Source organism: Ursus arctos, unplaced genomic scaffold (assembly GCF_023065955.2).
Source record: "Ursus arctos isolate Adak ecotype North America unplaced genomic scaffold, UrsArc2.0 scaffold_23, whole genome shotgun sequence".
Taxonomy (NCBI): domain Eukaryota; kingdom Metazoa; phylum Chordata; class Mammalia; order Carnivora; family Ursidae; genus Ursus; species Ursus arctos.
In genome coordinates, this window is record NW_026622908.1 from 33,411,534 (window position 1) to 33,555,712 (window position 144,179).

The 144,179-nt window shown below is 37.8% G+C and overlaps 9 protein-coding genes, 1 non-coding gene and 2 pseudogenes across 10 annotated transcripts in view; 8 read left to right on the top strand and 4 right to left on the bottom strand.

Annotated features, from left to right (window-relative positions):
• Positions 1–716, top strand: part of LOC125282445 (olfactory receptor 4C11-like) — a 915-nt gene extending 199 nt beyond the window's left edge. Inside the window, exon 1 of the mRNA XM_048217189.1 lies at positions 1–716. This exon is cut by the window's left edge and continues 199 nt beyond it. Coding sequence (XP_048073146.1) covers positions 1–716 — 716 coding nt within the window.
• Positions 717–20,363: 19,647 nt separating this feature from the next.
• Positions 20,364–22,753, top strand: LOC113246429 (olfactory receptor 4C6-like). Its single transcript, XM_026487038.3, has 2 exons — positions 20,364–21,260; positions 22,643–22,753. Exons 1-2 carry the CDS (start codon positions 20,364–20,366, stop codon positions 22,751–22,753), a joined length of 1,008 nt encoding a protein of 335 aa, XP_026342823.3.
• A 7,682-nt stretch (positions 22,754–30,435) lies between these two features.
• Positions 30,436–31,392, top strand: LOC113246420 (olfactory receptor 4C15). Its single transcript, XM_026487030.3, has one exon. It carries the CDS (start codon positions 30,460–30,462, stop codon positions 31,390–31,392), a length of 933 nt encoding a protein of 310 aa, XP_026342815.2. The 5' UTR covers positions 30,436–30,459.
• A 7,748-nt stretch (positions 31,393–39,140) lies between these two features.
• On the top strand, positions 39,141–40,055 carry LOC113246428 (olfactory receptor 4C11-like). The gene has a single exon (XM_026487037.4). The coding sequence runs from the start codon at positions 39,141–39,143 to the stop codon at positions 40,053–40,055; it is 915 nt and encodes a 304-aa protein (XP_026342822.1).
• Positions 40,056–43,976: 3,921 nt separating this feature from the next.
• Positions 43,977–44,814, bottom strand: LOC113246455 (solute carrier family 25 member 43-like; annotated as a pseudogene).
• Positions 44,815–56,217: 11,403 nt separating this feature from the next.
• Positions 56,218–57,132, top strand: LOC113246460 (olfactory receptor 4C11-like). The gene has a single exon (XM_026487067.2). It carries the CDS (start codon positions 56,218–56,220, stop codon positions 57,130–57,132), a length of 915 nt encoding a protein of 304 aa, XP_026342852.2.
• A 5,853-nt stretch (positions 57,133–62,985) lies between these two features.
• Positions 62,986–63,886, bottom strand: LOC113246463 (olfactory receptor 4C6-like; annotated as a pseudogene).
• A 21,171-nt stretch (positions 63,887–85,057) lies between these two features.
• On the top strand, positions 85,058–85,990 carry LOC125282281 (olfactory receptor 4C16-like). Its single transcript, XM_048216636.1, has one exon. The coding sequence runs from the start codon at positions 85,058–85,060 to the stop codon at positions 85,988–85,990; it is 933 nt and encodes a 310-aa protein (XP_048072593.1).
• Positions 85,991–88,588: 2,598 nt separating this feature from the next.
• LOC113246562 (small nucleolar RNA SNORA18) lies at positions 88,589–88,713 on the top strand. Its single transcript, XR_003312996.1, has one exon. It is a non-coding gene; the product is annotated as a small nucleolar RNA SNORA18 (small nucleolar RNA).
• A 14,354-nt stretch (positions 88,714–103,067) lies between these two features.
• LOC113246536 (olfactory receptor 4P4-like) lies at positions 103,068–103,994 on the top strand. The gene has a single exon (XM_026487134.3). It carries the CDS (start codon positions 103,068–103,070, stop codon positions 103,992–103,994), a length of 927 nt encoding a protein of 308 aa, XP_026342919.3.
• An 11,569-nt stretch (positions 103,995–115,563) lies between these two features.
• On the bottom strand, positions 115,564–116,496 carry LOC125282422 (olfactory receptor 4C11-like). Its single transcript, XM_048217035.1, has one exon. The coding sequence runs from the start codon at positions 116,494–116,496 to the stop codon at positions 115,564–115,566; it is 933 nt and encodes a 310-aa protein (XP_048072992.1).
• Positions 116,497–123,631: 7,135 nt separating this feature from the next.
• LOC113246464 (olfactory receptor 4C6-like) lies at positions 123,632–124,536 on the bottom strand. The gene is given in 2 exon segments (XM_048217697.1): positions 123,632–124,482; positions 124,485–124,536. Coding segments are annotated over 2 exon segments (903 nt in total).
• Positions 124,537–144,179: the final 19,643 nt, after the last annotated feature.

A 144,179-nucleotide genomic window follows, 5' to 3' on the forward strand; every position in this document is an offset into this window, starting at 1 on the left:
CTGATGCCTGTTTCTCAACAACCACTGCTCCTAGGTTGATAGTAGATTCTGTATCTGAGAAGAAAGTCATCTCCTACAATGAGTGCATGATCCAGATTTTTGCATTTCACTTCTTTGGGTGTTTGGAGGTCTTAGTGCTCGTCCTCATGTCCTTAGATCGCTATGTGGCCATTTGTAAACCCCTGCGGTACACAACCATCATGAGCCAGCAAGTCTGTGGTACAATGGTGAATGTGGCCTGGGTGGTATCTTGTATCCATTCTTCTTCACAGGTTTTCTTGGCTTTGAAACTACCATTCTGTGGACCCAATGTTATAGATCATTTTTTCTGTGATATGGCACCTTTGTTGAAACTTGCATGCATGGACACTCATGTAATCAATTTACTTGTAGTTTTTAGTAGCGGGGCTATCTGCATGGTAAGTTTCATAGCCCTGCTTACCTCTTATATTTTCATCCTACATTCTCTGAATAGCCAGAGTGCAGAAGGAAGAAAGAAAGCCCTCTCTACCTGCACATCCCACATTATCGTTGTCATCTTATTCTTTGTTCCATGTATATTCACATATACTCGCCCTGTAACTACATTTCCAGTGGACAAGATGGTGGCTGTGTTTTACACTATTGGGACACCCTTGCTCAACCCTCTGATTTACACGCTGAGAAACGCAGAAGTGAAAAATGCCATGTGGAATTTATGGTGCAAAAGACTCTGACTACAATGGGAATAAAAACAGAGGACTCCAATTTTAAATTCTGTGAGAGTTTAAATAAATTTGGATTGATAGAAAAGGGAAAATGTTTCCATCCCAACGGGGACAATTGACTCCTCTCCCAGTAGGATGTTTTGAGGCATAGGCAGAATGACCATGAAGCACAGATCCATTCATTTTGTGTCAGTATCACTGAGTGCCACAATATCAAATATAGTATTTGAGGGAAGATAAGCCCACTCTTCCCTTTTGCTCGGTGCACAGAAGCTTGTGAGCCAGCTTCTGTTGTATCTATAGCTTTACCTCTCCCCTTGCACATTATTCTTATTTGTGTTTCTCTTTCCCATGTTTTCTGATCTGGGTTGTAAAGTGGCCCCTAAACTTGCTTGAACTATTTTGTTGCAAATCAGTTTTGACACTACTAAATCTGGATCTTACCTTTTCTGGGTCAACTGTCAACAGCCCTAAGTTACTACAAGAAACTGATGATCCCACAGGAGCACATATATCAACCAATTAAGCCTCTATTTGGTGCTTGTCTTCCCTTTGTATAATCTGTAAAAAATCGAGTTTTTTTTTTTTTTTTTTTTTGGTCTCGAGCATGTAGAAGGAGATAACTCATGAGCTTCTATTCATTTTTTTCTTTCTTTTTCTTAATAATAATTCTTTATTATGTTATGTTAGTCACCAAACAGTATATCCTTAGGTCTTGATGTAGTGTTCCATGATTCATTATTTGTGTATAACATCCACTGCACCATGTAATATGTGCCCTCCTTAATACCCATCACCAGCTTATCCCAATCCCCCAGCCCCCTCCCCTCTGAAGCCCTCAGTTAGTTTCTCAGAGTCCATAGTCTCTCATGGTTCATTCCCCCTTCTGTTTATTCCCCATTCATTCTTCCTTTCCTTCTCCTACCTATCTTCCTGCTATTTCTTATGTTCCATAAATGAGTGAAACCATATGATAATTGTTTTTCTCTGCTTGACTTATTTCACTCAGCATAATCTCCTTCAGTTCCGTCTATGTTGTGGCAAATGTTGGGTGATTGTTCTTTTTGATGGCTGAGTAATATTCCATTGTATATATGGACCACATCTTCTTAATCCAGTCATCTGTTGAAGGGCATCTTGGTTCCTTCCACGATTTAGCTATTGTGGACAATGAACATTGGGGTGCATATGGCCCTTCTCTTCACTATGTCTGTATCTTTGGGGTAAATACCAAGTAGTGCAATTGCTGGGTCATAGGGTAGCTCTATTTTTAACTTTTTAAGGGACCTCCACACTGTTTTCCAGAGTGGCTGTACCAACTTGCATTCCCACCAACAGTGTAAGACGGATCCCCTTTCTCCACATCCTCTCCAACATTTGTTGTTTCCTGCATCAATTTTTGCCATTCTAACTGGCGTAAGGTGGTATCTCAATGTGGTTTTGATTTGAATTTCCCTGATGGCTAATGATTTTGGACATTTTTTCATGTGTCTGTTAGCCATTTGTATGTCTTCATTGGAAAAGTGTCTGTTCATATCTTCTGTCCATTTTTCGATTTGATTATTTGTTTCTTGTGTATTGAGTATTGTGTTTGAGTTCTTTGTAGATCTTGGATACCAGTCTTTTATCTGTAGTGTCATTTGCAAATATCTTCTCCCATTCCGTGGGCTGCCTCTTATTTTTTTTTTTTTTTGACTGTTTCCTTGGCTGTGCAGAAGCTTTTTATCTTGATGAAGTCCCACAAGTTCATTTTTTTCTTTTCTTTTTTTGGTTTCTCTTGCCTTTGGAGATGTGTCATGAAAAAAGTTGCTATGGCCGATGTCAACGACGTTGCTGCCTATGTTCTCCTCTAGGATTTTGATGGATTTCTGTCTCACATCGAGGTCTTTCATCCATTTGGAGTTTATCTTTGTGTGTGAGAGAGTGGTCAAGTTTCATTCTTTGCATATAGCTGTCCAATTTTCCCAGCACCATTTCTCAAAGAGACTGTCATGACTTTCTTTTCAAATAGTATAATTCTAGTTATAACAAATATATTCATTGTATTGTTCCAAAATTTCTATGTACTTTAATATCTTTCTTCTTTGTTTATCATGATTCTCATTATTTGTCCATATTCTTAGTTTCATATACATATATAATATAAGTCCATGGGCATTTACCTAATTCTTGGTTGGTGAATTGGGGACAATTTTATCCAATTCTGAGAGTTATAATATTAAAACCAATGCCTCATGAATATGATCACACATATGAAAAACGTAACAACTGACAGAAAACAGAGCTACTGTTACAATATTTCATCCAAAAAGGGAAGTTGCAAGATGTTTCACTGACTAGTGGATATGATTGCTTGGTTGCCTGGCATAGCATGTATACTTCTGGGTTGGGAGAAATGTTTCAGGCTATGGCTTATTGAATTCTACCTTTATTAAGCAATATTTACATGGTAATTTGTCTTCCTATAGAGATTTTCCTCCCTGAAGAGAAAAGTATTGACTAATGACTGGAATAAGCACTTTAGCATTTTGATTTGTATTTTTCACGTATCTCATTAGATTTACGTTCTGGCTCAGGTACTGTTAATGAATGAGTAAGGACAACAGAAGCCAGTTCCTGCAAGAGCAAGCAATGAGTCTATCTCTGAGAACAAATATAATCAAGACTATTTTCCTACAGATCTGGAGCTTGAAGTGTGGCAGATTAGTTTCCCAGAGTCCATAGTCTCTCATAGTCCACTCTGAGAAACTTTGCGTGAGTATGCCTTCTTGAGGATAAAGGTCCTTCAAACTCTAATAATAAAATTTTGGAAGATTTATTTTTAGCTCATTTTCTGTACAAATCTTTCGAAGTACAAATCCTATAGGGGTACCCAGGGTGGCTTAGTCAGTTAAGCATCTGACTCTTGGTTTCTGCTCAGTTCATGATCTCATGGGTTGTGAGATGGAGCCTCATTTCTCTCTCTTAAATAAATAAATAAAAATAAATAAATAAATAAATAAATAAATAAATAAATAAATAAATCTTTTATAAAAAGTACAAATCCTGTAGATGATGAGGCAGGAATTTCTTGGATGGTAACATAAGACATCAATAAGCTACTTGCCTTGCCACCTTTGCCACAAATTTAGCTTTAGTATTAATTGCTATAGTTTACTACTAGTATAGAAACAGAGGGGAAGAAGAAAGAAGAGAAAAAAGGAGAAGAAAGGAGAGAAAAGAGAAGAAAGGAGAAATGAAAGTGAGATTATGAAGGAGAGAAAGATTTTCACCTTGAGTTTTAGGGATCTCCTAAAACTTAAATTTTATAACTGCTAAAATTTAGGAGAATATTGTGGACAGTCATTGTTGATCAAGAAGCTTTTTTTTTCTTTCTATCCATTCTGATTGGCTGAGATTTCTCTGAAAGTGCATGTATTTAGGCAACTAAAGTTCAGAGGAAAAATTTCATTTCATAAGTCATATTAAAAGTAAAATAAAATCAAGAGTTTTTATGGCTTTAAATATTATCTCTATACTGATGACTCACACATTTATATTTCCACCATGGACCTCCCACTTGAATGTCAGACTTGTATAATCGACTACTTACTAGATACTTCCCTTTATATTCTAACAGATATCTTTATATATAATGACTGATTGTTTTTCCTTTCAATAATAAATTTAATATACTGGAAACCTGTGTGTGTATACACTTCAACAAACTGGAAATCTGTGTGTGTATAAATTCACAACTTAATATTACTTATTTTTAAATTCATAGATAGGCACTATTTGCAAGGACTATTATATAAACTTGACATACATTGCTCAAGGTAGAACAGTCTGAAATTTGATGTTTTAAAAATCTAGTAAAGATGATTAGCCTAAAGTGTTTTTGTCCAGTTACACTTTTGTTTTTGATATGTGTCAAATATTCTATTTGATTCGGGGCTCCTGGGTGGCACAGCGGTTAAGCATCTGCCTTCGGCTCAGGGCGTGATCCCGGCGTTCTGGGATCGAGCCCCACATCAGGCTCCTCTGCTGGGAGCCTGTTTCTTCCTCTCCCACTCTCCCTGCTGTGTTCCCTCTCTCGCTGGCTGTCTCTCTGTCACATAAATAAATAAATAAAATCTTTAAAAAAAAAAAAGACATAGCATTCGGGCCACTTAAACTGTACATGACTTCACCTGGAAGATATTTTGGGGCATAATTAAGTAGTCAGGGTAAAAACTGCCTTCCTGAAACACAATATTCCTGAAACATCTAAGCCTGGGCTGCTTCGTATTTACATAAGGAAACATGATTCTACTACAATAGTGATAATTATGAAATGTTAAGTATTTTCATTTAATTACTTACTAAGGCATAATTGATACCGTGGTGTGTGTACTGAGAATTCAGCAAAGATTTTGAATTCCAGAATGATTGTATTGAGAAGTCTTGGGTCAAATTGAGCAAAAGTGGGTGATGTGGTTTAGTGCAAGTGTGACCTTGTGGCTGAGCTCATGAAGTGGTATCTGCTCAGCCACTTCAACTATTTGTTGCTTCGAGGTGTCAGGGCAATCACCTTTCTTTGGTGTTGTGTAAATTGCACGTTTACTTTCAGAATGAAAATGCACATTTCATTATTGCTAGGTTTTGCTATCAAATCTGGTGAAATGCCATCATGAGACAGTCTTGTTGGGAAACCTTCCCTTGGCTCAGGCGTTCAGAAGGACCTCAGTTTGGAGCTCAGAGGTGGTGTATGGCTCAATCTTCACATTTCCAGGAGTGCAGACAACAGTATCCTCTAGTCACTCCATGCGTGCACAATATGACGCAACACCCACCTGTGACTGCAGCATGCCTTCAGTCAGTATACTTCTTTTTTTGTTTTTTTTTAAGATTTATTTATTTATATTATTTGACAAGAGGAGAGAGAGAGAGAGTGCGAGCACAAGCAGGGGGAGCAGATAGGGAGAAGCAGGCTCCCCCTGAGCAGGGAGTTTGAATCAGGGCTCAATCCCAGGTCTCTAGGATCATGATCTGAGCCGAAGGCAGATACTTAACCAACTGAGCCACCTAGGCACCCGTCAGTCAATACACATCTATTTGATTTTAAAGTATTTGTTCATTAGCTTAAATTGTCCTTTTTTGAAGATTTTTTTTTATTTGTTTTGTTGTTAAGTAGGCTCCATACCTACAATGGAGTCCAGCAAGGAACTTGAACTCATGACCCTGAGATCAAGACTTGAGCTGAGATCAAGAGTCAGAGACTTAACCCACTGACCCACCCAGGAAACTATGAAGAACTTTTTTAATACCCATGATTCCTGGGGCTTCTACTCTGATCCAGCCCTCAAGTTAGTTTATGTCAGAGGAGATACAGTGTAACAATATTGGTAAAGACAGATTCTACTCAAAGTTGCCAAATGCACCTCCAAAATATAGAAGGATCTTCAGTGAGTTAACAGTCCATTCTAGAGCCCCAGTAGCCCTGAGGCTCTGACTGTCTGTGGGAAGCAGTCTATTGCTCCTGAGAAATGGGCATCTACTCCTCCACAGCGAGGAAGGTAGAGGTTCTGAGCTTTCACTTTTCTTTTCACCATGTTGAAGGCAAAAGAGAAGGTCTGGGCCACCTCAGTAGCCAGGCAGACACTGGCAAAGTTCCAGAGGAGAAAGAACTGATCTCACAGTCCAGTCCTGATTTTCTCTAGGATCATTTCTCTAGGATCTCTAGGATCTCTAGGACCAGACCTGATTTCTCTAGGATCCTAGAGATCTAGGATCTCTAGGATCACTAGAAGGGAGCCAGCAGAGAAAGAAATAGAACCTAAAACAGTTAAAGAACCCCTTTCACACACCATACACAAAGATAAACTCCAAATGGAGGAAAGACCTCAACGTGAAACAGAAATCCATCAAAATCACAGAGGAGAACATAGGCTGTAATGTCTCTGACATCAGCCGCAGCAACTTTTTTATGACACATCTCCAAAGGCAAGAGAAACAAAAGAAAAAATGAACTTGTGGGACTTCATCAAGATAAAAAGCATCTGCACAGCCAAGGAAACAGTCAAAAAAACTAAGAGGCAGCCCATGGAATGGAAAAGGTATTTGCAAATGACACTACAGATAAAAGACTGGTATCCAAGATCTACAAAGAACTTCTCAAACTCAATACACAAGAAACAAACAATCAAATCAAAAAAGGGGCAGAAGATATGAATAGACACTTTTCCAATGAAGACATACAAATGGCTAACAGATGCATGAAAAAATGTTCCAAATCATTAGCCATCAGGGAAATTCAAATCAAAACCACATTGAGATACCACCTTATGCCAGTCAGAATAGCAAAAATTGACAAGAAACAACAAATGTTGGAGAGGATGTGGAGAAAGGGGATCCCTTCTACATTGTTGGTGGGAATGCAAGATGGACAGCCACTTTGGAAAACAGTGTGAAGTTCCCTTAAAAAGTTAAAAATAGAGCTACCCTATGACCCAGCAATTGCACTACTGGGTATTTACCCCAAAGATACAGACATAGTGAAGAGAAGGGCCATATGCACCCCAATGTTCATAGCAAGATTGTCCACAAGCTAAATTGTGGAAGGAACTGAGATGCCCTTCAACAGATGACTGGATTAAGAAGATATGGTCCATATACACAATGGAATATTACTCAGCCATCAGAAAGAATGATTACCCAACATTTGCAGCAACATGGACAGGACTGGAGGAGATAATGCTAAGTGAAATAAGTCAAGCATAGAAAGACAATTATCATATGGTTTCACTCATTTATGGAACATAAGAAATAGGAAGATTGGTAGGAGAAGGAAGGGAAGAATGAAGGGGGGGTAAACAGAAGGGGGAATGAACCATGAGAGACTTTGGACTCTGGGAAACAAACTGAAGGCTTCAGAGGGGAGGGGGTGGGGGATTGGAATAGGCTGGTGATGGGTATTAAGGAGGGCACATATTGCATGGTGCCTTGGGCGTTATATGCAAATAATGAATCATGGAACATTACATCAAAAACTAAGGATGTACTGTATGGTGACGAACATAACAAAATAAAAATTATTACAGAAATAATAAAAAAAAAAAGAACCCCTTTGACAAAGGGCCGGGAACCCTTCCTATTGACAAACAGTAGAAAAAACACAGAGAATATGCTTGTAAGATGGTTCCAGCATATTCTGTACAAATAGCCTGGACTTGATGAGGTCTGTTGGATTTATCACGTGGTGAAAATCATGTCTGCCAGACTCCCAGCCATGATGGAGCTCCACTGGAAAATATGGCCCAGGTCATCTGTGAACAACATTAAACTTGTGGTAGGCATGGCACCACAGGGGGAGATGTGAAGACATGCCACCATCTTTCCCTTCCAGGTTCTGGACTCCCTACATCCCTGTTACCTCTCCCCCAGAATCACCACCAGCTTTAGCACCCTGAACTGGCCCCATCCCAGCCAATGAGACCAACAGTGACTGATCATTTTTCAGTCAAACATCTGTGGCCTTCCCCAGGAAATTCCATCCTTCCAGTTTTCCAGGCCAAAAACATGGAAGTCCATACAGTACATTCCTAGTTTTTGATGTAAAGTTCCATGATTCATTACTTGCATGGTGACTAACATAATATAATAAAAAAAATTATTAAAATAACATGGAAGTCCAAAAAATTGATAATATCACAGCTCACTCCTAACGTGTTAGGAAAACTTTGTTTGCCTTCAGAATATATGCAGAATATGATCTCTTTTCCTGCCAAGTCCCCTTCCATCCTGGTCTGAGCGGCCATCATCTCACACTTAGATCATAGTCCTGAATCAGAATTCTCCGTACTTCCACTCTTGCTCTGCTAAGTCTATTTTCAGCTTCTCTCCTTAAAACCCTGCAGTGATTCCATTTTGCTCAGAGAAAAAGACCAAATTCTTACAATGATTTGACCTTCTATTGCCCCTTTGGCCGCTTCAGGTACTTCCATACTTGCTCCCTTGACTCAGCCATACTGGCTTCCTTGCAATTTTTTGATGACATCAGGTAGCCTTTCCCTGCCTAAAATATGGGTGCTTGCCCTATAGCTTCCTCTACTTACGGCATTATCCTAATCTCTCCTCAGTGAGACCTTCCCTAGGCCTATTTAATACCAAATTCCTCTTAGCATGCCTGATCCTTTTTTCTTGTTTGACTTTCCTTTTTGTGTGTGTGTGTCTCTTTCAGAGAGATAGTGGGGAGGGTCAGAGGGAGAGAGAGAGAATCTAACGCCAGCTCCACACCCAGCACTGAGGAGCTTATATGGTCTTTCAGTTCAGTGAAAATATGAGGCATTAAATACAGGAGTGATCTAACTCTTATTGAAGGCTATGATACATACATTTTCATAGTGCTTTACATGCTTTAAGTCTCTTAATGTAATAAATTTTAATAGATAGATCTTTATACCACTTATACAAAATAATGAGACTGAATAAGGGTTAAGCATCAATATCAAGTCTTTTAGACTCTGCCTTCTCTACTCTTCCTATTTCACAATACTGTTTGCTAGCATGATGTAAAAAATACCAAAACATAGAACTGCTCATTGGCTACAATGCGAAGATCGTCCTTGAGGCATTCTGTCCTTATTTTGGGGTTCACTTTTTTCTCTTCAGCTCTCCCCTGAGTTCTGCTTCCCAGGTTACTTATATTCTCTTGATTCTTCTTCTGTCAGAGAAAAGCCACTTGATGATCTCATTTCCTCAGATGTTATTTCCTTTCATGGACATCATGAAAAGTGAGATGGAATGGACTCAAGAAATACAATTCAAATGGTTGCATTTGAAAGATAGTGACATATGCGCAAGGGAGCTATTTGAAGAAAAAATAAACAACTTAATCATTGAGGAGACTGGCAGTCTGGGTTTGAGGGTAGCGCGTTGAAGAGCTAAATGTCATTTCTACAGGAATTTTTCTATTGCTAGTCCAAAGTGTTAATATTTATTACTTGAAAAACGATGGCTTCAAAATCAATTAAGTGTAGGAAGTTCTTATTTCATTTTTTCACAAAATACTGTTTAGTGCCTACAGTGTGCCAGAGAGTTCTGGGAGCTTGGTATAAAGTGTTGAGTAATACAAACAGAGGATGCGTTTGTATGGAACTTAAACTCCAGTGGGGAGCAGGTAATAAGCAGGTTAACTCATGAGTGAAAAATTAATTGTGTTAGTAGTAAGTATGATGAAAAATATTTTATTGGGGGGTGGTGCAAAAGAGAAGAATTGGATATAGATGTGTATGGTTGTTTGAAGCACAGCTAGAACTTTAGTTATGCTCAAGTTTGATCACATTATTTTCCCCCATGCTGTTCTTTCTATAAGTAGGTTATCTAACACATGCATTTGCAATGGGCACTGGGAACTATGTTGTAAATGCAGCATATCGATATTTATCACTATTGAAGATGGAAAAAAAATGAAGGCTATAACCCCAAATATTTCTAAATTGAAAACATGTTACTTGGGAATACTAATTGTTATGGAGTGAGAAAGAACTGAGTCCTTATTTTTTTGTAGCTGAGGTACATTTTTTAAATCCTTAATAGCACCAACTGTCCTGCAGTTAGATGTGACGCAATTTTAATAGTAGTCTTAAAAGATGAAGGGGACACCAGGCTAAGTGAGAAATATTTGGTCCCAGGACTTGCCTGGTGTATTGACTTTTCTTTATCTATGTCATTAGGTAGATGCATTGTTCTAAGGCCATTCTGTTACTGAAGCAGAGAGCTTACTTGTGGAGCAGATAATTGAATGGTTAATGCCAGGATCTGGTGGTGTGTTTGTGGAGCACCAGCCTGGCCTGGATCCAGTGAATCTCTGCCCTTGGGAAAAAGGGATCACTGCAGGGATGGATAGGAACTCACTGGTATGGTGATTAGCTCCTCAGTCAGTAGAGACACAGCCTCCAGGGCATGCAGTTGGAATGATGCAAGTCTACACATTTTGAAATTCTGTGCCATTTGAAAAGAGCACCCTGCCCTCAAATCTATTATGTGAAGGAGAACATCTTATTAATGGTGTTTCTTCTAAAATGGGGATTGGAAACTGTTTACAAATTAAGCTCAAAATACAGCCAAATGGTGGGCACAATTCCATGAATGATTTGTAGTTAATCTGGCTTTTTTTTTGCAACCTTTCCTAGCTAGATGAAATTTGAATTCTTCTGCCATCTGCAAGGTTTGTTTCCTCTTTAAGTCCTTGGACACTTAGAGCATCTGTTTTAAATCTTGCTTTTAAAAATCATTACAAACTCTGGCCCTATCAAAATAACCCCATTAAGGGCATAGATAATTTGTTCCCAGTGCACGTCCTGATTTACTTGGATCTGCTAAGTGGAAACTCTAATAAGTAATGATTTATAGCTCTTTTGTTGATGAAAGTTCATGTAAGTACATCCTGGATGGGGCCAGAGCTTTGGTTACCTTGACATTATCCTGGAAAATTTACATGTACAATGTCTGCCTTCTACTTACTGGGACCATTGGGTAACTGGCTTTTAGAGTTCGCAAGGATGACATCAGGTTGTTTTGGAGGTATCTTTAACAAGTTACTTGAGTATTAAACATGTACTTGTTAATTTGAGCTACTATTTTTTAAATTGTTGAAATAATTGATTCACTTAATGTACATACACAATTATACTTAAAATCTATCAGTAGTTCTGTTTTGTCTGTACACATAAATTGTGGCTTCGGGATGGGAATCCTTAAGGTATCAACACATTTTGGCTGAATTTTCTTTAATCTCCTTTTGCAAATTATCAAAATTTAAGTGTCTGCCTAATCCAGGTCGTGAGATTAGCAACTGTAAGAGTATGTTTGTATTTTAGAGATGTGCTTGTAGGAAGAGGAAGAAGAAGAATAACTGGTATGTGTAAGGTGATTTTAGAGCGATTTTTATGTTTCCTTCCTTTCATGCGACTCTGTGTGTGTGTGTGCGTGTTCATGCATACACAAGTGTATGTATATATATTGTATGTTTCTGCTTTCTTCTTGTACCAAGTTCCTTTGACTTTGATTTTTCTACTAATCACCTTGAGAAAGGTGTTTTTATTTATATTTTAATTAATGATACTTCAAATGTTTGGCTTTCATTTGTAATGTAAAGATGAATTAGATTTTAAAAATATATTTGTTTATATAAAAACACACACATTAATTTATGAGCAGCTCTGTTCACAGTGGGGTGTTGGTGTTGGTGCTGAAGGTGATGGTGATGATTTGCTCAGGGTGGTGTGGTGAAATAAAGAAAGGTTGTTCAGGGATCCAGCCCCCTCCCTTGGGAAACATTCCAAGAGAACATAAAGTTTTGTATCTTCAGTGGTATAGTAATTTCCAACCCAGAAAGGTGCTATTGAAGATAATTCCATCTCCACTCATCTCTCAAGGAAAGCAAAATGAATTAAGAAGTCTTACTGACAGAAATAGTCCTCTTAAAGCCATCGATTAGAGACAGATTCTATTAATGATGTGTATGCTCTGGAGATAGATATTCTGAGGACCACAGAGCTATCGATTGCTCGTTAAAAATGACATCCAGTGGCATCTTTAAACACATTGCTATCACCTTCTTGTGGTCCAGGATTTTATTGAAGAAATTATTAGGACCTATAAGAAATTCACACACTTAAGAATATGCATCAGCTGTAGAGTTGGCTTCTTGGATTCAAATCAAAGTTCTATCACTTATTAACTGTATACCCTTAAGCAGGCTAATTATTCTGCTTTTACTCAGTCATGAAATATGTCTAAACATAGCCAGATGTGAGAATTAAATGAGAAAACATGTATCAAGTACTAGCAAAATATCTAGAACATAGCACATACTAAATAATTTATGATTATTATTTTGATATGATATCTGTGTATAGACTATCTCTACATAGATATAACATTGCAAAAATTTATGCAGTCAATTTTGTTTAGCTTTACCTGGAGACCAATAATATATTTTTTGTTTAGGTCACTGATGAAATTCTATGAATGAATGATCAAATGCAAATTGAAGTGAGATATAATTTTTTATCTTATCATTTGTTTAATATAATCAAAATTGATAATATGTAGTGTTAGTAAGGCTGTGGGGAAAACTACACTTTAAAACACTATTCATGAGAATGAAAAACGCTTCAGGATTGTGGGAGAACAAAGTTACAGAATCCATCAAAGTTCGATGTATACATATTTTGGACTTGGTGTTCACATTTCTAGGAATTTCTCTGGGAGAAATATGCAAAACAGTAAGTAAAAATTTATTTGAAGTGATGTTCATTGCATCATTGTGTGTAAGATAGAATACTAAAAAGCATAAATGTCAAGCAAAAATGTACTGGTTTAATGAATTATGGGACAACCATAAAAGAGAATAATCTGTAGAAATTAAAAGGTAGGAAAATTTATAACTGCTGACAAATAATGCCAATACGAACTATTAAAATTTCAAGAATATTATTATATTTTATATTCTTGTATTTAGATTAAAAGACACAAAAGATTGTATGCATTCAATATACCTAAACATACAAATGCAGATCTGAAAAGCATGCACTAAAGTGTTAATAGAGGGTCCAATAGGGCTTATGTTTGGGAGTGGTCCTCTGACTGTAAATCTTCTACCACTCTGTCTATCCATACACAATACTTTTCAAGGGGTATGGTCTTCCTTTTCTAATTTAGAAAAATTAACCTGAGCATTTAGTAGAAGCATATGTATACATCTAATAAAATCTAAAGGCATTTACTAGAAGCATATGTAAAAAAATGATGCCAAAGCAAAGGATCTGTTTTATTTTTATTTTTTTAATAATAATTTTTTATTATGTTAGTCACCATACATTACATCCTTAGTTTTTGATGTAGTGTTCCATGATTCATTATTTATGTATCATGCAATATGTGCTCCATGCAATATGTGCCCTCCTTAATACCCATCACGGGCCTATCCCAATCCCCCAGCCCCTCCCCTCTGAAGCCCTCAGTTTGTTTCCCAGAGTCCATAGTCTCTCAAGGTTCATTCCCCCTTCTGTTAACCCCCCCTTCATTCTTCCCTTCCTTCTCCTACCGATCTTCCTGCTATTTCTTATGTTCCATAAATGAGTGAAACCATATGATAATTGTCTTTCTCTGCTTGACTTATTGCATTTATCATAATCTCCTCCAGTCCCATCCATGTTGCTGCAAATGTTGGGTAATCGTTCTTTCTGATGGCTGAGTAATATTCCATTGTATATATGGACCACATCTTCTTAATCCAGTCATCTGTTGAAGGGCATCTCAGCTCCTTCCACAATTTAGCTATTGTGGACAATGCTGCTATGAACATTGGGGTGCATATGGCCCTTCTCTTCACTATGTCTGTATCTTTGGGGTAAATACCAAGTAGTGCAATTGCTGGGTCATAAGGTAGCTCTATTTTTAACTTTTTAAGGGAACTTCACACTGTTTTCCAAAGTGGTTGTACCAACTTGCATTCCCACCAACAGTGTAAGATGGATCCCCTTTCTCCACATCTTCTCCAACATTTGTTGTTTCTTGTCTTGTCAATTGTTGCCATTCTGATTGGCGTAAGGTGGTATCTCAATGTGGTTTTGATTTGAATTTCCCTGATGGCTAATGATTTGGAACATTTTTTCATGTGTCTGTTAGCCATTTGTATGTCTTCATTGGAAAAGTGTCTATTCATATCTTCTGCCCTTTTTTTGATTTGATTGTTTGTTTCTTGTGTATTGAGTTTGAGAAGTTCTTTGTAGATCTTGGATACCAGTCTTTTATCTGTAGTGTCATTTGCAAATACCTTTTTCCATTCCATGGGCTGCCTCTTAGTTTTTTTGACTGTTTCCTTGGCTGTGCAGAAGCTTTTTATCTTGATGAAGTCCCACAGGTTCATTTTTTCTTTTGTTTCTCTTGCCTTTGGAGATGTGTCATGAAAAAAGTTATTGTGGCCGATGTCAAAGAGGTTGCTGCCCATGTTCTCCTCTAGGATTTTGATGGATTCCTGTCTCACATTGAGATCTTTCATCCATTTGGAGTTTATCTTTGTGTATGGTGTGAAAGAGTGGTCAAGTTTCATTCTTTTGCATGTAGCTGTCCAATTTTCCCAGCACCATTTATTGAAGAGACTGTCTTTTTTCCACTGGATGTTTTTTCCTGCTTTGTCAAAGATTAGTTTTAGAATAGTTTGTGGTCGGTATCCTTCTCCTCATTCTAGGAATAGAAATGGAGATGCTGATCTAAGCCCTTTACATTTATAAAATCATTTAATCTTTATATTACCTTTCCATTTTATAGAACATGATACAGAGTCACAGAGTAGTAATCTGGCCTATTCCTTGTACTCAGAAGTGAGAACTGATTGTAGTGTGTAAAGTCAGGAATTTTATATAGATCTTTAAAATTATGGCTCTAACTACCTATTCCCAGTTGAACTCCAGTCCAGCAAGGTTTATGTACTCAAAGCACCTTTAACTAGTGTAGTAGGGGTGTATGTAACTAAGTTTTATGAGATACCAAAACTATAACATCCTAATACACATTCGAACTATAATTTATGTTAATATCTTTTCACATTTAATGTTTATAAATGTAAATATCAACATCTAAACTGTAATGCTAGGAGCTTATGATGTTTAATACAACAATTCTGAAAAAAAGCAACTGAGATTTAAAGAGAATTTGTAACTTTCAGTTAATTACATCCCTGGAAGGTCCAGAATGAAATGTAGGTTTGTGTGATGTCCAAGTCCATGTATTTTGACTATGTACATTATGTTTTTCCTTCATGCCTTTCTCATGCTGTTCCTCTTCTTGTTTACTTTCTACATTATAAATTTCGAGTTTGCTAAATTCTCATGTGAAGGCATAGCTCATTTCATTTTCTTTGAAATCTATAGACCACACTGATAATTTTCCCTCTGGAAGTGATATTATACACGCATTGTTTCAGGAGCGCTTATCCTGTCTCCCTTTCTATGGATAGGGCACGTCCTATATCCCTCACATTCTTGGATATGCTATAGAAAGGAAATACGCACTGCCTAGGTAATAATTAGAAAACTGAAGAAATGTAATTCTTCAGTTTATATGAACAGATTTTTTAGCAATGGTATTTCACAGGGTCAATGGAAAAAGAGGATCTGAAGGCAGTTGATTCAACACTGAACTGGAGTCCAAGGTATGGCTCTGCTCTTGGGTTTGGTTAAAGCCTGTGTAGGAGTAGGAATGAGAGAGCTGAAAGGTGGTAAGTGGGATATGTGAATACGTGAGCCTGGATGCCAGAGGAAACGCAGCCAGGATCTGACAACGGCACTCTCTCATTTCTGGAGGCAGGACTGGCACCACCATTGCCTGGGCCCCATGGTTCGATGCTACTTTCCTTGGCTGAAATCAATTTCATAGATTTAATTAAATTTAATTAAATGCCTAGTGTGTACATAGCACAGCATTAGAAATTTGTGAAAATAGAATAAATGAGCTATCCTTAAGCATCCACACAAAAGAATAAAACCAACCTGAAATTAAATTAAAAAATCAGCTAAGAAAGCAATTGAATTATTGCTGATATGCACCCAATATGGGTATTGTAACAAATATCCCAGATGTTGGTGGTGAAAGGGGCACTGGGGTGGAAGTAAGGCAGAAGGGAAGAAGAATGGATTTTTTGAAAACAGACGGCATTGACAGAGGCAGAAGGAAGTCAAGAGTTTAGAGGAATAGAAAGTAATCATGGGTAGTAAGGAGGGCACGTATTGCATGGTGCACTGGGTGTTATACGTAACTAATGAATCATGGAACTTTACATCAAAAATCAGGGATGTACTGTATGGTGACTAACATAATATAATAAAAAATATTATTAAAAAAAAAGAAAGTAATCATGAATATTTGGTTAGTGTTCCCCAAACATTCTCATGCAGGTACTTCCTTTGATGCTCATGAAATTATTGTTAGGCAGGGTATATAATTCTTAGAGAGGCTTCAGAAGCTGGTGGTTAGTAGCCTGTGCTATGACCTTGGTCAACGGCTCACCCAAAGTGCACAGGCTCTCCAAGCATTATCCACTGCATCAGAAAATCAAGACAATACTGGTTCCTGTCTCATATGACTTTTGTGGGACTTAAAAGAGGAAATCATGAAGCTCTTAGCACAGGACCCTCAAATAATAAGTCCATGACATGTACTAACTTTAATGATTATTACACTGTTTTACTTTTGCAGGACTGAAGATTATATTAAGTCAGTAAGTGGCGTGAGTGGGACAGACATCTAAGTCTGCTTGCTCTGAACCCATGGCCTCTCCTACTGTACTACATAGCCTGAGGTCTGTGTTCTGGTAGTAAGACATGGACTTGACTGCTGTGGGAGGGGGACATTAAAAAAAAATGAGGTTGATTAGTTATGGGCAAAGTCTTGAATGTCAGATTTAGGTACGTATTAGTAGCCAAAAAGAACTGTGATGAATTTATAGCTTTTAAGACAGAAGGGCCATTACTATCTATTCGTGTATTATGCTTTAAAATATTTTAAGTCCTCAGATGGCTCAAAGAACATCTTACATGGAAGTATGAACATTCCTTGCAGGTAGGGATGGAACTGCTGTGTTTGAGAGGGACAGAGTCCCTGAGCTGGCCTCTTTGAACCCCTAGCATGCCACTCATCTACCACAAATGCCTCTTCTCCAGATGAGGAAATGGAGGCCCAGTGTGGTGAGAAATGTCACAACACATCCTAGGAGTTAGAGGAATAATTTGAAATAAAACCCAGTTATCCTGATTGAGATTATGTTCCTTCTACTATAGCATTTTTGAAGTTTTTGGGCTGGAGATTGGAGTTAGCCCATATTGTATATTGCAAACAGTGTCCTGGTAGCTGTGTACCTTGTTTAGTAAAAGGGATAATATGAAGAACGTGTCTTTGGGTATATAGAGGAGTCTTGCAGAACCTTATTTTATATTCCCAGTTAAAATAGTGGTCTCTAATGTATTCCCACCAAGTGGCAGACAGCCTCTGCCTAAGGATCCATAGCCAGGAGAAGTTCGCTACTGGAACGGTACTTTCACTGTATCATTTGGCTGCAGTAACACTTGTATTTAGCTGATTGAAACCACTGTTCACTCCTTCAGGACTACAGTATCATAGTTAAGAGTTTGTGTTTCAGTCTGGTCGCGCGCGTGCTCCCGAGCTCCTGGTATCAGTCCAGTTCCAGTGAGCATTAAAGAGTTAAGAAACAGAAAAAAATTAAATAAAAATAAAATAAAATAAAATAATAAAATAAAAAGTTAAAAAAAAAAAGAGTGTGTTTCAAAAGGAGATCACACGGATTCCTAATCCCTAATCATTTTAGATGAGATGCTCAATGTCTCCAAACATCAGTTCCGTCATCCTCAGGAAGGAATTTGTGACAGCACCCACCTCATGTGATATGAAAAATAATTGCTATAATGCATGTAGCAGACCAATACCTTGCTGGTACATAATGAGTGAAAAATAAATGAGTTGTTTCATTGATGTTTTGATTATTCTTTAGAATCCTTTGTTTCATCTGGGGCACTCCTTCACAAGGAAATGGGGAAGGAATGACTTATACTGATTCAGGCTCCTGTGCAGGGATGGATCTGGGTCTTCCTGGAGCAGCAAGGGAGGCAAAGTTTTATTTTCTTTAATCAGCATATCTGGAAAATTATTAGAATCTTGGAGCCTTAGTTAAAGATTATAACTTCTAGTTTCAGGATTGCATTATATATGTAATTAGAACATGTTCTTTATTGTAGAATTGTCATCAAATTCGTTGAATTTTACTCTGTAGAATTTGTTTAGTAAAATGAGCACAGGAAGCACAAATCACTCACTGGATTGTGTGATACTGAAATTATACCATGAAGCACATGTCTCTATCATATTGAGCACTTGATAGGATCTTAAGTAATATAGCTTGCTGCTTGTATTTGATTTTGTTTCAGAAGAAACTAGATTTGAATTTGGTTTCAATGTTTTCTAGCTAGGGAACTTAGTGTCATTATTTTCTACCGTAAGCCTCCATAACTTCTCTCTGAAATGATGAAAATGTCTCATAGGGTATTCCACTGCCTGAGACAGAGTAGGGGTTCATTGAATATTTGCAATATGTAATAATAATCCAATTTGAGAGGAAGGAATGTATAGGGAAAGAGTATCATTCTTACTAAGTGGAGAGTCCTTGGGATATGACCTGGCTTGTAGGTTGTTCAACTAGTTCATTCTAGATACTCAATAAATATATGGAGAAAATGAATGAGGATTTTTATGAAATGTTCCAACTTCTTAGCTCTTGGGTATGTCTAATTATGAATTAATGTCAGCTTTCTAGTTTGAGGTTACCAAAAGTCAGAGGCGGAGAGAAAGATTTATATGTAGGTGGTTTATTCTGGAAAACAGAATGGAGAGAGTGAAACAGGGAAGAAAGGAAAGTTAATCCAAGATTGTGTTAAGTTGGTTATCATTTATTCACTGTCTCCTACTTACTAATGATCTAGAATTTCTTTAAAGTATGTTAATCCCTTCATATTTCCAAGTGTAAGCATGCTCCAGAATAATGAAGCAGGATTTTCCAAGTGTCTGAAGTGCAAATATTGGGACAGAAAGCAAGAAATTTACTGGGACATGGAAATGTTGCTAGAGGGTCAGTGAGGATGGAGGGATGGAGCTGTTGTCAGGTTACACTATTAGCAGCTGGTTGCTGTATCAGTGGTAGAGAAAAAAGTAGCTCAAGAGGGTATATCCTCAGATAGGGACCACTGCAGTCCTCTAGGGCATGACTATAATCAGAAAGACAGACATTACCAAGTTTTGGTGAGGATGTGGAGAAACTGGAACCCTCACACACAGCTGGTGGGGATATAAAATGGTGAAAGTACTTTGGAAAATAATTTAGTAGTTTCTTAAAATGTTAAATATAAATTTACCATATCACCTAGCCATTCCAGTCCTAGGTATCTACCAAGGAGACATTAAGACATATATTCCCACAAAGACTTGTATGTGAGTTTCATAGCAGCTTTATTCATAATAGCCAGTGAGCAGAAGCAACCCAAATGCCCATTAAATAGTGAATCTGCAAACAAAATGTACTATATCCATAGAATGGAATATTATTCTACCATGAAGAGAAATGAAGTAGTGATTCGTGCTTCAACATTGATAAACCTTGAAAACATTATGCTAAGTGGAAGAATGCAGACCCAGAAGGCCACATGTTGTATGATTCTATTTATGTGAAATGGCTAGCAAAGGCAAATCTATGGATAAGGGAAGTAAATTAGGGGTCAGCTGGAGTGGAGGGGTGGGAATGAGAAGTGACCGCAGATGGACAGGGAGGATGTTTTGGGGGTGACAAAACTGTCTTAAAATTGGACTGTAGTGATGGCTGCACAACTCTATAAATTCATGAAAAATCATTGAATTGTACACTCAAACAAATGAATTTTATAGGATGTAAATAATAACTCAATAAAGCTGATTTTAATTAAAAAGAAAAATAAAAAAATGAAAAAAAAGAGGGCATGAGTCACAGTGTAAAAATTGGACAACACACTTAGTGACTACTAATTAAAAATAATATTCTTTTGTAGATTTTCCATCTCAGAGCAGTGTGCTTATATCAGACCATAGTAAATGGAGAATCCAAACAATGTGACTGAATTCATTCTTTTGGGCATTACAGAGAACCCGGAGTTGCGGAAAATGTTCTCTGCTGTGTTTCTAATTATGTACGTGTTCACAGTTTTGGGAAACCTACTCATTGTGGTAACCGTAATCACAAGTCAGAGTTTGAGATCACCTATGTATTTTTTCCTTACTTCCTTGTCCCTCATGGATGCCACCTACTCTTCTGTCATTGCCCCCAAGATGATTGTGGACTCCTTCTCGAAGAGCTCTACCATCTCCTTAGAAGGCTGCCTGACCCAGCTCTTCGCAGAGCATTTCTTTGGTGGTGTGGGAATCATCCTTCTCATCGTGATGGCCTATGACCGCTACGTGGCCATCTGTAAGCCCCTGCACTACATGACCATCATGAGCCCTCGGGTGTGCTGCCTGCTGCTGGGAGGGGCCTGGGTGGGGGGAGTTATTCACGCAGTAATACAGCTTCTCTTCATGTATCAAATACCCTTCTGTGGCCCCAATGTCATTGATCACTTTATGTGTGATTTGTTTCCCTTGTTGAAACTGGCCTGCATGGACACCCACACCCTGGGTCTCTTAGTCGTCCTCAACAGTGGGGTGATGTGTGTGACCATCTTCCTTATTCTCATCACATCCTACGTGGTCATCCTCTGCTCCCTGAAGTCTTGCAGCTCTGAAGGGCGGCGCAAAGCCCTCTCCACCTGTGGCTCCCACCTCACCGTGGTCATCTTGTTCTTTGTGCCATGCATTTTCCTGTACGTGCGGCCTGTGGCCACCTACCCCATAGACAAGACAATGGCTGTGTCCTTTACTATTATTGCACCCATGTTGAATCCCTTGATCTACACCCTGAGGAACACTGAGGTAAAAAATGCCATGAGGAAACTGGTGAAACGAGGGACTGGGTGTCATTGGCTTACATGCTAAGGACAGATCTTTCCTAGAAGGACAATGAGGTCTTGCCAATTCCATTCGTTCCAATCCATTGGGCACACAGCAGCCAATGGCATCTTTTAAGTGTGCAAATCAGCTTAAGATACTACAATCAAGTTATTTCCTACCTGTCTAGTACATGTTGTGCTCCAGCCCTTTGCTTACAAGACCCTGGCCACCCTTTCTGCCCCCCCCTTTTTTTAAAATTTAAACATTTTTTTTTTAATAATTCAAGCCTGGTTTTCAATAATTCAGGTCCTGCTTCAGGCTTTTGTTTGTTCTTACTCTGCTGGCTGCTGGACCTCTCTTTCCCAGAGCTATTGCTTGGCTAGCTCCATCTCATTTTTTCCCATTTTCACCTCCTTACAGTGAAACTTCCACCTCCTTGAACAAGTCTCTCCTGATGACTTTCCCTGTCATTCCCCTCAGTAACTCTCTGCCTCTTCATTCCTGGATTCATTTTACATGCCCTTATGTTGTCTCATGTCAAAAAAAAAAGAAAAAGCCCATGGCAGCATAAATAACTTGTTCTTTGTAAAAAATTTAGGATTATAATTTTTCTGTTTTAATTATAGAATTATAGAACTGGAAGGATCACAATGATATTCCTAGCCCTAAATATTTGTAATCTGTTTGGGAATTTCCCTACTGTCAAAAGTAGGTCCAAAAGCTACATCTTCTATTACATAGGTAAGAGCTGTTCTTACCACTTGTGGGAAGGTATTATCTGTCACTTTGATTTCACAAATTTCTTCTCTTATCTGTTCAATGGGTTCTCTAAATTAATTTAAATAGCTTTACTCATTAAACACATTACTTAGGAGTTCAATGCCCGACTTAACACTAACATCTGAAACAAATTTGGTCTTACTGCTTTTTTATAGGAACTTGCTGTCAGTAATGTTAGCTTGTTAATGGAGTGATTCTCTCTATATTAGAATTGAAAAATTCAATATTATTCATGATACAGAGGTATAGCAAAATAGGTTCAAATTGTGCCTTAGTTTGAAGAAGAATATCTGCCTAAAAAGCTATTCTATTGCAAACATCAAATTTATTGGGAAACATTAGATGAACTTGCTTCCTATTTCACTGACAAAAATTAAGCTATCAGGAGAACATTTCCACAGTGTCATGACTTTATCTACCAATCTATTAGCATCTGTTCAATTATATGCTACCTTCTACCTTCTCCAATAAACACATTACTTGTGCTCCTATCCAAAGACAACCAATCTTGTTATAGTCTGTGTTCTGAGCCTCACCTCCTTATCACTCACATAAAGGCATCTCTTATTTCATCTATATTTCCCTGACTAATGGATCATTTGCTTCAGCGAAGAAAGTCTGTTATTTCTTTCATTTTTAAAATGAAATCTTCCCTTGATCTTATTTCCTTTATGAGCTACTATTCCATTTCATTGTCTCATTTTTGCCACAAAAGTTAAGAGGTTCTGTAAGGCCTGTTTCCCATTTCCCTGTTTCCAGGCATACTTTCCAGGCATACTTCAGTGAAACATACTAACAGTGAAAACACTCTTTTCAAGGTCACCAATGATATCTGTGTCCCTAAATTGAATACTCTTTCCTCATTTCTCATCTTATGAACTCCATCACTGAATCTAGTCTCCCATGGTATATTCTTCCTACATGAACAAGATTCCCAAATTATTACCTCTAGTGTAGGCATCTTTCCTGAGGCTGAGTCCTTGAAATCCAACCTCCCTCATGGCATTTCCACTTGAATGACAAATAGATTCTTCCCCATCTCTAAACCTACTCCACTCACAACATTCTCTATCTCAGAGGATGGCATATTTGGAATCTCTTTCTTATATGTCACATCCAGTTTATCTGGAAATTCTGTTGACCTACGTTCAATACATATTTCAAATTCAACCATGTTTTATCACATTTGGACCTATTTTCTCATTCCAAGCCACGGTCATCTTTCATCTGACTGATTGCAATTCCCTCATACCTACTCTCCTTCCTTTCATCTTGGCATCCTTTGCTCTTATATTCTATTGTCAACACAGTTGTATTTTCATGCTGAGAAAAATCCTTTAAAACCATAAGTCAAATGATAGCCACTCGTCTACTCAATACTTTGGAATGATTCTTCATGTCACTCAGGTCAAATGCTAAAATCTTTCTAATTACTAAAAATCAGGTAGTTCTTTGCCCTGTTGTTTTTCTGGTCTCCTCGCTTACAACTAAACTGTCAGTGACTCCTCTTGCTACTCTGGCACCTTTCTGTTCCTCTTACTGGTCAGTTATGTTCTTGCTGTGGGGACTTTATATAGGCTATTCTCTCAGCCTGAAATATGTTCTTCCAGTCATCTGCATGACTAACTCAGTTTATGTTCATAAATGGGAAGAACCTATATTTTTTATAGTACTACCCTTAGGCATGGGCAAGCAAAGCTTCTGTTCTTGACTCCACACTTGGAAGTGTTTTCTGTGGAGTTTTCTAGGTTCTCCAGTGTCTGGGACTGGGCAGTGCCGTCTGGTGGGGTACCCCAGCCTGGACCTGATTGCATGGGTCTCATTCTTGTTTCTTCCTCTGGAGTGCTCTTTGACTCTCTATGCTCCTTATGGGGTCAACAAAATGTTCTAGAAGCTCTGGATTCTCCACCTATAAAGTATCCCAGGTTCTATGCCTAGAACCTTGGTTCCAGGAAGGCAGTGTGTCGAGAAGAGGCATTATTCCAACATACAGAGGCTCTGTAGAGAACAAGAAGAGATGGGTTCTGTCTGAAAAGGAAGACATGCTTAGACACCAGGAAGAATCTTTCTGTGTTCTAATTGGACAATAAGCAAATACAAAAGTACCTCCTCTCTACCTGCAATTCTAGAACTTCATCAGTAATTCACTATATCTCACACTGAGTATTCACTTAGGAAGAGGTCCTATAAAAATATTTGGCTGTCTCTGTCCACCATAGATGAGGTCCTGATTTTAGAGACACCAATTTCTGTGATGAATTAATAACACCCCTCCAAAAGAATGACAGAGTGTATTTTCGTGGAAATTGATAAACTGATTCTAAAATTTGTGTGTATGTGTAGCTATGTTTGAACAGCCTTGGCAATAAAAACAGTGTGAGGGACATAGAGATAAGGGGACTGGATCTTCTACATATCAGAATATACCAAAAAGCTCTGTTTTGTAAGCATTTGGCTGTAGGCCTGTTAATAAAGAACTCTAAAGAACAGAAGAAATGGCCCAGAGATTAAGCCATCTATCTTTGGAAAGTTGGTATAAATTTTGTAATTTAATAAATGATGAAGCTGGGATTTTAAATCTGTGGGTAGAATGATTTATTGGATCAATTCTGGAAAGGCAAATTGCTATTTATTTCCCCTTACTCCATCCCCCAATTTTATACATTTCTTTGTGAGTATCTCTGTCTCTGTCCTCTCTTGTTTTTGATGTAAACCTATTTTTTTTAAACTTCACCTTATATTTGCACAAATAACATGATTGTTATATTATCTGTCCCATCCCATCTTCACACTATTATTTTGGTGTTACACCACTCATTTCCTCTAACAGAATCAAATAATTGATGATGAAGCAGAGCAGGGCATATGGAATAAAGTAGAAGATGCTGGGTGTGGTTTGAAATAGGAACCAGGGTCCCAGGATTAATTGCTGGAGTCCTGCTATTGAGGCATGTGTTTAAAAGATCATCTCTTCTGAGAGTGTCGTCCTGGTCAGATGGTTCTTTTGGTCAGGGAAACTTTCTACAGTGTCAGTTAAAAGAAAATAATACTTGTCTCTTAATCCTACAGGAGAATAACCTGTTTCTTTATACCACAGGTGAATAACACCTGTCCCTTAATAACACGGGTGAAGGTGCTTCTGCACGTTCACTTTTCTGATGAATCGCTTCCATTCCACTTCTTTTAGTCAGATGAGAGTAGACATAAAATAAGTAGGATCGAGAGTGTATAGAACAATAAACTCTTTGTTATGGATGCTTTCTGAAGGGACCTCAGGAGCTAAGTCCAAGTTTCCCTCAAGCCTCAATCCCAGGGCTACCTAGATTCAGAGTAAGCAGACCTGACATTCCTTCTCTTTAAAAAAAATGGAAAGAGAAAGTTTCCTTTAATGTCTAAAAATTGTGTTCTTTAGTTTTAATGTCATGGCATATATAGCTTATGTACTGAGGAAGAAAAAACACGTTTTTGGATTAGTCCATACATCTTTGCACATTATTCATAAAATGTGTTAATCTTTAATAAGCACCTGTTGCTACTCTAATCCCAGCACATTACAAGTCCTTGTGGATTGATGTTGTGCTTGATCCCAGAACTCAGCTCTTGTATTTAGTAAGTACACCAGCATTTTGCCTTAATCCTGCACAGAAATATCGTATTCCATCCCAATGCACAGTTTTCTATTCCTGAATATGAAAGGAATGGAAAGCAACCTCACATGGAAACCCAGGAGAATTTGGAAAAAGAACAACAACAACAAAAAAAGAAACCCCTGTAATTGGTTGGAGACGTAAAAGTTTTGCAAATACTTGAGCAAATGAAACCACAGGTAACTGTGTCTTGAAAAATCATACTGATGGGAAATTTCCAAACCCTGAGGAGAACTGAGAAGCAATTCTATAGGGTCGTGACCTCTCAGGAAACTTCTTTAAATTCCAGTTGGAAATGAAGGAGGAAACTTTTGCTTCTTTCTTTATTTTTTTTCCCTGAAACCATGTTGAAGATTGATAAGCAGTGGGGCACATTCTCTACCTTGTCTGCCACAGATACTCATCCTCTCTCTCTTCTATGTAGAAGTAAGACTTGGAAACATGCTTCACAGTTTGGATAGCTATTGAATGGACTTTTTTCCATGGAGTATAGAAGATTGCCATCATCAGAATTTTCAAGAAACTGACAAATGGTGAGATTTATAATGCACATTTTTGCATTTTCAGAGAGGATTTGAAGGTGTGCTGTAGTACTTAAAAGTATGGGTGTTGTGGTCCAAGCTACCAAGTCTAATTAATGCAAGCATGGGTCTATCACTTAACTGTGTACACTTGGGCTAGCTACATAACCTTTTTGGCCCCAAATCTTTATTTTAATTTATATTGTATATTAAAATGCTCCAAGGATTTGGAAACAAAATAATGCATTTAGAGTTCAAAGGACAGCACTTGGCACAATAATATGTGCTCAATAAATAGCAGCTGTCAGGTGCAAACTTTTTTGGAGGGTTACGAGTACCTAGTATTTCAAATCTAATGAAATTAGAACTTTCTTTAGTTTTTCATCTTCAGGTTAAATCCAGATGACAATGAAATGCAACAAGTACCTATTTTGGTCCTAGTCATTGAATCCTATTTTTAAAAATTTTTTTTCTAATTATATTCTCATTTATCATTCATCTTCTAATGCTGTCTCCATCCTGATGTTTTAGGTTAAAAGGTGGACATTTTTGAGGCTGTAAGGAGTACTGATTCACAAGCATGTGAATGTAAGTGCTGTTTACTGTTCACAGAGTTATTATATATAATACAGAACTCTATAGTGCCACCACAAACGCCCAAAAAATGGCACATGGAAGGACATTAAGGGTAGGCAAGTGTCTTATTCAAGTCACAGAGCAGAGGTTTCTTATTTTAAATATGTCCACTTAATTTTCTCTAAGTGCATTTGATGCCAAAAATAACATTAGATTTCTGCCTCAGAATCTTTCAAGAATATATAAATGGCTGAAGCTCTGCACTGCTTTAGTGCTGGTTGTTGGGTTTGTCTCTCTTAAAGTTTGCTAAGTCACTAAGACAACAGAAGAAAAGAAGGCTCAGACATCCCTCAGGAAGGACACAGGTAGAAACAGAGAAAGCTTTTTATTTTTTTTCCAGTTGCAGAAATAGTAAGAGTATAAAAGATTCAGGGGAATCAGCAGAGCAATATTGAAAAGAGAGAAAGGAATCTGATCTGAAAGGAACATATTTCCCAGATTGTAGTGAATAGAATATGTTTCGTTAGACAGACAAAGCATAATTCTTTATATTGCTGAAGTAAATAATGATCCTGGATCATAAAATACAGTGGATTTTAGGATTCTAGGGAGAATCATTAGGAATGGAGGTTTAATCTTTTCTTTTAATTTGTAATACATATATATTTTAAAAATACATGCAAGTATGATTGAAATGTACTAATAAGTACATAAAAATATAGCTTAAATTTAGTTTGACATATAATTACAGAATAGTATTTATAATGGTGACCTTACTTTTAATTCCTCATTTGGTTTTTGTTTTGTTTTGTTTTTTTGGTATTGTTGTTGTTGTTGTTTTATTCTTAATATCCTTTGCCACAGAACTAATGGTATGGATATAAGCAAGATGTCAGAGAGAGAATTCAAGAGAGCATTTATAAAGTCAATAGCTGGGCTGGAAAAAAGTGTTAGTGACAATATAGAATCTCTAAGGGTAAAAAGGAGGTCTAATCAGGCCAGACTAAAAAATGCTGTGAATGAGATGCAGCCTAAACAGGATACTCTTAACAGCCGAGGTAAATGAGGCAGAAGAGTCAACCAGTGATCTAGAAGACAAGCTGATGGAAAGGAAGGAAAGGAAGGAAAGCAGAGATAGGCAGCTAGTAGCACATGAAAAAAGGTTTGAAGAGATTAATGATGCCATGAAATGGTCCAGTGTCAGAATTATTGGGATCCTCATATAGTTTTAAATATAGTTTTAAAGATATACTTCAAAGTTGAAACAGGAATTTCTATTATTTTCAGAATGATTGATGCTAGAATTAGTTTTGTGCCAAAATGAGTGGAAAGGAAACTGTGGGCAAAGGGGATAGTGGGGAGGCAAAATTCCTAAGGTCGCAGCTCAGGAGATGTCCATCGTCCCGTTTACAGCCATGAGAGCCCCTAAGCAATCTCTGGTGCACCTCCAATGTATTAAAGAGTATGGCTATCAAGAAAGGGTAGACCTTTGAATCTTTGGGAAAATTTGGGCCCATGATATGTGTATTTATGAAAAGTTTATAATAGTTTAACATTTTGAGTTTAAGAAGCTATGTTATGATGTGTTAGTCCCAACTACACAAATTAATTACACTGGACAGTTAATAAAATTATCCTCAAGGCCCATCTCTTTTTTTCTGAACTGATAAATTGATGGAAAATGATGATGTTATGGACTTTAAACCAGGTTTTTAGGGGTGCTTAGGTGGTGCATTGGGTTAAGCATCTGACTCTTGCTTCTGGCTCAGGTGGTGATCTCAGCATCTTGAGATCAAGCCCTGCCTTGGGCTCTGCACTCAGCATGGAGTCTGCTTCATATTCTCTCTCCCTTTCCCTCTGCCCCTTCTGCTCACACTCTTTCTCTAAAATAAATAAATAAATAAATAAATAAATAAATAAATAAATCTTTTTAAAAAAGTAAACTTGATTTTTTATTTTAGATTTCATATAGTTATGTATGATACTTATTGAAAATAAAAGTCTATTACTTTTGAATGTTCACTTCTTGAGTTTAAAATTATATTAACATGTCTGTAAAAATGGGCAGTTATTATAAATTTTTTGTTTTTCTCATTTCATGTATTGTAAAAGTTTTTCACCATTCATGTCCTCACATTACTAATTAGTGTTTTACTGACAGCATCGTGTGCTATCAAATTGTAATAGTCTGATGTACAGAAGCATCCTCCCATTATTGACCATGTTAGATATTTCTAAGTTTTCACTATTATAAATGACATGACATCATCTTCCATTCTAAAATTTATACCACCCTATTTTACTTTTAGAATAATCTTTATGGAGGGAGTTACTACTATGAGGAATAAAAACATGTTTATCATTCTAGATAAAGTGCAAAAACATTTTCCAAATGATTACATGAATTAAGCTATTTCACTGCAATTTTAGAATTACTTTATTTTTAAAACCATGACTATAAAAAACACGTATTTTATCTTATGAAGGATTAAAATTTCCAGCTCATTTTTTGTGTGTGTCAACACTGCTTTAAAATAATACCAAATTGTTGCCAATTTGTATCTGTAAGTAATTAGATGATTATCTTCTGATTCTACACTCATTTGTTCTGTGTCCGTCATCAAAGGGCCTCATCCAAACATGAACAAGGGAATCAGAAGGCTTGAACCTCTACAGGTGGATGGAGAATTGAAAGGCCACCCTGACCTGCATTCTTACAAGAAAAGGAAGGTTCTTTTTCCTTTCTGTTGACATGCTGGGAAGAACTTGGGTGTTAGAGCCAGCGTTTCTCTGTTAACATCCCAGGTCGAACATCTGCTGTTAACCTTATCTTTGCATGCATGAATTTCCTACCATTAAAATACAGATAAGACATAACATGGACTATTTTCTGGAAACTAGACCCAGAACACTTTTTTTTTTTTTTTGGTATTATTTAACTTACATCATGGCCACACTCTGATATAGGCATTTTTTCCTAAATATCTCTTCTTATTTTAAAATGGTGAATGAAAAAACAAAACAAAACAACTCAACACGTGGATACTTGTTTTGTGTTTGTGTGGAGGTTTCCCATGTATCTTTCTCTTTTATAAGGAATGAATGAACCCATCTTAAAGGCCAAGTTCATTTCAGATGTTTAAAGACATGTTTGGAGAGTAGCCATGATATGCAAGTGCCTCTTAACCTGGATCTTATTCTTCTTCTGTCTGCAGATCAGGCAAACTCCTGGCAGGGATAGCATGCAAATCTCCCCCTACTCCCATTCTGTGCTCATGGGTGGACATGAGGACTCCATTGTCATGCTCCTTTCCTCAGAACCCTTCTCAACAGTTCATTCCAGGAAGCCATTAAGTGACTAGAGTTGGCAGTTGAGATAAAGTATTTCTCCACAGGTGGATACCTCCATTCCCCTTTATTGAATCTCTGGCTACTTTAAAGTATTTAATAATACTTTTTCTTCTCCTCAACTTGGCCTGACCTCCCACTACCACCTTCAACAAATTTTGAATTTTGTGTTCTTAGCGACGCTAGAAACACAGAAGATAATTTTTCATGTGACACACCAGCTTCTTAATGACTACTGTATCACTTTACACTGGCCTGAGACAAATTTTTCTTTCCCTTAATTGTAGACTCTACATGTTCCTTCTGGCAGCTTTGAGCTTTCCCTTGGAAATCATGCAAAACCAAACATTTGTAACTGAGTTTGTCCTCCTGGGGCTTTCACAGAATCCTAATGTTCAGAAAATAGTGTTTGTTGTATTTTTGTTTGGCTACATTGCAACTGTGGGGGGCAACTTGCTAATTGTGGTGACCATCAGCAGCAGCCCAGCACTCCTGGGCTCCCCCATGTACTTCTTCTTGGCTTTCCTGTCCTTCCTGGATGCTTGCTTTTCCACTGTCATTGCCCCCAAGATGCTTGTGGACTCCCTCTATGAGAGGAAAACCATCTCCTTTGGAGGTTGCATGACCCAGCTCTTTGCCGAACACTTCTTTGCTGGGGTGGAGGTCATTGTCCTCACAGCCATGGCCTATGACCGCTATGTGGCCATTTGTAAGCCTCTACACTACACAACCATCATGAACTGGAGACTCTGCGGCATTCTGATGGGTATAGCCTGGATGGGGGGGTTTCTGCATTCCATGATACAAATTCTCTTTACTTTCCAGCTGCCCTTCTGTGGCCCCAATGTCATTGATCACTTCATGTGTGATTTATACCCATTACTGGAGCTTGCCTGCACTGACACTCACATCTTTGGCCTTTTGGTGGTCGCCAACAGTGGGTCTATCTGCATCATAATCTTCTCTTTGTTGCTTGTCTCCTATGTTGTCATCTTGCTCTCTCTGAGAACCCATAGTCCTGAAGGGCAGCGGAAAGCTCTCTCCACCTGCGGATCTCACATTGTTATTGTGGTTTTGTTCTTTGTCCCCTGCATATTTGTGTATGCACGACCCCCATCTGCTTTCTCCTTTGACAAAATGGTGGCTGTATTTTACACCATCTTAACTCCCTTGCTCAATCCTTTGATTTACACTTTCAGGAATAGGGAAATGAAAAGTGCCATAAAGAAAGTGTGGAACAGACTAATGGTTTGTAGTGACAAATGAAACATTAAGTTTTTAAAAAAATTGTGAAAAGTCAAATTTTTTAGAGAAAAGCTTTGTGTTTGGGCCTCTTTCATAGGAGCTAATGTAATGGAAAAACAAAACAAAACAAAAACAAACAAACAAACAAAAACCCCACAAGAACAAAAACCAAACATCAAAACTGAAAACAAAAACACAAAACCCAGTAACATAGGGTCAGGAAAATATTTTCCCACTTAGATCACTTGTCAACTTTGGTTTGGTAATCCGGTATCTTCATAGTAAATTAAAAAGAGTTGGAGATTATGTTTACTTAAAATCTAATATTCAATAAAAAATTGTAAAGAGAAATTACCCAACAGAGGGGAGGGGGGTGGGGGAATGGGATAGGCCAGTGATGGGTAGTAAGGAGGGCACATATGGCATGGTGCACTGGGTGTTATACACAACTAATGAATCATTGAGCCTTACATCGAAAACCGGGGATGTACCGTATGGTGACTAACATAATATAATAAAAAATCATTATAAAATAAAAAAAAAAAAAAAGAACTCTTGCCACTCACCCCCTGCTTTGGTAAATCTTTGTGGAGGAATGACAAAAATATCTTAGAGATTAGAAACAGAAACTCACACTATTTCAAGTGAAAGAAGGTTATGCATGGGGCGCTGATCTCCATAACTGGTGAAGACAACAGTCAGGACTCAAGTGTGGAAGAGATCAAGCATTCGCAGAACCTGAGCTGTAGGTGTCTCTGTATCATAGGACTATGTTCTGAAAAAGAGCAACGCACACCTTGGATTTCATGACTCCAGTTACCCATCTACTCATATTTATTTTTTAAATTTTTGAAGAAATGTTATTACTTTCTGATAGCTGATATAATTTATTCAGTTTTCTTATTTTTAATTTTTTGGTCAGTCTCCTCTCATGGACTATAAGCTCTAGGTGAGGCAGGGAATTTTTTTTTCTCTTTTTGATTCATGATGTATCATAATCATCTAGAACAGCCTAATGTAGGAGTTCAGTAAATAAGTGAATAAATGAGATATCTTTCCATATTCACATTTAAGTCTATCTTGAACATTAACACACCTACGTGTCAACTTTGGCAAAGGAATGTAGTTATTGCTGATATTAGATCTTGGTAATGGTTTCATATATATATATATATATATATATATGTATATATATATACGTATATATATATATATATACACACACACACACACAGACACACACACACACATAAATTCAAATAGAATATTAAGCCATTGTTCTCTATGCACTTTCTCATTCTTTACTCTCTATCCCTCTTCCATTCCCTGCAACAAATCTTGCTCTCAGTGATCTGACTTTTAATCATAAAGTATTTCTGATCCCATTAAAATCATTCGTTGCCTGTATGGTGACTCACATAACATAATAATAAAACAAATCACGTATTGCCTCTAATTTGCATTGTATTAGTTGGGTTTATCTAGCCAGAGTTTCTGAATTATTCATTGGAAACCTTACATTAGTAAGATACAACTTTAAACAAGCATAGTTTAAATCAGGGCCCTGATTGATGCTAAGATGAAGAAAGGTGGCTCAAACTAGTACAAACCTCAGTTGGCATTTGTTCTATTTTCACAGTTTCCATGATGGAATGAGCATAGTCAAGTGCATTCAGCAAGTCCTGGCATTGCTTCGACAGAACCTGGAATCCAGATGTCCTCCAGTCCTTTGGTCTACAAGAAATTTAATGAGCACTAAAGGTCATTTGACTCAGAGATTGAAGAAGATTCAAGTGATCATTGACTTGGCTTTTGGCATGTGGCCACTTCAGGATCTCCTTGGAAACCACCCTCCAAAATTTTCCCAACAGAACTGAGGAGCTTAATCATTCCTTCATATTTAAGGAGTTCACTTAGGGCTTTTGGATTGGGAAGTTCAATGCAGGGGTCATTCATTCCCTGTTCTTGTTTTCCAGGACAATAAATCTTGTGACATTACTGTGCACATCATATGAACATAATAGAAATTTACACTTACGCTTAAAAGATGTGGATTCTAGGCTCAGTTCTGTTACTAATTAGGTGTGGGAACTTTGTGAGGTATTTCACTTCCCTGGTTCTCAATACCTCATGTTTAATTAGGATTAATAAAGACACATAAATATTTCTTCTGTGCTTTCTCTGAGCCAAGGATTCATTCTTTTCCTATGTTGTATATTTTAAGATTTACAGAAATATTTAAAAAAAATTTTTTTTTATTATGTTAGTCACCATACAGTACATCCCTGGTTTTTGATGTAAAGTTTCATGATTCATTAGTTGCGTATAACACCCAGTGCACCATGCAATACGTGCCCTCCTTACTACCCATCACCAGACTATCCCATTCCCCCACGCCCCTCCCCTCTGAAGCCCTCAGTTTGTTTCTCAGAGTCCATAGTCTCTCATGCTTCATTCCAGAAATATTTTATAGATAAGGTCTTCATATTCCCATTTAATTGATGGGGAAGCTGGTTTCTAAGACCTTAACTGGCACACCGAACACCTTCCTGAGGATTCTTCTAGTCCATTTGTAATAAAAGTGGCCAGGTGTTGGGGTGTGATTTTCTCTCGGATGATTCTGTGAGACACCAGTGCTTGCTGGTTACCAGTAGACCTTTCAGCAAGAGTGCAAAGCATTGTGCATTCTTTTGTGGGATCCTCTCACCACCATTCCTGTCTCCACCTTCTGTCCTTCCCCTGTATCCTGCAGGGCTTACCTCGCTCCCATTGAACGTGTCTAGCAGACAGTGGCACACCTGGCAGGTGATTCTTGGACCAGAGTGCTGGGTAATAACATGTTGTGCCACGTGAAAGTAATTTGTAATGCAATCTACATCATCTTTTAATAGCTTATAACCATTCACAAGCAACTGTCTCTCTGGTAAGTGAAAAGGCACATATCTTTTTTTAAAGATTTTATTCATTTATTCATTTTATTTATTTATTTATTTATTTATTTATTTAAGAGGGAGGAGAGAGAAAGCAAGCAGGGGGAAGAGCAGAGAGAAATGAACAAGCATACTCTATGCTGAGTGCAGAGCCCTACAGAGGGCTGGATCTCATGACCCTGAGACCATGAACTGAGCCATTGTCAGGAGTCAGAGGCTTAACTGACTGAGCCACCTAGGCACCCCAAGAAGGTGATGTATCTATAAAAATAAAAAGAAAATACAAAAGACCTATATTCAAAAAATCTTTCCTTTTTTCTCTCCTGTCTTCCTCTCTACATTGACCTACGAATATAGGTAAGATTAGGAATGGGAGAACTGAGCATTAATGTTAAAATACAGAAATAATTCAGGTGCCTGCTTGGCTCAGTCAGTTGAGTGTCTGATGTTAATTTCAGCTCAGGTTGTGATCTCAGGGTCATGAGATTGAGCACTCTGTGGGCCTCTGCGCTGGGCATGGAGCCTGCTTGAGCTTCTCTTTCTCCCTCTGCCCTTCCCCTCAGCTCCTGTGCACTCTTTCTCTCTAAAAAAGGTACAGAAAGAAAGAAAGAAAGAAAGAAAGAAAGAGAAAGGAAAAAAAAAAGAAAGCTTATTACCAGCTGACCTTTCATAAGAGAAAATTGGAAATTAAAGAATGTGAGAAACTTGCTTAACATCAAATAGCAGATAATGGTGTGTCCAGTTCTTATGTCTGTCTACCTGTCTACTTCATCTATCTGAGCCATTACCTGGCTTCAACAACTTTCATGCTTCTTCAAGAGATGGGCTTAAGCAAAGCCTACGGAGAAGTGAACAGATTTTGTCTCCTTCAGTTCACAGTGAGTTGAAGCTAACTAATTGGCCCCAAAGCACGTGTTTGCCCATGGACTATCTGAACAGGGTAGCACATTGGACATCCTTTGGGACTGGGTTGGGAGGAATGGTTTTCCTGGAGGTCCTGAGGCTGGAAGGATGCCTTAGGCATTTTTTAATTTGTGTGGGAATTGCTATAAATATACAGTGCTGTAAGAAGAAATCAGTTACCTCCTGTGCTTTCCAAAAGAGCATGTCTGGGAAGAGAGACAGCTTCAGAGGCATTTCTCTCTCAGAGTTCAGGGATAAGGTTCCTCCATAAAGTTTTGAGTATCTGAATTAAATTTCTCTTTTTCATGACCATCTCCCTTGCTCCAATCTAGACCGTGTTGTTTTTGTCTACCTTAGTGCTTCTGGGGAGGAACCGTGTGATGTATGGCCACGTGCAGAGTCCCTCTTCTCCATAAATCTCTACATACCGTCACCTCTTGTGATAAAAACAATGATAAATCTCAATGAAGTATAGTTTGCATGTTTTATTCAGGCTTACTATGATTTACCTTCTAAGTAAATTGAAGTGGAAGATACAAAAATTTTTACTATATTGGAAGTCATCTATTTCATCATAAGCAAAGAGGTAAGTTTTCAATATGTCTGAGATAATTTCTTCACCTTGCTTCTTCAAGACGGATCTGATGGAATCTATACTCAGAGTGTCTTCTAACAAATGATGAAGTTCCTGCATACTATTTCCAGCCATGAAAGGTTGAGGTGGTCCAGAGCTCCCAAGCCTTTCCTGGCCTCAGCACAAAGCTTTCCTACCTTTCAAATCACCTCTGCTTAATGTAGGGGTGGGGTAGAGCAAGAAACTGCAGCATGGTATTGAGGCCAACGTGGCAGAAGTTTCTATCTTGGGGAGTCCCCTGATTTGAAAAGTGTTAGATCAGTGGTGATGTTTCTGGGATGGAGTACAAGAGAGGAGTGCACTTTCTACACACTTGGGTTTTTAAGACCTTTGTTAACCCCTTGCTCATGACCCACAACTGCAACTTCTGTCTGGTTTTGGGGTGGGGGATCGTGTTGTGGGTCAGGAAGAAAGAAGCTGAACTCTCTGATGAAAACTTGGACCAAATGACCCTCTCCACCATTTTTAGCTCACCTCTTTTCTTTTGTATGCCTTTTGTATCTTATTCCCTAACACATCGCTCCCTGGTGTCTGCTCATTCTCACTCTCCTCACCTCTGGTCTGACTCTATTCTGTCTTTGCTGTGTCTTCCTCTTTACTGTTATTTACTTGGGTATCTAGTTTTCCCTTTAACTCACCATGCAGTTTACAGAACCTGATTTTTGGAGTCAGGAATGAGAGTTAAGGTATCAGTTGGCATCCTTCTCTGATGGCTCAGGATTTGTCTTCTCTTGGATGCAATCTACATGATGATAGGGATTTGATGTTTATATGCTGGGGAGGGTGAATGCTAGAGAGAGATGCTAGTTTGTAGCATCCATTCTAGTTCTAGCCTGTACTCAGAGAAACTTTATGTATCACAGGTAAAACTCTGTAGATAGATTTCTCTGTACAGAAAGCAAGAGGATGCACCTACCTTGTAAGAAAATGTGCAGGTCAAATGAAATAACGAAAAAGAAATTTTGTTTGAATGACATTTGAAGATTACGGAAGAATAATAATATATAATCTATGATCACCTTATTCAATTGTGTATTGTTTGTATGTATTATATACATTATATATATACATATATATACACATATATGTATATATGTATATATATGTATATATGTATATATATAATAAAGCACATTAATGTAAGAGGTAGAGGCACAACCCTATTGACCTGGGAAAATCAAGGGAAGATTATTGGTACCAATATAATTTGAACTGTAACATTTCAACAGGTAAAAGTAAAAATTAAGGATTAAGAAAGAAAAAAGCATCCTCTATTACTGCTATGTCCCCCAAAATCAGGGAGATAAGACAGTTGGGGCATATCAGGAAATGATGACTGAATTCAGTGATAGAACTCTGAGTGGTGGTATTGATCGCACATAATGTATACATCTTTTAAGTACTACTTTCTTGTCTTAATGCCCCCAAATCTTTTTTTGCTTATTTAAAATAAAACAAAATAGAACTACATCACCTGGCTTTCATGGTTGTCTATTATCTGCCCCCAAATTTCTCTATTACTACCTTTTAATTTAATGAGAATATAGTTTCTATGGAGATCATCTCTATGTTAAACTGAAGCTATGCATGTTCCTTCCTCTATGATATTTTACTGACTCTTCTCACCTAACTGCTCCTGTCTTCACAACCAAGCACTTCTTCCCTTTGGTTCCATCACGTTTTAGGAATCGAATGTTCCTTTTTTTTTTTTTTTAAGGTTTTATTTATTTTTTTGAGAATGAGAGAAGAAGTGGGGAAAGAGGCAGAGGGAGAGAATATCCAAGCATACTTCTGCTGAACATGGAGCCAGATGAGGGGGTGGCGGTGGGCTTAATACCAAGACCCATGAGATCAAGACCTGAGATGAAACCAAAAGCTGGTCAATTAACTGAATGAGCCACCCAGTGCCCTAAGAATCTAATGTTTAAAACAAAGTAATCTTTTTTTTTTTTTTTATTTTCTATAGCTATCAGAGATCATTGGAACTGCCCATCAGAGCTTGTAGTTATAACATCTCTAGTTTATCATAATGCACTAATATTATTTAAGCTGGATGGCAAATAAATTTTAAATTTTATTTAGATATGGAATTTCATTTGGAGTAAATGGGTGATTGGAGTCAGTATTTTTAAAATATATATTTTACTTAGGGAAAGCCAGTATAAACTTATGGAAAACTTGAGTTTAACAGAACTGTGTTGGAAACTTCACTTTAACATATTTAAAGCCCTTACTTCATTTTCTCATTTTTGAAACTTCATTGACCAGCCAATTTGTGAGCAAGGGACCTTTGTACATTTGGATCCAAAATTCACTTGGTATTATTACATAGAGTTGTGTGTAATTCTTATGTAGTTAATGATCTGATCTAGAGGACTGTTATCCCTCCAAATTGTTGTAAAGAGGTTGAGGACACATTTCTATGCCTCATTACACAGATTGCAGATATGAGTATGTACTTAGTACATATTTGTGACTGATTTGATGGTGTTATTGATTCATTGAAGGATTGATGATTTATCAGAAAAAAAAGAGTTTCTCAAAACTCATACTCAAATATATTCTAGATCATTTGACATCGATATTAAAAGGTACAGAAATATTATAGACAGAATAAAGATAAATTGTAGTAATTTCTTAAATTGAAGTAATAGAAGATAAAACTATGGCCACCAGGAACCTGAATTTGCAGAAGTAATTTCTTCTCCAAGCATAATTGAAACAAGATATTCAAGAGTTCAGGAATAATAGGTGCAAACTGGTGTCCAAATCAAGAAATGTGTTTTTTTTAAGAGAGAATCTCCTAGTGTTTATATATTAAAATTATATAGGGATATAACTTTTCAGCAATTGAGCTGCATATACATTGTATTCACATCATACACATAAGTATATACTTAATTGTGTATCTATTAGCGTGTCTAATTGTCAAATGAAGAAAAAGCTTCAAGACATTAAAGTGATCTGATCAAGATCATACAGCAAAGTCATTAGTTCTCAGAATTTGACAGAGCTCACCATCGCTTGAGAGCTTTGTTACCTCTGAAAATCTTGGTCCACATAGGAAGACCTTCAGTTAATGCTCACAGTTAACGCATGGACATCAGCATCAAAAAATTAAAATGAAACAAAACAAAATTTCCCAAGTGATTATAATATATGAAAACCTGAGAGCCATTGGTTTATGTGTTGATGGAATTAGAACTATAAAAGTGCAATTCTGAATCTAATTTCACCACTATTGCCGGGTCACTATTTCCCTAATTTTCTCTGCAGATGAACAATTTACATTCACTGTAACCATGGAGTTGAATAGCAGTGTGAATGAGTTCATTCTATTTGGGTTGACACAGAATGTTCTAAAGGAGAAAGTCGTGTTTGTGGTCTTCTTGTTTCTCTACCTTGCAACTCTGATGGCAAATTTACTTATTATGATGACCGTAAGATACAGCCGGACACTTGGGAGCCCCATGTACTTCTTCCTTTTCCACTTGTCCTTTTCTGATGCCTGTTTCTCAACAACCACGGCTCCTAGGTTGATAGTAGATTCTGTATCTGAAAAGAAAGTCATCTCCTACAATGAGTGCATGACCCAGATTTTTGCAGTTCATTTCTTTGGGTGTTTGGAGGTCTTGGTGCTCGTCTTCCTGTCCTTTGATCGCTATGTTGCCATTTGTAAGCCCCTGCGGTACACAACCATCATGAGCCAGCAAGTCTGTGGCACAATGGTGAATGTGGCCTGGGTGGTATCTTGTATCCATTCTTCTTCACAGATTTTCCTGGCTTTGAAACTACCATTCTGTGGACCCAATGTCATTGATCATTATTTCTGTGACATGACACCTTTGCTGAAACTTGCATGCATGGACACTTATACAATCAATTTACTCATAGTTTTTAATAGCGGGGCTATCTGCATGGTAAGTTTCATAGTCCTGCTTACCTCTTATATTTTCATCTTACGTTCTCTGAATAACCAGAGTGCAGAAGGAAGAAAGAAAGCCCTCTCTACCTGCACATCCCACATTATTGTTGTCATCTTATTCTTTGTCCCATGTATATTCACATATACTCGCCCTGTAACTACATTTCCAGTGGACAAGATGGTGGCTGTGTTTTACACTATTGGGACACCTGTGCTCAACCCTTTGATTTACACTCTGAGAAATACAGAAGTGAAAAAAGCCATGAGGAAATTATGGTGCAACAAACTGTGACTTGCAATGGGAAAAAAGAGGACTCCAACTTCTAATTCTGTAACAGTTTAATAAAATTGGATTGACAGAAAAGAGAATATGTTTTCATCCCAACATGGACAATTGAATCCTCTCCCAGTAGGGTGTTTGGAGACATAAGTAGAATGACCACAGAACACAGACCCGTTTCATTTTGGGTCAATATCACAAAGTGCCACAATATCAATTGCACTTGTATTTGTGGGAAGATAAGCCCACTCCTCCCTTCTGCTCTGTGCACAGCAGCTTCTGAGTCAACTTCTGCTGCGTCTATAACTGTACCTCCCTAATTTCTACATTATTCTGGTTTGTGTTTCTCCTTCCCATGTTTCTGACCTGGGTTGTAAAATGTCCCCTGAACTTGCCTGATGTATTTTGTTGGCAAATCAGTTTTGACACTACCAAATCTGGATCTTAGCTTTTCTGGCTAAACTGTGAATAGCCCAAAGTTACTACAAGAAACTGATGATCCCACAGGAGCATACACATCAACTAATTAAGCCTCTATTTGGTGCTTGTCTTCCCTTTGTAACATCTTTAAAAATTGGCCCTTTTTTTGACTCTTAAGCACGTAGAAGGAGATAACTCATGACCTTCTATTCAAATAGTATAATTGAGTTATAACAAATATATTCATTGTATTGATCCACGATTTCTATGTACTTTAATATCTTTCTTCTCTGTTTATCATGTTTCTCATTATTTGTCCATATTCTTGGTTTCATATACATTTGTAATATAAGTCCACGGGCATTTCCCTAATTCTTGGTTGGTGAATTTGGGACATTTTTTTCCGATTCTGAGAGTTATATTATAAAAATCAACACCTCATGGATAAGATCATACATATGAGAAAAGCAGCAACTGACAGAAAAAAACAGAGCTAACATTATAATATTTCATCCAAAAAGGAAGATGCAAGGAAGTGTCTCACTGACTAGTGGGTAGGATTGCTTGGTTGCCCAGCATAGCATGTACACTTCTGGGTTGGGAGAAACGTTTCAGGCTATCGCTTCTTGAATTCTACCTCTATTAAGCAAACTTTGACTGGTAATTTGGCTTCCTGTAGAGATTTTCCTCTCTGGAGAGAAAAGTATTGATTAGTGACTAGAATAAGCACTTTGGTGTTTTGATTTATATTTTTCATGTATCTCATTAGATTTACATTCTAGTTCAGGTCCTGTTAACGAATGAGTGTTGACAACAGCAGCCAGTCCCTGTGAGAGTGGGCAATGAGTCTGTCTCTGAGTATAAATATAACCAAGACTATCTTCCTACAGATCTGGTGACTGAAGCTTGGAGTGTGGCAGATGAACCCATCTAAAGCCACTTTGAGAGGTTTTGCATGAGTATGCCTCCTTGAAGATAAAGTTCAACCTTCAAACTCTGATAATAAAAGTTTGGAAGATTTATCTAAAGATCATCTCCTGTACCAGAAAATCTCTCAAAGTACGACCCTATAAGGGTACCTGGGTGGCTGAGTGGGTTAAACTTACTCTGGCTCTTGGTTTCTGCTCAGGTCATGATCTCATTGGTTGTAAGAGTTAGCCCCATTTCAGGCTCCATGCTTCGTAGGGAGTCCGCTTGAAGACTTTTTTCCCTCTGCCCTTCCCTCCGCTCTCATGCTCTCTCTCTCCCTCAAATAAATAAATAAATCTTTTTAAAAAAGTACAAATCCTGTAGGTGATGAGTCAGGAATTTCTTGGTTGATAGCATAAGCATCAATAAGCTACTTGCCTTGCCACCTTTGCCACAAATTTATCCTTGCTGTTAATTGCTATAGTTAGTATTGCTATAGAAACAGAGGGAAGAAGAGAAAAGAGGAGAAAGGAGAAGTAGTAATGAAAGGGAGATTATGAAGGAGAGAAAGCTTTTAGCCTTGAGTTTTAGGAACCTCCATTAGGAGAATGTTTGTGGAAGATCACTGCTAATCAGGAAGACTTTTTTTTTCCTCTCTATCATTTCTGATTAGTGGAGATTTCTCTGAAAGTGCCTGTATTTAGGCAACTAAAGCTCAGAGGAAAAATTTCATTTTATAAGTTATATTGAAAGTAAAATAAAATCAAGGCATTTTGTGGCTTTAAATACCATCTCTATGCTGATAACTTGCACATTTAGACTTCCATCCCAGACCCCCCTCTTGAATGCCAGACTTGTGTACTCAGCTACTTGCTTGATACCATCCTTATGTATCTAACAGAAAACTTTATATTTAATGACTGATTTTTTCCCTTTCAAAAATAAATTTAATATCCTGGAAACCTGTGTGTGTATACATTTCAACATACTGGAATTCTATGTGTATATAAATTAACAACTTAATATTGGATATTTTAAATTCGTAGGCACTATTTGGATGGACTGTTATATAAACTTGACATATTGCTCAAGGTGGAACAATCTGAAATCCGATTTTTTTAAAAAACTAGTAGAGAGGATTAGCCTAAAGTGTTTTTGTCCAGTTACATTTTTGTTTTTGATATGTTTCAAATGTTCTATTTGATTCTTTCTAGGCAACCAGACATTTTGTGAGAATAACTTGACTAAATAATTTATTTTTTCAGGGTAGCCTTGTAAGGCAGGTTAAAAAGCCATAGAATTAAGGTGATTTAAACTGTATATGACTTCACCTGGAAGATATTTTGGGGCATAATTAAGCAGTCTTGGTAAAAATTGCCTTGCTGAAATACAAGATTCCTGAAACATCTAAGCCTGGGCTGCTTCACATTTACATAAGGAAACATGGTTCTAGAATAGTGATACTTTTTAAATGTTAAGTATTTTCATTTAGTTTCTTACAAAGGCATAATTGATACTGTGGTGTATGTACTCAGAATTCAGCAAAGATTATGAATTCCAGAATGATTGTATTGAGAAGTCTTGGGTCAAATTGAGCAAAACTAGGCTGATGTGGTTTAGTGCAAGCTGTGACCCTGTGGCTGAGCTGATGACTTGGTATCTGCTCAACCACTTCAACGATTTGTTGCTTCGAGGTGTCAGGGCAATCACCTTTCTTTGGTGTTGTGTATATTGCACAATTACTTTCAGAGTGAAATGCACATTTCATTACTGCTGGTTTTGCTATCAAATCTGGTGAAATTCCATCATGAGACAGTCATGTTGAGAAAACTTCCAGTGGCGCAGGTGTTCACAGGGACCTCAGTGTGGAGCTCAGAGGTGGTGTAAGGCGCAATCTTCACATTTCCAGGAGCGCAGACAACAGTATCCTCTAGTCACTCTGTGCACAATATGACGCAACATCTACCTGTGACTGCAGCATGCGTTCGGTCAGTACACTTTTTTCTTTTTTGTTTTTTTAAGATTTTATTAATTTATGTATTTGACACAGGGAGGGTGGAGAGAGAGAGAGAACAAAAGCAGGGGCAGCGGGACAGGGAGAAGCAGGCTCCCCGTTAGGCAGGGAGCGTGAATCTGGGTTCAATCCCAGGACTCTGGGATCATGCCCTGAGCCTAAGGCAGATGCTTAACTGACTGAGCCACCCAGCTGCCCCCACTTCTTCTTTTTTTAAAAGATTTTATTTATTAATTTGGAAGAGAGAGAGAGAGATATTCCAGGACCCTGGAATCATGACCTGAGCCAAAGGCAGATGCTTAACCAGCTGAGCCACCCAGGCACCTCTTAGTACACTTCTATTTGATTTTAAAGTAGTCATTCTTTAGATGTAAGTTGTCCTGTTTTGAAGCCTTTTTTTTTTTCCCAGTGGGCTTCACACCCACAATGGAGCCCAACAAGGGGCTTCAACTCATGACTCTGATATCGAGACTTGAGCTGAGATCAAGAGTCAGAGACTTAACCCACTGACCCACCCAGGCAACCTTGAAGAACTTTTTTAATACCCATGATTCCTGGGGCTTCTACTCTAATCCAGCCCTCCAGTTAGTTTATGTCAGAGGAGACACAATATAACAATTTTGGTAAAGACAGATTCTAACTCAAAGTTGCCAAACGCACCTCCAAAATATGGAAGTATCTTCAGTGAGTTGACAGTCTGTTCTAGAGCCAGTAGCCCTGAGGCTTTGACTGTCTGTGGGAAGCAGTCCATGGCTCCTGAAAAATGGACCTACTCCTCTACAGTGAGGAAGGAAGAGGCTCTGAGCTTTTACTTTTCTTTTCATCATGTTGAAGGCAAAGGAGAGAGTCTGGGCCGCCTCAGTAGCCAGGCAGACCCTGGCAAAGTTCTAAAGGAGAGAGAACCAATCTCAGAGTCCTGTCCTGATTTTCTCTAGGATCATGAAAACTAGAAGGGAACCAGCAGAGAAAGAAATAGATCCGAAACAGTAAAATAACTCCCTTGACAAAGGACCAGGAACCCTTCCAATGGTAAATAGTAGAAAAAGCACAAAGGATATGCCTGTAACATGGTTCCAGCACATTCTGCACAATTAGCCTGGATTTGATGAGGTCTGTAGGATGTAACACAATGGTGAAAATAATGTCTGCCAGACTCCCAGCCATGATGGAGCACCACTGGGAAATATAGTCCAGGTCATCTGTGAACAGCATTGAACTTGTGGTAGGCATGGTGCTGCAGGGGAAAAGGTGCAGGCATGCCATCATGTTTCCCTTCCAGGTCCTGGACTCCCTATGTCCCCAGGACCCCTCCCCCAGAATCACTACCACGCTGAGAACTCCCAACTGGTCCCATCCTGGCTTGGGAGACCAACAGTGACTGATTGTTGTTGCAGTCAAACATCTATGGCCTTCCCCAGAAAATTCCATCCTTCCAGTTTTCCAGGCCCAAAAGATGGAAGTCCAAAAAATTGATAATATCACAGCTCACACCTAACCTATTAGAAAAACTTTGCCTTCAGAATATATGCAGAATATGAACTCTTTTCCCACCAAGTCCCCTTTCATCCTGGTCTAAGCTGCCATAATTTCTCACTTAAATCATAGCCCTGAACTCAGAATTCTCCATACTTCCACTCTTGCTCTGCTAAGTCTATTTTCAGCATAGCACACTTCTCTCCTTAAAACCCTGCAGTGATTCCATTTTGCTCAGAGAAAAAGACCAAATTCTTACAATGATTTGACCTTGTATTGCCCTTTTGGCCTCTTCAGGTACTTCCATACTTGCTCCCTGACTCCAGCCATACTGGCTTCCTTGCAATTTCTTGATGACATCGGGCAGCCTTTCCCTGCCTAAAATATGGGTGCTTGCCCAGTAGCTTCATCTCCTTATGGCATTATTCTAATCTCTCCTTAGTAAGGCCTTCCTTATGCCTATTTAATATCAAATTCCTCTTAGCATGACTGATCCCTTTTTCTTGTTTGACTTTCTTTTTTTCTTTTTCTTTTTCTTTTTCTTTTCTTTTCTTTTCTTTTCTTTTTTTCTTTTTTTTTTTTCTTTTTTTTTTTTGTTTCTTTCAGAGAGATAGTGGGGAGGGGTATAGGGAGAGACATAGAGAGAATCTTAAGCAGGCTCCATGCCCCTTGCTGTTACTGTACATTGTCTCTGTTCCTTTCCGGTCTGTTCCTTTACTTTCAGGCTCTCTCTTCACTGAACAGATCCCCTTTAATATTTCTTGAAGGGCTGGTTTAATGATCACAAATTCTTTTAGTTTCTGTTTGTGCTGGAAGCTCTTTATCTCTCCTTCTATTTGGAATGACAGCCTTGCTGGATTAAGTGCTCTTGGATGCATAGTTTTTTATTTAGCACCTTCAATATATCATACCAGTCCTTTCTGGCCTTCCAGGTCTCTGTGGATAGGTCTTCTGCCAGTCTATTATATTTATACCCATGTAGGTTAAGGAACTCTTTTCCTGAGCTAGTTTCAGGATTTTTGCTTTGTCTCTGAAATTTGCAAGCTTCAGTATTATATCAAGGTGTTGACCTATTTTTAATGATTTTGAGGCAGGTTTTCTGTACCTCCTGGGCTTCAATGCCTGTTTCCTTCCCCAGATTAGGGATGTTCTCACATATGACTTGTTCCAAAATATCTTCGGTCCCTCTCTCTCTTTCCTCTTCTTCTGGGACCCCAACTAGTCTAATATTGTTCTGCTTTATGGTATCACTTATCTCTCAAATTCTCCCCTTGTGATTCAGTAGTTGTTTCTCTCTCTTTTTTGCAGTTTCTTTATTCTCCATCATTTTGTCATCTTTATCACTGATTCTCTCTTCGGCCTCATTTATCGTAGAAATTAGAGCCTCCTTTTTTTATTATATCCCATTAATCGCCTTTTTAATTTTGACCTGATTAGATTTTAGTTCTTTTATTTCTCCAGAAAAGGATACTCTAGTGTCCTCTATGCTTTTTTCCAGCCCAGCTAGTATGTTTATAATCCTTATTCTGAGTTCTACTTCCAACATCCTACTTATGTCCATACTAATCTGGTTCCTGGATGTCAGTACTGCCTCTTGTTCTCTTTACTGGGGCAAGTTCTTCCATCTTGTCATCTGTCCAGAGAAGAATAGATGAATGAGAGAACAAAATACTAAAATAGCAATAATGACCCCAGAGAAATATACACTAAAGTAATCAGAAGACACAGAAGCTGTAATAGAAAAAAGAAAAAGAGAGAGATAGAGAATATAATGAAATAGTTGAACAGAAAAATGCAATACATTAGATCCTGGGTATATTTTGGTTTCTTTTTTAGAAGAAACTAGATCTTAAAATTGTCAAGAAAGAAAAACTTATATATATTCAAAAATAAAATTAAATACAATGAAAAGGTAAAATGTACCCGTAAAAATGAAAATTAAAAAAGGCTAAAAAAAGCATTGAAAAAAACAAGATTAGTTGAAAAGGAAAGAAATAAATAATTTGAAGGACTAAAGAATCATGAGAAATAAATTTAAATTCTATATACTATTTTCCTCTAGCCCTGCAGTTCTGTAGTTCTGTGTGATCAATAAACTTGATGTTAGCTGGATGTTCCTGCTGGTATTCTGGGGGAGGGGCCTGTTATGCTGATTCTCAGATGTCTTTGTCCAGGACAGTATTGTACTACCCTTGCCAGAGGCCTGGACTCAGTGAAAGTGTGCCAGATTGTTCTATGTGGCTTTTGTTCCCTGAAATCTTTCCCCACTGCTTAAGAGGATGAGAATGAAAATGGCGGCACCCTGATTTCTAGCCTTAGGGATGAAAGTTCACGCTCTCCCCTCTTCAGTGAGCCCTCAGAGAAAAGCAATCAATCACTCTGGTCTCCCTGGTTTCACTCTGCACTCTATGTTCACCTAGTCTGTGACCAAGAATTTCTACAACCCCATTTCCAGTCTCCAAGCATTAGAGACTCTTGCAGCAGGCACCAGAGCTGTTCCTGCCAGGGAGGGGGAAGGGGGGATCTCTCCGTGGTTCTGCCACTGGCTGGGCCCCTGCCAGAGGATTGGTCACCAGACTGTGCAGCAGTTTGCAGTTTATGTCAACACTGACCAGAAAGCTGGTACCTGGGCTCCTTGTTTGCAACTGGCTTCCCTGCTCCACTGCCTAGGAGCTCTGCTGCACTAAGTCACCCCATTCTTTTTGTGGCCCTGGGGATGCTGACACCACACTGTCCCACCCGCGATTCTGCCCCACTTCACCTCCTGAGCACCTTTCAGGCAAACTTCTAAAAGCTCTCATTTTGTGCTCTATTGCTTATACCATTTTCCAGTACCTGGCTTAGTGAGATTCCCCCTCCCCCCCACCCCAGTTTATCTTCCCATAGATCGCCTTGGATTCATGTCTCCATACCTCCTACCTTGCAAAAAGTGGTGACATTTCCATTTATAGAATTGTAACAATTTTTTTTCAGATCTCTCATTGATTTTTGTAGGTGATCAGAATGATTTGATAGCTATCTAGCTGATTCCCAGAGACCAGATGAAATTAGGGTCCCCTACTCCTCCACCATCTTAACTCTCTCCCCAGTCTGCCGCTTTGAATAAGTGGTCAGAGTAGTCTTCATGGAGGACATCACATTTGAATAAATACTTGAAGAAGGGGAGGGAGGCAGCCATGTAGATATGCACTGCAGAAATGTGTTGGAAGGTTTGAGTCCAGTGATACGGGAACCCAGAGAGTATTAGATGAGGTCAGAGAGGGGTGGTGGGTCCAGATCACATAGAGCCTTGTAGGTTGCATTAAATGACTTCACTTTTGATGAGACCAAAGTGGAGCACCGTTGGAGAGCTTTGATCAGGGGAGAGGCAAGACTTGACTCACCTATTTTGTCTGACATTAGTATTCCTACCCTAGCTTTCCTTTTTGCTTCTATTTGCATGGTAGATGTTTTTCCATTCCTTCACTTTCAATCCACATGTGTCTTTATGTCTGAAGTGACCCCAACAAGTGAGTCCAACAATCTAACAAGAGGATATTTCAATTGTAATTATCTATGCAACAAACATGGGTGCAGTTAAATACATAAAACAACTACTATCAGACATAAAGGGAAAAAATGACAATAATACAATAATAGTAGGGAACTCTAACACCCCGCTTACACCAATGGACAGATCATCCAGACAGGAAATCAGTAATTAGGAAAAAGTGGCTTTGAATGACACACTTGACCAAATGGACCTAACAGATATATTCAGAGCATTTCATCCAATGTAGCCAAAGACACATTCTTTTCAGGTGTACAGGAAACATTCTCCAGAGTAGATCACATGTTAGGCTACAAAATAGGCCTTAATAAATTCAAAAAGATTGAAATCATATATAACTTTTTTGACCAAAATGGTATGAAACTAGAATTACCCACAAGAAGAAATGTAGAAAGAACACAAATACGTGGAGGAAAATAACCTGATCCTAAACAATGAATAAGTCAACCAAAAGAGATCAAAGAGGAAATAAAAAAAAAAATACGTGGAGACAGATGGAAATGATAAGGGGTTAGTATCCAAAAGATATAAAGAACATATACAACTCACCACCACAAAGACAAATTATCTGATTTAAAAAAAAGACATTTTTCCAAAGAAGACACACAAATAACATGTCAACACATCAAAAGATGGTCAACATCACACATCATCAGGGAAATACAAATCAAAGCCACAGTGAAATAACATCTCACACCTGTCAAAATGACTAAAATTAATAAGACTAGAAAGAACAAATGTTGGCAAGGATGTGGAGTAAAAAGAACCCTCGTGCATTGCTGGTGAGAATGCAAACTGATGCATCTGTTGAGGAAAGCATTATGGTGGTTCCTCAAAAAAAAAAAAAAAAAAGAATTATCATATGATCCACTAATTCCACTACCAGGTATTTGCCCAAAGGACACAAAAACAGTAATTTGAAGAGATATATACAGCCTTCTGTTTATTGCAGTATTATTTACAATTGCCAAACTATGGAAGCAGTCCAAGTATTCAATGGTAGGTGAATGGATAAAGAAGATGTATATATGTACAATGGAATATTACTCAGCTTTAAAAATAATGAAATCTTACCATTTGCAGCATCATGGAAGGACTTGGTTTAATGTTAAGTGAAATATATCAGACAGAACAAGACAAATATCCTAAAATTTCACTCATATGTTGAATTTAAGAAAAAAGACAAAGAAAAGAGGAAACAAACAAAAAACCCAGACTCTTAAATACAGAGAATAAACTCATGTTTCCCAGAGGGAGGTGGGCAATGGGTGAAACAGGTGAAGTGTTTGAGAGTACACCAGCCATGGCAAGCACTGAGTAATGTATACAATTGTTCAATCAAAATTGTACATAAACTGTAACTTGATTTAAAAATTTTAAAAAATGTAAAAGCATTTTCTTTTTTTATAATAATTTTTTATTATGTTACGTTAGTCACCATACAGTACATCCCTGGTTTCCGATGTAAGGCTCGATGATTCATTAGTTGCGTATAACACCCAGTGCACCATGCAATATGTGCCCTCCTTACTACCCATCACCGGCCTATCCCAATCCCCCACCCCCCCTCCCCTCTGAAGCCCTCAGTTTGTTTCCCAGAGTCCACAGTCTCTCATGGTTCATTCCCCCTTCTGTTTACCCCCCCTTCATTCTTCCCTTCCTTCTCCTACCAATCTTCCTATTTCTTATGTTCCATAAATGAGTGAAACCATATGATAATTGTGTTTCTCTGCTTGACTTATTTCACTTAGCATTATCTCCTCCAGTCCCATCCATGTTGCTGCAAATGTTGAGAACTCGTTCTTTCTGATGGCTGAGTAATATTCCATTGTATATATGGGCCACATCTTCTTAATCCAGTCATCTGTTGAAGGGTATCCTGGCTCCTTCCACGATTTAGCTATTGTGGACATTGCTGCTATGAACATTGGGATGCATATGGTCCTTCTCTTCACTATATCTGTATCTTTGGGGTAAATACCCAGTAGTGCAATGGCTGGGTCATAGGGTAGCTCTATTTTTAACTTTTTGAGGGACCTCCACACTGTTTTCAGAGTGGCTGTACCAACTTGCATTCCCACCAACAGTTTAAGTTGGATCCCCTTTCTCCACATCCTCTCCAACATTTGTTGTTTCTCACCTTGTCCATTTTTGCCATTCTAACTGGCATAAAGTGGTATCTCAATGTGGTTTTGATTTGAATTTCCCTGATGGCTAATGATTTGGAACATTTTTTCATGTGTCTGTTAGCCATTTGTATGTCTTCATTGGAAAAGTGTCTGTTCCTATCTTCTGCCCATTTTTTGATTTGATTATTTGTTTCTCGTGTATTGAGTAAAAGCATTTTCATTTCCATTTTGTTTCTCTTCTTTCCTTACTTACTGGCTTAATGGCTTCAAAATATTTTAGAAGTTATAGAAATTTTAATTAGTAGTTTTCATTGCAATAATTTATATTTTATTAGTAACATTAAGATGGATAATAATTATTATGTCTACAGTAACATTTTCTAGAATAGGAAACTGTGGGAAGTTAAAAAATTTGCTTAAAGTCAGAGAGACATAAATCATGAAGCTAGAATTGAACGTTGTCACTTGTGTTGAAATGTGTATATGTGCTAAGAGCTTTGTGGGCCTTTAAAAAAGATTGGACATAAAGAGCAGAGCCTTCAGAAACTTTTAGTAGTCTATACCACAGAGTGACTTTAAAGGTGTAGTTTTTCCTTGGAGCAGAGACATGAGTGGAGGATTTGGTAACTGAAATGAGTGGGGTCCCGTTGGGAGACTAGGAGGGGAGAAGGGCTCTGAGGACAGAATCTGCCTGTTGACAGCTTTACTCGGGATTCCTTGGCACCATGGTTTGCTGTGATCCAGGGCTGACTGAGCTAAGTAGTTCATAGAGCATATCCTTTGGGGTTGGCTGGGAAGGGCAGAGTCCTTATCCCTCCAAAGACTGAGTATTTGTGAATCTCTCTGAAATCTCTATAAATATCTGTTGGAGGAAGAAGAAATGTTTCCTCCATGTGCTCCACTAGGGAAATGTTCTGGGGTAATACAGCTGGCTTTAGAGGTGTTTCTATCACAGAACAGTGGGGATAATTCCTTTTTACTCTAGAAAGTTCTAAGAGTAGAAGTAAGAAACTTTCTGCTGATATTATAGACCCTTTTGAAAAGTCTAACTCAAGCCTCCTGGGAAAGATTGGCTATCTGTGGAGTATCTTCTCTCCCCATAGATCCTGCAATGGAAAGCCAAGTAGACATAGTTGAAGTACAGTTTGCATGTTGCAAACACACTGCACATGATTCATCTTCAAATTAAATCAGAATTGCAGGAGCAAAAACTATGAGCTCTCTATTGGACTTCATCTCTTTCTGTATAAGAAATAAGGTAAGTTTACAAGCCCAACTAAACTATGTACTTTTTCTTGCCTCCCATTCAGGACTCAGTTCTCATGCAGTTGCCATTATATAGTTCTGTTCCCCTAGAAGCATGAAGTTCCAGAAACATATTTATCTCAGTGATGAGAAGATTCTGATGTGTCAGGGTTCCTGGCTTCCCCTGGCCTCTTCTTGATGCAGCACTGTCTCAGGTCTAATTCTTATTGAAACAGAGGTACATTGAAGGGGGCAGAGGTATATTCTCCTATATGGGGGGATTTTTTATTTGCAAGGCTGAAGGTCAGGAGAAGGATAGGGATATATACTGACCATATGCAATCAGTAGGCATTGCTACTGTAATGGCATAATTCTATGATACTGTGATACTGGTTGTTCTGATATTAATGATACTAATGTTGGCTGCCCAAAACTACTGTCACCTAAGAATTATATTCTCTTTCCAGTGTTGGAGTAAGGGACGATATATGGAGAGGAGGAATGAGAAGTAAACTTTCTAGTGAAGTCCTAAGAGGAAGCACTCTTTTTTTTTTTTTTAAAGATTTTATTTATTTATTTGACAGAGATAGAGACAGCCAGTGAGAGAGGGAACACAAGCAGGGGGAGTGGGAGAGGAAGAAGCAGGCTCATAGCAGAGGAGCCTGATGTGGGGCTCGATCCCGGAACTCCAGGATCACGCCCTGAGCCGAAGGCAGACGCTTTAACCGCTGTGCCACCCAGGCGCCCCAAGAGGAAGCACTCTTTATCCCTAAAAATGTTCTTTGCCCAGCCTTCCACTGTGGATTTATAATTAAATAGAAATATAAATGCTGGTCTCCGTTTTTGACACATCCTGAATTTTCCATCCATTTGATAGTGAGGACATGTACTGGACATGCCAATGGTTTTCTTCCTTACCTATTTATGGGTTCTGGCTTTATGCTGGCTATACCCTTATGGTTGGAGTCTGATGCTTTGCATGGCAGTGGAGTGTTCAAGAGGGAGAAGTTGCCATGGAGCACAAAAGCTACAGATCCGGCACTGGTTTATTTCTGACAGCTCTCTGCCAAACTGCCTGCCAGCCTACCTGAATTGCACAAAACAGAACAGCGTGAACTTGCCTTACTTGGTATAAAGTCAAATGAACAAAGATATTAAAGCAAAAAGAAAGAAGGCTATAATTAAGTGTTGTATGATTCATTAAACACATACACACACAAACGTTTTACCAGGGGGAGGCCCTTAGCAAGATAGTTGTTCGGGAAAATGTGGAAGTCTTTGCTGAGGAGATGGCATCTGAACTGGGTCCTCTGTGCACCGGTAGCAATGGAGAGTGGAGGTTGTATCAGGGGAAGGGCATTTAGCCACTAAGAACTATTGAAAATTCAGTGAATGAGATGGTGTGGGCATATTTATGAGGGACAGCAAGTGTCAGGCGTGGCTGAAGCATGCATGCCAGAGGCACTGGGAGGAAAGGTGGTGAGCAGGATTGTGGCCCAGCGCTCGAGGGCTGTGAAAGTCATGGTGAGTGTTTCAGCATTTGCATTTGAAGACCATAGTAACCATTTAATCATATTTATGATTCATCATATTTTTAGAATGATTACTTTTCCTTTTCAAGTTATAGCAAGGAGTTAAAAAGAGGGAGAGGACGGGGAGGGAGGAGAAAGGGAATATCTGTAATAGTGTCCTTTCTTTCTGTTTAGAAACTTAGAATGTCCACTTAACGAATTCTAGGATTGGCCATTTGTAATACCCACCTTTTTGAAATACTAGCCTGATTTTCTGGTGTCTATGAACTAATAATGCGCACAATGAAAACTCACGTAGATATCTCACTCAGTGTGTTTTTTTTCCTTCCACAAAATAGTGTGAGACATTTTATTTATACTTCAATGAATACTAGACATTGTATGAGAAGAATTATTATGTTCTATGATTTGGGAATCTAAGATGATCCTGCTTTTAGGGCAGTGAAAATACTCTGTATGATATTATAATGATGGGTGCATATCATTAACTTGGTTCCAATTCCATAGAATGTATTACACCCAGAGTGAACCCTAGGGTAAACTCTGGGCTCTGGGTGATGATGTGTCATGGTTGTGAGAAATGTGCCACTCTGGCAGGAGATGCTGATAATGGCGGGGGGGGGGGTGATATCTGTGTGGGGGCAGGGACTGTATGGGGACTCTGTACCTTTCTAGGTGTTGCTGTGAATCTAACACTGCTCTAAAAAAATAGTCTTAACAACAACAGAAAAGATGAAAGCAACAATAGAATGATCCTATTAACACTGAGGGGAGCTGTGTAATTTTGCTATCCACCCCGCCCCAGAGACAGCTAAGAGTAGGCACTCCTGGTCCTTCACTGTGAGCGGAAGTAACAAGCCTGAAACCATCACAGATTCATGTTGTTGGGGATACAGCAAATACACTTGTATGCTTTCCACTGAGTTTCTCAGTGCAGGGGATACAAAGATGGATGTCTTCAGTGCAACTCTGACATCTTGAAGGAGGGAGATGCTTCATTACAGATAAGCTCAAATTCCAGTTGGACTCAATTTAGAAAAAAGAGAGATGACTAAATTTTCTTAAACTGAATAATTTTGTTCTTAGGTGCTGAATAAATCTTAATAAAATCAGTTCTCATATTTTGTATGTCTCCAGATTTTATATTTGACCACAAGAATATATGCAAACTTCATTATCTGGCTCTCATGTCCTTTGGCAGGGAGGAAAATTTCCTTTTCCGAGTTTATCCACAATGACTTTAGAATCTGTCTAAACCAGAGATTTCATATTGATCTCTTCTATTGGCCCTACCATCTCCATTAAAACTTATTTGATTTTATTTCTTTCACCTCAAATGCTTTCTCCCCTCTGATTTTCATATCTTTTGGATCACAAACTCTACAACTAAGGGCCTAATTTATTTCCCCTTTCCTCCTACATAATGAAGCTGTTATGTACCTTTTACTGTTTTTTAGTATTTATTAAAGATATTTGGAGTTGTCATTTCCAGCTTTTGACCACCATGAGCAAATTAGCACGATCCACAGTGCCAATATGATTTCAGCCAGTCAGCAAAGGAAATTGGCGTGTAAAATAGTTGTGTGGCTCTATTACGGGTAAAGGACAGGTAGATTAACAACTTTGAAAGTTGATATTAATAATCGGAATGTTCATACTAATACTCATAATGAAAGTAATCATTCCAATTGCAGGGAGTACGGACCTGCGTTTCCCATGCTTTGTACATACCGAATTATTTAGCCTTCATAGATACCCTACAGAGTAGGTTGTTTTACTCTTAGTGTTCACAGGTGAAGAAAATCAAGCACTGAGATATCAAGGGACTTGTTAAATATGGCACCATAGTGGGCAGCAGGTGGGGTATGTGGCTTCAGCTGTGTGGCTTCAGCCTCTATGCACTAGGTGCTAACAGATGTGCTCACCTACCTCTCTGCTCTGCTTTAGAATAGCTGCGTCTCAGGGAATCTGGCTTAGAACCTGTCTTTCTTCAGTTAAAGTTACAGTTCAGCTCTTAACATAATTATGAATTTTTCACTACCTATCTATCCTTTAGGAATTTGTATTCTTCTCTCTGCAGATGATTTGTATTCTTTTAACACCAGTCACAAAATGCCTTACATAATGAATTATTTCATTTACGTTTATCTTAAAACTCATGCTAAATTATTATGAATGGGAGCATATTGCCTGTTCTTTACGATAACTCCAGAGAATTGTGATTCAATATTTAAAATAAAAGATAATTATAGAATTAGGAGAGAAGTGAATAGATAGTATAATTTTAAAGTGTTTTGAAAGTAGACTAAGTTAAAATGGGGAAATTGGCAGCTTGGACGATATGAAAAGAAAAACATCACAGAAAAATAGAAAAAGTAAAAGCCTAATAGTGAAAGAAGCAGAGGCTGGAACTTACATAGTTCTTGCTTATTATGAGCCAGATCTTTTTTTCATTTTATCTGCAGAGGTAAACATGATTATGTTTAAAGTGGCTTTCCCAAGTGAGTAAATAATAGAACTCACATTTGAACTCAAGACATCTGACTCTAGCAGCTGTGTTCTTGGTCAAGATGTAATTATTTTGCTTGACTAATAGTCATTCCAGGTAAAATAACAAGATTGTAAAATATGAACTGACAAAGGATAATAAATTATCAGAAGAGGAATATTTTCATAAAAATGTAGTAAAAATGGGGGTGCCTGGGTGGCTCAAGTCACAGTCCCAGGGTTCTGGGATCAAGCCCCTCAATGGGCTCCCTGTTCAGCAGTTAGAGGTAACATAACATAGAACAAAAAGAAGGAATTCAGAAGTCAGTCTACTGGTCTTCCCATGATGTCACTTCTTTTCTTCTCTTTGCAGATTAATCCTTTGTCAACTGCACCCTACCTGCAGCCACTCCTATGGCAATGAATAGCAGTGTGACTGAATTCATTCTGTTTGGGTTGACACAGGATGCAGGAAAGCAGAAAGCAATATTTGGGGTCTTGTTGATTCTTTACCTTGCCACTCTGCTGGGGAACTTTCTCATTGTAGTGACTATTAAAGCAAGCAGGACCCTCGGGAGTCCCATGTACTTCTTCCTATTCTATCTGTCCTTTGCTGATGCCTGCTTCTCTACAACCACAGCCCCCAGATTGATTGTGGATGCCCTTTCTCAGAAGAAGTCCATTTCCTACAATGAGTGCATGACTCAGGTCTTTGCAGCCCACTTCTTTGGGTGCATGGAAATCTTTGTGCTCATCCTCATGGCTTTTGATCGCTATGTAGCCATCTGTAAGCCCTTGCGATACACGACCGTCATGAGCCGCCATGTCTGCAGTGTGCTGGTGATTCTGAGCTGGGTGGGATCCTGTATCCACTCTTCAGCTCAACTTTTTCTGGCTTTGAGATTGCCTTTCTGTGGCCCCAATGTGATTGACCACTATTTCTGTGACTTGCAGCCCTTGTTGAAACTTGCGTGCATGGACACTTATGTGATAAACTTGCTAGTTGTTTCCAACAGTGGAGCCATATGCATGGTGAGTTTCATAATCCTGCTTATCTCCTATGTCGTCATCTTGTACTCTCTGAGAAAGTACAGTGCAGAAGGAAGGCGGAAAGCCCTTTCCACCTGCACCTCCCATTTCATGGTGGTTGTCTTATTTTTTGGTCCGTGTATATTCATATACACACGCCCAGCAACCACATTTCCAATAGACAAGATGGTGGCTGTGTTTTATACAATTGGGACACCCTTGCTCAATCCTCTGATCTATACACTGAGGAATGCAGAAGTGAAACATGCCATGAAAAAGTTATGGTGTAGCCAAGTATGACTTCTGTTGATACATGATATTCAGGGATTCTAATGTGTATTTCCTTAACAGCTTGGTTTTCCTTCATAGACATGAAAGATAAAATATTCCCCCAGTGCAAAAAAAAAGAATTAATTTTAATTGTACTAATATTTTGTATATTTATTTGTATTAATATTAATAAATATTAATAAATACATATATTCTGGTATTCTGAGAGGATTGCATTAGAATAGGGTTACTTACAGTCCATAGCCTTTTTGAACAACCTGTGATGGCCGTTAGTTGAATGCTATTGATATCTGATCTTGTTCACATGATAATTTAACTTCCTGTACAAATTTGTCTTCAGAAAGAAAGTACTGACTAGTTAAAGAATGATCATGTGTGTGCACAAACCAATTCTTTCTCTAGATTTTATTCTAGTCTTTAAGAGTGTGGTCATAAGAGCTAATCCATAAGGAATTGGAACTTGGAGAGTAGAGGTTGCTGTCTTGAGAATCTGGGACTTAGAGAAGGTGTTCTGAGAAAATTCTACTCTGGAATCTATTCCTGAGCCTGCCTCACAGGGGAATATACATGGATGGACCCTCAAACTCCAATCAAAGCTAGAAATTTCAGTGAAAACCTGGACTGTCCCTGGAGAACCTCTCAAAGTTCTGTGAATGGTGAGGGAAGGAGAATCTCATACTTGGCGGTGATGAGCGGTATCAGCCAGGAAGCTGACTTTTGGTGGGGTCCTTCCCATTGCTCTTCTCAAGGGAGAAGGAAGAGACAGTGAGGGTGTTTGGCAGCAGGAATACGCAGAAGGGAGGATGAAGGGTAGAAGGGAGACTAAAGAACCATGCACAGTGACGAGCAAGAAAGGGTTAAAGGAAAGTGGAAACTTTGTCCAGGTTGGAGAAAGAACTTTGCCTTCTTGTATTTTGAGAATCACTTCTGGGTATATGAACATTTTCAGGGAAAAGAAAAGAAGTTTCAGAGTATCTCTATATTATTGACCTAGTGTAGCTTAGCTTCCTTGGCTGCCATGTTTGTTCAGGTATCAGGAAAAAGCTTTTTTTTTGTTTTGTTTTGTTTTGGTTTTGGTTTTTGGTTCCTAACAGTATGTGCAAAATCAAAATTCAGATTCCTTGGAAGAACCCAGGATTGAAAAGTCTGCTTTAGTGCTTTCCAGTTCTGGTCTTTCGGTTTTATATGAGAATGTTTTAAAATATGTATTTTCATTTCTGAAGATCACCTACTTGATATGTAGAATACCTACCTACCACCCCCCCTCTATCATAATATGTGATGCTCTTTCAGTACCTGAGTTTACGATTCCCATCAAATTGGTGCCAGGGAGTATTACTTTAGGTGATAGAGGCTAAGGAGAAAAGAACTTCATAAGTATGTGAAAAATTTCTGCCAATGGAAGACACAATGTTATCATGTCCCACCAAAGATTCCCAGAATTCCTACGTAGGAAGTGGTGGTGGAATACATATTTAAGTCCCAAGGAGGACGTTTGTCAGAGAACAAATGAGAACATTTGAGAAATGTTTGTTTGCACTCACATAAAGGATACACTTTTATGGACAAAGTTTGTATAATTAAACCTATCTGTAAATGGGGAAAATTTCAAAGTAAATTGGGTGGAGACTGATATTAAGAAGTAGTCATGAGGAAAGGGGAAAAGGAATCACTCCAAGCATTGGAAGGGGAAAAAGGAAAGGAAGTCTGAAAATCAATCTTTGATTGGTCAGGGAAAAAATAACAATAAAATGACCTCATGAGAGATCCAAGAGAGCTCTTATAAACCCCTTTTGTGACTTCAGTGGTGAGGGGAGTCATTTCCAGTTCCTCTCATCTCTATGTTCAGGTTGGAGACTTCTTGTGCAGCTTGGGGCTGTCCTAGCGCTCGTCTGATCTGTTTGCTTTCTCTAAGAGATCCCAATACTATGTTGCCCGTCGGCCAATACTGAATATAATGTTTCGTATATATTTGTGCAGTCTTTAGTGACAGCAATAGGGAATTCCAGTAACTGCATTATGTCCAGAAATTTAACACACTGCATTTTCTTTAAAAAAATGAATCAGGTTTGTTTTTATATTTTTAAAAAATAATTATTATCTATGGACAATGGAAACGAGTGCATTGCCTTGCTTAAAAAAATAGGATAATATTATAAGGGAGTATGTAATTCAGTTTAAACATCACTTTCCCTTGCATCCCATCTCCCATGTCCCCATTTAACTAGATTTAAAATATATTTAAAATGTAAAAACTGCATCCTTTACCTCTTTATTTTAATGTCTCCCATACACATAAAATTTTTTTATTGACTTTGTGAAGTAGGTTCTAACTTTTTTTCCAAATTGATAGTCATTTATCTTAAAATAATTTATTTGCATGTGGTTAATACTTTCAAACTCATCATATATTAAATTACCAATGTATATGGTTGAATTTCTTTGCAAGATACTCTGTTCTATTCACGTTTGTTTATTCTATGGCCATACCCTATTTTAAAAATTACTATGGCCTTATGATATATTTGCTCTCAGTTCTTCTCCCCCTGTCCCCAAAAATCCTTTGACTATTCTCAACTATATATTTAACCATGTGGAGTTCAGAATCATGTTCTCAGCTTCCGTGGAAATCACCTGCAAAGATTTTGATTAGGAATTCACTCAGTGTGTCAATTGCTTGGGAAAAATCAACAACATTAAAATGGAAGTTCTTCCCATCGTGAATTGTATAACTCATAATTGCTTTTTAAGCCTACATTCGGAGGTATTATTATGCTGATTTTTGGCTAAGCTCTTTGAATAAACGCTATAATCTGTCGGATGATTGTCCTGGTTTGGCGAACTAGGTGAACTCACCAGACAGTATTGGGTTGTGTTGTTTCATGTTTGGTTCTGATTGTTCTATTTCCTTCTACTCTTATTTCATTGCTTGACACGGAATTTCCAAAGTGACAGGCTGGTGGACCGAATTTACCTGAAAATTTGTAAATTTGTTTAATCTAAAAATTGTTGTTTAACAAAAGGTTTTATAAGCGTAATCAGTTGTCAGTATATTGAAGTCATTAAAATTTATATAAAATATGAATGCCTGACTTCTCTTGAAAATCTGAGTGTGGGACAGATTTGGATATATGCTCCTCAGAAGGCAACAACACGCCAGAGCTTAGTCTTGGCAGACTCTCAAAGGGGACAGGATTTGCTCCCTTTCTACAGGGAGCAAATGTCTTAAATTTCTACTTAAATGTCTTTGCAAAGTTTAGCTCTATTCAATTTTTTAAAATCTTCCTAACCTCTGTAAGTATATGGGGTTGAGAACGTGGCATTGAAACTAGCAGCTCTAAAGAGTGGCCTTAACTTATTCCTGAATTTAATGTTTCTCTCTTAGAATGTGTGACTTTTCCTTTAGGTTTAAGGAACATGCCCTTTGATCAAGTTAAAGAAACTCATTTTATTTTTAGTTTACTGTGCTTTAATTAGAAATCAGATGGAATTTTATCAAATCCCATTTTGGCATCTCAGAAATATCTTTCTTATTTTCAAAATGTAATTTGATTATCAGAAAATCCTGGTAACAGGGGCGCCTAGGTGGCTCAGTCGTTAAGCATCTGCCTTTGGCTCAGGGTGTGATCCTGGCATTCTGGGATCGAGCCCTGCATCAGGCTCCTCCGCTGGGATCCTGCTTCTTCCTCTCCCACTCCCCCTGCTTGTGTTCCCTCTCTCGCTGGCTGTCTCTCTCTCTGTCAAATGAATAAATAAAATCTTAAAAAAAAAAAAAAAGAAAGAAAAAGAAAATCCTGGTAACAGAAATCAGCAAACTAAGGATTGTGTTGGAAAGCAGAACATGTAAAAAAATTTCCAGGCCTAATCTGCTAAAATGTATTTAATGAGAAATGGAGGCATGCTATTACTTGAGAACTAATTTAATCCTCTATAAAAAGATGTGACCATACTGACAGTGGACCCTACATTATATGATGGCACAGTCGCAAAAAGCTCTCAATAATAAATGAGAAACGGAAAACTAAAGCTAGCATCACACTATTACTTTGATTGACTTTTATCAAGTTCTAAAACCTTACATATTACACGGATATAAAGACATGGACCCCATTCTAAGGTCCTCCCCAATGTTTATATTATGTGATATAATAAAATAAAGACCATCTTAAGGGTTATCAAAAGACACAAGTCATGACACCATTATGGATTTTTTCTTCTGTATTGATAAATGGAAACAATTTTAAAATATAAAGCTAAGAGGAGTACTTTACTGTGATATATTTTCAAATTCTGTTGTAAAGTTCCTTCTACAATCAAAAATTAAAGGACAAATGGAAGCTAGCTGAAAAAGCTTTTCACACGTATTCCCCCAACTCCTCTATAGCACAGAAGTGAGAGTCAGTCAATGTTTGTGAAGACTTTTTGAGTCTTGGTCATTTTTAAGAGACAATAACAAGATTCATGTTTTTTGTGGTTTCAGGGAGTGTTGGAGCTCTCAGCACTACATAATCTGACCCTATGTGCATTTTTGATCTTGCTTTTTGCTACTCTCTTCCTGGACCATTACGTTCCTGGTCTTTCAGAGTTCCTTGAAAATACCGCAGTAGTCCTGCTTTAGAGTGTCCCTTTCTAGAACATTCGCCCCACTAATCCTCACATGCTGTTTCCTCCTGATCATTTGTGTTATATATTGTAGCTCATCATCTTTAAATATATTGATGAATATGCTTCAGCACTTTCCCTCAGAAAATCTCAACAAAATTCAAAATCAGCTGACATGTTACCAGGTAATAGAATCCTTTCTGCCTACTCAACATGAAGTACCTTCCATAAAGCAACCAGAGTCCTCCACTTCCACTAATTCTATTCTAATGCTCACTCTCTACCTTTGTTTCCAATGATTTGTTGATTTTCTCCTTTTTTTCCCCCAACCATCTGAATTAGGGTTTTTTTTTGGGGAGGGGGGGCTCTTGCATTCTATAATCATTCAACAGATCTTTATTTGAAACTTAATAGATGCCAAGCATAAATAGACAAAATCCTTCCTTCCAGATATCTGCCATATTAGAGAGATGGTAAGTAGCAAAAGTCCAATGATAGTGATGCCAAAGTAATTATACATTTGATCATTTTTACAAAGAAAATAAGGAAGATGTTGACATAGGGAATTATGGAAGGAGTGGAAGAATCTTTAAAACAGTCATGGGAGAGGCTCTCTGAGATAGGGGCTCTTAATCTCTTAAACCCAGACTGTAAAGAGGATGGGGCCTTTTTCAGAAAAAGAGAAGCAAAAGCACTGAGGTGAGAGAATCCCATAGAGCCCTGGGGGCAGATGAAAAAGTCCACCACCTGCTGATGCACAGGGAGGGAGGAGGTGAGGTGCTCCAGATGGGGTTGGAGACTTAGAGGCATTAGAAAGAATAATCAGGGAATTTTATAACAAAGGAAGATGTTTCTAAAGGCAATGGGAAGCCAAGAAAGGAAATAAAGCAGGAATATGTATACACACACATAAACACACACACACACACACACACACACACACACACACACATTTTAAAGATTTTACTTATTTATTAGAGAGAGAGAGCATGAAGAGGGGGGGTCAGAGGGAGAGGGAGAAGCAGACTCTCCATGGAGCAGGAAGCCCAATGTGGGCCTCGATCCCAGAACTGTGGGATTATGACCTGAGCGGCAGACTGATGCTTAACCTAATGAACCACCCAGGCACCCCAAGTAGGTATCTGTTTTTAAGAAATCCTTCTGGCTGGACAGTTAATTTCTCACACCTTTCAGAAAAAATTTATCTTTATGGGAAACATGATGTTCTTAGCATGACAGTCACTTGCCAACAAAAGTCCCTCATTTCCCCAATTTCCTCATGGCATTTTTCACCTCAGCACTCCTCAGGGTGTAGATCAAGGGATTTGATATGGCTGTGATGATGGAATCAGACACAGCCATTGCCTTGTCTATGGAGTAAGTGGCCACGGGTCACACATACAGGAAAATGCATGGCACAAAGAACAAGATGACCACGGTGAGGTGGGAGCCACAGGTGGAGAGGGCTTTGCTCCTCCCTTCAGAGCTGCAAGACTTTAGGGAGCAGAGGATGACCACGTGGATATGATGAGGATAAGGAAGATGGTCACACACATTACCCCACTGTTGAGGATGACTAATACCCAGGGTGTGGGTGTCCATGAAGGCCAGTTTCAACAAGGGAAACAAATCACATATAAAGTGATCAATGACGTTGGGGCCCAGAAGGGTATTTGATACATGAAGAGAAGCGGTATTACTGCGTGGATAGCTCTCCCCACGCAGACCCCTCCCAGCAGCAGGCAGCACACCCGAGGGCTCATGATAGTTGTGTAGTGCAGGGGCTTACAGATGGCCACGTACCGGTCATAAATCATCACGATGAGAAGGATGATCCCCACACCACCAAAGAAATGCTCTGCAAAGACCTGGTTCAGGTAGCCTTCTAAAGAGAGAGTAGAGCTCTTCGAGAAGGAGTCCACAGTCATCCTGGGGCAAGGACAGAGGAGTAGGTGGCATCCATAAGGACCAAAGAAGTAAGGACAAAATACTTAGGTGACCTCAGACTCTGACTTATGATTACGGTTACCACAATGAGTTGGTTTCCTCAAACTGTGGACACATACATGATTAGAAACACAGCAGAGAGCATTTTCCACAGCTCCAGGTTCTCTGTAATGCCCCAAAGAATGAATTCAGTCACATTGTTTGGATTTACCATTTTTTAGGTGCTGATATGAACTCCAGCTGAGAGCTGGAAATCCTATAAAAACAACATGTGATTGATAATTAATGGTGATTTGGTCTCATGTCTTTCCAGGACTTCACAGACGTTATTTGTTTTTATTCATCTATTCACTATTCAAGCATTTGGATCTTAGTAATATGCTCAATAAAGTGTTTAAAAGGTAGATACTTCATTAATGCTAGTTTCTCCCATGATATTTCCCCTCTTTCTTTAAAAGTTTCTTCCATGTGAAATAGTTTTCCTCCCTTTATTATTATCATTATTATTATTATTATTATTATTACTATTACTATTGGTCCACGTTTTTCTACCTACCTTACTCCAGGTACCAGAATAACCCTATGATTGACTCTTTTTACAGAGGATGAAGCAGACCCTCATAGAGTTCAGGAAACAATGAAGGTTGCACAGCTCGTGAGTGGTGAAGCCAGCAAGTGGACTGTATTTTCTGAATCCTGTCAGTGCCCTCAAATATCAATATTGCTTCTCTAGTACTAGTAATTACTCTGTGAGTTGATCATTTATGAATCACTGTGCTAATTACATTACAATATACTTCCTGTTTCACCTTTAAAACTGTCTGAAGTGGGTTATGTTTCCTATGGTCTTTTATAGACAATGTGACAAGTCCGTTGTCATTTTGTGCTGTACCTGTAATTATTATATGATTAAAATACAGGTAGGACTTGTGATTGTATCATATCTGGGTAATATATTTTTCCTCGAAGATTACAAACAAGGATGGTCCAGCCAAGATCCGGGTCACAATATACTAACTCAAGCCTGTAACAGCCTATGTCATTCCTTTTGGTTTTCTCTGTTCCCTAAATGGAGCAAAGGATTCTGGAACATAGTAACAACACCAGTTAAGCAGGTAGGTTTAGGTGTATTAACTATGTTGCTGGGCGCTGTGCTATGTAGGATATAGTATTACCTCACTTAAGCCTCATGCAACCACACGAAGTTAAGTACCACTGCGACTCCCGTTTTAAAGAAGAGAAATTGAGATCGTGGGAAGTTAAATTTTGTACATAAGATTAGATAACTGTGGACTGGCTTTTTGATTCCACAACTCATATTGTTCACTACTCTGTTCCCCCACTGCAGAAGAAAACAGATGATGTGAAGTTTCAAGAGAGTTACTATTGCAACCCAGAAGAAATGCCTTGTGTTACTACTGGGAACTTTAAAGCAGAGGCTGGCTGCTATATTTTAGGAATTTTCTGGAACACAGCGTCAATCGATACATGGACTCAACCACTCTATGAATGCTGAGAAGTTACTCTTACGACTCAACAACCTCACTCCCACTCCACCCTATGCACAGCATGCAGAGCTTCCACGGGGATGGCTGAAATGCCATTTCTTCCCACTGCTTAACCTCATCCTCTCTCTCCTGACTTCTTCAAAGAACTGAGATCTTGCCTGTAAGGACCCTTGTGGATTAGAAGGAACACTGACTCCAGACTCTTCCAATGAGAAGTGGGCTTTCTTCCAGGCTGTGTCTCTAATGTGGTCTGCTACTGGGGCATGTTGCTAGGACCTCCCAGCCTCAGTGTCCTCATGTGTAATATTAAGGATGAATCACTAGCTGAGTAAAAACAGAAAGTCTTGCTGTTCTTCAAAAACAAGCATCCATCTCTCAATTGCATTGATTGTTTATGGCTCTGGGTAGGGTATTCTTGGAAAGGTGATTCATTTAATGTTTAAAAAAATGGAAAGCCACTGCTCTAAGTAATTTCTGATACTCCATCGGTCTAATGTTCCCTATTGATACAGTGCAGAACTGAATTTTTGATCTAACATTCAACTCTGTCACCAGCAACCCTCAACAACATTTCTCTGTTCTTCTCACTTTATTTATTCCACTGTCATCCCATCCAGTTCCTGCCAGACTCCTAGCACTGCTTTTCACAGCTGCTTTTTTGTCTGTTAGGGATGTCACTGGATCCAGACACAGCAAACTTACTGCTAAATCACAGCCAGTCCACTTACTGGCTTAGTGAGCTCAGCCTCTGTAAGCCTCAATTTCTGCAGTAGCACAGTTAGTAAAAGAGAAGCCTAGATGCATACTCACAGAATGAGAGAAGGGACAGAGAGAAAGAGGGTAGAGGGAGGGAGAAAGGGAGATAGAGAGAGAGAGAAGGAAAGAAGGAGGGAGGGAAGGAAGGAAGGAAGGAAGGAAGGAAGGAAGGAAGGAAAGAAGGGGAATTGGAAGACAAGCCATCAGAGAATCTCCTTGTAATTCTTCGCAGGTACATTATCCACACCTACCCTTGTTGCTTCTGAGCACTTTCTAGATGCTTATACGATTTATTTATCAAATTTCAATTCTAACTATACACTCATTCATTTAGTTTTGTTTTGAAACATTTGCATAAAAGGAAACAAAAGTAGATCAAGCAAAATAATCTAACTCAAGTTAGAAGTCAAGTTCATAATCAGGTTTCCTTACTCAGTGAGTTAGTGTTGCTTACAGATAAAGCAAATAGGTATTGAGTGTGAATTACTCACATACTTTAGGAGTAATAGATATGTATGCGCTTATTTAATGTAATTGATTCATTTAATATTATATTTTAAAATTAATATCTAACCTATAATTCTATGAAATAAGTAAAATGTACATATGAAATACTTAACCCAAAGAATAGAGGTGATTCATAGAGTCGAGTTTTTATAGCTGGTCAACAATGGAAAGTTGTATAAATAAAGATTCTAAGGTCATTTAACCCAAGATCTCACCAATCTCGAGATTTGGTCACATGACATAACTTCAGCGAGTCCAAGAACCAGGTGCAAGTTTTCTAACTTAGTTTTTCTGACTGTGGAGGCAAGCTCGCTGGGACATAAATGAGGGGAAAGTCATTCAATTATTACATCTTGGTCAAATTTGGAGAACTAGGATTTGTATTGCTTTCAAAGAGAGATTTAAAACACAAGACCAAAGTATTTATGATCCTGAGGAGGAAATAACCTTTCTAGGTTACCAAGGGATTTACATTCCCTCCAATTAAGGATGATTGCTACAAGATATGCAAGTACGGTGTTTACCGAATCATTCCGGCGTCTTTTTGAACCCTAGTTGGTTGTATTCTTAGATTGAAATAGAAATGGCTCTCGTTCACCTTCTTAGAAGATACATTGTGAGATTAATGTTCTCCTTTTTTCCTGATGGACCTGTGCTGTGGGAGCCCAGAGAGCCTGTGTGGGCAGCGGTGACATGCCCCAGAGGACACCATGCTGGTTTCATCCCCTGAGGCTGGTTCTCCACTGATGGAGGAGCTATTCACCGACCCAGGGAATTTGCACCCATCTGCTGTAATAACAGGGTGTTCTCACTGGGCAAGAACCTCACATGGGCCATAGCAATGCTGCACCACAGCAGAAGTCTAGATCAGAGTGAACTATTTAATCATTTGCTCCCGTACGGTGATCTGTACCGCAGTTACAGAGTGGCCACATGTGTAATCACCCAACAGAGCCACGTGCTTCTTAACAGCATTTTCCCCTCCTTTTAGCATAATCACTTTTTAAATGACAATGACACTTAGGATCCTTGAGTAGCTCCACCACATAAGGGGAAAGCAAGACTTGGTTCTTTTTTTTTCTTTTTTCACCATTAGTTTTACTTGTTATTTAGTTTAACATTTTGATTCTAGTGTAAACTTGGTTCTTTAAAAGAATTCCTAACCTGTGAAGATTCTCTGCCCTGATATAGTCAAACTGACTTACAACACCTCCCAGAGTCTTATTAGTTCCTGATTTGCTGTTGCCAATTTTAAATTTTTGTGTCTCATTCATAATCATTTTAGCACCTCCCTCACTGAGCTCCCGGTGACTTGCAGTCAGACTCCCATTTATTCGTTTTGATATTATTTAACTACTATGTCCTGGGTGAAATGGTATTTCTTCCTTGCTGACCGTTGACTTGTCCACGTGTGTATTCCAGCCTCCCGGGCAGGATGTGACTATCAGATGACAAAAAGAAGCCAGGAGTCTTTTAGTTTTACTCGAATTCCCACCATTTCTAATATTCAGTAACAAAGGCAAATTTTGTCATTTTTAGTAGTTAAGTATTGTGTGTAATATTCCCCAGGAATTGGACTTTTTGGAAGCAAGTGTAATTGTCCAAAAATCGAATAAGCAAAGGGTCCTTAGAAGTGCAGTTGCCCAGCAGTGGGAATGTCGAGCTCTAGAGGTAACAGGTTTTCAGCTGATTCAGGGAGGGAGGGGGGTTGAGAGATGCACAATGATTTTGCAAAAAGAAAGATATTGTGAGAATATAACATAAGTTTTGATTCTCAGAGAATCTTTACATGTTTCTCTGTCAAGTATGCATTTTGTATTTTCTCGGAGGAACCTTATCGCTAAAAGTTACAGGTGATGAAGTGTGGTGACAACCTTGTCATAATTTTCCAACTAGTTAGTCAAAATTTTCTTTTTCTTTCTTTCTTTTTTGTTTCTGTTTTGCTTTGTTTTGTTTTTGCGTGTGTGTGTGTGTGTGTGAGAGAGAGAGAGAGAGAGAGAGAGACGGAAAATGTGAGATAGAGAGTGAGAACAAATGGGGGTTAGAGATAGCAGAGGATGAAGGAGAGACAGAGATCTTAAGCAGACTCCATGGTCAGCAGGGAGGATGAGGGGCTCAATCTCATGACCCTGAGATCATGGCCGGAGCTGTAATCAAGAGTCGAATGCTTAACCGACTGAGCCGCACAGGCACCCTGTGAGTCAAATTATTTTTTTTTAATGAGTGAAGGTGTAATTGAAATTCAATTAACAAATATTATCTACAGGAATTTATGCACCAAATAAAGCTATGTTTTAGTATATAGGACATTGAACTAGCAAAATTCTATATCAGATTGGATATGAGGTATGAAGAGAAGAGCCAACAGTGACTTAAAGATTTCGACCTGGGAAATTGCTAGGATGGACTTTCCATCAACCGAGAAGAAAAAAGCCTTTCCTAAGAGAGGAGCATGGTAGTGGTGGGAGGGTGGGGAGCAGTGACTGGAAGTGGAATCAGGAGTTCATTTTTTGACATTTTGATACTGAGATTTTACACGACAACGAAGTGGAGATTTGGACAGGCGGTTAGATATACAAGTGCATCTGGAATGCAGCTGTAAATGTGTGAATTTTCAGCAGTTACGTAACATTTACAGCTATGGGATTGGATGCATTTACTGCAGCTGTGTGTATTGACAGAGGAAAACAGGACCTAGGACGTACAACCTTAGCAGTCAGAAAAGGCGGAATCAACAGGAGAATGAAGAGTGACCAGCACAGTAGAAGGGAAATCAAGAAACCAACGTAAATAGGGAACTGAATGGACAATGTGCAAAATCCTCTGGGACTAGGTGAAACTTGGAGCCCGGATTTAACCTACTACTTGACTTGAATGCCACCTTGTGGAAAGATCTCATAAAAGTCAAGTTAACCAAAGGGGTGTAGAAGCCACAGAAATTACCATTAACCAGGTCATCCTCATCTAAACAGGATGAGGGTGTGTGGGCCTTTACAAACTATTTAGGAAATCGTCCTGGAAATTGGTCTTTATTGAGTTTTATGGTAACATTGGCTTAGTTTATCTGTCCACAGGTGTGACAAATCCCCCCTTAAAAAATATATTTTCAATTCTTTTTAGTAATAAGCCTTCCCTTTTTCCTCCTGGTTTAAAATCCTTTCTCTGTTTTTCTCTTAAAGATCTGAACAGTGTTGTGCTGTAGTCACAAGTTCTGTAAATGGTTTATTTGACACCTTCTCCAACTAGATTTCAAAACACCTCAAATCTGGCAGCAAACCAGATGTGAACCCTGCTATTGCTACCCAGAAGCAATCTGGAGAGTGTCGTCTACTGCTGATTTTATGCCAAATACATGTTGCTACCTCTTCCCATAATTAGCAAGATCCTTCCACTTCATCATACATATTGTTGTAAATGTCGTTCAAATCCATTTTCATTGGATAGATTATTAAAGTCACTTTACTCACACAGTTTCATTTCCCACTAGAGCATACAATTCCAGGACCGTGGGGCTGGCTCATGTAGCTTCTGCTCTTTGGATGACCATTTCCAATCTCAGAGGGAGGAGGTTATCTAAGCTGATAGATACCTGACAAAGCAGAATTATTATAGTATAGAGCCATTCTTTAAAATCCCCTGGCTCTCCAGTCAAGAAATTGGCAGAAGACATGAATAGATTCTTCTCCAAAGAAGACATACAGGTGGCTAACAGACACATGAAAATAAAAGCTCTACATCACTGGTCATCAGGGAAATACAAATCAAAACCGTGATGAGATATCATCTTACAACAGTCAGAATGGCTAAAATTAATAAGACAGGAAACAACAAATTTTGGTGAGGATGTGGAGAAAGGGGGACCCTCTTACACTGTTGGTGGGAATGCAAGCTGGTACAGCCACTCTGGAAAACAGTATGGAGGTTCTTCAAGATGTTAAAAATAGAGCTAACCTATGACCCAGCAATTGCACTAGTTGGCATTTACCCTAAAGATACAGATGTAGTGAAAAGCATGGGCACATGCACCCCAATGTTCATAGCAGCAATGTCCAAAATAACCAAACTGTGGAAGGAGCCGAGCTGTCCTTCAACAGATGAATGGATAAAGACGATGTGGTCCATATATACAATGGAATATTACTCAGCCATCAGAAAGAATGAATACCCACCATTTGCATGGACAAGGATGGAACTGGAGGGGATTATGCTAAGGGAAATAAGTCAAGCAGAGAAAGACAATTATCATACAGTTTCATGTATATGTGAAACATAAGGAATAACACAGAAGACCACGGGGAAGGGAGGGAAAACTGAATGGGAAGAAATCAGAGAGGGAGAGTAACTATGAGTGACTCTGGACTGTGGGAAACAAACCAAGGGTTAGAGAAGGGAGGGGGTGGGGGATGGAGTAACTAGGTGATGGGTATTAAGGAGGGCATGCGTTGTGATGAGCACTGAGTGTTACATGCAACTACTGAATCATTGAACACCACATCAAAAACTAATGAGGTACTATACATTGGCTAACTGAATATAAAAATAAAGGAAACTGTCCTCTAGTATCTATAAAAAAATAAAATCTCCCAGTTCTCCTGAAGATGAGAACATTTTTTTGGATACATTTCTGGTATTTCTCAAAGTCTACAAGGCTTTAAAAATTGCACCACATTCAGCTTTTAGCCTAGTTTGGGGATGTTTTATGGGAAGCTAGCACACAACTTTCAGGGATTTAGGAGGGAGGTTGTGGCTATATCAAGAGGACATTTAAATTTAGGTTTTAAAGATTTGGTACCTGGATGGGAAAGTATTAAAATGGAAATTCTCTTATGTTTAACGAAGCACACCTTCTAGAGTCAGAAAAACGAGTTATTGTGGGCTTTTGCTGATGTAGAAATCGTATGACTTGTATTTGCACATATATTTACCACTCCTGCTGGTCTTCATTTCTTTCAGATCCAGAGTCCCAGTTGGTAGGACTCATCTGCCCCCTAAAGGATTTCCTTAGCCCTCCTTGTAGCGATGGCTGGTCCTGAAGACTCTCTTGAATTTGGTTTGTCTGAAAGTCTTCACTTCAGCTTTGTTTTTAAAGATATTTTTGGTGGGGGCACCTGGGTGACTCAGTCCTTAAGTGTCTGCCTTCGGCTCAGGGTGAGATCCCAGGGTTCTGGGATTGAGCCCCCCATCGGGCTCCTCCACTGGGAGCCTGCTTCTTCCTCTCCCACTCTCCCTGTTTGTGTTCCCTCTCTGGCTGGCTGTCTCTCTCTCTCTGTCAAATAAATAATCAAATCTTAAAAAAAAAAAAAGGATATTTTTGGTGAGTATTGAATTCGAGGTGGACAATTTTTGTTTGAGTATTTTAAAGATGTTGCTCCATTCTCTTCTGCCCCACTGGTCTACAATGTTTCTGGTGGGAAGTTTGCTGTGATTTTTATCTTTATTCTGCTGTATTTAGAGTGTCTTTTCCCTTGGGCTGCTTTCACCTTTTCTTTTTATCACTGTTTTTGACCAATGTATCATGATATATCTCTGAGTGTGGTGTACATCATGACTTTGTGTCTTGTTTGATTTTTGGCTCTGTGGATTTATAGTTTTTACTAAAATCGGAAATAATTTGGACATTATTTCTGTTTTCTGTCCTTTCTCCCATCCTATTCTTTGAAGATTCCAATTATTCATACGTAAGTCTATTTGAAGTGTTTTCATGGCTCATGGATGCTCTGTGTATTTGTTTTTCAGTCCCAGTTTTTATTTGCTTTTGTTTTGATGGTTTCTTTTGTAGTGTCTTCAAGTTTACTACTCTTTTCTGCCGCAGTGGACAATCTGTTCATCTGCTATTCTCATCTCAGTTATTTAATCACTAGACTTTTAATGTGGCTCTTTTTTGTGTTTCCCATGTCTCTACTTACCATATTCAATCTTTTTCTCTACATTCTTGAAGATGTTTAATGCAGTGATAAAAATAATTTTAATTCATTTACTAATTCTATAATCATTGTTATTTTGTGTGTGGGGGGGGGGCACTGAATAGGATGTTTTTGCCCCCATGTAATGGATGATATATTCCTACCTCTTTACATGCTTGGTAATTTTTGATTGGATGTTAGGCATTATGACTTTTACCTTGGCTGCTGGATATTTTGCATTTCTATAATTGTTCTTGAACTTTGTTAAATGGGACAAGAACAGTGTTTAGTTTATGATAAAGTCTCCTTCCTATTGAGGCAATGCACTTTTGAATATTTTACCTAGTGCTCTGTGAATTATGAGGTTCTCTATTCTGGTGGGTGGGAAACCCAAACTATTCCAGGTCCTCTGTGAGTGCCAGGGATTGCTTCCTCTAATTCTGCCTGATATCTGAAAGAGACAGAGCATCCAAAGATCTCAATTTTCCACAAGTTAACTTACACACGAAAGAGTTCCCCAGTAAAATCACTAATAATATATATTTTTAAGCAGAAAAATTGTTCCTCTTGAAGAATAAATATGCAAAACATGGGCAGGTGATTTGGAAAAAAATTGGGGGGAAAGGTCTAGGACTATGAGAAACAAACTGAGAGCCTCAGAGGGGAGGGGGGTGGGGGAATGGGATAGACCGGTGATGGGTAGTAAGGAGGGCACGTATTGCATGGTGCACTGGGTGTTATACACAACTAATGAATCATCGAGGCTTACATTGGAAACCGGGGATGTACTGTATGGTGACTAACATAATATAATAAAAAATGATTAAAAAAAATAAAAAATAAACTAAAATATAGCACCCAGCTACAAATAATTACAAATGTGTAGTATAACAATGGAATAGACATATCACTGAAGCTGACCACAAATCACTGAAATAGAACATAATAGGTATAAGATTTTAGAATAAAGTTAATGCAATATTTTTATTACTGGGAAAAATAAATGATTCAAAAAAGTTGCTAAGACACTGTGTGTGCAGCTATCTGCAAAATATTCTTCATACCATGAGAAATAAAAATAGCTAAAATTTTAAATAGAGAATACTTGTCAGTGAAGTAAAGGAAACTATGGTAAAAGCATGTTGCCCCTTTGTGGTAGAGAAGGCTTTTCTAATAATGATGCGAGGGCAGCTGGAAGTGAGGAGCTTTCCTAATAAGATTAAGCAGAGGGGAGAGTTAAGAATTGAAGAGAAGTGAGAAGTGGGGGGGAAAGGACAGTAAAGTGGTAATTTCCTAAAAATACAGGGATCTGCACTTTATATTTTGGAAAAGTTTTCTAGTCTTAACAGTATTTGTGGAAAGACATGAATGATTGAGAAAATCTGGCCTCATGTTCTCAGAAGAGCTCTGCTTCCCATGGTCCAATGTGTTTGAGAATTTTACTGTTAATTATACTTTTTATGCTCCAAGTTTATCAACACACAGCAAGGATAGAAATCTTGTCATTTTTTAATTCTTCAGTCTTCTTTCAGTGGCTGGGAACCACAGGTCATTTTCTTTTCTTTTTTTTTTTTTTTAAGTTTTAGCTTTTATTTTTTATTTTTTAAAATTGTTATTACGTTAAGTTAGTTTTTGATGTAGAGTTCCATGGTTCATTGTTTGCCTATAACACCCAGTGCACCATGCAGTATGTGTCCTCCTTAATACCCATCACCGGCCTATCCCAATCCCCCCTCCCCTCTGAAGCCTTCAGTTTGTTTCCCAGTGTCCATAGTCTCTTGTGGTAAACAGAAGGGGGAATGATCCACAGGTCATTTTCTGCTGTAGCATGCTCTGCTGGGAAGCAATCTGGAGAGATTATTTTGAAGATCTCTGCGGGTACTAAAAGTGGTACCTAGAGCATTTACTATCCTCAGATGGTTTCCCAAAAAGCTGGTTTTCCTTCCTTTAGCCGAGTGCGTTTCTAACTTGACCCAGTATCCTGCATCTTAATGTTTCTTTCTTTTCTTCCTCCTTTCTGCCCTATGCTGGAAACTTTCTTCAATGCCTCATTGCAGGGATTCATCAAGACCTTTTTCAGTGCTCATTATTCTCTACAAATGTCCAAACCAAACAAAAAATAAAAATATTTCTAAAGATAAATTTCATTCTTTAAGAGATTTAAACATTTCAGCAAATATTATAATTTAAATACTACAGGACTGTGCTAGCCCTATTAGATAATTTCTCTAATTAGTTTGAGGCAAGAATCAAAAATAGGATTCCTTTCTTTATCAATGAGGCATTAGATTTTTAAAAAAATTGTGAAAAGAACTTGTGCGATTTCATTTGCTTTGTAATCCTATTTGTGCCTGTTCCTGAAGTGATTTGCTGTCCGTTGCAGCTGTGGCTGTCATGTATGTGTTCACATTTTGGGAAAGAGGTTAGTATTCTAATTATCTGTATTATAAGAATGATGGTCCAAATCATATCCAAAATATTTCAAACCCAAAAGAAAACAAAGTGAAAAAAATAAAAACAAATAACGAGGTATTTTCTCCAAGTCACACTTAGAATGGTAATTAATACTTGAAAGTAAATATTTGTATATTAACAGTAAATCTGAATGCCATGACTAATCTGTAATTGTACCATTAGGCAGATTGGACCCAGTCCAATGCAGTCCTATTCCTGAAGGGCAGAGACAACCAGAAATGACACTGATGCAGGCCCTGGTCTCTTCAGCCTTTCAAATGCTGAAGTCTAAACTGATAAATTATTTTGGCTGAATACCAAGACTGAAGCTGAGCTTCAGAGCATCCCTATTTAAAAGTCTTCTGCAAATTTGAGAACAGTGATTTGCACATCATCAAGGTACACTTAAGTGCCATTTGAGTAAACAGTGGACACTTCAATGGATCACACAAGTCTTGAATGTGTAGATGGCACTGTGCCCATGCTCTGAATGATAGGAAGCAGAAGAGTGATCTCAGGAAGACGTTCCATGTAAATGCAGGGAGCTGGCATGAGCTCATGGATAGGGAGAAAGACAGGAGACCTCAGTTGCAGTTCATGACTGGGCAGGGCACTGGAGACATCATTCAAGGTGGCTGATGAATGTCTTTCATTATGTTGGGGGAATTGGGTCCTGCTTGTACGAACCTTTTCAGTAGCTCAATAGTAGGATTTGGCTCTGAAGCTTCTTGCCAAGAAACCATTGGCTGTTGGAAGAAGTTGTCACTGGGGACTTGATAAACAAAGTGCCTGTTAGTGTGGAGGTGGTTTTGGCACCACACATTCTGATAATTAAAGGATTGCATCAGCCTTGGAGACCAAGAGACCATGTGGGAAGGAGTTATTGACCACAGTTTGCTGTGTACCTCAGGGAATCCACTTTTTCTTTCCCTGTGTCATGCACCAAAGGCAGGGGCTGGAGTTCCAAGGCATCTGTAAGTAAGGCTGACCTAAAGAATACATCACTGTCTTAGCCTCAGGATAAATCATGACCCCAATAAATTGTAGCTCAGAGAAATACCTGGTGTATGTGTATAAAAGTCTATACATCAGATAGTAAATCATTTTATTAGAGTACTTTTATGTTCACAGTAAAATTGAGAGGAAGACATAGAAATTTCCCATGAATTTCCTGCCCCCACACATGCACAGCCTTCTCATTATCATCATTCCCCACCAGAGTCATATCTTTGTGTCAGTTGAACTTACACTGACACATCACAATCACTCAGGGTCCATGGTTCACCTTAAGGTTCACTCTTGCTCTTGTATATTCTGTGGGTTTGGACAAATGTATAATGACCTATATCCATCATTATAGTATCATACAGATTGTTTTTACTGTTCCAAAGTTCCTCCTGCTTCACCTATTCAACTCCCTCCACTACCTTTTCAAATTGGGTTTTTTAATTATGAAATAGGATGAAGGTAAATCTATTTTAATTAGGCTATCTTTTTAGAGTTCTCCACTTCTAAGTTCTTTAAGAGGTTCTGCAGGCAATCTATTAGAAGGTACTAGGTCCACTTAGGCCTCAATGTTCTGGAAGTTCATCTACTTATGGAGGTTTGTAACCTATCAATAAGACAGTAAAAAATATGCATTTCTTTATCATTTTCCAAACAGAAGATCTTATTCTCCTTGACTAGGCTTTTGAACCCAGGCTATGTTCTGGAGAACAAAGAAATTTATGATATTATGCAATTCTCTAATTCGTTACCATGTTTTGCCTACCCTCTGCAAGTCATCTTTAATTAACATAGGTGTGTAGGAGTGGATGGAAATATTTTTATACATACGCTTCTTGTTAATAGAAGTGCAATCGTATATGTCAAATCTAACTTTCTAGATCACATATTCTAATATTATCCAATAAATAAGGGAAAGTTCTTCTGTTTCATAGAAACTCTTTTCCATTCACAGGACATCAGTCTGTTTTAGTGCTCAAAAATTTTATTCTAAATATGACACAGATAAAGTGGCTAAGAATTGGCAATTTTTTAATTTGAGTCACTCATTTATGGAACATAAGAAATAGCAGGGAGATCGGTAGGAGAGGGAAGGGAAGAATGAAGGGGGGTAAACAGAAGGGGGAATGAACCATGAAAGACTATGGACTCTGGGAAACAAACTGAGGGCTTCAGAGGGGAGGGGAGTGGGGGACTGGGATAGGCCGGTGAATGGGTATTAAGGAGGGCACGTATTGCATGGAGCACTGGGTGTTATACGCAAATAATGAATCATGGAGCACTGCATCAAAAACTAAGGATATACTGTACGGTGACTAACATAACATAATAAAAAGTTATTATAAAAAAATAAATTCGAGTATAATTCACACACAATGTTAATTTCAGGTGTACAACTTAGTGGTTTGACAATTTTATACATTATGCTGTGTTCATCATAAGTATAGCTACCATCTGTCCCATTATATCGCTAGCAATTGACATTTTTTAATTGATAGTGAAAAATATAGACCCAGATTGTTTTTTGGACTACAAATTTATCCGTGCTTTTAATTAAAATAACAATAGCAAAATAGAACATTTTTTTTAACTGAATTCTTCCGTCATCAAGTGCAGGTATTAGATCTAGTCTCTTCTTTTTTGGCACATAGTTCAATTGCATCTCCTAGACCCCTTGTGGAAATTTATGATATTATTTTATAATGTTGAATATTGCCACATCCTGCCACATGCCAATTACATTTGTAGGAGACATGTTTATAAATGTTCATAGTTATTGTACATAGTAATCAAATATTCTTTGACAGGATAATGGGTAAATACATTTTGAGATAATCATACAATAGAGTATTTTATGACAGTAAAAATGAATCTACAACTTATTCAAAAAACAATATAAAACTTTATAACATATATAATGTTGAATGAAAAAAGAAAATCAATTCCCAGAAGTCTGCATATAGTCTGCTACATTCTTTAAAATTCAAAACTATGAAAAACTGAAGAATATATATATATTCTTCATATGCATATATGCCGTATATATGTGATATAGATAGATAGATAGATAGATATAGATATATATGATAAAGATATTTTCAGGAAACAAGGTAACAGTACATTAAAAATTCAGGATATTCTTTACCTTTAGGGTGAAGCAGGGAACAATATAAGGATGAGCAAAAATCAATTTAATTTTTGGTAATATTTTAGTTCTTGGGATAGAGTTAAATTTACAAGTATTCATTATATTATTTAAATAAATGTAAAAAACAGTAATATAAATGAATAAAATAAAAGATGGTAAGATAGTTGGAAATATGTGAATTCTATAGTTAAAATTTTATGATAAGAATGTGTTTCTTCTGCTTGTCTGCTGGCTTCCTGTTGGGTTGGCTCCATTTTAGTTCAGGCTCTCCCCTCTTATTGCACTCTCCCCACTTACGGCAAGATCATCTCTATTAGGAAAAAAAAATGACTTTTTTCAAGAGTCCAAGCAAACATTTTGAGTTTGCATCTCATTTGCTAATAAATCCCTGACCTAATCATTACAACTGGGGGAAATGCTTTCTGACCAACCACACAGGAGTCATATTCCCACCCTTGATGCATAACGCTACTCCTAACTCATACTACAAATGGAGAATTTGTGGGTCCTCAGAGGAAAAATCAAAGTTCCTTCAAAGAAGGAAGACAAACTCCTTTCAGGTAGTATCAATCAGCGTTCACTAAGACGGTTTTTATAGCTCATCATTAGCATCTTCAGGAGGCAGGCAAGGTGTACCTGCTGAAGTGTTAGATATGTTTCATCAAACCAGCAAATGTCCACCAAAGGTCCTCCCTATTGATGCTACATTCTACACCACTTCATGTAAACTATCACAATGTATTATGAAGACAACCTGACATTTTCAAGGTCCTATTTGATGTTTAGTGGGATTCAGTGTCTCAGTGCCATTGACACTAAGTGCTACTGAGGCACACCACTGGAGGGACTCCTAGACGATTATTAGTTGTCTCCCAAGACCTGAACTCTCTTCAATCTGCTGTCTTTGTAAATTAGTAGTTTTAGAGTAGTCCAGAAAGAATCTTTTCAACTTATTTCTTCTACCATCATGTGGGTAATTTTTCAGGAGTAATTATAAATTATCACTCAAAACTTTTTTTAAAAAAGATTTTATTTATTTATTCATGAAAGACAGAGAGAGAGAGAGAGAGAGAGAGAGAGGGTCTCCAGTGAGCTGGGAACCTGATGCTGAACTCAATCTCAGGACCCTGGGATCATAACCTGAGTGGAAGGCAGACACTTAACTGACTGAGCCACCCAGGTACCCCCGACTCAAACCCTTTTTTAATTTGGTTTACTTGTTCAATTCATTCATTCACTTAATAACCAATAGATAACTTAATGCATAATATGAAATGCTTTTTATAAATGCTTACTAGTAGATATGGTGGAGAATAAGATAGTGGTAATTTCCACCCTCAATGAGTATTTAAAGTTTATGGAACTTGTGAAGATTTTGAGGAATAAAATCAGAATTCCTGGTTTCTGATTCTCATGAAAAATTTTCTTATTTTTAATTTCCCAGTAACTGATCATTTCAATCAGAATTTGTATGCATCTGAGTTTTAGGCACTAGTGTTTGGGTGGTCTTCTTATGCAGAAAATTCACTCCTTCCTGAAACTCTACTCCTTTGGGTTCCAAATCACTGTCCTCTTGTGATTTTACTCATGATTCTTGTGTTTCTTAAGAATCCTCAAGTACTCTTTTAAATATTGATGTAATCCTACATTTTGTTGTTGGCTTACTTCTCCAAACTATCTATCTGATTGGAGGGGGGGGGGAGATGTGGAGCGACCTCACTTAATTTCTTGTTTTTAACTATCATTTACAAGTAGTAATATCAAAATCTAGTTCTACAGTGCTAACTTGAAATTCACACTTAAAAAAAAAATCCAAGTGCCCACTCAACATTTCACTCATATATTCTATGGCTACCTACCTGTGTTTCAAGCTATTCTCATTGCTTTACTATTAATTCTAAACACCTCAAACTGAGATACCATTGCTAGCCATTAGGAATTTCCTTCATCACCACTTTCTAGTACTTCCTGGTTTTCAATTTAGGCTGGTGTCAGGAAAATGTGTGGAATGAGGAAAAACTATGAAAAAAGAGAATCATTAATACAGATCTCCACACTGAACTTACTAAATGTGAAAGCTGACAAGCTGCTTAACTTTCATGAGTTTTAGGGTTTTTTTTTTTTTTCATACGAAATGACATTGTTAATACCTACTTCATGGAATAGTTATGTGAATGAAAAGATACCACATATAAAGTGATAAAGAAATAGTTTATTAAAGGATTTTATAAATATTGGTGCAATAAAATTATTTCAATAAAACGAATTCCTTAACAAGTGACTTTTTACTAGTATTAGTTAACAAAACAAATGGAAATGAATTTGAAAAACTATGAGATATCTATTCAGTATACACAAGAATCCTCAGATCACTTGCTATAAATCTGTGGTTCTTTGGGGGGCGGGGGGGCTTGGCTATAACACACAGAACAAACCTCTGGTTTTAGAACACTCTATTGCCTTCCCTGGATTGTACTTGCAAAAAAATTACAAGAGCTAGAGAAGCTTGTCTCCTAAAGCACAGAAGATTAACTAAGGGCACTGGGTGGGGTCAGAGTAGTTTCTTGAAGACCAACATCCTCTTTTGCCAAGGACACTGTTTTTTCTTCTTCCTGTCCTCAAGCACCATTCATTTTTATTTTCCCTTTTTCCCCTGTATCTTTGGTCAGCCCAGGTAACTAATACCAATAAGCACCTAAAACCACCAAACCTGAGTCTGAGGAGGGTTATCTTATTCTACTGTGCGGTAAGTGGTTGAACCAAAAGTTAAACATATTACAACATCTGGGATGTTTCTGATTAATAAAGAAGGGAAGACTAGGGAATAGTATTCTCTAGGGTGCTAATATTTTATATCATTATGTTTTAACATAGTCCCTTTGGGGTGCAGAAAGGGCATTTTTTTTTTTTTTTTGGTGTTCTATGGAAAGGCTGCTTTCAAAAAGGGATGGAAATACTTGGCACTAATTTATGGTGTTCTAACAGGTAAGTGACAGATCGCTTACACTTCGTACTCAGAAAGGCATCATTATAGAATAATCCAACATATTTAAAAATATATTTCCATAGGTCTTGTGACTATTTCTCCCACTTCCTCTGAGGAGGGAACAGGAAAAAAGAATATTTTTTTTCAAAAGTTTACTGTTCATATCAAAAAGAAATAAAATGAAATATAAGCTTTGGAAGAAAATAATCTTTTGAACTCAGCAAATATTTTATGAGTACCAGGTATGTGAAAGTCTTTGTGTGGCTTTCCATTGTTGTGTGGGGATGGGAGGATGAATTTCATGCTGTAAGGTTTATTATAGTTTCTTGAGGAAGCAGAATGGAGAAATATTCATAAATTCTTTTCACGTAAGGTAGCTGAGGAGCGTAAGTCTTCAGTATGGATATTAAAAGTTAGAAGAGCTTATGCCTGGTGAGAAATTAGAGAAAAGTTGATTGAGGCAGTGACCTTGACAGCTTCTGGAGAATGCCAGCTTTCCCATCTTCAAGTGACAGTTTTAAATAGAAATTTGTGGGGTGCCTGGGTGCCTCTGCCTGTTGAGCAGCTGACTCTCGATTTCAGCTCTGGTCATGATCTCGGGGTCCCAGGACTGAGTGTCACTTCCAGCTCTACACTCAGTGGGGAGTCTACTTGAGATTCTCTCTCTCTCTCTCTCCCTCTGCCCCTCCCCTTCTTGCTTTCTCTCTATATAATAAATAAATATATCTAAAAAAATAAATAGAAAGTTGTACATTACAGTATGGAATTATTATTCTTTACATGTTTCCAAAATAATATTGTAAGAATTTAATTTGCTGTTGACACACATCTGAGATTTAGTCTGAGAGCTGAATAATTATTTCTCATGGAAAGTTTGGAGGAAACATGGCAATGTGGAGGCAACATGATATCATGAAAATGAAAAGTAATGCACCATATATGTGGAATGGTTTCTTTTTTAATTCTTCTTCAGTTTGGACTTTTAAGGGATAAAAATTCTGGGGACAGCATATTAACCTTCCCACAGAGAAGGTGGAGTTTGCATAGAAATGAGTGTAGGGATTCTCGCAGAGATGGAAGTCTAGTATAACCAAATCACAGAGGGTTGGGTAGTTGAACAAAGCCCTGAAGGAAAGCAGAGGTTTTCACCATGGCCGCTGCAGTGAAACAGATTTTTAGGATAGAATGATCCACCTCCAAACCCAACATGTAGTTTGTTTGTTACTGTGCTGACAACTTTAGCCATTCTAAAGTTAGCTAAACTTGTTTGAAAAGTCGAGGTAAGTACAATATGTATTAAAAGATATGCTCTTTCACTAGTGCTATTTGTCTCCAGATCATTGCAGCTCATTTGTACGTCAGATTCCTTGGAGAACCAGATGAAAAGTGTTAACATGTCTTTGGAAAAAATGGACATGTGGTCCTCCACAAAGACATGGACAAAAACATGCTTCAGTTGCAGGAAGATATGAAAAATGTCAAGGCTCTCCTTGCTCTCTTTATGGATTAAAGATTCATGTAAAAATGCTAATGTTTAAGATGATCATTTTTATGGTTGTCAGAGTCCCCAAATCTTACATGGCTGTGTGATGTTCTCCAGAATACACCATCTTCTACTCCATGATTACTACATTGTTTAAATTTGATCTCAGCTTACACCCTGAGTTTATAAATTGGGAGTATACTTGTCTGTCTGCCATATGTAATAGATAGAGAGCTGCAGGGGATTAGTGATGTGAATGTGTTTTATAATCAGAGTATTACTAAAACTATAAGGTAAAAACTGTATTTGAAGAGGTAATGGAGAAAATTTAATTAAAAATAGTTAGTACCTACATTGTACAAGGCATTGGGATTGGAACTATGGAGAATAAAATCCTGAGAATAAATAGTTTTCGATGATTCTTATTCCAAAGAGAAGCTAAAGAAAGCACTCATGTAATTGAATGTAAGCATCATATGTTATAGTATAAGAAGAGCTATAAAGGATGCCGTTGGAGAATAGGAGTGAGAATTTTTTTTAATCACAAAGTAATTACTGAAGGCCTCCAGAGGAGAGTTCTTAGAATCTGGGTCCTGAAGTTTTAAGACAATTGAAGTAGGTAGAAATGAAAGATATTCTAGGAAGGAATGAGATTATTGATTAAAGTGTTGATTAAATATTTGATGAGAACTCACAGTTACTAACAAGTTATTGAAACCATATATATTTATGATTAATTTATCTTAAAAATATATGTCCACATGTGTATATAATTTATTGTAGGAATGAACAGTCTAAAGGATTGATAACATAGAAACCAAAACCATATACTCAAAGGTGTGGTCACAATCATGGGCTATATTTTCAAGTACAAATATTTTATGATGGATCACTCTTTCAAATGAATAAGGAAAGAATGAGCTTATTGTACTAAGTATGACACTGACTCATTTGCTTTGTAGTTTAAAATCTTTGAAAAAGATTACACGATCCAAAGAGAATTAAGCAAAAAAAAAAAAAAAAAAAGGAATTCTAAAGTAAATAACCTCATCAGACACTTTCCTAAGAGTGGTTTTTTATTTGGAGGAAGTTAAGGTACAATTCAAGTATATTGGGGAGAAGAAACTACCAAGGGAGGGGAAAACATATATAAGGGAAATTTTCTGTCTGTTTAGTCTATCTGTGCTGTGGACACTCACAACTTTCAAGACAGATATTGAAGGTATGGATGACTTTGAGAAGGAACACAACGGGATAAGTAAGTCTTCCAAATTACATTTCAATCCATTACATTTCAGGTTATATTTTTACTTTCATGTAGTGAACTTTCAACTCCATCTTGACAAGAAAAGGTATAAAGAAAAAATTTTGTTCTTGGAAGTGAAGTTAGTGGTAATTTTTTCCCCCAAATTTGAAAAAGGAAATCTTCATTTGAAAGGAGTGAATTTTCAAAGCTGGATGATCATCGACTTTGCCAGGATAGAAAAAAAAAAATGAATGAAGTCAGTTCTGATTATTTACTATTCTTCTTGTCTAAAACTATATCTGCCTCCCTCTTCTGAATCTCTGCTTTGTTACAAGGAGGTGGGATTTTTGGTACCTGGATAATAGAAACCTTCCTGGGGATTACAATCATAATCTGGTCCTATATGAACTGTGTGGTGACATTTCCCCAAATGACCTCAGAGCCAATGTGCTTTAACTAAAATTTGGATTAGTGAAAACATGAGATACTGAGTGATAATATACCCTTTTCATTTATACATACCTCAGGGATTTTGGGTCCACTAAGGAGTGCTTTTCAGAAATGGGAGGGAGAAAATTAGAAATGCAGATATTTGTGATATTATCAACTATCAAAGAACATTCATTCACTTATCTGCATTAGTGTATGTCAAATACTAAATATCATAAGGGCATTTCAAGGTAATAGCATATTATTTAGAACCTATAAGTATTTCCTGGTTCTTCTTTTCAAGCTGTAATATCAGGGAGCAAATGTTTAGTGAAGGAGGGCATATTATATATTTATAAAAATATACATTTCTTATATATAGCATATATATAATATATATAAAATGCACAAAAATATTCTCTATAAATATGCGTAACAGATACAAGATGATAAATACATGCATAAAGAAGAAGTTCTTTATAGAGTGAAAATGAGGTGTGATTTTATATTTATGTCATGAGCCTCCAGGGTTGGTCAAATATATCCAAAATGCCAAATGATACACCATCAAAACATGGGCCCAAAGATTTATTAAATATGAAAAAATAATGACATTAACAGTAAAATGCAGCCATATCTTTTAACTTTATATTCATAGAATTGGCAAAATTAATCAGAATCCCTTAAATGCTACAAGATTGTACCTGAAGAGGGCTCTAGGCAGCTATAACCTTCACAAGCTTGTTGAGATTCATAATGACCCTATGACGTGGTCATTATAAATGCAAGAACAAACTATTGAGGTGACTTGTAGGAACTCACCCCTAAAATATTCATGAGGAGGAATATTTATTTTTATTAAAATATTCCATAAAATCACATATCACACCATGAATTAATTCCTTTATGTTTTGCAGATCAACAAATTCACACTCAGGCTCCTCCTCGCTCATGAAATCATGCAGCTGAATAATAATGTGACTGAGTTCATTCTGCTTGGGTTGACCCAGGATCCTGTTAGGAAGAAAATAGTGTTTGTCACTTTCTTGCTTTTCTATTTGGGGATGTTGCTGGGTAACTTTCTGATTACTACTACTATCACGACTAGCCGGACACTTGGGAGTCCAATGTACTTCTTCCTTTTCCACCTATCCTTATCGGACACCTGCTTCTGTACTTCCATAGCCCCTAGAATGATTGTAGATGCCCTTTTGAAGAAGACCACAATCTCTTTCAGTGAGTGCATGATACAAGTCTTTTCACTACATTTCTTTGGCTGCCTGGGGATCTTCATCCTTATCCTCATGGCCGCTGACCGCTATGTGGCCATCTGTAAGCCCCTGCACTACACAACCATCATGAGTCGACAGGTCTGCTCTGTGCTGGTGGCTATGGCCTGGTTGGGGTCCTGTGTGCACTCTTTAATTCAGATTTTTCTTGCCTTGAGTTTACCCTTCTGTGGTCCCAATGTGATTGATCACTATTTTTGTGACTTGCAGCCCTTGTTGAAACTTGCCTGTGCAGACACCTATGTGATCAATCTCCTGTTGGTGTCCAATAGTGGGGCCATTTGTACAGTGAGTTTTGTCATGCTGATGTGCTCCTATGTTATCATCTTGTATTCTCTGAGAAACCACAGTGCTGAAGGGAGGAGAAAAGCCCTCTCCACCTGCATCTCCCACATCATTGTGGTCATCTTGTTCTTTGGTCCTTGCATATTTATATACACACGCCCTGCAACCACCTTCCCCATGGATAAGATGATAGCTGTGTTTTATACACTCGGAACACCTTTGATCAATCCTCTGATTTACACACTGAGGAATGCAGAGGTGAAAACTGCCATGAGGAAATTATGGAGAAGGAAGTTGATCTCAGACGACAAAAGATGAGTGGGTGTTTCAAATTTTTCTTCATAGTTTGGGTTTGTCCAGACGTCCATTGAGAATGTTACCTTTTATTGCGCTGTTAACATAATCAGGGGGCATAAGAATTCTTTCCTTCACGAATGGACATGTGCACTGGTTAGTATTGAGCCAGTTTCACATAGAGAAAGTGACAGCACCAGGTACAAACAGCCATGTCAAGACACATGCCTTAGTGTGTTCACTAAGTTCACTGCTGTGTCTCTGCCTCTCTTGCCTGCCTAGCATCACTGTGGTTGTGATCTAGTGATTTCCCTGCCCTTATTCATGTTAACTTCTGGTGTTCTCTGTTTAGAGTTACACTTTTATAGGCTTATATCCACAGTGTGGCAGGCTTTTCCTCCTTCAAATAACTTCCTTGTATTAGACACTTCAGTCACATCATGTCTGATAATGGACCTTCAACTTGGTTGCTCTTGGTTGCTGAGCAGAAAGCACCAGATTCAAATAATTGCACAATCTTCATTTTTTAAGGGACAATCTATAAACTAGGTAATCTCCCTTCTATTTCTTGGGGTTATACTTCAAATTCTTCTCATATTTATTTAAATCCTTCTAGAAGAGTGGCAGAACATAGTGTGAATATTCACCTTTCTGAAGGAATCTTTTCACCTTAGGAAGGTTGTGATAGTTGGGGTTATACTCATATTATTCATTTTGTAAAAACTACTTTTGCTTCTACAATGACCACTTCTAATTTGGGGGAAGCATTAAGTTTTTTAGTAGGTCATACAAATTATAATAATTTGTTTATACTATTGGGTTATTATGATTAAAGAATACATGTCCAAATTAAGTACATATTTTCATATGGGCTAGAAGTAAAACATACAAGCAGCCAATGGTTGAAATAAGGAATTTGAATGTGATAATTGATAAGGTTAAAACTCAGAGGCATCTTTTTAGGCTTTGGAACAGAAATAGTTACATTGCAGATATGAATTATCTCAGTGAGTTTTAATACAATCTAGAAAAGAGAGTAACTTGACAGAGACCAAGATATTTGGATAAAAACTGTATTAATGCATTCCTTCAAATGAAGGGGGGGGGGAGAGACGGGGTAATAAGCCATGAGAGACTATGGATGCTGGGAAACAAACTGAGGGCTTCAGAGGGGAGGCGGGTCGGGAATTGGGATAGGCTGGTGATGGGTATTAAGGAGGGCACATATTACATGAAGCACTGGGTGTTATATGCAAATAATGAATCATAGAACACTACATCAAAAACTAAGGAGGTACTGTATGGTGACTAACATAACATAATAAAAAATTATTATTAAAGAAAACCTGTATTAGTGCAGTGGAGATGGATAGCACCTTTTGTCACCATCCATCAACATTGCAATATTGAGTTACATGAGCCCTAAGAATCTTTCTGATTTCAACCTGTTTTCTTATTTGTACTTTTATCCATATAGAAAATTTAACATGGGTGTTTTTATTTATTTTGAACATATTTTTACTTATTAATTACTAAATTATATTAAAATTACTGTTTGTATTTACTTTATTATACCCAGAATATTAGAACTTCTTAGTTTGAGGGGCTCCTGGCTGGCTCAGTCAGTAGAGCATGTGACTCTTGATCTCAGGCTCCTGAATTTAAACCCCGTGTTGGATATGGAGCCTACTTAAAATAAAAATTTAAAAAAAGAAAAAAGAACTTCTGACCTTGGGAAAAAAAAAAATCTCTTTCTCTGTGTGGGAATGGAATGCCATGAATTCCAAAATGAACACTAGTGACATATATACATCATTTTTTTTTCAGATTCAGAATTTATCCATCTCAAGCAGTTTATCATTGATCATAGCTGCTGATTTTCCTCTTGCAAGGGTCACACTTTAGTAAATCTTGGTTGACAGAGTTTTAGTTGAACTCCTATTTCAAGACAAGGCATATATGAAAAGGGGAGTATGTTGGATCTAATTTAGGTACTGCCTCAGGGACACTCTATTCAAAACGTCTTCTGGACATGCTTTTGATACAGAGCTCCTGTGCCTGCTGTTACCATGTCTTTTGCCAACAGAGATCATGATCTAATTGCGGTTCAGAATTTTGTGATAAAGACAGTGGAAATGCAAAGGTGATGGAATGTGCCACCTCACCAGGATTTTTTTTTTTTTTTTGATGTCAGTGTTTCGATAGGGAAAAAGTAGGACTCTGACATCTAAAGTAGATGCATTTGTGTGGGGAAGAGGGAGAGCTATGAACTCAGATGATCTTGCATCCTCTTGGTTGTCATAAGTAGCTCCTTCTCCCTTGAAAGAGGGCAGCAACAGTCTTCCCTTGCCTAGACACTTGTGATTACCTCATTGGAGCAAGTATTCAGACAATGGTATTTGGTTTCCTACTGAGATTCCTCCCATACCCTTCATTGCTTCCAAACATCTAACCAGGTTCAAGTCACAGGGAAGACCAAGCAAGAGAGTCCAGGTTTGCTCTAGGACGATATGTCATACATGAGAGAATTGAAGGATTCTATGGCCATTATGTACAAGTGTGACCTAGGGGAGCACTAAATGATGGGGGTGTTTTCACAGTGTGTTGAAGTAGAAGTTTGGAGTTGAGGTCTATCCTGATCGGCTTGTTCTGCAGACCCACATCATTGGAGATGCCTCATCGAATATGTTGTTTGCTTTACTCACAGAACTATTTGTTAGGTCTGTGGAAAGAACTGTAAGAGAGAGCTGCCAAAAGTATGAAAGACCCAATAGTCCTTTTTTTTTTAATCTTAGGTATGGGCATATCCTCAAAGTCTGTATTATTCTTGGGCGTGCTAGTATAGGGGTGAATATGCTTTAAACTCTGTTCACATTCAGAGGGCCCTAAAGTAAATTGTTTGAGGAGATTAGATCCCAAGTTTCTAGGTAATAAAGTATCCCATTAGGAAGTCATCAGTGTGTCCATATTCACATAAAATATTCAGAGAAAATAAGCCCAACTGAAGGAATCAAAGCTTGACAGGACAACTGAGGATGAAGCATAGGGTACGTATGTATGTATGCATGCATTATGTGTGTATGTATTATCTTTATTTTATGCTTCTTAGCATTCTTAAAAATACCTTTATTACAAGTGCTCTTAAACACTTCTCCATGTGCATTGCAGAATGGTATAACTTCTATTTACTGATACTACACTGTTCTTATTACAGCTTGCAATTCTTATTTTTCTTTATGGCAATATTACTGTATCAAATAAACATGTTGTACCTCATAAATTTACACAAGATATTTCAATTTTTTAAAAAAATGGATGTTCTTTTTAAAAGGGCTATCTTGAAGATAAATTTTGATTCAAACTTTGGAAGAACTAAGGCGAACTTGGTGGGCAGGGAAAACAATAACACGTGAGATTAGCTAGGTAAAAACTTACTGACATTAAATAATTTTGCCTATTGCTGCATGTAATAATTAAAAAATAAGAAACAAAAACAACAAAAACAAAACAACCTTTATGGTAAAAAATGCATATGTCTGAACGTAGGATCTTTTGACATGAAACACTTACATGGGACTTGAAATTTGCTGTTAGGAGTTGAATTGTGTCCCCCAAGAAAAGAATATGTTGAAGTCTTAATCCCCAGTACTTCAGAATGTGACCCTATTAGAAACAGTGTTTGTGCTTGACAATTAGTTTTGTGTTTTTTTTATTTTTAAAGATTTTATTTATTTACGAGAAAGAGAGAGAGAGAGAGAGAGTGCACAAGCAGGGGATCAACAGGAAGAGGGAGATGCAGGCTCTCTGATGAGAAAGGAACCCCAGGCAGGACTCAATCTTAGGACCCTGGGATCATGACCTGAGCCAAAGGCAGACCCTTAACTGACTGAGTCAGGCAGAAGTACTGGCTTTTTTGGATTATAATGGAAAGTACTAACATTAAGCTTTGATGGCTGGGGCATCCATTTCAAAGACATCTCATCTGCAATGAATATAAGGCCACATACACCACTAGGTGAGGGGCCAGGCTGCCCCACCAGTAAAGTCCCCCTTTTGGAAAGCCCTGGGGGACCTCTAAGTGACCATTTGAGTGACCCTATGTTTTTCTGCCTGTACATTATGTTTTAAACTCACCAGTAGTGAACCCCCAAACCTTGGTACCCCACTCTTGACACCAATAAAGACAGAACCTCTGATTGGTGAGCTCTTTCTGTCTCTCCCTGTTACTGTGTACCTGTGACCAAACTGTGGCCCCAGGCCTGTGATGTACCCTCTGTGACTTGTGAGTGATAAACTTTGTTTTTTCAAAGTCCCCTTGTTGTTTCAACAGAGAAAAGGAGGAGAAACTGAAAAACAACACAGGCCAGTATTCGAGGTCTCAGAATTGCAATTTGGGGAGCACAGATTTTGGTGGAACCAGGAAAAGTGTCCTGCCCATGTGGGGAAAGCAAAGGGTTCTTTTTTGAGAAAGAAGAAAGGAGTAATCACATGATTTAAATAAAAAAGAGCAGAGAAAAAGAAAAAACAAAAACAAAAAAAAACTTCATTTGGTAGTGACAGATGGAGTTGCTTTTGATTACTATCTTTTTTTTTTTTTTAAGGAGAGCAAGAGCAAGAGAGAGAGAGAGTGCAGGGAGGTGAGGAGGGTCAGATACAGAGGGAGGGGGAGAGTCCCAAGCAGGCCCCACACCCAACACAAGGCAGGATCTTACAACCCTGAGATCATGACCCAAGCTGAAATCAAGAGTCTGACCCTAACCCACAGAGCCACCCAGTCACCCTGTTTTTAATTACTATCTAATTGATTATTCTACTGATGGTGTCAAACAAAACTGTTCCTGGTATGCAGTAGTTAACTTTTCTGTCCTCATAAAGTTCTTATCAATAGTTTTATGGTCCCAATGATAGTTGTTCTGTATGAGCAATTGCTTATAAAAACAATTAGTGCTCTGGTCAGGTCAAGAGTTCATTCATTAGAAAGGAAAATGGAGCTTCAAGACAGGGTCTTTGTCGCCAGAAATTTCCTAGCTGGATGTTAGGGGGAAGGGGGGGAGAGGGTTGGCTCTCAGCTCCCAGAGGGCTTTGCATGTGGCCCCTCTGTCTTCAAAGCCAGGGATGGTGCGTTTAATTCTAATTGCACCTTGAATCTCTCTTACTTACTCTTCTATTACCAGTCAGGAAAATTCTCTTCTTTTAAAGAACTTAGGATAGAAACATGTAACTCAAAGTCAACATACCAGTAACCTTAATTACATTGTTGAAATCTCTTTAGACATGTAATTCGACATTTAACATTTAACATGTGCTATATTATCATATCTCCAGTCCCCGGGGCTAGGGCAGGAAATCCTGAGGGACATTTTGGAACTGTGTCTACCACAGTGTAAAAGGAGTTTTGAAAAATCACAGCTTTAAGCCAAGAACCGGAGAATGCACAACTCAGTATTTCTAAAATGAGGACAGTGCTATCTCTGTGAACTATGCCCCTTTTGCCTCCTCTTCCACATGTTATGCATGTGGGTGGAAAATAGGACATTCCCTTAGGCGTGAATCGAGTCTTGGAGGAAATATAAGTAACATTGTATATTAACTTAATCCCTGAATCCCACTAAATATATGATCTTCATCAAGTCTCTCACACAATCAGTTCAGCTGTAACAAGTTGTCTACGTGCATGAACACATCAATGCCATGGATGACGGCCCAGAGCGTGGAACTTATATTTCAGTGTCACAGAGTTTTGTGCTGTGAGCTGTTGTTTTACTTTGTCCTTGAGTATCAATGACTTCGGTCTAAAGATTGAGATCTGAATGCTTTGTCCTGGAGATATTGCCAAGTTACTTTGTAAATTGTGTCAGAATGTTTCTAATAGTAATAGTGAATAATAGCAATATTACTAATTGTGATAATAATAGTAACTATGTATTACTGATGTATGATAAAATAGTTGTACTATAGGGGAAGAATCTAAGTTCCAGTGAGATAAGTGTCTAACCCAAAGTCACATAGCCTGTGAAAGGTACACCTGGAATTCAAACTCAGACCCTCTGGATTCAAAGTCTGAGGTGGTGAACATGAGATCATGCTGGACATCTGGCAAATGCATCGCACATAAAATTGCCTCTCCTTCTCAATCCTGAAGATGCAGATCTAATTAGGTTTGACACTGTGGCCATGGCACATTCTTCAGCCATCGTCTTCTGTCCTTTCACATGCACACACGCGTGCGCACACAAGGAAATAATCAGTCCTCCTTGCAGTGTTTCTGACGTCAAAAGCACAAAAATTCAATTGGCTAGGCAGTGAAAAAGAATTATAAGTGTATTTCAATAAAACATGAAAATAAATCCATTAAATTTTATGTTACTTTGCCATCATCAATAATCAAAACTGTAAAAATTATCTTATTCATTTATTTTGTTGGTGCAATTGAGGTTCTACTAACAGTGGACTGTATAAGTTGGAAAGTAAAAGTATGTATCCTAAGTACACAATTCAAAATCTCAGTGTAATTTTGAAATACGTGGTACATTATTGTATTATTTTAATAAAAATTCAGATACACTAATAAGTGCTTACTCTGTGTTGTGTGTGGAAGTGCTGGTCACAGTCATTGTAGGGTCAGTAAAGCATCTTAGCACGATCAAACTCTACTATACTAGTTACTAGCTGCCTAGTCTTGTCGAGTATCTCTTTGTGACTCTGGGGAATATTAATAGTATCATCTCATAGGTTCATTATGTGCATTAAATTTTTAAAATCCCTTTAAGGTCCTTAGTACAATTACTAGCACATTGTAATGACTTTTCAGTTACTGCTATTACCCTTGCCATCATCAAAATTTACATTATTAAATACAGTCTGAGGAAAAATAGATCCTATTTTCATTGAGTTAATAGTTTATTGAGGAGATGAGAGAAGAACACCAATATTTAAAGAATACACACAAAACCCCCTAAACAAAACGAGAAAACCTTCAACAATCTATGAAAGGGGAGTCAAATGAAATTAGGTATTGGGAGTGTAATGGGATGATTTGGGGCATGGAATTAGGTTTCAGAAAGGGGTTATAATGAGGATAAGCTTTGTGGGAACGGGGACATTTAAGTTCGACCTTAATTATTTTAAGAATACCTTCAACATTAATAAATAATTAGTCTTGATAATGGAAGGGGCGGAAGACCCTTAATAAATATAATGGATACTTTAGGGTTTATTCCTGGTGTGGAAAGGAATAAGGCAACTTTAAAAACTTTTTGATCACTGACCATAGGACCTACATCTGATGTTTAACATCATATGTTTGAAGCAATCTTAAAAAAAAATTAAAAAGCACATTTGAAAGGGATAAAGAAAGGGGGGATAATAAGAATGAAGCATGAGAGACTATGGACTCTGAGAAACAAACTGAGGGCTTCAGAGGGGAGGGGGGTGGGGGTATGGGATAGACTGGTGATGGGTAGTAAGGAGTGCACGTATTGCATGGTGCACTGGGTGTTATACGCAACTAATGAATCATGGAACTTTACATCGGAAACCGGGGATGTACTGTATAGTGACTAACATAATATAATAAAAAAAACATTAAAATAAAAAAAAAGCAAAGCACATTTGGAAAACCAAAGCAATAGCAAATTAAAATCACCAGAGTTTATTTTTACCAGCGTTGTCCAAGAATTCCCATTGGGATTGCCATTGACACTGCACCCACGTGCATCTAGTGCCTTTAAATACTCTCCCTGCCTGTTCCCCTGCAGCTTCTCCAGGAGTCCCCAACCCGGTGCATTTAGGGAAGTAGACCTTGAAGCTCCTTATTGCACCAAAGGGAAAAAAAGGCAAGACAGAAAGGCCCAGATGCAGTTGAGATTTTCCTTCCAATTGTATGATATACTTCTCATTCCTGTTCTGAGGATTCATAGTTAGTTTTTAAGATCATTTTTTTTTACTTTTTATTTTTTGTAGTTTCAAGTTTTTATTTATATTCCAGTTAGTTAACATATAGTGTAATATTAGTTTCAGGAGTAGAATTCAGTGATTCATTACATTTAAATATAATTTGTACACTACACACAAAGTATGAGATGTTTTTCATTCCTTTTTTTGTCCTAAGAGATCTATTTATCATTTGATTTTGAAGATTTTTTTTTTCATTTGTTGTCATGAGTTCAAGAAGACAAGGATATCCATTTCAGTATTAAATGGAATTGGCTGATACTGAACATGTGAGTTTTTTCCTTTTCCTTTTCCATCTTTTCTTTATTCTCACCTTTTCTATTTTTGCATGCTTGAACCTTTGTCATCTCTTTCAGCAGCTGTAGAACCATCTATCTTTATTCACTTGTTTTCTGAGGCAATTTTTTTTGAATGAACAATATTCTACAAATATATCTTTTTGGTAATGATTTCTTTTATAACCTTTCAGGCTTGTAATTCATGTAATGGGTTGGCATTTTAATAGTTTACAAAACATCTTTTAAAGGTCTGTTATAATAAAAAGTGAAAAATGGGAATGCTGTTTTGAAATCCTGGTTTCAAACTTGGGACTGCTTAGCTGCCAGGTCAGGAGGCTAACAGAAATTGTGGAATGCTGTGTACTCTTCTTTGGACAGAAAAGCATTGATAAAAAAACAGTAAAAGTTTGGACAAAAGCAAATAATTGAGTAAGATAAAAGAGCATAAAAATAGTAAGAAAACGATGGAAAGTTAATTGATAATTTTGGTAAACTGGCAAATGAGTTAGTAAATCACTTGATTTAAAAAATAGTTCTTTGTAGCTGGAAGGATCCTTGAAAACCACAATTCCTTATTTTCTTAAGAGGAAAAAGATACCCAAAGAATTTGAGGAACTTCTTTGGATGGAAAAGCAATGATAACAAAACAATAAAAGTTTGGACAAAAACAAATAATTGAGTAAGATCAGCAATAAAGAGAATAAAGTGAGTAAGAAAATGATGGAAAGTTAATTGATAATTTTGATAAACTGATAAATGAGTTAGTAAATCACTTGATTAAAAAAATGAGATCTTTGTAGCTGGAAGGATCCATGAAAACCACAATTCCTTACTTTCTTAAGACAAAATAGATACCCAAAGAATTTGAGGAACTTCTTCCTAAATCCCATAATCAGGGAGTGGCAGATCAGGACAAGACTCTCCGTTTCTTGCCTCACTGTGCCGTAGGTCTGTCATACTGAGCAAGAACCCCTGATATTTGACATGAATGGAGCCAGTATGGAAGACGATTTCAGTGACCACAGTTAGAGAAGTTCAAATTGCATAATTGATGACTATTTCTTTAACAAAGATAGATCAGATGTATATTAAAATTTTAAAAAACCTGCAGGGAACTAGAAAATGACCTAAGTAAGATAGAAGGATAAAATAATTATTTTCTTGAAGTGTTTGACTCACTTATTCTAAATAATAAGAGAGAGAATATCTTTTGCAGGGTATCGAAGGTCTTCATGAATAAATTTTTACTTGGATTTCAGTTCTTCCATCTGTGAAATGGGAAATCCTGTGACCTACCCCAAGTCTTGGTCATTAGTTTGGGATTTTTAGTAGTGGTTAGTTGTCAAAATACTTTTATAACTTCTGTAGAAATCTATATTCAATGGCATGTTAAACTCATTGAAGAAAATTTATTCCCAGAGCTTCCTTTGTCCTCTGAACTGTGAAGCATTTATAGAATATTAGTCATTTTTAAATTAATAATAAAAGTTCATAGTTATTTAATTCTAACAATGTGTTATATGCACATATATGTAGCTAAGTATTTTATATGACTATTTTAATTCGATTCCCACAAGAATCTTGAGTGATAAATACTATTATCACTATTTTACAGATGGGAAAATAAGGTTCAGAGGGTTTATAACTTGCCTAAGATTATTCAGGTTTCGTGGACCATATATTGGAATGCATTCAACCAAATTCAAGCACTCTCTCCCACCATGATAACCTGTCTCTCTTGCAAATACAATTGCCAATTTCACTTTAGGAATTGAAGGTTAGCCAGTCATTCTTGTGACCTAAGAAATACTTTCTGTGAGACTAAGGACACCAAGATGATCCTGAAAAACAGGGGTTATTTGTTTTCCTCCTTTTTAATGCCTTTTTAGAAGTTGTGGTAAAGCAGAGTGAACACCAGTGTCCTGACTGCCCGTTTTAGGATGCTGTCTGGTGTAAATTTTCTTATTGAACTTGTTGCAGCAGAGATGAAGATTGCAGGTAATAAGAAATTTTAAATATGGTGGCATTTCTACTGAGTCCATATATATCGGAGATTGTCAACCTTTTGCGTGGCATACCCTGATTATTCAGCAATCTCTGTTGCAAATTTGTTTCCCTCTGTTAAAACGAAAATAAGAGCCAGAGTTGGTTCAACAAAACAAGGAGCCATGATGGTATCTCAGTGTGGTTTTGATTTGAATTTCCCTGATGGCTAATGATTTTGAACATTTTTTCATGTGTCTGTTAGCCGTTTGTATGTCTTCATTGGAAAAGTGTCTGTTCATATCTTCTGCCCATTTTTTGATTTGTTTATTTGTTTCTCGTGTATTGAGTTTGAGAAGTTCTTTGTAGATCTTGGATACCAGTCCTTTATCTGTAGTGTCATTTGCAAATATATTTTCCCATTCCGTGGGCTGCCTCTGAGATACCACCTTACGCCAGTTAGAATGGCAAAAATAGATAAGGCAAGAATCAACAATTGCTGGAGAGGATGTGGAGAAAGGGGATCCCTCCTACATTGTTGGTGGGAATGCAAGTTGGTACAGCCACTCTGGAAAACAGTGTGGAGGTCCCTTAAAAAGTTAAAAATTGAGCTACCCTATGACCCAGCCGTTGCACTACTGGGTGTTTACCCCAAAGATACAGACATAGTGAAGAGAAGGGCCATATGCACCCCAATGTTCATAGCAGCAATGTCCACAATAGCTAAATCATGGAAGGAGCCGAGATGCCCTTCAACAGATGACTGGATTAAGATGTGGTCCATATATACAATGGAATATTACTCAGCAATCAGAAAGAACGAATTCTCAACATGTGCTGCAACATGGACGGCACTGGAGGAGATAATGCTAAGTGAAATAAGTCAAGCAGAGAAAGACAAATATCATATGATTTCTCTCATCTATGGAATATAAGAAGTAGGATGATCGGTAGGGGAAGAAAGGGATAAAGAAAGGGGGGGTAATCAGAAGGGGGAATGAAACATGAGAGACTATGGACTATGAGAAACAAACTGAGGGCCTCAGAGGGGAGGGGGGTGGGGGAATGGGATAGACCGGTGATGGGTAGTAGGGAGGGCACGTATTGCATGGTGCACTGGGTGTTATACACAACTAATGAATCATCGAACTTTACGTTGGAAACCGGGGATGTACTGTATGGTGACTAACATAATATAATAAAAAATCATTAAAAAAAAAAAAACAACAAAAAACAAGGAGCCATGAAAAAGAGCAAATTGTGAATGAGTCCTCAGTAATAACAGCTAGATATTTAACAAATCACCTTCAAACTTCTTTAAATCCCATCAGAATTATGAAAGTATAACTAAATGTCCTAGTGCTGATAAAAAGACCAAATCCAGATAGAGGTTTAAAAGAGATATAGATGTAGATGTGTTTCTTTATATCAAATATGTCCTCGTGAAGGAGTGTGGGAGTTGGGTATATATGTGCCTGTCTAGTTATATTTACATTTTTAAGACCTTTGATGACATATGATGTTTGAGGAAGAACATCTATGTCTAAACTTGCTAAAGTCATTGAGGAAGCAATGTAGTAATTAGTGATAAAGAAGTTATTTAAATTTACTGAATTCCAGGAAGGTTTACTTTTTATTCTGCTTCATTTCATTTCTTATGTATTGTCTTCTTCTGAAACCATAGTATAAAATGATGAGTTTTAAAATCAACTTTAATTACTGAAGTAATAATGAAATATAATCTCTTTATTTTTTATTTTTTTTATTTAATTTTTTATTATGATATGTTAGTCACCATACAGTACATCATTAGTTTTTGATGTAGTGTTCCATGATTTATTGTTTGCATATAACACCCAGTGCACCATGCAATATGTGCCTTCCTTAATACCCATTAACCGGCTAGCCCATTCCCCCCCCCACCCCGGAGGCCCTCAGTTTGTTTCCCAGAGTCCATAGTGTCTTCGGGTTCGTTCCCCCTTCTGTTTACCCCCGCTTCATTCTTCCCTTCCTTCTCCTACTGATCTCCCCGCTATTCCTTATGTTCCATAAATGAGTGAAACCATATGATAATTGTCTTTCTCTGCTTGACTTATTTCACTTAGCATAATCTCCTCTGGGACTGGAGGAAATATAATCTCCTTAATGAAGACATTAAAACACTGAATAACATGAAAATCCCTTTTGGCCATCACCTCCTTTGTTTCTGAGAAGTACATCTTTCCTTCCACACTTTTTTCTATTAATTTATAAGCACAGCAGTTCTCACAGAAGCTACATGGTATTCTGTGGCTGTGATCTTTTTTCTTTTAACATGCACGTTATCATACTGTGATTATTTTTGTGCATTTTATTATGTTTTCCACACTAAAGTATGTTTTAGTGATTTGTATCATGGTAGATGTCTCCTAGGGATCGAACATTTAGATTTGTCTAGTTTTCCATAATGAGAACATACCACCCCTTATTTCCTTTCTATTGTCAAGTTTTAGATCACTTCTATTTTCCAAATGTGAATGAGTCTGTGAAGAATATCCTTTTGTATGCTTTCTGGGGTAGTTTTGCTGAGTCACTCATCAAAATTTTAATGAAAAATCTTTTTTTAATTTTTAATTTTAATTATTTATTTATTTTAAAAATACTTTATTTTTTTGTGAAAGAGAGAGAATGAGTGAGAGAGAGCACAAGTAAGGGGGAAAGGCAGGGGGAGAAGCAGACTCCCCACTGAGCAGGGAGCTGGACATGGGGCCCGATCCCAGTACTGTGGGATCATGAGCTGACCTGAAGGCAGACACTTAACCTACTGAGCCACCCAGGCACACAATGGACAGCCTTTTAAATTTTATTTTTATGAAGTTGATGAGTGGGAATATAATATCTCATTCTTGTTGAATCTGCATTTCTCTGATTCTAATGTGGTTGAATAGTTTTACATATAGTTTTGTATAGTTGTGATTTTCTTTCTGTGTATTACCTTGTCAAATACTTTGCTTTTTTAGAAAATTGGGCTATTTATCTTTATGTGATTGATTCAAAGTATTTATAAATATTTATTTCCATTTGCAACTTTTAAAATTATTTGATTTATATGCAGTTGTGTCATATAGAAGATTTTAAAATAGATTTTATATGTTCTTTTGAATTGGTTTTTTTTTGTGCTTTGCTTAAAAAAATATTCCTACATAAGATATAAACCCATTCTAATTATTTCTCAATTTTTTCTTCTTTGCTTGTGTTGGATACATTTGTATCTTTCACCCATCTGAATTATACTTTTGGGGCCTTATGAAGTAAATTGTTTTTGGAGAGAAATTCAAATTCTTAACATCAGTAACTAAAATTCACACTAATTTGAATTCACTGGAGTTCATATCAATATGAAAGTTCAACTTACATATGGAATAAATTCCAATATATATTTGCTTATTTATTGACTATCTTCAGATCCAGCAATTTGTCTTTACCTACAACTTTGTTGTTAATATTTATTTATTTTTGAGAGAGAGAGAGAGAGGGAGTAAGAGCAAGAGGGACAGAGGGAGTGTGAGAAAAAATCTCAAGCAGACTCTGTGCTGAGCACGAAGCCAAACATGGGGCTTGATCTCACAACCCTGAGATCATGACATGAGCCACAACCAAGAGTCGATGCTTAATCTGCTGAGCCACGGGGGCACCCCTACCTACAACTTTTAATTGCCATAGCTTGATAATATACTTCAATTCTGGAGGATATGAGTATTCTCTTTGTTCTTCCATTGAAAAAGTTAACTTAACTACTCTGCATTTTAATTCTTTCTGAATTTTGAAATCAGCTTTCCATGAAAAAGTTTGTCAGAATTTTTAATTATTGAATGTATTGATTAATTTGGGAAAAATGGACATCTTTCTTATAGTGATCCTCCCTAACCATAAACATGGTATACTCTTTTAACTTGTTACAATCTTTTTATATCTTTTAATACAATTCTATATTCAATAAGGGAATTCCATTTTTAATAGATAACTCATAGATAAAATAATCTTGAACCATTTATTTTAAACAAATGACATCATAGCCCAGATTCATTACTACGATTTTGCTTGTGTGAAGGTGCTATTTTCAGAGATTTTTGCAAGAAATTAGGCCACAGGATGTTAATTTGGGGTTCATGGATGGAATTCAACCCAAAAGTCCACAAACTCCTTACAATCCTATTAAAAATTTATTTGTATGCCCGGTGTGCATTTTTCTAAAATAATCTCATAGGAATATGTGCCCTCCTTAATACCCATCACAAGCTTATCCAATTCCCCCACCCCCCTCCCCCCTGAAGCCCTCAGTTTGCTTCCCAGAGTCCATAGTCTCTCATGGTGCATTCCCCCTTCTGTTTACCCCCCTTTCTTCTTCCCTTTCCTCTCCTACCAATCTTCCTGCTTTTTTTTTTTTTTAAAGATTTTATTTATTTATTCGACAGAGATAGACAGCCAGTGAGAGAGGGAACACAAGCAGGGGGAGTGGGAGAGGAAGAAGCAGGCTCATAGCGGAGGAGCCTGATGTGGGGCTCGATCCCATAATGCTGGGATCACGCCCTGAGCCGAAGACGGATGCTTAACCGCTGTGCCACCCAGGCGCCCCAAGAAAGAGATTCCTACTTCTTATGTTCCATAAATGAGTGAAACCATATGATAATTGCCTTTCTCTGCTTGACTTATTTCACTTAGCATAATCTCCTCTAGTCCCGTCCATGTTCCTGCAAATGTTGGGTAATCGTTCTTTTTGATAGCTGAGTAATATTCCATTGTATATATGGGCTACATCTTCTTAATCCACTCGTTTGTGGAAGGGTATCTCGGCTCCTTCCAAAATTTAGCTATTGTGGACAATGCTGCTAGGAACATTGGGGTGCATATGGCCCTTCTCTTCACTATGTCTTTATCTTTGGGGTAAATACCCAGTAGTGCAATTGCTGGATATTAGGGTAGCTCTATTTTTTACTTCTTAAGGGAACACCACACTGTTTTCCAAAGTGGCTGTACCAACTTGCATTCCCACCAACAGTGTGAGACAGATCCCCTTTCTCCACATCCTCTCCAACATTTGTTGTCTCTTGCCTTGTCTATTTTTGCAATTCTAACTGGCATAAGGTGGTATCTGAATGTGGTTTTGATTTGAATTTCCCTGACGGCTAATGATTTTGAACATTTTTTCATGTGTCTGTTAGCCATTTGTATGTCTTCATTGGAAAAGTGTCTGTTCATATCTTCTACCCATTTACTGATTTGATTGTTTGTTTCTCACGTATTGAGTTTGAGAAGTTCTTTGTAGATCTTGGATTACAGTCTTTTATCTGTAATGTCATTTGCAAATATCTTCTCCCATTCCGTGGCCTGCCTCTTAGTTTTTCTGACTGTTTCCTTGGCTGTGCAGAAGGTTTTTATCTTGATGAAGTCCCACAGGTTCATTTTATCTTTCGTTTCTCTTGCATTTGGAGATGTGTCATGAAACAAGTTGCTGTGGCCAATGTCAAAGAGGTTGTAGCCCATGTTCTCCTCTATGATTTTGATGGATTCCTGTTGAAGTTTATCTTTGTGTATGGTGTGAGGGAGTGGTCAAGTTTCATTCTTTTGCATGTAGCTGTCCAATTTTCCCAGCACCATTTATTGAAGGGACTGTGTTTTTTCCACGGGATGTTGCATGGTGCACTGGGTGTTGTACGCAAGTAATGAATCATGCAACTTGACATCAAAAACTATGGATATACTGTATGGTGACTAACATAATATAATAAAAAATTATTAAAAATAAATAAAATAATCTCACAGGAACTCACATTATAAGAGTAAAAATAAAAAGCATTGTTCAGTCACTCTTCTAACCCTTCACAAATAGGGTGACACATTTTATCAGTATGTAGAGTTTATCTTTGTACAACTGGGCTCTGAGTTTAGCAGTTTTGTGATACCTTTTTTTTGCCAAAATGAAGTAAGAGATATAGTTTAATGTTTTGCACCAAAGCAGTATGTCGTTTTTAATTAAAATATTTCAGGACTGGGACCCATGAGCCTGGAATGAGCCTGTTAAGGAGAGAAAGTGGCTCAATTCAAAGAAATACCAGGTGGTAAAACAGATCTAGTGAAAAAGAATCTCTGGATGCAATTTACCCCTCCAAGGATGCTGTCCTACTGGGAAGTGCCAGAAAACTCCTGGGTTAGACTGGAACGTGAACTGGGAAACGCATTCAATTACAGGAAGCCACAAATGTACTACAATCGCATACAGTAGAGCAACCCATTTTCCCTAAGATCTGACGGTTGTTCAATATTCATGGAAAGGTGCTAAAAACACTTTCTGAAATTGTCACCTAGAGAGCTAATATTTAAAGTTATGAGCTCACTGATGTCTAAAGACGTTACTGAACTTTCAGGATTCAGCACAGATTCAGTCACTGGGAAGGACTGTGAATGATAACATTGCCCTAGAGGAACAGATAACCTCAGTGCTGTTTGTACAAACCAGAGATTCAAAAATCACTCGTAAGGTATACTACTGAAATTGCATCTCAAAATTGACCCAAAAAAGAACATTTCATCTTCTAAATTAGTCATCCTGTTGTTCATAGTAAGTGTGAGAGTTTGGGATTTGTGATATTTTCAATTAATTATTTGTGCTATTATTGTTAGTATATGTCTACTCTAATGAACTGTATCTACTTGTGGGTAGAGAATGTGTGTATTTTGTACACTGCTGTCTGTACCCTTAGCACTAATTATGGTGATTGTATCATAATTAACAATCAATATGTATTATTGAATAAATGAATGACTTTTAAAATAAATCAATAGTTTTAAAAGTTGAGTGTTTCCAGTCCATTAACTTTCTCCCCTACATGATCAAATCCACAGAAGCAATGGGACATGAAAACATCACAGAGTTTATCCTCCTGGGACTCTTCAGTGATGAGGATGCAAAGGTTGCCTGCTTTGTGGTGTTCTCACTTTGCTACATTGCGATTCTCTTTGGAAACCTTCTCATTCTCTTCACCATCAGGGGCAGCCGTCTCCGTGAACAGCCCATGTACTTTTTCCTGAGCTACCTGTCTTTCATGGATGTCTGCTTCACTTCCACGGTGGCCCCCAAACTGATCACAGACCTACTGGTCCGGCAGAAGACCATCTCCTACAATAGCTGCATAACCCAGATGTTCTTTGCCCACTTCTTTGGTGCCACTGAGATGTTCATCTTGGTGTCCATGGCCTATGACCGTTACGCAGCCATCTGCAGACCCCTTCACTATATGGTCATCATGAGCAGACAGGTGTGCTATGTCCTTCTGATGGCCTCAATTTTCGGAGCATTTATTCATTCAATCCTTCATGTATTGATTATCATTGAACTTCCCTTCTGTGGGCCCAATCAGATAGACCACTATTTCTGTGATATTTTCCCCTTGCTAAAGCTGGCCTGCATGGACACTAGCTTGTTGGTTATTGTGATTATTACCACCACTGGAGTGTTGTCCATTTTGACATTTGTTGCCTTGGTAATTTCTTACATCATCATCCTGTCCACCCTGAGGACCCGGTCATCCCAGGGCTGCCGCAAAGCCCTCTCCACCTGCGGCTCACACATCACCGTTGTGTTCATGTTCTTCCTGCCTCTCATCTTCACGTATGTCCCCACGGCTGATTCCATCAGTAATGACAAAGTTTTTGCCCTATTTTACACCATGATTGCCCCCATGTTCAATCCTTTCATCTACACACTGAGAAACATAGACATGAAGAACGCCATGAGGAAAATGTGGTGCCGGGACACACGGTCTGAAGGAAAATGAAGTCTGTGGAGTCAAACCCTTGGCTGGATCCCCTTCTATCCACAAAATCCTAATGTCAACAAATACAGCAAGTACAGAGAGGTGGTGTGTTGTCATTAAAAGTTGCAAGACTTGGGGCACCTGGGTGGCTTGGTCGTTAGAGTCTGCCTTTGGCTCAGGGAGTGATCCCAGCGTCCTGGGATTGAGACCCGCATCAGGCTCCTTCTCCACTGGGATCCTGCTTCTTCCTCTCCAACTCCCCCTGCTTATGTTTCCTCTCTCGCTGGCTGTCTCTCTCTGTGTCAAATAAATAAATAAAATATTTAAAAAAAAAGTTGCAAGACTCAAAGGAAGAAGGCCCCTCAGCTACCGGCTTTCTGTTACTTTAGTTTTCTGACCCTGAATAAGGGGAACAAATCACGTGACCTCCAGGTCCCTTCCAGCTTTGACATTGTGGAACTTGTTTGGTATTCTGGAACATTCTGTCCTTCATGATCTTAGACATAGTGGACATTACAGCACTTTTATCAGGACACACTGCAAAGATTTCATGGTTTGACAGTTCTGCCCTGCATTAGGAAACAGATTCTTGATTAAGACACCTCTCACAGAGAGGTGTCCATTTTTCAGTGGTGTCCATTGCAATAAAATAAGGAAGCAATGCTTAAAAATTTACAAGTGTTGCTCTGTATTTGAACTCTTTTTACATAAACAATACTTCTAAAATAATGTAATGCAATGTAATTACAGTATTCACAGTGTCCTTATGGATATTTTTATAATTAATTTTTAGTACCCTAGTGACGGGTATTAGAGGAATTAGAAGTTCCAAATTAGGTAATGAACATCACTTTCAATCCTTTAAATGTAATTCCATGGTGTATTTATAACCTCATTTAAAAATCCCTTCTGAGTATACAAACTGATGCTTTCTGTAAACACGCAATGTGGAAAATCTCCCATTCTGTAGAAGGCCTTGAGCTTAGGAAGCCACATAGCTGAGGGGCAACTGGGTTCCTCAGTTGGTTAAGTGGTGAAGCCTCTGACTTTGGCTCAGGTCCTTATCTCAGGGTCCTGGGATTGAGCCTGTGACCTACTCCTTGCTCAGTGGGAATCTGCTTGTCCCTCTTCCTCTCCCTTTCCCCCTCCCCATGCTCCTGGTCTCTCATTCTCTTTCTCTCTCTTAAATGAATAAATAAACTCTTAAAAGAAAAAAAAATAAAAAGAAGCCAAATAAATGAAGGGATGGCCATTCCTGGGGTGTATTTTGTTAATCCTCATTGCTTTTTAAGCAAACAGCATATTTTGACATTTTTTTCCCACCGTTCAAGCTATGCAAACCTGTCTCAGTTCTACTCAGTCACACCCTTATACTAGTGACACAGACTTGAGAGGCACAGACTTGTTATTTTCTGGTGCTCCATCCTCTTCATCACAGTCCCCAGGAGGAGATTGAATTATATTTACTTGAAGTATTATTGTCCTTTGTGCAACAGAAATATGTTTTTTTGGTTTTGTTTTTGAGTACAGTCGATACACAATGTTGCATTAGTTTCAGGTAGCGATTCCACAGATCTCTGTGTCTTGCTGTGCTTACCACAAGCATAGCTACCATCTGTCCCCATGCACTGCTATCATAATACCATAGACTATATTCACTATGCTATGTCTTTTATTCCCATGACTTATTCATCCCATAACTGGAAGCCTATATCTTCCACTTCCTTTCACCATTGTGCCCAACCCCCTCCCCCCCGCCCACCTTCCCCCTGACACCCACTGGTTTGTTATCTGTATTTATGGGTCTGCAGGAATCTGGGGTTTACAGTGAGGAGTTCATTTACAGAAATTAGTCACAGTTGATGATGATTTCAGGAATAGTTTTTCTCTTCCCAAAAGATCCTGACATGTATACTGCCTGCAAATTAGGGTACTTAGAACATAAGGGGATGCAGAAAAATAATGAGGTGCATTGAAAAGGAGGTAAGAAAGACAGTAGCAGATTAAGTCAGGATTTTGTTTTGATGTTGACGTGCTGGCAATTATGTCCTGGTGGGATTCTCCAATTCAGAAAGCTGAAGGCGAACAGAAATGTCTACAGATGTATGGGCTGGTGACTAATTCTGGTGTTTAATAAGTCTGTTATTGATGCATATATTGGCTACATTCTCTGGAAATGAATTAAATTTGCTTCCTGTAACCAATCTGCTGTTTGGTTTTTCCCCAAAGAAGACAGGCCTTTCAGAAAGAAGTCTATGTGAACCTGGCTCTTATGTATTTTTGTTAACATTTTTCTAATTTATCAACAAAGGAGGGGTGGAAGGGAACCTACCAAGAATAATAAATGTGTCTTTCCTTTCCTGTGTGTTATTTATGGATGAAATAGTGAGCGGGGGTGTTGGCTCCATGCTTAGCTGTTTGGTATTGGTTCTTTATGTATATGAGCAAGGTTATGTGCTCACTTGCTTGGCCTTTCCTACTGCTCCTTTCAAGGTACCTTACACTAAACATATTCGAGGTTTTATTAACTCAAGAATATTCCTCAATCCTCACGTTGATAATTTGGCCATGCTATTCCAGGATCAGTCAGCTCAATTATGCTCTGTAACAAGCCACTGCAATATTTGTATCTTATACAATAAGCATTTCATTTTTGCTCGTGTGTCTTTGCAAAAGGGCAGGATCAGGTATACTTCAGGTCGCTCTCTTTTCCTCAGGCATAAAACAGAAATGGTATCTTAGTCTTTGCTGAAATTGAAAGCTTATATCCTGGACATGTGATGTTTGACATTACCATTGACAGTTATGAAAGTTCGGCATTGTCTCTCTCTCTTTATACCCTGGGGCACTTGGCTGGTTGATTTTTTTAATACTAAGATATAAAATAAAGGCTATTTTGAAGATTTGAATAAAGTGATGAAGGTGCATTGTACCTCAAAACAAGAATGGTCAGTATGGAAGCTATGGATATATTGAAACACTGTCAAAATGAGGCTTTCCCACTGAGTTGTTATAAACATGGCGAAATTAGAGACTCTGACATGTGACAAATGTTTTTTTCCTGGATATGTTTGAATGAAAAAGGGGATGACGTATGGAGGAACACGAAAACTATTCTCACATATTAAACTGAGCAGTGCAAGAGAACACGTTTAAAAATGTCCCTGCTTCTCCCAGGGACAGAAGTATAACCACTGGTTGGAAGACAGAGGGAGACACATTTTTGTTGTTTTCCACTGTGAAAGAAACTAGTTTATCCATCTGGAAAATGAGAAGGTTGCCATTTATTTTCATCAGTGAAGGCTCCAATCAAAGTCCTACCTGTCATCTTGTAACAGCAAGGTTGTAAAACTACAAAAACTGTAAACTCCAGGCCCCAGTCCTGTGATCATATGTCCATGAAAGAAGAGGTATAAACCAGACTCACCCTTAATGAAACTGGGGAGAGTCTAGGTTCTAATGAAAGAAATGATCTCTTTCCAGGGAACCAAGAGTAGACTCTCTGAGCTCCTCTGATTGGGATGGACTCTGAGGACCTTTTGTGAACAGGAATAAATGTATACTCATTGGTAGAAACGTGAATATATTTCACATGTCCTGCTCCTTGGTCTTTGAGAGTAATAAATCTGTCAGCTTTTACCTTCTTAGGGATGTCAGAACTTCAGTAGAACTAACATCTCCTGGTAGTCAAGATTTATGTGCAAAGACATACAGGAAAGAGTATTGTGGAGGAAAGTTACAAATGGATAATACTTATTTTTTCTTGTTCATTCTTCAGGAGTGTAGATTGGCCTCTATCACACCACGATTGTTTCAGGGCAGTGGTGATTTCTCAAAAACAAAAGCTCCAAGGCCTCTCAAGCCAACCTTTAGGGATTATACAACTTCACTTTTACCACCTTCTGTTCATGTGGTTAAAGGTCACATGTGGGATGTGTCACAAGTTTATCCCAGACAAAAGCAAGGAGAGATAGAGTCCACTGTTTTTTTGTGTTCTTTTGTTTTTACTGAGATATAATTAGCATATAACATCATTAGTGGTTTCAGGTGTACAATCTCATGATTCGAATTTGTGTATATTTCAAATGGATTACCTCAATAAATCTAGTTAACATCCACCACCACACAGAGTTATAATTTTTTCTTGTGGTGAAAAATTTCAAGAGCTACTCTTTGTGATTTTCAAATACAGATTTTAGCGTTATTAACTATAGACAGTATGTTGTATTTTAATCATAATAGAGATCCAAAGTCATCATTATACACCAATTTGTAATACATATTTACAAATCTATTATTCATGGGAAATCAATTTTCAATAATAGTTGCTCTATGGCCTTTTATTCTGTATAAATAACCACAAGATTTAACATTTATCTGGTTTTAACATCTTTATTGAGATATACTCCACATAGGAATTTGGTGGGGCTTAGAGATATTGGTAAGGTGTTATTTTAGTAATACAATTCTTTTTGTGAGATAAATTTTACATACAATGAAATGCAGACCTTTTAAGTATATGGTTTGTTGATTTTTGATAAATGTATATGCTTGCATAGCAATTAACAAATTCAAGATCTGGAACACTTTCATTAACCCAGAAAGTTCTGTCATGCTCCCTTTCAGTTAGCTCCCTCAGGTGCAACTATTGTCCTGATTTGTATCACTCTGTTTTAGTGCTGTCTATTCTATAACTTCATGTAAATTGAATCACAGCATTTACTCATAGTGTATGGTCTCTTTGTTCCAGGATTTGTCATATTGACATGTATAACATTAGTCCATTGTTTCTCTTTGCTGAAGATTATTCTGTCTATCCTGCCAACTTCTCTCTTTCAAGTGCAGTGTATTTGCATTTAATGAAATTGTTAAATTTGGGGGAATAAGATCACGTTATTATACTCTACTTTTTTGTCCCCTCTGTAGCTTATTTTGTTTCTTTTCTATATTCTTTTGAGCTAATGGATTAGACGGTTTTTTCTTTATTATTTAATTTTATCTTCTTCTAAACATCTTTTCAAATAACAGACTCTATTTTTTAGAGCAGTTTCAGTTCACAGGAAAGTTGAGCAGAAGCTATGGAGATTTCCTTCATCTCCTCCGATTAGAAAATAATCAGAGGGATTGAATAGACCTTTTCCAAAGACATACAAATGGCCAGCAGGTACATCAAAAGGTATTCAACCTCACTCATCATCAGGGAAATGCAAGTCAAAATAATAATGAGCTCTCAATTCACGTCTGCTAGACTGACTATTATGGAGAAGAGATAAGAAATGTTGGTGAGAATGTGGAATAAAGGGATCCCCATGTGTATTATTGATGTGTATATAAATTGGTACAGTTATTATGGAGAAGAGTATAAAAGTTCTTCGAACAATTAAAAGTAGAACGACCATTCATCAATCCTACTGTTGGGCATATATCCAAAGGATCAGAAATCATGATTGTGAAGGGCTATCTCATTCCTAGGTTCATTGCATCATTATTCACAGTAGCCAAGGTGTGGATACAACCTCATCCCTGACTGATGAATCAATATACAAAATGTGAGATATATTTTATTAAGACTTTAAAAAGAGGAAAATTATGCCACTTGTAATAACATAGATGGAGCTGGGGGACTCTATGTTAAGTGGAACAAGCAAGACATGAAGAGAAATATTGCATGATTTCACTTATATGTGGTAATGATATAGTTCAATTCACAGAAGCAGAGAGTAGAATGGTGGTTGCCAAGGGACAGGAATTGGGGTAAATGGAGAAATGTTGTTCCATGGATACAAGATTTCAGTTACATAGAATGAATAAGCTCTAGAAATCTAATATATAGCAGGGTCACTATAGTTAACAACACCATAATGTATACATGAAATTGCAAAAAGGATAGATCATTAATTAAATCTTTTTTTGCAAACACAAACACACATACTGGTAACTATATAGAGAAGATAGATGTGCTAATTAGATTGTTGTGACCTTTTCAAGTTATCTGTATATCAAAAAATCAATTTGTACAACGGAAATATATATAATTTTTGTACATCAATATGTCAACTTTGGGACACTAGTGCGGTAACTAAGCTTCATAACATCCCCAAAAGCAAAAAGTAGTGAGAACACTTAAAACATGATATTTAAATGAATTTATTTTAAAATAATCTTTGACAAGAGGAAATTATTGGTATTGAAAAGTTTTTCCAGGTTAATAATGGGGAACAGCATTAAACATGAAATGGAATCTTGTCACAGTTACTAAGGATGTGGTACAATTGAATACACTGAAATCATTTATTTTTTTGAAGTTTTTATGAAAATTCCATTTAGTTTACATTCCGTGTGGTGTACAATTTAGTTATTCAACACTTACATACCACACCCAGTGCTCATAACAACATGTGTACTCCTATGTCCCCATCATCTAATTAACCCATCCTTTTATGCACCTCTCCTCTGGTAACCATTAGTTTGTTCTATATTTTTTACATTATTATTTTATTTTTTTATTATATTATGTTAGTCACCATACAGTCCATCCCTGGTTTTTGATGTAAAGTTCGATGATTCATTAGTTGCGTGTAACACCCAGTGCACCATGCAATACGTGCCCTCCTTACTACCCATCACCAGCCTATCTCTTTTAGAGTCTGATTCTATGTTTGCCCCCATCTCATTTTGTCCCTATACTCATTTGTTTTGTTTCTAAATTCCACATGACTGAAACTACCATATGGTAGTTTTCTTTCTCGAACTGACTTGTTTCGTTTAGCATAATACACTCTAGCTCCACCCTAGTCATTGCAAATGGCAAGATCTCATTCTTTTTGAGGGCTGAGTAATAGTGCATTATAGATATATATACCCCACACCTTTATCCATTCATCATTCAGTGGACACTTGGGCTGTTTCCATAATTTGGTTATTGTAAGTACTGCTGATACAAACATTGCGGGGCATGTATCACTTTGAATAAGGATTTTTGTACTTTCTGAAATCAATGAATTTTAAAAGTCCATGATATAACCCATGCCATGCACTATTCAAGGCATGGCTGCTAATATGCTTTGCTCACTATGAACATCAAAATTCTATTGGCAATTCTAACTTGTGAATAGACACTACTCTTTTACTAGAAAAGCACAAACAGAAAAAGAAAGTGGCTTCCTACGGCAAAAGTAGGTTCTCTCTAATTCCATTAACTAGAGACAAATATCCTGAGTATTTCTGAATGCCTCTGATACTTTCTCTTATTCCATTGATACAACCCAAGTGTAAATAAAATAATATATACTTTTTTCTTCAAACCAGGTTCTACCTTTCTGTACTTCAATCTTAGAAAATATGTTAAATATATGGTGTATTTAAATTCTTATTCAGTTTTGACCCCATACATTATTTTACTTCTTTCCCTCTTAGAGTTGTAGAAGTCTCTTGTAGTGCCTATAACCCAATCATACAAATTAGCTGAATATCTCAAGGTCTTTGTAATACTACATATAAAAAAATCCCATACATAATGTCTCACTTATCAAAACAGTCAAAGAACACATAAGTAAAATTACTTAAGAAAAAAATTACATATATTTATATATACAGCATTTGGTCTTTGGTTCACTAGTATGGAGCTTTCTTCTTTTTTATTTTTTTAATTATTAAATTTTTGTTTATTTATTTATTTTTAAGATTTTATTTATTTATTTGACAGAGAGAGAGACAGCCAGTGAGAGAGGGAACACAAGCAGGGGGAGTGGGAGAGGAAGAAGCAGGCTCCCAGCAGAGGAGCCTGATGTGGGGCTCGATCCCAGAACACCGGGATCATGCCCTGAGCCAAAGGCAGATGCTTAACGACTGAGCCACCCAGGTGCCCCAATAAATTTTTGTTTATTTTTTTATCAAGCTCAATTAGCCAACATGTATTACATCATTAGTTTTTTATGTATTGTTCAGTGGTTCATTAGTTGCATATAACTCCCAGTGCTCATCAAATCATGTGCCCTCCTTAATGCCCATCACCCAGTTACCCCATCCACCCAGCCCTCTCCCTTCTGCAACCCTCAGTTTGTTTCCCACAGTCCAGAGTCTCTCATGGTTTATCTCCCTCTCTGATTTCTTCCCATTCAGGTTTCCTTCCCTTCCCCTGTGGTCCACTGTCCTATTCTTTATATTCCACATATTAGTTAAACCATGAGATAATTGTCTTTCTCTGATTGACTTATTTCACTTAGTATAATGCCCTCTAGTTCCATCTACATCAATGCAACTGGTGGGTATTCATCTTTTCTGATGGCTGAGTAATATTCCATGATTTATATATATTACATATTCTTTGTCCATTTATCTGTTGAAGGGCATCTTGGCTCCTTCCACAGTTAGGCTATTGTGGACGTTGCTGCTATGAACATTGGGGTGCATGTTTCCCTTCTTTTCACTATGTCTGTATCATTGGGGTAAATACCTAGTAACGCAATTGCTGAGTCGTAGGGTAGCTCACATTTTTAATGTCTTGAGGAACCTCCATACTGTTTTCCAGAGTGGCTGTACCGGCTTGCATTCTCACCAACAGTGTAAGAGCGTTTCCCTTTCTCCACATCCTTGTTGACACTTTTGTTCCCTTTCTTGTTCATTTTGGCCATTGTAACTGGTGTAAGGTGGTATCTCATTGTGGTTTTGCTTTGCACTTCCCTGATGGCAAGTGACATGGAGCATTTTTTTCATGTGTCTATTAGCCATTTGTATGTCTTCTTTGGAGAAGTGTCTGTTCATGTCTTCTGCCCATTTCTTGACTGCATTATTTGTTTTTTGGGTGTTGTGACTGAGAAGTCCTTAATAGCTATTGGATATCAGCCCTTTAATTGTTCCGTCATCTAGAAAAATCTTTTCCCATTCCTTAGGCTGCCTTTTAGTTGTGTTCACTGTTTCCTTTGCTGTGGAGAAGATTTTATCTTGATGAAGTCCCAAAAGTTCAAGTTTGCTTTTATTTCCCTTGCCTTTAGAGACCTATCTCAGAAGAAGTTGTTGTGGCTGATGTCAAAGAGGTTACTGCCTTTGTTGTCCTCTAATATTTTGATGGATTCCTGTCTCACATTTAGGTCTTTCATCCATTTTGAGTTTATCTTTGTGTATGGTGAAAGAGAATGGTCCAGTTTCATTCTTCTGCATGTGGCTGTCTAATTTTTCCAGCCCTATTTATTGAAGAGACTGTCTTTTTTCCATTGAGTATTCTTTCCTGCTTTGTTGAAGATTGACCATACAGTTAACGGTACATCTGGGCTCTCTGTTCTGTTACATTGACCTATATGTCTGTTTTTGTGCCAGTACCATGCTGTCTTAATGATCACAATTATGCAAATGATGAAAATGAAAACACATCGATTCAAAACTTATGGGATATTGCAAAGGCAGTCCTAAGAGGGAAGTACATAGCAGTCCAAGCTACTCTCAAGAACTTGGAAAAATCCCCAATGCACAAGCTACACTTACACCTAAAGGACCTGGAGAAAGAACAGCATATAAAGCCTAAACCAAGCAGGAGAAGAGATATAATAAAGATTATAGCAGAAAACAATAAAATAAAAAGCAGAAGAACAGTAGAACAGATAAGCAACACCAGAAACTGGTTCTTTGAAAGAATTAAGATTGATAAATTAATTATATTTAATAAAATAACAAATGAAAGAGGAGAGTTCACAACCAATACTAAAGAAATAGAGTTATTGGTTAGAACATATTATGAGCAACTATATGCCAACAAACTAAGCAATCTGGAAGAAATGGATTCATTCCTGGAAACTTATAAAATACCAAGATTGAAACAAGAAGAGGTAGAACATCTGAACAGACCAGTAACCAGTAAGGAAATTGAAACAGTAATTCCCAAAAAATGAGAGTCCAGGGCCAGATGGCTTCTCAGGGGAATTCTACCACACATTTAAAGAAGAAATAATACCAATTCTACTGAAGCTGTTTCAAAATATAGAAATGGAAGGAAAACTTCCAAACTCGTTCTAAGAGTCCAGCATTACCTTGATCCCAAAACCAGAGAAAGACTTCATCCAAAAAGAGAATTACAGACCAATATCCCTGATGAACATGGATGCCAAAATACTCACCAAGATACTAGCCAATAGGATCCAACAGTACATTAAAAAGATTGTTCCCCACGATCAGGTGAGATTTATTCCTGGGATGCAAGGGTTTTTCAACATCCAGAAATCAATCATTGTAATAGAGCACATTGATAAAAGTAAAGACAAGAACCATATGATCCTCTCAATTGATGCAGAAAAAGCATTTCACAAAATACAGGATCCATTCTTGATTAAAACTCAAAGTACAGGGATAGAGGGAACATACCTTAATACCATAAAAGCCATCTATGAAAAGCCCATGGTGAATATCATTCTCAATGGAAAAACTGAGAGATTTTCCTTAAGGTCAGGAACACGACAGGGATGCCCACACTCAACACTATTTTTCAACATAGTACTAGAAGTCCTAGCCTCAGTACTCAGAATACAAAAAGAAATAAAAGACATTCAAGTTGACCAAGAAAAAGTCAAACTCTCTCTCTCTGCAGAATGATGTGATACTTTATGTGGAAACCCCAAAAGACTCCATCCCCAAATTAGTAGAACTCATACAGCAATTCAGCAATATGGCAGGATACAAAATCAATGCACAGAAATCAGTTACATTTCTATACACTGACCATATACCTGAAGAAAGAGAAATGAAGGAATTGATCCCATTTACAATTGCACCAAAAACCATAAGATACTTAGGAATAAACCTAACCAAAGAGGTAAAGAAAGGATCTGTACTCTAGAAACTACAGAAAACTTATGAAAGAAATTGAGGAAGACACAAAAGGATGGAAAAGCATTCCATGTTCATGGATTAAAAGAATAAACATTGTTAAAATGTCTACGCTACTCAGAGCAATCTACATATTCAAAGCAATCCTTATAAAAATACCTTCAACATTTTTCAAACAGCTGGAACAAACAATTCTAAAATTTGTATGGAACAAGGAAAGACCTTGAATTGCCAGGAGAATGTTGAAAAATAAAACCAAAGCTGGGAGCATTGCGGTAACTGACTTCAAATTTTATTACAAAGCTGGATCACCAAGACTACTACAGAACTTTTAAGGATAAACTAATGATATAATGAAAAGAATTTCTTGACACACAAAGTTAGTTCATTTGCTGTGAATGTGTTCAAGAGAAAGCAGGATACCTTATTTGAAATTTGCTATAGAAAGAATAACAAGTCATAGAGAACAGGCCATTATTTTTTATGGATGTTCACTGTTTGAACAGTTGTGATTGTAAAATTTCTTTCTTCTTACCAAACCAGAGTGTGGACTTAGATGTGAGGAGTATTTCATAATCAGCAATGTCAGAATTTAACTCATAGGTTAAGTATGAGCCAGGCTGGCATTATGAGGGAAGCTACTAGTTTGAGGGCAGAAGTACAGAGAAAAGTAAGGAAATCAGCTGCATTATATTAGAGTGCATGGGACAAGTCACGATATACACTATCATATTTGATATCTGTACAGATTAAGGAATCATCCAAAGCCCTCAATTCATCTTTTGCTTTCTGAGGTGATTTTGATACACCAGAGCTTCCTCATGGCATTTTTCACTTCTGCATTCCTCAGTGTGTAGATGAGTGGGTTGAGAAAAGGGGTCCCAATGGTATAAAATACAGTCACCATCTTATCCATGGGGAAAGTGGTTGGGGGCCGTGTATATATGAACATGCATGGACCAAAGAATAAGACTACAACGATGATATGAGAAGTGCAAGTAGAAAGAGCTTTTTTCCTCCCTTCTGCACTGTGGTTTCGCAGGGAATGCAAGATGACAATGTATGAAATCATCAGAGTCACAAAACTGCCTGTGCAAACGGACCCACTGTTAGTCGCCCATTCTAGGTTGATCAGATAGGTGTCCATGCAAGCGAGTTTCAGCAAGGGCTGCAAATCACAGCAGTAATGATCAATCAAATTGGGTCCACAGAAAGGCAATTTCAAGGCCAGGGCAACCTCGACTATAGAATGGATAAAAGACCCTATCCATGCAATAACAATCAAGATGATGCAGACCTGCCGTCTCATGATGGTTGGGTAATGTAAGGGCTTACAGATGGCCACATAGCGATCCACGGCCATAAGGATGAGCACAAAGACCTCCATGGAGCCAAAGAAATGTAGTGCGAAGACTTGAGTCATGCACTCATTGTAAGTTATGATTCTTTGCACAGAGAGTGAATCCACAATTAGTCTGGGGGCTGTGGATGTTGAGAAGCAGGAATCAGCAAGGGACAAATAAAATAGGAAAAAGTACATGGGGCTCCCAAGTGTCCGGCTGGACTTGATGGTCACAATAATAAGCAAATTCCCCACCATGGTTCCCATATATAAAAGGAAGAAGATTATAAATACCATTTTCTTTTTCATAGGATCTTGGGTCAATCCTAGCAGTATGAACTCAGTTACGCTGTGATTTTGCTGCATTATTTCAGGCAAAGTGGAGAAAGCGCTGGTTAGAAATAATTAATCTGCAAAGAAATGAATATTATGAAATGAATACTCCATTTGGAGGTCAAATCCATATGCTTGATCGTGGAAGTGCCATGTACCTGTGTGTTACCCCTACACACTGGTTGTTTTTCTCTGAATAGAGTGGAAATTATAATATCTATTCACCATGTATTCATGTGATTGCTTATGAAAACAATGAAGTAAATCAATAATGAAAGAGTAACTGTTTCTTCAGGCATACTAAACATTGATTTAGAGGATTTGGTTTGATAGGGTATCAATTTGAACTGAATGTCTTTCTTTAGTTTAAGGCAATATCCTTTTAGGTTAGAATGTTGCCAAATGGAGAAAAATCATGCATGATTTACATAATACCATTTCACACTACTTGAACCTGGTAATTCAGTTATAAATTATCTTCTTGTAAATATTCTGAACATTTAAGGAATGATGTAGAAACTTTTGATAGCATTTCCCTTAATGAAACCTAAGAGAGAAGATGAAAGAGGGAGAGAGGACAAGGGGTAAACAAACAATATTTTAGCAGTGAACATTCATGCAGTTGGTCCAGTCCATCATGAAATTTATTTTAATCTGTTATCCTGACTAAATTTATTTCCTATTACTTTAACTCTCAATAATTTCTAGTTGTTTACAGTTCTAAATTCAGCTTCTATGACAAATCTTTATACTTTTGAAATTATACTATGTTGTCCAAAGTTAAATTCTTTGCTTCATTCAGCATTTTAATGGGTCTTTCAGCATATTTTCTTAAGACACAAGGAGAAACTGAAAGTAAAATAAAAAATAAATAGAGAACATTTGGCATAAATCAAAATATTCTTTCAAATTTCATGTTATTTTAAGCACCAGGGATTTAGAAAATGAATTAAGGAAGCTCCAAGTCATAGCTGAAACTTTTCAATAAAAGTTCTGGAATCTATTTTCTTGAGTGTCCCATACCCTGATTTAGCAAGAGAAGATAGAAAAAGGGAGGGAACTCATATTTATTTATATATGCCAAAGAGTGGACTATTCTTCTCTGTCCTCATCACATATTAGTAGCACAATTAAATGCATAAGTGCCAAGTGCCAAAAATGCATAAGTGACTCTGGATTTCCACCCAGGTCATGATCTCAGGATTGTGGTCATGCCCCATGCCAAGCTCCGTGTCTGCTGGGAATCCTGCTTAAGATTCTCTCCCTCCCTCTCCCTCTGTCCCTTCTCCTGCTCACACACTTCTTTCTCTCTAAATAAATAAACAAAATCTGAAAAGAAAAAAAAATAGTGCAAGTGAAAATGGTCAAAAGAACTGATTTCAAAAGAAAACCCTCTTATTAAAATAATGTGAAAAGATAATCAATTTCATTCATAGCTAAATATATTCAAATTTAAATTCCAACTATATATATTTTCACCTATCAGATTAACAAAGTAACCTTTTTGATAAATGTATCTTAACAAATACTGCTGAAAATGATGTGGGAAACAATTGATCCCACCCATCCGTGGTAGGAGTTTAAGGGGGGCAATCACTCAGGGAGTGATTTTCAGCATCGATATTTCAATGGCACATAGACACAGGTCTAATGTTTCCATTCGCTGCAAGGAATCTCACTCACAGGCATAAGGACAATCACAGCAGTCCTTTCCAAGTTGGCAAAAAGTCAGAAATAACTTCAATGCCCATCAGAAAGGAAGCTAAATGAATCAGAGATGGTATTGTATGCAATCATCAATAAAAAGGAAGTGAATATATATGTAATTGGTTTCTAAATTATGTTGTAAAGTCATAGAGTTCGGGACTGAATGCAGAGGATGGTAATGTTTTCATTAACAGCAGAATAATATCTATCACACACATGGACTCATATCAGTTAATTGTGTTTAAGAGAGTACCAAAATCACATAATATTTGTGGCCTCAGGCTGGGGAAATTACATTCTTGAAATCAAAGTTAGGAGGATGACTTGCCTTTTAAAATATTCCATTTGGTAGTTGAAAAGATGTCATAATCGTGCTGCATTAAAAATAAAGGTTTTAACAACCTTCTCTTAGTAGGTGGTTTGTTAATTACTTTGGCATATTCCTGGATGATAACAACTGTCTTCTGACATAGGCTGCAGAAACAGCAAGATCACCAGGGCCAGAGTAAGATTTAAACGTCTATGTAACAAGGTGAGTCAGCTATATTGGCAGTTCTGGACTCAAGGCTCTTTACCACATCATGCCCCAACCACACCGCCAATCATACAGGCTCACCTGCATTCGTAGGAGTTTGCCAAATATGCTGTTGGTCCAACTCTTCAGCAAACAGGAATGAAAACTTGTCTGTGGCTTTTAACATTTAAGTATTATAAACAGATATCTATGTATTGATCATTTGATCTATCTGTCAATGTGTTATCTATCTATCATCCTATCTATCATCTATCTACCTATCATCTATCTACATGATATAGACTGAGACACTTGTATAGTTCACATAGCGATAGACATACAAGTGACATACATTCAAAGAAAACAACATAAGGAAGGTAATTTTTATCTGGTCACTGCTGAATTCAAACATCTAGAAAAAAAGTACATGTTTAATAATAAGTATTCATAAAGTGAATGAAAGAATTAAGAGAATTTCCTATTGATACAACCCAATAGTTTTCAGTCCCATTCAATACTCAGTTATCACTGAAAAGGGAAGCCTACTCCATCTCAAGTAAAATCATCATCTCCATGGAGCATTTCCTGGAACACTCAAGTAGATGTTATTTCCATTCGCTTATCTCTCCACCACGATCTGCTGTGCATTTCTATTATCCTGTCTTCTCAGTTTCAATTGTAAAGCACTTCTAGAAAATTCCCCAAACTTTCTACCTTCCACAGATGCTTTTTATGTGTTAGATGCACACTGTGGCATTGATCAGATGAATTTTCTCTGAGTATTAAATACAGTTATGTTAATCCCCAACACAAATCTTACCCGTTTGATGAGAGCAAAGGGTAGGATGTTCAGTCATTCTCTTTTCTTCTCAAAGTAATGTAGCCACACTTTACTCATATAAGAATTAAAAAAAAAAAAGTGTTTCTAAACTCCTGTCTGAACACTTTATATGTCCCTGAGGCTCAGGTTATTGCCTGCAAACCAGAAGACAAGTTTGATCCTTGATTCATCTCAAACTTTCTGAAACCCACCCTCACATGCAATTTTGACTGGGAAATGCTTCTCTTTTGCCTTTCCTGCATTTGTATTTAAACATGAATGATGCAAAAGGCAGGAGTCTGGGGAAAGTCATTCCCTAAAGTGTTCCTTCCCTTTTAATTAAGAGCCATTAGCTAGATATGGGAAAGAACTTAATATTAAATATTTATTTTTAGATCATGGGGAAAATGTGAACTCTTCTTTCAATTAAAGGTGTTTATTTGGGCCAGAAATAACTTGTTTTGACTAGAATAAATAGAACAGCTATTATGTAGTGACCTGATGCCCAGGACTTGGTTCTTGACACCATTATCCAAGAAAATTAATTAGGACTTCTTAAAGAAATGGCTGAGTCTAGGCTGGGGCAGGGAATGTACAAGATGAACTGGAGCATCGTGTAATCCTAGAAAGTAGGGAAGTGTTAACACACACACACACACACAGATACACACATACAGTAGTACATTCACACTGTGATGAGAATATGCCAAAGGGACACAAGAGCCAATGGGAAGAGCCCCCAGTGCCAGAAGCTGGAAAAAAACTGAGGAACTAATAAATGACACTGAATTGAAATATGACTCATAGTTTAAAAAATCCACAAGTTCATAATGATATAAACGTTTAAGTAAGTAACTAGTAAATGGGGGATTAGAGATAAATCTCCCATAAAACTGAATTCCTAATGGTTTTGTAGGTACTCTTCTCTAAAAGATTACAGGATAACTCTCAATCTCTCATTTGTGCATGTACACAAGTGAGTTCCTTCCAAAAGGTACATTGAGGAATGGGGCAGAGAGAAGTAAATTTACAGAGGAGAGGGGCGCCTGGTGGCTCAGTTGGTTAAGGGTCTGCCTTCAGCTCAGGTCATGATCCCAGGGTCCTCAGATGGAGCCCCATGTTGGGCTCTCTGCTCAGCAGGGAGTCTGCTTCTCCCCCTCCTTCTGCTGCTCTCCCTGCACAAGATTTCCCTACTTGTTCTCTCTAACTCATATGCTCTCAAATATCAATAAATAGAACCTTTAAGAAATTTACAGAGGAGAAATATGGCAAACAGTACTTCAACCAGGTGATCAAGGTTAACATCAATGGTGATGAGTCATATCGAAAGTATGTACCGTCTGGCATGATGTGATGGAAATATCACTTTGCTTCTATGACCATTCTCCCAATAACCTATAACCCCAGTCCAATCTTGAGGAAAATATCAGACAAACCCCAAACAAAAGTTTTTATATAAAATGTCTGACTAGTTCTCCTCAAAACTGTCACGTTCATCTAAAGCAAGAAAAGTTAAGGAGCACCTGGTTTGCTCAGTCAGTTAAGCCTCCCACTCTTGTTTCAGGCTCAAGTCATGATCTCAGGGTCCTGAGATTGAGCCCCTCATGTGGCTCTGCCCTCAGCAGGGAGTCTGCTTCTCTATCTCTTCCTCTGCCCTCCTCCTGCTTGAGCTCTCTCTCTCTCTGTCTCTCCAAAAATAACTAATAGATCTTAAAAAAAAAAAAAAGAAGAAACCAGAAAAGTTAAGAGTACACTTATTGTGATGGGGACTGAGTAAAGTATAGAATTGCTTTTTTGTAGAATTTTTTAAAAACGTTTAGTTAATTATTTATGTGTCAGAAAGAGGGAGAGAGAGAGAGAGAGAGAGAGAGAGCAGAAATAGGGGAGGAGCATAGGCGTAGGGAGAAGCAGGCTCCCTGCTAAGCAGAGAGCTCATTGAGAGACTCATTCCAGGACCCTGGGATCATGAACTGGGCTGAGTGCACATGCTTAACCTACTGAGCCACCCAGGCGTTCTTAGAATTGTTGAATTATTATTTTACCTCCCTGAAACTAACGCTGTATCTTAGCCATAGTTGAAATAGACAAATAAAAGAATATTCAGAGGAACTGTCAGTGTCTTGAGCTCCTAAAGAAGACATGACACCTGGATGTGATGTGGTATACCGGACGAGATTCTGGAGAAGAAAAACAACATTAGTTAAAGTCAAAGTTATCTGAAAAAGGTATGGATATTAGTTAAAAATAGTGTTCATGTAAAGTGAATTAGTTGTGACAGATGTACCACACTATGGAAGATGGTGACAGGGGCAACAGTGCAGAGCATATGGGAACTCTGTATCATTACCAAAATTTCCCTGTAAATATAAACCTGTTATAAAATATAAAACCTGTGTATAAAAAATATGTCATCAACGTTTATCTGTCTTGTAGCATGGGTCAGAAATTCCTCCTTTCTCAATGCATACCACAAAATCTGCATAGTCTATGTCCCATTTTGGGTCTAAAGACCAGAAACTGCCATCAACTGGTAAGAGCCAATGTCCCAGTTCAGGTCCACAGGCAGGAGGCTGCTGTGGAGTCAGGAAGAGCTCCTGTGTCCGTGTGCGAGCTGTGAGACGGGGACAGCTAATGGCTCATCTTGAAGGCTCTCAGGCAGGACAACTCCCTTCAGCAGAGGTTAGCTTTTTCTAATTTTCAGGCCTTCAACTGGTTGGATGAGGACCCTACCTTAGTAAGAGCAGTCTACTTTATTCAGCAAAAGTTAATATCATCCAGAAAAATCCCATAGTCACAACCCTAAACAATAATCAAATATTTGAGCACACCGTGGCCTAGGAAAGTTAACACATAAAATTATCCAGTACAAGTTCATTGCTTATCCACCTTACACCTGTACACATCTCCTTAAACCACACTGAATCTCCAAGTAAAGACAACACGGGGAGCCTGGCTGCCTCAGTCAGTAAAGCATCTGCCTTTGGCTCAGGTCATAATCCCAACGTCCTGGGAAAGAGCCCTGTGTCAGGCTTTCTGCTCAGTGAGTACCTTGCTTCTCCCTCTCCCTCTGCCTGCCTGTCTGCCTACTTGTGCTCTCTTTCTCTGATAAATAAATAAATAAATAAATAAATAAACAAAATCTTTAAAAAAATAAAGACAGCACAAGGTCATAATTCCACCTAACATCATATAACGATCCTGCATACAACTGAAAATGCATGAAAACCTCCACAAGAAGGGAGGGTAATTTTTGGGGGGTGGTTTTTACTTTCCCCTTGATATTCAGTAAGTTATACACTATGATGTAAAATGAAAATAGTAAAAGGCTATCACAGAAAGCCAACCTATCTTCTGTTACATGATAAGGTATTAAGAAAGGGAGAAAACAAAAATATTTGCTTTATATATATTCACACACATACTCATAAGGAATAAATACAATAACTACAGTCTTCATTTTTGTAACAGTCATATGATTAGTTTATAATTACTTTCTTCTGTTACCCATTCTGTATTCATGTGCCTTCAGCAAGCACTAAAGTTTGTCGTGGTTCTTTAGTTGGTGGGGTGACACAGACCTTCATTCCTAAAGGGCCTGGGTCATTAGTAGTTCTGCCTGGATTGGGTCATTGTAGTTTTTCCTTAATCTTAATCACAGAGCATGGTGATAACTAACTGTAGTCCTATGGGAACTCCTGCCTCTGAGCCTGGAGCCTGATGAGGGGCTCAGTCCCAGGACCCTGAGATCATGACCTGAGCCAAAACCAAGAGTCAGTTATTTAAACAACTGTGCCACCCAGGTGCCCAAAGCAGGTTTATATATATATATTTAATTTTGTTTATTTAATTGAGAGAGTGAGATCATGAGCAGGGACAGGGACAGGGGGAGAGTGAGAAACAGACTCCCTGCTAAGCAGGAAGACCAAAGCAGGACTGGATCCCAGGACCACAACATCATGACCTAAGCTAATAATGATGCTTAACCAATTGAGCCACACTGTGGCCCCAAGTAGGTTTATATTTTTAAGAAATCACTCTGGCTGCTGGTGGAGAATGGAGAGTTTATTTCTCACACATTTCAGAAAGAATTTCTCCTTACGGGAAACATGAGGTTCTTAGCACGACAGTCACTTGCCAACAAAAGTCCCTCGTTTCCCCAGTTTCTTCATGGCATTTTTCACCTCAGTGTTCCTCAGGGTGTAGATTAAGGGATTCGACATGGGTGTGATGATGGAATCAGACACAGCCATTGCCTTGTCTATGGGGTAGGTGGCCACAGGCCGCACGTACAGGAAAATGCATGGCACAAAGAACAAGATGACCACGGTGAGGTGGGAGCCACAGGTGGAGAGGGCTTTGCGCCGCCCTTCAGAGCTGCAAGACTTCAGGGAGCAGAGGATGACCACATAGGAGGCGATGAGGATAAGGAAGATGGTCACACACATCACCCCACTGTTGAGGATGACTAAGAGACCCAGGGTGTGGGTGTCCATGCAGGCCAGTTTCAACAAGGGAAACAAATCACACATAAAGTGGTCAATGACATTGGGGCCACAGAAGGGTATTTGATACATGAAGAGAAGCTGTATTACTGTGTGGATAACTCCCCCCACCCAGACCCCTCCCAGCAGCAGGCAGCACACCCGAGGGCTCATGATGGTCATGTAGTGCAGGGGCTTACAGATGGCCACGTAGCGGTCATAGACTATCGTGATGAGAAGAATGATCCCCACGCTACCAAAGAAATGCTCTGCAATGAGCTGGGTCAGGCAGCCTTCTAAGGAGATGGTAGTGCTCTTGGAGAGGTAGTCCACAATCATCTTGGGGGCAATAACAGAAGAGTAGGTAACATCCAAAAGAGGCAAGGAAGTAAAGAAAAAATACATAGGTGATCTCAGACTCTGACTTGTGATTATGGTCACCACAATGAGCATGTTTCCCAAAACTGTGCAAGACACATACACAATTAGAAATACAGTATTTTCCACAGCTCTGGGTTCTCTATAATGTCCAAAAGAATGAATTCAGTCATTGTTTAGATTTCCCATTTGTTAGATTTTGATATGAGCTCCACCTGAAAGTTGGAAATGCTATAAAAGCAACATGTGATTTATAATTACTGGTGATTTGGTCTCATATCTTTCCAGGTCTCCAAGGACGTTGTTATTTGTTTTTATTAATTTATTCACCATCCAAACATTTCAATCTTAATAATATTCTCAATAAAGTGTTTAAAAGATAAATATTTCATTAATGCTAGCTTCTCCCATGACATTTCTTCTCTTTCCTTAAAGGGTTCTTCCATATGAAATACATTTTTTCTCCCTTTACTACTATTACTACAACTACTACTACTGTTATTATTATTAATAGCCAACTTTTTTGAGCACCTACCTAACTCCAGGTACTGGATTTACCCATGACTGACTCATTTTTACAGATGATGGAACAGACCCTCATAAGAGTTTAGGAAACAACCAAGGTTGCACAGCTCATGAGTGGTGAAGCCAGAAAGTGAACCATATTTCCTGAATCCCGAATCGGTGCCCTCAAATATCAACATTTCTTCTCTAGTAATTACTCTGTGAGTATATCATTTACCAGTGACTGCACTAATTATATTATGCATATATTGTCCTGTTTTATCTTCCAAACAATCAGAAGTGAGTTATGCTTTCTATGCTCCTTTCCAGACAATGTGACAATTCTGTTGTAATTTTGTGATTTACCTGTAATTATTAAATGACCAAAATATACCTAAAACTCATGACTATATAAAACCTGGGTAATATACTGTTCCTTGATGAAGGTTACAAATAGGGATGGTCTGGCAAAGATCCAGGTCACACATACTGACTCAACCATGAATCATCCTAAGGCATTCCCTTGATTTCATCTGTTCCCTAAATGGAACAAAGGAATCTGCAACATAGTAACAACACCAGTTAAGCAATTAGGTTTTAGGTGTATTAACTATGTTGCTGGGCGCTGTGCCATGTATGATATAGTATTACCTCACTTAAGCCTCATGCAACCACATGAAGTTAAGTACCACTGCGACTCCCGTTTTAAAGAAGAGAAATTGAGATCTTGGGAAGTTAAATCTCTTGCATAAGATTAGATAACTAGTGTGCTGTGGACTAGCCTTTTGATCCCACAGCTCAAACTGTTAACTACTCTGTTTCACCAGTGCAGAAGAGAACAAAGGATGGGATGTGTCAAGAGAGTTACTATTGCAACCCAGAAGAAACCCTACAAAGAAAACATGCCTTGTGTTACTACTGGCAACTTTTAAGCAGAGGCTGGCTGCCCTATCTTAGGAATTTTCTAGAGCACAGCTGCAATTGATATGTGGACACTACCATGCTGTGAATGTTGAGCAGTTACTCTTAAAATTCAGCGACCTCACTCCCACCCTATCACACCTCATACACACAGTGCAGAGCTTCCATGGGAGATGAAGTGAAATTTCTTCCCCCTGCTTAACCTCATCCTCTTCCTCCTGACCCAAGAACTGAGATCTTGCTTGTAAGGAACACTGTGAGTTACAAGGAACACTGACTCCAGAGTCAGGAAAATGAGAAGTGGGCTTTATCCAAGCTGTGTCTCGAATGTGGTCTGCTCCTGGCGCATGTAGCTGTCACCTCCCAGCCTCAGTGTCTTCATGTGTAGTAAAAGGATGGATATTAGCTGAGTAAAGCAGAAGGGCTCAGTCCTCTTCAAACACAATCATCCATCTCTCAAATGCATTGAACGTTTATGCCCCTGGGTAAGGTTTTCTTAGAGAGGTGGTTCATTTCATGTTAAAAAAAAAAAAAATTGAAAGCTACTACTCTAAGCAGCATCTAGTGCTCCATCTCTCTTATGGCTTGGAGCTTGAGTGAGTCCCTATTGATACAGTACAGAATTGAATTTTTTGCCCTAACATTTAACTCAGTCACTAGCACCCTATTCAACGTCATTTCTCTGTTCCCCTCACTTTATTCATTGCACTGTGTTCCCATCCAGTTCCTGCCAGACTCCTAGCTCTGCCTTTTTGTTTGCCGGGGATGTGACTGGATCCAGACACAGCAAACCTACAGCTAAGTCACAGCCAGGCTACTTAGTGTCTTAGTGAGCTCAGCCTCTGTAAGCCTCAATTTCTGCAGTAGCACACTCAGTAAAAGACAAACACAGATGCATACTCACAGAATGAGAGAGGGGATGGAGAGAAAGAGTAGAGGGAAGGAGAAAGGGAGATAAAGAGAGAAAGAGAGTGAGAAGGAAAGAAGATGAGAAGTGAAATTGGAAGAAAGGCCATCAGAGCATCTCCTAGTAATTCTTTGCGGGTACATTATCCACCCCTTTTCTTGTTGCCTGTGAGCACTTTCTAGTTACCTACACAATTTATTTATGAATTTTTAATTCTAAGTACACACTATTTAATTTTGAAAAATTTGCAGAAAGGGACACAAAAGTAGGTCAAGCGAAATCACTTAATCTAAGTCAAGTTAGAACTCAAGTTCATAGTCAGGTTTACTTACTCATCCAATATGTGTTGCTTACAGATAAAGCAAACAGGTATTGAGTGTGAATTACTCCCATACTTTAGGAGTAATAGATATGTATGTACTTATTCAATGTGATTAATTCAATTAACATTATATTTGAAAATAATTTCTTAACTGTAATTCTATGAAATAAGTAAAATGTACACATGAAATACTTAACCCAGGGGTGCCTGGGTGGCACAGCGGTTAAGGGTCTGCCTTCAGCTCCGGGCGTGATCCCGGAGTTATGGGATCGAGCCCCACGTCAGGATCCTCCGCTATGAGCCTGCTTCTTCCTCTCCCACTCCCCCTGCTTGTGTTCCCTCTCTGGCTGGCTGTCTCTATCTCTGTCGAATAAATAAATAAATATTAAAAAAAAAAAGAAATACTTAACCCAAATAAAAGAGGTGAGTCATAGAGCTGAGATTTTATAGTTGGTCAATAATTGAATGTTGTATAATAAAGATTCTAAGGTCATTTAAACCAAGGGCTTGCCAAACTCAAGATTTGGTCCCATGACATAACTTCAGAGAGTCCAAGAACCAGTTGCTAGTTTTCTAACTTGGTTTTTCTGACTGTGGAGGCAAGCTCTCTGGGATATAAATGAGGTAAAAATAATACAATTATTACATCTCAGTCAAATTTGGAGAACTAGGATTTGTATTGCTTTCAAAGAGATTTAAAACACAAGAGTTAAGGGGTGCCTGGGTGGCTCAGTCGTTAAGCATCTGCCTTCAGCTCAGGGCGTGATCCTGGAGTCCTGGGATCAAGCCCCACATCGGGGTCCTCTGCTGGGAGCCTGCTTCTTCCTCTCCCACTCCCCCTGCTTGTGTTCCTTCTCTTGCTGGCTGTCTCCCTCTCTGTCAAATAAATAAAAATAAAAGAATCTTAAAAATAAATAAAAATAAAATCTAAAAAAAAAAAAAACCATAAGAGTTAAGTATTTATGATCCTGAGAAGAAAATAGCCTTTCTGGTTTACCAGGGGATTAGAGGGGATTCCCTCTAATTAAGGATGATTGCTGCAAGATACCCAAGTACGGTGTTTACCGAATCATTCCAGCGTCTTTTTGAATCCTAGTTGGTTATATTCCTAGATTGAAATAGAAATGGCTCTTGTTCACCTTCTTAGAAGATACATTGTGAGATTAATGTTCTCCTTTTTCATGGTGTACCTGTGCTGTGGGAGCCCAGAGAGCCTATGTGGGCAGCGGTGATATGCCCCAGAGGACACCATGCTGGTTTCATCCCCTGAGGCTGGTTCTCCACTGATGGAGGAGCTATTCCCCAACCCGCTGAATTTGCACCCATCTGCTGTAATAACAGGGTGTTCTCACTGGACAAGAACCTCACATGGGCCAGACAAACAGCTGCTCCACAGCAGAAGTCTAAATCAGTGTTAAACATCTAATTATTTGCTCCCGTATGGTGATCTGTACCGCAGTTACAGAGTGGCCACATGTGTAATCACCCAACAGAGCCACGTGCTTCTTAACAGGCATTTTCCCTCCCTTTAGAATAATCACTTTTTAAATCTCAAGAAGTTATCAATGCCAGTTGGTATCCCTGAGCAGCTCTACCACAGAAGTGGAAAGCAAGACTTGGATCTTTAAAAGAATTCCTAACCTGTCAAGATTCTCTACCCTGACATAGTCAAACTGACTTACAACACCTCCTAGAATCCTATTAGTTCCTGATTTGCTGTTGCCAATTTTTAATTTCTGTGTCTCATTCATAATCACTTTAGCACCTCCCTCACTGAGCTCTTGGTGTCTTTCAGTCAGACTCCCATTCATTCGTTTTGATATTACTTAACTGCTATGTTCTGGATGAAATGGCATTTTTTCAGTACTTTTAGTGCTGACTCTTGGCTTGTCCTTGTGTGTATTGCAGCCTCCCAGGCAGGACGTGACTATCAGATGACATAAAGAAGCCAGGAGTCTTTTATTCTTACTCGAATTTCCACTACTTCTAATTTTTAGAAACAATGGCAACTTTTGTCATTTTTAGTAGTTAAGTATTGTGTGTAATATTCCTGAGGGATTAAGACTTTTCGGAAGCAAGTGTAATTGTTCATAAATCGAATAAGCAAAGGGGTTCTTATGTTGCGGAAAAATAAGAATCAGACTAGTGAGAGACTAAGTGACATTCGGAGAAGTAGGAGAACTCGGTTTTATTTTACACCAGCCGGCCCATATGAGGTCGTGCTCCAAATTCTGGGCCCTGGGCAATGGGGTTACAGGGCTTTTATAGGGGACTGTAGGCAGTCAGGCTCCAAGGGCTATGCTGGCTGCTGGTAGGTGGGTTTAAACTCAGGGAGTGCAGTCTGGTTTAGGCGGGAACAGCAGAGAGCCTGTGGCAGGAAGCCTGTTTACAGAAGCAGAAAGGGCTGGTTATTTCTTGCTCACAGTAGGGCTTCTGGTTATCTCTGGCTTATTGTTAGTAACTTTCCGTCTTCTGGGGCCTCCTGGCCTGGGCCTGCTCTGGTCAATTTTCCTCTTTACTTAGAAGTGCAATTGCCCAGCAGTGGGAATGTCAAGCTCTAGAGTTAACAGGTTTTCAGCAGATTCAAAGAGGGTGGAAGGTTGAGAGATGAACAATGGTTTTGCCAAAAGAGAGGTATTGTTAGCCTTTACCACAAATTATCATATTCAGAGAATCTTTACATGTTTCTCTGTCAAGTATGTATTTCGCATTTTCTCGGAGGAACCTTATTGCTAAAATTTACAGGTGATGAAGTGGGGTGAGAACTTTGTCGTAATTTTCCACCTAGTTAGTCAAATTTTTATTTTTCTTAATTTTTTTGCTTGTGTGTGTGTGTGTGTGTGATAGAGAGTGAGAATGAGTGGGGATTAGGGAGCACAGAGGGTGAAGGAGAGACAGAGGTCTTAAGCAGGCTCCATCATCAGCAGGGAGGATGAGGGGCTCAATCTTGTGACCCCTAGATTAAGACCTGAGCTGTACTCAAGAGTAGGATGCTTAACCAATGGGCCAACCAGGTATCCCGTGGGTCAATTATTTTTTAATGACTGAAGGTGTACTTGAATTTCAATTAAGGAAAATTATCTGTAGGAATTTACACACCAAATAAAGCTATATTTTTGTACACAGAACATTGTACTAGCAAAATTCTGTGTTAGATTGCATATGAGGTATGAAGAGAAGAGCTAACAGTGACTTAAAGATTTCGACCTGGGAAATTGCTAGGATGGACTTTCCATCAACCGAGAAGAAAAAGCCTTTCCTGAGAGAGGAGCACGGTAGTGGTGGGGTTGAGGAACAATGATTGGAAGTGGATTCAGGAGCTTATTTTTTGACATTTTGAATTTGAGATTTCATTAGACAACAAAGTGGAGATTTGGACAGGCGGTTAGATATACAAATGTGGAATGAGGGAGCATGGTCTGTGATGCAGATATAAATGTGTGAATTATCAGCAGTTATGTAACATTTACAGCTATGGGATTGGATGCATTTACTGCAGCTGTGTGTATTGACAGAGGAAAAGAGGACCTAGGACGTACAACCTTAGCAGTCAGAGAGAAAAAGTAGAATCAACAGAAGAATGAAGAGTGACCAGCACAGTAGAAGGGAAATCAAGAAACCAAGGTAAGTAGGGAACTGAATGGACAAAGTACAAAATCCTCTAGGACTAGGTGAAACTTGGAGCCCGGATTCACCTACTGCTTGACTTGAATGCCACCTTGTGGAAAGATCTCGTAAGAGTCAAGTTAACCAAAGGGGTGTAGAAGCCACAGAAATTACCATTAACCAGGTCATCCTCATCTGAACAGGATGAAGGTGTTGGCTTTTTCCTTTACCTGTTTAGGAAATCGTTCTGGAAATTGGTCTTTATCTGAGCTTTGTCATAACATTGGCTTAGTTTATCTGTCCACAGGTGTGACAAATCCCCCCTTTAAAATATATATTGTCAATTCTTTTTAGTAATAAGCCTTTCCTTTTTCCTCCTGGTTTAAAATCTTGTCTCTATTTTTTTCTTAAAGATCTGAGCAGTGCTGTGCTGTAGTTAAGAGGTCTGTAAATGGTTTATTTGACACCTTCTCCAACTAGATTTCAAAACACCTCAAATGTGGCAGCAAGCCAGATGTGAACCCTGCTATTGCTACCCAGCGGCCATCTGGAGAGTGTCCTCTATTGCTGATTTTGTCCCAAATACATGTTGCTACTTCTTCCCATAAATAGCAAGATCCTTGCACTTCATCATACATATTGTTGTAAATGTTGTTCAAATCAGTTTTCATGAGATAGATTATTGATTTTCCCACTAGAGCACACAATTCCAGGACCATAGGGCTGGCTCATTTAGTTTCTGCTCTTTGGATGACCATTTCCAATCTCAGAGGGAGGAGGTTATCTAAGCTGATAGAAACCTGAGAAAGCTGCTAGATCCCTGAATTATAGCACAGAGCCATTCTTTAAAATCTCTTGGTTCTCTCTTGAAGACGAGAACATTTTTTGTTACATTTCTGATATATCTCACAGTCCGCAAGGCTTTAGAAATTGCACCACATCAGCTTTGAGCCTGGTTTGGGGCTGTTTTATGGGAAGCTTGCAGACTTAACTTGCAGGGATTTAGGAGGGAGGTTGTGGCTACTGATATAGCCTCTTGACAGAGGACATTTAAATTTAGGTTTTAAAGATTTGGTACCTGGATGGGAAAGTATTAAAATGGAAATTCTCTTATGTTTAACGAAGCACACCTTCTAGAGTAAGAAAACGAGTTATTGTGGGCTTTTGCTGATGTAGAAATCGTATGACTTGTATTTGCACATATATTTACCACTCCTGCTGGTCTTCATTTCTTTCAGATCCAGAGTCCCAGTTGGTAGGACTTATCTGCTCACTAGAGGATTTCCTTAGCCCTCCTTGTAGTGATGGCTGGTCCTGAAGACTTTCTTGAATTTGGTTTGTCTGAAAGTCTTCACTTCAGCTTTGTTTTTAAAGTTGTTTTTGGTGAGTATTGAATTTGAGGTGGACAATTTTTGTTTGAGTATTTAAAAGATGTTGCTCCATTCTCTTCTGCTCCACTGGTCTACAGTGTTTCTGGTGGGAAGTTTGCTGTGATTTTTATCTTTATTCTGCTGTACATAGATCGTCTTTTTCCTTAGGCTGTTTTAACATTTTCTTTTTATCACTGTTTTTGACCAATGTATCATGATGTATCTCTGAGTGTGGTGTACATCATGACTTTGTGCCTTGTTTGATTCTTGACTCTGTGGATTTATAGTTTTTACTAAAATCGGAAATAATTTGGACATTATTTCTGTTTTCTGTCCTTTCTCCCATCCTATTCTTTGAAGATTCCAATTATTCATAGATAAGTTGGTTTAAAGTATTTTCTTAGCTCATAGATTCTCTGTGTATTTGTTTTTCAGCCCCCCCCTTTTTTTCTTTGTTTTCATTTTGATAGTTTCTATTGTGCTGTCTTCAAGTTTCCTACTTTTTTCTGCTGCAGTGAACAATCTATTCATCTGCTATTCTCATCTCAGTTATTGTATATTTAATTACTAGACTTTTTTTTATATTATGTTAGTCACCATACAGTACATCCCTGGTTTCTGATGTAAAGTTCGATGATTCGTTAGTTGCATATAACACCCAGTTCACCATGCAATACGTGTCCTCCTTACTACCCATCACCAGTCTATCCCATTCCCCCACCCCCCACCCCTCTGAAGCCCTCAGTTTGTTTCTCAAAGTCCATAGTCTCTCATGCTTCATTCCCCCTTCTGATTACCCCCCTTTCTTTATCCCTTTCTTCCCCTACCGATCTTCCTAGCTCTTGTTCCATAGATGAGAGAAATCATATGATAATTGTCTTTCTCTGCTTGACTTATTTTACTTAGCATTATCTCCTCCAGTGCTGTCCATGTTGCAGCAAATGTTGAGAACTCGTTCTTTTTGATAGCTGAGTAATATTCCATTGTATATATGGACTACAACTTCTTAACCACTAGACTTTTAACGTGGTTCTTTTTTTGTGTGTTTCCCATGTCTCTATTTGCCATATTCGATGTTTTTCTCTACTTTCTTGAAGATATTTATTACGTTTTAATAATAATTTTAATGCACTTGGTTACTAATTCTGTAATCATTGTTATGGGGGGGCATTGAATAGGTTGCTTTTGCCCCCATGTAATGGATGATATGTTCCTGCCTCTTTACATGCTTGGTAATTTTTGATTGGATGTTAGGGATTATGACTTTTACCTTGGCTGCTGGACATTCTTCATTTCTTTTTTTTTTTTTTTTGTATTTTTTTGTATTTTTTATTTAAATTCAATTAGCCAGGGTACAGTACATCATTAATTTTTGTTACAATGTTCAATAATTCATTAGTTGATAAAGAAGTCTTAAATATCCCTTCTGTAAGTATAGTTGAAAAGATGTTCAAATTGTAATATTTTAGTATTATGATTATTACTTAAGTAAACTCTACCCCCAGTGTGGGCCTTGAACTCATAAGCCCAAGGTCAGGAGTCACATGCTCCACCGACTCAATCAGCCGGGCACCCCCAAATCATAATGTTTTGATAATATATCCTAATGTTGTGTTCAAGAGAGTCAGACATTTTTCTAAACTATAAATAGTTTAACTATAAACTATTTTTTAAATTATAATCCAGAATTAACGGAGCTAAAGAAGTTTAGACAGAACGCTGGATAAAAGAACACCTCCAATACCAGACCCAGATTATCCTCCAACTGTAAGTTTAAGTTGTCTTTTTAAGAAGTTTAAGTAATTATTTTAGGTTGATCTCAATATAACTAGTATTTTTAAGAGAATAATACATATACATAAAATATACATTTAAATAACTTACAATTTTTTTTCTCCTTGACTTAATTATGTCTTATTTGTTTGCTTTTGACAGATTTTGCATTTCTATAATTGTTCTTGAACTTTGCTAAATGGGACTAGAACTGTGTTTAGTTTATGATTAGGGTTTCCTCCCTATTGAGGCAATGCACTTTTGAATACTTTACCTGGTGTTCTGTGAATTATGAGGTTCTCTATTCTGGTAGGTGGGAAACCTAAACTTTTCCAGGTCCTGTGTGAGTGCCAGGGATTGCTTCCTCTAATTCTGCCTAATAGCCGAAAGAGACAAAGCATCCAAAGATCTCAACTCTCCACAAGTTAACCTACACATGAAAGATTTCCCCAGTAAAATCACTAATAATATATAGTTTTAAGTAAGTACAAATTGTGTCCTCTTGAACAATAAATATTCAAAACATGGGAAGGTAATTTGGACAAAAATGGGGGAAAGGTCTATCCGCTAAATATAGCACCAGTTACAAATATTTACAAACGTGTGTAACAATGGAATAGACGTATCACTGAAGCTGAACACAAATCTTAGAAATAGAACATAATAGGTATAAGCTTTTGGAATAAAGTTAATGTGATGTTTAAATACTGGGAAAAAGAAATGATTCTAAAAAGTTGCTAAGAAAGTGTGTGTGTAGCTATCTGGAAAAATATTCATACCATGAGAAATAAAAATAGTTAAAAATTTAAATAGAAAATACTTGTCAGCAAAGTAAAGGAAACTATGGCAAAAGTGTGTTGCAGCTTTGTGGTAGAGAAGGCTTTTCTAATAATGATGCAAGGGCAGCTGGAAGTGAGGAGCTTCCCTAACAAGATTAAGCAGAGGGGAGAGTTAAGGATTGATGAGAAGCGACAAGGAAAAAAGGACAGTAAAAGTGATAATTCTCTTAAAATTACAAGGAAGAGAAGGACCTGTGCTTTATATTTGGGGAACCTCTTCTAGTCTTAGGAATATTTGTGGACAGACATGAATGATTGAGAAAGTCCAGCCTCATGTTCTCAGAAGAGCTCAGCTTCCCATGGTCCAATGTGTTTGAGAATTTTACTGTTCATTATACTTTTCATGCTCCAAGTTTATCAAAACACAGCAAGAACAGAAATCTTCTTATTTGTTAATTCTTCAGTCTTCTTTCAGAAGCTGGGAACCACAGGTCATTTTCTGCTGTAGCAGGCTCCGCTGGGAAGCAATCTGGAGAGATCCTTTTGGAGACCTTTGTGGGTACCAGAAGTGGTACCTAGAGCATTTACTAACCCTGGATGGTTTCCTGAAATGCTGATTTTCCTTCCTTTCAAAGACTGTGTTTCTAACTTGACCCAGAATCCTGCATCTTAACTTTTCTTTCTTTTCTTCCTCCTTTCTGCCCTATGCTGGAAACTTTCTTCAATGTCTCATTGCAGGAATTCATCAAGAACTTTCTCAGTGCTCATTATTCTCTACACATGTCCAAACCAAACAAAAAGTAAAAATATTTTTAAAGGTAAATTTTATTCTTTAAGAGATTTAAATGTTTCAGAATTAAATACTATAATTTAAATAATACAGGACTGTGCTAGCCTTATTAGATGATTTGGCTAATTAGTTTGAGGCAAGAACCAAAAATAAGATTCCTTTCTTTATCAATGAGGCATTAGATTAAAAAAAAAAAAAGGAAAAAGAACTTGTGCAATTTCATTTGCTTTGTGATCCTATTTGTGCCTGTTCCTGAAATGATTTGCTGTCTGTTGCAGCTGTGGCTGTCATGTGTGTGCTCACATTTTGGGAAAGAGGTTAGTATTCTAATTATCTGTATTATAAGAATGATGGTCCAACCAGGGATGTATTCTATGGTGACTAACATAATATCATAAAAAAACATTAAAAAAAAAGAATGATGGTCCAAATCATATCCAAAATATTTCAAATCCAAAAGAAAACCAAAGTGAAAAAAATAAAAACATAAAAGGAGGTATTTTCTCCAAGTCACACTTAGAACGGTCATTAATATTTAAAGTAAATATTCATATATCGACAGTGAATCTGAATGCCATGACTAATCTGTAATTGTACCATTAGGCAGATTGGACCCAGTCCAATGCAGTCCTATTCCTGAAGGGCAGAGACAACCAGAAATGACACTGATGCAGGCCCTGGTCTCTTAGCCTTTCAAATGCTGAAGTCTAAACTGATAAATTATTTTGGCTGAATACCAAGACTGAAGCTGAGCTTCAGAGCATCCCTATTTAAAAGTCTTCTGCAAATTTGAGGAACAGTGGTCTACACATCATCAAGGTACACTTAAATGCCATTTGAGTAAACAGTGGACACTTCAATGGATCACACAAGTCTTGAATGTGTAGATGGCACTGTGCCCATGCTCTGAGTGATAGGAAGCGAAGAGTGATCTCAGGAAGATGTTCCATGTAAATGCAGGGAGTTGGCATGAGCTCATGGATAGGGAGAAAGACAGGAGGCCTCAGTTGCAGTTCATGACTGGGCAGGGCACTGGAGACAGAGACATCATTCAAGGTGGCTGGTGCAATTTCTTTCATTATGTTGGGGGAATTGAGATCTGCTTGTACGAACCTTTTCAGTAGCTCAATAGTAGGATTTGGCTCTGAAGCTTCTTGCCAAGAAACCATTGGCTGTTGGAAGAAGTTGTCACTGGGGACTTGATAAACAAAGGGCTTGTTAGTGTGGAAGTGGTTTGGCACCACACATTCTGATAATTAAAGGATTGCATCAGCCTTGGAGACCAAGAGACCATGTGGGAAGGAGTTATTGACCACAGTTTGCTGTGTACCTCAGGGAATCCACTTTTTCCTTCCCTGTGTCATGAGCCAAAGGCAGGGGCTGGAGTTCCAAGGCGTCTGTAAGTAAGGCTGACCTAAAGAATACATCATTGTCTTAGCCTCAGGATAAATCATGACCCCAATAAATTGTAGCTCAGAAAAAAACCTGGTGTATGTGTATAAAAGTCTATACATCAGCTAGTAAATCATTTTATTAAATACTTCATTTTTTTAATAGCACTTTTAGGTTCATAGTAAAATTGAGAGGAAGGCATAGAAATTTCCCATGAATTTCCTGCCCCCACACGTGCACAGCCTTCTCATCATCAACATCTCCCACCAGAACCATATGTTTGTTACAGTTGGACTTACACTGACACATCACAATCACTCAGGGTCCATGGTCCACTCTTGCTGTTGTACATTCTGTGGGTTTGGACAAATGTATAATAATGCCATGTATCCATCATTACAGTGTCATACAGATTTTTTTTTACTGCCCTAAAGATCCTCTATCCTTCATCGATTCATCTCCCTCCACTACCTCTTCAAACTGGGTATTTAAATTATGAAATAGGATGAAGGTAAATCGACTTTAATTAGGCTATCTTTCTGAGTTCTTCACTTTAAAGAAGTTCTTTATAGGCTAAAGTACTGGCAGGCAGTCTGTTAGAAGGTACCAGGTCCACTTAGGAGTCAAGGTTCTGGAAGTTCATCTATTCATAGAGCTCTGTACCCTATCAATAAGACAGTAAAGATGATGCATTTCATTATCATTTTACAAACAGAAGATCTTATTCTACTTGACTGTATTCTAGGGAACAAAGAAGTTTATGCTATCATGGAATTGTCTAATTCATCACCGTGCTTCTCCTAACCTCTGCAAGTCATTTTTAATTAATATAAGTATGCAGGAGTAGATGGAATTATTTGTATACATATGCTTCTTGTTAATAGAAGTGCAATCATATACCTTAAATCTAACTTCCTAGATCACATATTCTCATAATGTTAATAATATTTAATAAATAAGGGGACATGTTTCTGCTTCATAGAAACTGTCCTCCATTCACAGGACACCTGACTATTTTAGTGCTCAAAAGTTTTATTCTAAATATGACACAGATAAAGTGGTTAAGAATTAGGAAATTCTAAATTTGAGTGTAACAGACACACGATGTTAATTTCAGGTGTTCAACTTAGTGATTTGACAATTTTATGCATTATGCTGTGTTCACCACAAGTATAGCTACCATCTGTACCATTACATTGCTAACAAGGTACATCTTTTAGTTGACAGTGAAAAATACAGACCTAGATTGTTTTGTGGATCACAAATTTATCCATGTTTGTAATTAAAACACCAGCAAAATAGAACATTTCTTCATTCATCCAGTGGAGGTACTAGATCTGTTTCTAAATTTTATAGTGTCTTCTTTTTTGGAACATAGTTCTGTTGCGTTTCCTGGACCCCTTGTGGAAATTTATATTTTCTTGTAAAGTTGAATATTGCCGCCTCCTGCTACCCATCAATTACATTTGTAGGAGACATGCTTATAAACGTTAATAGTTATTGTCCATAGTAGACAAATATTCATTGACAAGATAATGGTAAACCCATTTTGAAATAATCATGCACTAGAGTATGTTATGACAGTAAAAATGAATTTACAACTATATTTATTTTATTATTATTTTTTTAAAGATTTTATGTATTTGTCAGAGAGAGAGAGACAGGGAGAGAGGGAACACAAGCAGGGGGAGTGGGGGAGGGAGAAGCAGGCTTCCTGCTGAGCAGGGAGCCCGATGTGGGGCTCGATCTCAGGACCCTGGGATCATGACCTGAGCCAAAGGTAGGCGCTTAACGACTGAGCCACCCAGGTGCCCCTACAACTATATTAAAAACCGATGTAAAACTTGGTAACATACATAATGTTGAATGAAAAAATAAAAGCAATTCCTAGAAGTCTGCATATAGTCTGCTACATTCTTTAAAACTTAAAACTAGGAAAAACCAACCAACATATATATATGTATATATATATATATATATATATATATATATATATATGATAAAGATATTTATATATATATCATATCATATATATATGATAAAGATATTTTATTTTTAGGATGCAAGATAGTTATACATTCAAAATTCAGGATATTTGTTACCTTTAGGTTTAAGCAGGGGACAAGATAGGGAATAGCTAAAATGGATTTAATTATTGGTAATATTTTAGTTCTTGGGATAGGGTTAAGTTTAAAAGTATTCATTATATTATTTAAATGAATGCAAAAAAACAGTAAATGAATAAAATAAAAGATGATAAAATAGTTGGAAATGGGTGGATTCTATAGCTAAAATTTAATGGTAAGAATGGGTTTCTTCTGCTTATCTGCTGGCTCCGCTTCTTTTGGCATTTGGTTCAATTTTAAATCAGGTTCTCTCCATTTACGGCAAGATCACAGGCAAGAGTTCTGGATCTCTACTCCAGAAACTCTATTAGGAAAATAATAATGACTTTTTTTAAGAGTCCAAACAAAAGTTTTGAGTTTCCATCTCATTCGCTGATAGACCCCTGACCTAATCATTACAACGGGGGGAAATGCTTTCTGTTCGACCACACAGGAGTCATATTCCCACCCTTGGGGTATAAAGCTACTCATAACTCATATTGAAAATGGAGAATTTGTGGGTCCTCAGAGGAAAATCAAGGTTCATTCAAAGAAGGAAGACAAACTCCTTTCAGGTAGTATCAATCAGCGTTCACTAAGACGGTTTTTATAGCTCATCTTCAGCATCTTCAGGAGTCAGGCAAGGTGTACCTGCTGAAGTGTTAGATATGTTTCATCAAACCAGCAAATGTCCACCAAAGGTCCTCCCTAGTGATGCTACATTCTACACCACTTCATGGAAACTATCACACTGTATTATGAAGACAATCTGACATTTTCAAGGTCCTATTTGATGTTTAGTGGGATTCAGTGTCTCAGTGCCATTGACACTAAGTGCTACTGAGGCACATCACTGGAGGGACTCCTAGACGATTATTAGTTGTCTCCCAAGACCTGAACTCTCTTCAATCTGCTGTCTTTGTAAATTAGTAGTTTTAGAGTAGTCCAGAAAGAATCTCTTCAACTTATTTCATCTACCATCATGGGGGTAATTATTCAGAAGTAATTATAAATTATCACTTAAATATTTTTTCAATTTGGTGTACTTGGTTAATTCGTTCATCCACTTCATAACCAATAGATAATTTAGTGCATATGAACTGCTGTTTATAAATGCTTACTAGTAGATATGGTGGAGAATAAGATAGTGGTGACCCCACTCTCAATGAGCATTTAAATTTCATAGAACTTGTGAAGAATTTGAGGAATAAAGTCTGAATTCTTGGTTTCTGGTTCTCATGCTAAATTTTCTTATTTTTAATTTCTCAGTAACTGATCATTTCAGTTGGAATTTGTATGCATCTGAGTTTTAGGCACTAGTATTCAGGTGGTCTCCTTATGCAGAAAATTCCTTCCTTCCTGAAACTCTACTCCTTTGGGTTCCAAATCACTGTCCTCTTGTGATTTTACTCATGATTCTTTGAACATGCTTCTTAAGAATCTTCAAGTAGCCTTTAAAGGTTGATGTAACCCTGCATTTTGTTGTTGGCTTACTTCTTCACGCTATCTATCTGATTTTTTGGAGGGGGGATGTGGAGCGACCTCACCCAATTTCTTGATTTTAACTATCATTTACAAATAGTAATATCAAAATCTAGTTCTACAGTCCTAACTTGAAATTCACACTTAAAAAAAATCCAAGTGCCCACTCAACATTTCACTCATATATTCTATGGCTACCTACCTGTGTTTCAAGCTATTCACATTGCTTTACTATGAATTCTAAACTCCTCAACATGAGATACCATTGCTAGTCATTGGAAGTTTCCTTCATCATTACTTTCTAGTACTTCCTGGTTTCAGTTTAGGCTGGTGTCAGGAAAAAGTGTGGAATGAGGAAGAACTATGAGAAAAGAGAATCATTAATACAGATCTTCACACTCAACTTACTAAATGTGCAAACTGACAAGCTGCTTAACTTTCGTGAGTTTTAGTTTTTTGTTTTTTGTTTTTGTTTCATATGAAATGTCATTGTTAATACCTACTTCATGGAATAGTTACATAAATGAAAAAATATAAGTTATATAAAGTGATAAAGAGATAGTATATAAAAGGCATTTAATAAACATTTGGTGAGATGAAATTATTTCAATAAAATGAATTCCTTAACAAGTGTCTTTTTACTTATATTAGTTAATGAAACAAATGGAAATGAATTTGAAATAATATGGGATATCTGTTCAGTATATGTACTAATCCTCAGATCAATTGTTACAAATCTCTGGTTCTTTAGTGGGGCTTGGCTGTAGCACACAGAATAAAACCTCTGGTTATAGGACACTGCACTGCTTTCCTTGGATTATACTTGTGAATAAATTACAAGAGCTAGAGCAGCTTGTCTCCCAAAGCACAGAAAATCAACTTAGGGCACTGAGTTGGATCAGAGTAGTTTCTTGGACAACCACATCCTCTTTTGCCAAGGACACTGTTTTTTCTTCTTCCTGTTCTCTAGCACCATTCATTTGTTTTTTCCTTTGTTCCCTTGTATCTTTGGTCAGGCTGAGACACCTAAAACCGCAAAACCCTTGTCTGTATTTGGTACTTGACTTTGAAGAGGGTTAACCTATTCTACTCTGGGCTAAATGGATGAACCAAAAGTTAAATGTATTACAACATCTGGGATATTTCTGATTACAAAAGAAGGGTCAACTTTAGGGAATAGTATTCTCTTGGGTGCTAATATTTTATATCATTATGTTTAAAAATTCCCTCTGGGATACAGAAAGGACTTTTTTTTTTTTTTTTTTTTTTTTTTTTTTTTTTTTTTTTTTGGTGTTCTACGGAAAGGCTGCTTTCAAAAAGGGACGGAAATATTCGGCACTAATTTACCGGGTTCTAACAGGTAAGTGACAGATTGCTTACACCTTTGTACTCAGAAAGGTGTCATTATAGAATAATCCAACATACTTAAAAATATATTTCCATACGTTTTATGACTATTGCTCCCACTTCCTCTGAGAAGGGAATAGGAAAAAAAAAGATAATTTTTTGCAAGAGTTTATTGTTAATATAGAAAAGAAATAAGATGAAATATAAGCTTTGGAAAAAAATCTTTTGAACTCAGCAAGTATTTTATAAGTACCGGGTATGTGAAAGTCTTTCCATTTTGCAAGAGTTTATTGTTAATATAGAAAAGAAATAAGATGAAATATAAGCTTTGGAAAAAAATAATCTTTTGAACTCAGCAAGTATTTTATAAGTACCGGGTATGTGTGGCTTTCCATTGTTGTGCAGGGATAGAAAGATGAATTTCACGTTGTAAGGTTTATTATAGTTTCTTGAGGTAGCAGAATGTGGAAAGGCTCACGAATTCTTTTCATGTAAGGTAGCTGAGGAACATAAGTCCTCAGTATGGATATTAAAAGTCAGAAGAGCTTATGCCTGGTGAGAATTTAGAGAAAAGGTCAATTGAGGCAGTGACCTTGACAGATTCTCGAGAATGCCAGCTTTCCCATCTCCAAGTGACAGTTTTAAATAGAAAGTTGTGGAGTACCTGAGTGGCTCCACCTGTTGAACAGCTGACTCTTAATTTAGGTCTGGTCATGATCTCGGGGTCCTTGATTGAGAGCGATGTCCAGCTCTACACTCAGTAGGGAGTTTGCTTGAGAGTCTTCCTCTCCCCTACTCCTCATCCCCACATTCTCTCTCTTTCTCTCTCTCTCTCTAAAATAAATAAATAAGTCTAAAAAAATAAATAGAACGTTGTACATCACAGTATGGAATTATTGCTCTTTATATGTTTCCAAAATAATATGATAAGAATTTAATCTGCAGTTGACACACATTGGAGATTTAGTCTGAGAGCTGAATAACTACTTCTCATGGAAAGTTCAGAGGAAACATGGCAATGTGGAGGCAACACGATATCATGAAAATGAAAGGTAATGTGTCATATATGTGGGAGCCTTTCTTTTTTTAAATGTTTTATTAATATGTTCAAATTAGCCAACATATAGTACATCCCTCATTTTTAACGTAGTGTTCAACGATTCATTCGTTAGGTTTAACCCAGTGCTCATCATCACCTGTGCCCTCCTCAATAGCCATCACCTGGTTACCCCATCCTCCCACCACCCTCCCTTCTGTAACCCTCAGTTTGTTTCCTTAAGGGATATAGAATCTGGGGATAGCTCGTTAACCTTCCCACAGAGAATGGTGGATTTTGCATAGAATTCAGTGTAGTGATAATCCCAAAGATAGAAGTCTAGTGTAACCAAATCATGGAGGGTTGAGGTGTTGAAAAAACCCTTAAGGAAAACAGTAGTTTTCCCCGTGGCCGCTGCAGTAAAACAGCTTCATAGGATGGAATGTTCCACCTGACACTCTATATCCCACCCTCATCTATTCTCCACTTTTTTTTTTCTGTGTGCTTTTCTTTCAAATCTTCTCTGCTACTTCCAAACCCAACACATAGTTTGTTTGTTACTGTGCTGACAAATACAGCCATTCCAAAGTTAGCTAAATTTGCTAGGAAAGTCGAGCTAAGTACAATACTTATTAAAAGATGGGCCGTTTTACTAGTGCTACTTGTCTCCAGATCATTGCAACTCATTTTTGCATCAGATTCCTTGGAGAACCAGATGAAAAGTGTTAACATGTCTTTGGAAAAAATAGACATGTGGTCCTCCACAAAGATATTGACAAAAACATGCTTCAGTTGCAGGAAGATAAGAAAAAATGTCAAGGCTTTCCTTGCTCTCTTTATGGATTAAAGATTCATGTAGAAAATGCTAATGTTTAAGATGATCATTTTTACGGGTGTCAGAGTCCCAAAATCTTACATGGCTGTGTGATGTTCTCCAGAATACACCATCTTCTAAACCATGATTACTACATTGTTTAAAATTGATGTCAGCTTACTTCCTGGATTTATAAATTGGGAGAATATTTTTCTGTCTGCCATACATAATAGATAGAAGTCCACAGTAGATTAATGATGTGACTGTGTTCCCTAATCAGAATATTACTAAAACCATCAGATAAATATATTTTAAGAGGTAATTGAGAAAATTTAATTAAAAAATTCTAAGTACCTACATGGTACAAAGCATCGAGATTGGAACTATGGAGAACAAAATCCTGAGAATAAATAGTTTTCAAAGATTCTTATTCCAAGAAAGAAGCTAAAGAACGCACTCACGTGATTAAATTTAAGCATGCTATGTCATGTTATAAGGAAAGCTGTAAAGGATGCCATTGGTGAACAGGAGTGAGAATTTGTTTTATCACAGAGTAATACTGAAGACCTCCAGAGAAGAGTTCTTGGAATTTGGGTCCTGAAGTTTTGAGATAATTAAAGTAGGTAGAAATGAAATGACATTCCAGGAAGGAAGGAGATTATTGATTG

Coding starts and splice junctions, on each gene's coding strand:
- LOC113246429 (XM_026487038.3), top strand. CDS start 20,364: ATGGAGAATCCAAACAATGTGACTGAATTCATTCTTTTGGGCATTACA. Junction 21,261..22,642: donor AAAATGCCATGAGGAAACTG/GTGAAACGAGGG, acceptor CATTTGCTTCAG/CGAAGAAAGTCTGTTATTTC.
- LOC113246420 (XM_026487030.3), top strand. CDS start 30,460: ATGCAAAACCAAACATTTGTAACTGAGTTTGTCCTCCTGGGGCTTTCA.
- LOC113246428 (XM_026487037.4), top strand. CDS start 39,141: ATGGAGTTGAATAGCAGTGTGAATGAGTTCATTCTATTTGGGTTGACA.
- LOC113246460 (XM_026487067.2), top strand. CDS start 56,218: ATGGCAATGAATAGCAGTGTGACTGAATTCATTCTGTTTGGGTTGACA.
- LOC125282281 (XM_048216636.1), top strand. CDS start 85,058: ATGCAGCTGAATAATAATGTGACTGAGTTCATTCTGCTTGGGTTGACC.
- LOC113246536 (XM_026487134.3), top strand. CDS start 103,068: ATGGGACATGAAAACATCACAGAGTTTATCCTCCTGGGACTCTTCAGT.
- LOC125282422 (XM_048217035.1), bottom strand. CDS start 116,496: ATGCAGCAAAATCACAGCGTAACTGAGTTCATACTGCTAGGATTGACC.